This window comes from Ranitomeya imitator, chromosome 3, assembly GCF_032444005.1.
Source record: "Ranitomeya imitator isolate aRanImi1 chromosome 3, aRanImi1.pri, whole genome shotgun sequence".
Classification (NCBI taxonomy): domain Eukaryota; kingdom Metazoa; phylum Chordata; class Amphibia; order Anura; family Dendrobatidae; genus Ranitomeya; species Ranitomeya imitator.
The window spans coordinates 45,141,724-45,285,902 of NC_091284.1; the positions used below are offsets into that span (position 1 = coordinate 45,141,724).

The 144,179-nt window shown below is 45.5% G+C and overlaps 2 protein-coding genes across 8 annotated transcripts; both read right to left on the reverse strand.

The window, feature by feature from the left end:
* Positions 1–2,356: 2,356 nt before the first annotated feature.
* On the reverse strand, positions 2,357–21,397 carry CFAP298 (cilia and flagella associated protein 298). The gene is made up of 8 exons (XM_069760848.1): positions 21,316–21,397; positions 20,204–20,344; positions 13,678–13,845; positions 7,085–7,152; positions 5,784–5,942; positions 5,284–5,415; positions 4,231–4,326; positions 2,357–2,529 (listed from the first exon to the last, which is right to left on the reverse strand). The coding sequence occupies exons 2-8, from the start codon at positions 20,340–20,342 to the stop codon at positions 2,419–2,421; spliced, it is 873 nt and encodes a 290-aa protein (XP_069616949.1). The 5' UTR covers positions 20,343–20,344; positions 21,316–21,397; the 3' UTR covers positions 2,357–2,418.
* Positions 21,398–42,264: 20,867 nt separating this feature from the next.
* SYNJ1 (synaptojanin 1) lies at positions 42,265–115,158 on the reverse strand. Of its 7 annotated transcripts, none has more exons than XM_069760854.1 (32): positions 115,042–115,148; positions 112,587–112,736; positions 97,837–97,923; positions 96,448–96,715; positions 95,252–95,477; positions 94,002–94,085; positions 92,706–92,767; positions 92,010–92,106; positions 91,729–91,901; positions 91,216–91,297; positions 88,008–88,160; positions 81,982–82,138; positions 79,994–80,017; positions 79,547–79,738; positions 77,916–78,000; positions 75,238–75,378; positions 74,968–75,160; positions 74,709–74,867; positions 72,512–72,668; positions 72,063–72,180; positions 71,761–71,976; positions 70,212–70,290; positions 69,750–69,912; positions 68,408–68,623; positions 67,119–67,256; positions 64,617–64,655; positions 62,221–62,268; positions 56,974–57,038; positions 51,802–51,904; positions 50,670–50,896; positions 49,084–49,107; positions 42,265–44,469 (listed from the first exon to the last, which is right to left on the reverse strand). In XM_069760854.1, exons 2-31 carry the CDS (start codon positions 112,708–112,710, stop codon positions 49,087–49,089), a joined length of 3,897 nt encoding a protein of 1,298 aa, XP_069616955.1. In that variant the 5' UTR covers positions 112,711–112,736; positions 115,042–115,148; the 3' UTR covers positions 42,265–44,469; positions 49,084–49,086. The 7 variants fall into 7 exon arrangements, with proteins under 7 accessions (XP_069616955.1, XP_069616953.1, XP_069616956.1 ...); XM_069760852.1 differs by having other exon boundaries at positions 81,982–82,147; positions 115,042–115,125; XM_069760853.1 differs by having other exon boundaries at positions 44,384–44,469; positions 49,084–49,104; positions 81,982–82,147; positions 115,042–115,125.
* Between the last annotated feature and the right edge of the window lie 29,021 nt (positions 115,159–144,179).

Here is a 144,179-nt window from a genome sequence, read left to right on the forward strand (position 1 = left end):
GTGACAGGTTACTGTAGCAAGTTGTGTGCAAGTTTTGCGCATGGCGAGCTTTGTGCGTGGCGAGTTTTACGTGTGGTGCGTTTTGAGTATGTGGCAATTTTTCCACGTGTGCAAGTTTTGCGTGTGGCTAGTTTTCCATAAGGTGAGTTTTGCACGTGTGGCGAGTTTTGCGTGAGCCTAGTTTTGCATGTGGCGAGTTTTGCGCGTGGCGAGTTTTGAGCGGCGACTTTTGTGTTTCGACTTTTATGTGGCGAGGTTGGTGTATGTGTGGTGAAATGTGTGGTGAAATGTGTGCTGAGGGTGATATGTGTTCAAGCACGTGGTAGTGTGTGGTGAATTTTGTGTGTGTGTTCATATCCCCGCGTGTGGTGAGTATCCCATGTCGGGGCCCCACCTTAGCAACTGTACGGTATATACTCTTTGGCGCCATCGCTCTCACTCTTTAAGTCCCCCTTGTTCACATCTGGCAGCTGTCAATTTGCCTCCAACACTTTTCTTTTCACTTTTTCCCCATTATGTAGATAGGGGCAAAATTGTTTGGTGAATTGGAATGTGCGGGGTTAAAATTTCGCCTCACAACATAGCCTATGACGCTCTCGGGGTCCAGACGTGTGACTGTGCAAAATTTTGTGGCTGTAGCTGCGACGGCCAAAATCCCGGACACACACACACACACACACCTTTATATATTAGATAAAGGATTTTATTCTTGCTATGTGTTTATTTCAATATTCACTATGGGGTGAGTAATGGGGCATCTTATAGACACCTCTACATTACTAACACCTGGGCTTGATGTCCCCTGACAATACAAAGGTGACATCAACCCCAACCCTATTACCCCACTTGCCACCTACACAGGGCAAATTGGGAAGAGCAAGGCTAAGTGCCAGGTTTCGCACATCTTATGGATGCAACTTTTCTTCATACCTTCAGTAGCCGGCATCTGGGAACAGCCTGAACTGTACTGCTTCTTCCCAGGCGCCGATACATGTCACGCTGATGATAAACCGATTTCATCCATGTGTCATCAGTGTACGGCACACATTTTGAGCGTGCTGCTGACAAAAACCTGATATGTGCGCACCATCATTGAATACAATGGGTGTGAATGTGTCCGTATTTGGGGCTCTATAAAAAATGGACCGCGTATGGACACAAAAACCGGACTTGTGAAGGGGGCCTATGGGGAATCGGTCACCATTTTTTTCATGTCTTAACTGAGAGTAGGACCTTTATCAGCATCTAAAGAAGTATGTAACCCCGTGACTATGCCACCCACCTCCTGTATGCCACCGAAACACCTTGTGAAATTCTCTCGCTCTCTATGTAAATCCTGCCAGTCAGACAGGCGTCCTTGCTGAGGCATCTATCCCTCCTCCCGGCTTCTGATCAATGTCTTCCTGCTCTGATTGAAGCGGATGACGCCTCCTGCTCAATCCACATAGCCAGGTGAAATCTCACGCCTGGGCAGAGACACCACTGACATGCGCCTGCACACTTTGCTCTGCCCTACTACGGCCAGAGCCGAAAACATAAGGGCGCATGCCTGCAGTAGGGCAAAGCAAAGCGTGTAGGCGCAAGTCGGCAGTGTCTCTGCGCAGGCTGCGCAGCTATGTGGATGACGCAGGAGGCGTCATCCCCGTCAATATGAGGACGTTGATCAGTAGCCAGGAGGAGGGATAGACGCCTCAGCAAGGACACCTACCGGACAGGCAGGATTTACATAGAGCGAGGGAGAGTTTCAAAAGGTTTTTGGTGTATACAGGGGGACATATATATTTCTTTATGGAATTCAGCACAGGCGCTGATTAAGGTGTTAGTCTTAGATCAGATATGAAAAAACTGTTGACAGGTTCCCTTTAAATGCTGTGGTTGCTATTAACCATGGCATTTAGAGAGTTAAACTGCTGCAATCAGAGGTTGATCCGATCACAGCGGAGCAGGCGAACAACTTCATGCTGTTTCTCCCATTTATCTGGTGTGTCGATGAAGTCTAAAAATTGAAAAAAAAAAAAGCAATCATGTTTTTCGAATTCTGGACAACTCCTAGAATTGCACAGAGTCCTTGTGACACCGGGATATCGGTAATTTGGAGAAACAGACACAAAGAAACTTTCCTACCCAGTTAGTGTCTGGAGGACGCTATAAGGAGCTTCTCACCTTACTGTGATTAAAGTTTTGAGAACCTGGCGCTAAACAGCAGCACAATATGGAGCAGCAGATGTTGTGTCCAGTACGGACAGTGTGTGACGTCTGTAGAATTCCCCAGGGCACATGACGGAGTGACACCTAGTGGCCAACGACCACAAATACAGAATAAAGAGAGCGCTGCAAAGATCACCGGACACAACGGTAACAAGATAAAGAGAATTTATTCACATAAGAGGACAAATACTGGGAATTATAGAGAGATCTTCATTTCAGTCTCCATTTAATGTCTTTTACACCTTGGAATTGTCTTTTCAAGGAGCTGCTGTCGGCCCATTCTGCATTTAAGTACGATATATCCTCATCCTCTTCCAGTTTCTGCAATACATGGAGGTTTCTTAGATTACATTATGTCCACAGCAAAAGGCAGAAAAGAAAATAACAGTGTTCACTTTCCTTAAGGGGTAAATCCCATCTCAGACATTGCAAACTTGCTCAGCCGTGTTTGAACTCCCATAGAAGTGTATAGAAACGGGAAAGGTAATTAATGTATGATTGGTGGGGGTCCCACTTCTGGGGGTCTCACAGTCTGTTATGAAGGGAGTAGTGCACGTGCCTCACCCCTGCTCCATTCACTTCTATAGTGACCGTATTAAACTTGTGGTCACTGTTCCCATGGACTTAGAATAAAGCGGTCAGCACTGCCACTCCGTCCACACCACCATGGGGGTTCGTGCTCTTTGGGGAGATCCCAGTAGTCATTCTCCACCTATCTATTCGTTCCCTTCACGCACCCTGCCGTACATGTACGTCACCACCAGGGTCCGCCTGCTCAGGAGCTGTGCCCACTCCCTGCAGGGCTATGCCCACTCCCTACAGGGCTATGCCCACTCCCTACAGGGCTATGCCGGCCGTAATACCGACATCTGCGATCACTGCTGTTTATTTAAATGCTGGCGCCAATCGGTCACATGACATGTAAACAGTGCGATCGCCTGGGCGGGCGCTCACAGGCCTCCACAACGCGCTCTCGGGACAGATCTGTTACCATCGAAGCCAGGGGCCATGTTGGTACTCCTTAGAAGTTCAGCTATAGTCCGAGCATCAAAGGACTCCACAATGTATACGATGTATCGAAATACTGTGAAATTGCAGCATATAGTATATGCAATCACAGGTGGGGGGGGAATTAAAAAAAATTACGGTAAATAAAAAAAAAAACCCTATGTCACGTGTACCGGAAACACGTACGTGTGAAAGGGTCCTTACACACATATCCATTAGCGGAAAAATAATAAATAAAATCTAAAGTAAACGTCACGAGTCTCAGAAAATGGCAACATAAAAAAAAAATATACACAAATTTAGTATTGGTGTAAAACACACTGAACTAAAGAATTAGGTTTCTGCTGTAAAAGCAAAACGCCAAAAAAAATTGGTAGAATTGCACGCAGTTGTTTCTTTTTATCAGAACTTCGCCGCACTTTGATCACTTGGCATTTTTTCCCATTTTTCAGTACAAGAGACGGTGAAATGAATGGGATTGTTCAAAACTGCAACAATTCTGCTGCAAAAGACAAGTCCTCATACGGCCATACAGACAGAAAAGAAAAGTTTTATAATAGGAAGCGAGGGAATGGGGGGGTGATAAAAGCGCAAAAATGAAAAATCCTCCGGTCCCGATAGAGCTTAAAAAATAAAGTAACATCTGCATTTTGAGTAAATTTCTTTCAGCCCCTTTCTAAGCCATTTTATATTTTGCACTTATCTCCTGTCTATTTTTCTAAAACCCATACTTTTTTTTATTTTTGCATCAATGTAGCCATATGAAGATGTAAATGATTTTAGAATGTGATGGTTCAGACTTTTAAGGATACAGCGACACAAAGTATGCTTAATTTTTGGAAAGAGAAAACCTTTGGTTTATTGTCTTTTTATGGGACCTATTTTATAGGTTATTTTAGAGGTCATAGGGAACTCCATAGAGCACACGGAAAACAAACGTGTACGTCACATGCCGGGAAGGGATTAAAGAGCGTCACACGACCTTTTCATATGGAGGGAAGAGAATAGCGTCACCTTAAGTTCTTCCTGGCGTCGGTGGTAATACATCATCATGTTCTTCTGTTCCTCCTCGGATATCACCGGCTCCCTCGCTGGAGCTCCGTGTCCTTTCTAGGAGGATTCAAAAGACACCACCGTGATTATAGACCGCATTCACCGTGACCAACAAAAATACATGGAAATAAAATGGAACTATCCTTTATGGGGTCATCCACCTCCACCGTCCATTGCAAAAAATAAACTATGGTTTACTCACCCTCCTGGGGTCCAGCACAGTCACTGTCCTGCTGCTTCGGTCCCTGTCGTCACTGGCAGAGCCGCGGAGCCTAGTAACGTAACGTCACCACTGCATCCAAATAACGAAGACCAGGGCAGCGGCTGAGACACTGTGCTAAATCCCAGGCACATAAACCAATTTATTTATTTTACACAATGAACTAAGGGGAATAAGAAAAGGTTTTCTAAAAAGTGAATAACCCCTATAAGTCAGCCACTAGATCACTCAATACCATCGATCCCTATTGTATACCCAATTATGCTTATTGCAGAAAGCTTGTCTCTAGATCTGGAGGACCTATTTAATGAAGAACGGTGTAATTCTTCATTTCTCCTGCGGTTGTGCTGCGCTGAAACTAAACACTCGCTGTCAGGATCACTTACAGGTAACGGTTGACCGCTAGGGGTCCATATTGTAGTAAACACCCTCTAATAAGTTTCTAGCCCTAAGGAAAAGCATTCCAGCTCTGATGAGAGAAATAAATAAAAATCGGCCTCATAAATTCAAGAACAGGGTACAATTTCCACCCCCAATATTAGGACAGCTCCAAAGACTTTGCAAATAGTCAGCATTGATTGGGAAAAGATACAGAAGTTAGCAGTGGATGGGGGACTTTTCCTTCTGGAGGGGACCCTGGTTTAGTTATATATCGTAAATCACGTGGCACGGCTTATTAAAGGGTCAGACATTGCGTTATAAGGTCACCACCTCCAATAGGTGGCGCTATACAGAGATTTCTTCTGGGAGGAAATGTGCCCTGGATTAAGGACGGTTTGGCAGATTTTCATTACCTTTTGTATCTTCACAATAATTTTCGTTTTCTCGTTTTTGCCTACGTAGTCGGCGAGTTTCTGCTTCCTCAGCAGCTCCTTTCCAGCCCACCACAACTGGGCAGCGTCTTCCTCAATGACCATCTGTCCAGCCTGGAATAAGATGCATGAACTACATTTAATACATCTTTGTATACAACAAATATCTGTCCTAAAAAAAAAATCTGGGAAAAATTATCATTTTCTGATCTGGAATGTGATCCTCTGAAAATATGAAGAATCAAACCTCTAATTACAGGATTGTGCAGAACTACAGGAAATAATACCCGGACCGTATGTGATCAGACGGAGATTCCACCACGTGAATTGCAAGAACTCAAAAGCGGAGGTGTGAACAGGAGCCTAAGTGACATTGCTGGCTTTGGGGGTCCCACCACGCGTTCCTCCATCAGTGTTTTATGAAGATCAGACTTTTTAAAGAATGTGAGCCGCTCACCGAGGGTTAATTATACCCCATCTACCTGAGTTCCTGAGAGATCTTCATTATTTTCAAACTCCATGCGGATAGGGTCGTGAGGAGGTAACCCCATGGGATATACAATCATGGCAGCCCCCCGGAGCTGATCCAAGGCATCTTTTACCACGTCCATTGTGACACAAATATTTGCTTCTGCTTGTTTCTAGATTAACAAAAGGAGACAAAGAACAGGACTTGCTAGACTCTCATCATAAGAAGCCAATAGAGCTGCAGTTTACAAGAAAAAAAAAAAAAAAGAAAAAAAATTATTAATAATAATAATAATAATAATAATAATAATAAATATATATATATATATAAATTTATTTTCATTCATTCAATCTATGAAGCACCTTCTAAATTCAATAATAACTATATTATAGTAGCTCCCCCTGGAGGTGACTGTCAGCAGTGCATGGCTAGGTCCAGCAGCCCCACGGACTATGAATGAAGGGTCCACGGTCATGCATGAGTACCACTATTCTAAAAAAAACAGGGACACGAGATGCCCATTACGGGGATTGGATGGAGCCCGGCAATCAGACATTATTCTTCCATTTGCATTTGTTATTCAATCTGCTTCATGGATCCGTTTCTTTCCTTTTGTAACTAGAAGTGAACGGATCCTTTAAAAACCGGTAAGAACTGAACAGAGCTCCGTATATAGTATAAAGCAGAGGAAGGTATCCAGCCGCTTGGATATAAAACTTCTCCAATTTATTAATACAGATTAAAAAGGGTCCAGGTATATAAAAAATATCGCATCACGGCAAAAACGGACGCGTTTGAGAAATAGAACAGTCCTTAGTTACGGTCAGCACATAAGATAATATGTAAAAAAAAAAAAAAAAAAAGGAGCAATCAGCTCACCTGCCCGGGAGCACGGTAAAATACTCCAACAGTCAAAATGATAGCCGGCACTCACATCTTTTTTTTAAAAATTGATTTACTGATACAGTGGAATAAAAAGGCATCAAAAATGGCTGAACACAACAACACAAAAATGAAAAAGGCAGAAAATAAACCTCCGCTGCGCTCCCAGGCAACATGTTTCACACCTGCGTGGTCCTCAAGCCTGACAAAGGATAACGCAGGTGTGAAACATGTAGCCTGGGAGCGCAGCGGAGGTTTATTTCTGCCATATATATATTTTTTTTTTTGCTGTTGTGTTCAGCCATTTTTTATGCTTTTATACCATTGGATCAATAAAGCAAATTTTTCTAAGACGGTGTAAGTGCCGGCTATCGTTTAGACTACGAATATAATAGACACACATTGTAAGACATGACAAAGTACAGAAGTTACTTTTGATATTAAAGCTTTGGCTTCTTCTATCGTTTTCTGCAAAACCTTCTTCATATTCTCATTTGGTGCTGAAAAAAAAGCAAAAAAACAAGAAAAATAAGAAATCCTATACACTGTACATATATGTAATAATATTCCTCCCGTTCTTAAAGAGGGTGCTAATAATAAGACCCCCTAGGACGGTCCCAAGTGATCTGTTTGTTTTACAAGTACGAGTGGTTATTATAACACAGCAGAAAAAAAAAATCTAAAAAAAAAAAAAAATAATAATCTGCACCAAGAACAACCTCTACGGACGCCATTATGTCATACTGACCACCAAAACTGACAATTATTATACCAAGAGCATCTGCCGGAAATATGGTTTCCTCACCGCTGCCCGATTAATGGCGCAACTCTAATGTGTAAAATGGACAGATCGGATTAGAGGATTACACTAAGGATTTGCCCTAATAAAATAAGTGGTCTCAATCCACGGCTTTAGATTAATAGAGGCCTATGAGAAAAAAAAGATACAAGGCCTTTATTGCTAATTAACCACTTACAGAAGTGGCAAGTTGTAAAACAGACTCCTTGCTCACGCATAGAGTGAGGTGGCTGGTTGAAATTGTGGAGCAGTCACTGAGAAGACTAGAAAAGCGGACCTGGACACCATAGAAAGAAGTGGTAGGCGAGTATATTAGTACACTCACATTACGAACATATACACACACTGAACTATTTCACGACATATGACGTATATGTACGTCATGGCTGTGATATCAGTTTGCGCGCCGAGCTTGCGTCTTTCCCGGGAGATGATGGCTGATTTAATCAGCCATCATGTGCCTTTAACAGATGCGGGTGGAGAGAACCGTCATAAAAGTCCGATCTATCAAAATATAAAATAAATTAATCTTGGTAAAAGGTGTTACGTGAAAAAAAAAAAAAAAAAACAGAATTATGGTTTATTGACCGCCACCACATTGCAATAAAATGCGATCAAAACATCAGCTCAGGGTGCAAAAAACAAACCATCGCACAGCCCAGATCCCGAAAATTTAAATCGTTAGGGGTCTCTAAAAATGGCTGCACAAGCAAACTTTTTTTAATATAAAATTTCTGAAATTTTTCACCGCTTAAATAAATAATTCAAAAACTAAAAAAAAAAAACCCACTATACATGTTTGATACCTGTAGAATTATATTACCAGGTCAGCTTTACCGTAAAGTGAACATGGTAACTAAAAAAAAAAAATTTGTAATATTTAATTTTTTTTTTTTGCAATTTCAACACACTTGATATTTTTTTCCCACTTTCCAGTGTATCATATGAGAAAATGAAAGGTGTCATTCAAAAGTGCAACTCGTCCTGCAAAAAAAAAAAAAAAAATACTTGCCCCCACCCTGCTATGTGGACAGGAAAATAATAATAATAAAAAAAAAAAGTTATGGCTATTGGAAGAAGGTGGCGGGGGGGGGGAGGAAAATCGTTGGGTGCTGAAGGGGTTAATGAATAGAAAACTTAATGGGAGCGCTTCCTTTATGACGAAACCATTTTTAACGTTAGGACAAATAATTTCTGCATTTTTCCTTCCCCCGCAGTCAGACAGCTTTTTTTTTATTTTGCAACATTCACCATTAACATAGCACATAACCCTTAGAATGGATGTATTTTTCGAGTATTTTTGCTTTGCACAGAGATTTTTTTTCTAACAGTTTATTTTATTCAAAAATTTAAGTTTTAAAAAAAAAAAAATGTATTTAAAATAATGACCCCTGAGGAGAGCTGCCAGCTGGTGTATTTTGGCCAAAATATCAATGAATACCACCGCATCCATTTTATCCACCATGTCACTACTGTGGTGGGAGTGGAGTAGAAGCTGGGTGTCACTACTTGGGGGGCTTTGGATGTGGCTGGAGACCCTCCATTACAGCTGAATGTAGCTCTCTATGTAAGAAAGGTTGCGGACCACTGTACTGGGGTCTTCCCAAGATATACCCCGACTCTGACTGGACCGCCCTGGGGGATTAGATTAGGCTCCCCATGAAGGAACGGAGCCGTCAATCACAGCCACACTCCCACTCCTGATCGGTGAGAACATGCCGCTTTAAAGGGTGAAGACTTTTTAGTCTATATGATCACTTGAGAGGGAATCCCATGACAACACTTCCTGTTCGGATTACTGTTAGGTGCGGTCTGGTAAGTCTGAGATCACACAAGGCTCCTAACAGAAACTGAAGACGTGAGGTAATTGACGTGTCTCAGTAGTGCAGCCTCAGGATTTAGGCCTAGTCAAAACAATGCTCTCCCGACTCCTCCAGTTTACTACGCTCATTGCTTATACAAAATATGATTCCATTAACCCCTTCATGACCCAGCCTATTTTGACCTTAAAGACCTTGCCGTTTTTTGCAATTCTGACCAGTGTCCCTTTATGAGGTAACAACTCAGGAACGCTTCAACGGATCCTAGCGGTTCTGAGACTGTTTTTTCGTGACATATTGGGCTTCATGTTAGTGGTAAATTTAGGTCAATAAATTATGCGTTTATTTGTGATAAAAACGGAAATTTGGCGAAAATTTTGAAAATTTTGCAATTTTCACAATTTGAATTTTTATTCTGTTAAGCCAGAGAGTTATGTGACACAAAATAGTTAATAAATAACATTTCCCACACGTCTACTTTACATCAGCACAATTTTGGAAACAAAAATTTTTTTTGCTAGGAAGTTATAAGGGTTAAAATTTGACCAGCGATTTCTCATTTTTACAACAAAATTTACAAAACCAATTTTTTGAGGGACCACCTCACATTTGAAGTCAGTTTACGGGGTCTATATGGCTGAAAACACCCAAAAGTGACACCATTCTAAAAACTGCACCCCTCAAGGTACTCAAAACCACATTCAAGAAGTTTATTAACCCTTCAGGTGCTTCACAGCAGCAGAAGCAACATGGAAGGAAAAAAATGAACATTTAACTTTTTAGTCACAAAAATTATCTTTTAGCAACAATTTTTTTGATTTCACAATGGTAAAAGGAGAAACGTAACCACGAAAGTTGTTGTCCAATTTGTCCTGAGTACGCTGATACCTCATATGTGGGGGTAAACCACTGTTTGGGCGCACGGTAGGGCTTGGAAGGGAAGGAGAGCCATTTGACTTTTTGAATGAAAAATTGGCTCCACTCTTTAGCGGACACCATGTCGCGTTTGGAGAGCCCCCGTGTGCCTAAACATTGGAGCTCCCCCACAAGTGACCCCATTTTGGAAACTAGACCCCCCCAAGGAACTTATCTAGATGCCTAGTGAGCACTTTAAACCCTCAGGTGCTTCACAAATTGATCTGTAAAAATGAAAAAGTACTTTTTTTTCACAAAAAAATTCTTTTCGCCTCAATTTTTTCATTTTCACATGGGCAATAGGATAAAATGGATCCTAAAATTTGTTGAGCAATTTCTCCTGAGTACGCCGATACCTCATATGTGGGGGTAAACCACTGTTTGGGCACACGGCAGGGCTCGGAAGGGAAGGCGTGCCATTTGACTTTTTGAATGGAAAATTAGCTCCAATTGTTAGCGGACACCATGTCGCGTTTGGAGAGCCCCTGTGTGCCTAAACATTGGAGATCCCCCACAAATGACCCAATTTTGGAAACTAGACCCCCAAAGGAACTAATCTAGATGTGTGGTGAGGACTTTGAACCCCCAAGTGCTTCACAGAAGTTTATAACGCAGAGCCATGAAAATAAAAAAAAAATTATTTTCTCAAAAATGATCTTTTAGCCTGCAATTTTTTATTTTCCCAAGGAGAACAGGAGAAATTTGACCCCAAAAGTTGTTGTCTAGTTTCTCCTGAGTACGGTGATACCCCATATGTGGGGGTAAACTACTGTTTGGGCACATGCCGGGGCTCGGAAGTGAAGTAGTGACGTTTTTAAATGCAGACTTTGATGGAATGCTCTGCGGGCGTCACGTTGCGTTTGCAGAGCCCTTGATGTGGCTAAACAGTAGCAACCCCCCACAAGTGACCCCATTTTGGAAACTAGACCCCGAAAGGAACTTATCTAGATGTGTGGAGAGCACTTTGAACCCCCAAGTGCTTCATAGAAGTTTATAACGCAGAGCCGTGAAAATAATAAATACGTTTTCTTTCCTCAAAAATAATTATTTAGCCCAGAATTTTTTATTTTCCCAAGGGTTACAGGAGAAATTGGACCCCAAAAGTTGTTGTCGTTTCTCCTGAGTACGCTGATACCCCATGTGTGAGGGTAAACCACTATTTGGGCACACGTCGGGGCTCAGAAGGGAAGTAGTGACTTTTGAAATGCAGACTTTGATGGAATGGTCTGCGGGCGTCACGTTGCGTTTGCAGAGCCCCTGGTGTGCCTAAACAGTAGAAACCCCCCACAAGTGACCCCATTTTAGAAACTAGACCCCCCAAGGAACTTATCTAGATATGTGGTGAGCACTTTGAACCCCCAAGTGCTTCACAGACGTTTACAACGCAGAGCCGTGAAAATAAAAATTCATTTTTCTTTCCTCAAAAATGATGTTTTAGCAAGCATTTTTTTTTATTTTCACAAGGGTAACAGGAGAAATTGGACCCCAGTAATTGTTGCGCAGTTTGTCCTGAGTATGCTGGTACCCCATATGTGGGGGTAAACCACTGTTTGGGCACACGTCGGGGAAGTGAGGGAGCACCATTTGACTTTTTGAATACAAGATTGGCTGGAATCAATGGTGGCGCCATGTTGCGTTTGGAGACCCCTGATGTGCCTAAACAGTGGTAACCCCTCAATTCTACCTCCAACACTAACCTCAACACACCCCTAACCCTAATCCCAACTGTAGCCATAACCCTAATCACAACCCTAATCCCAACTGTAGCCATAACCCTAACCACAACCCTAATTCCAACCCTAACCCTAAGGCTATGTGCCCACGTTGCGGATTCGTGTGAGATTTTTCAGCATCATTTTTGAAAAATCCGCAAGTAAAAGGCACTGCATTTTACCTGCGGATTTACCGTGGATTTCTAGTGTTTTTTGTGCGGATTTCACCTGCGGATTCCTATTGAGGAACAGGTGTAAAATACTGCGGAATCCGCACAAAGAATTGACATGCTGCGGAAAATACAACGCAGCTTTTCCGCACCATGGGCACAGCGGATTTGGTTTTCCATAGGTTTGCATGGTACTGTAAACCTGATGGAACACTGCTGCGAATCCGCAGCGGCCAATCCGCTGCGGATCCGCAGCCAAATCCGCACCGTGTGCACATAGCCTAATTCTAAAGGTATGTGCACACGCTGCGGAAAACGCTGCGGATCCGCAGCAGTTTCCCATGAGTTTACAGTTCAATGTAAACCTATGGGAAACAAAAATCGCTGTACACATGCTGCAGAAAAACTGCACGGAAACGCAGCGGTTTACATTCCGCAGCATGTCGCTTCTTTCTGAGGATTCCGCAGCGGTTTTACAACTGCTCCAATACAAAATCGCAGTTGTAAAACCGCAGCGAAATGCGCAGAAAAACCGCGGTAAATCTGCCATAAATCCACAGCAGTTTAGCACTGCGGATTTATCAAATCTGCAGCGGAAAAATCCGCAGAGGACCAGAATACGTGTGCACATACCGAAACCCTAACCCTAACCCTAGTTCTTACCCCAACCTTAGTGGAAGAAAAAAAAAAAAAATCTTTATTTTATTATTGTCCCTACCTATGGGGGTGACAAGGGGGGGGGTCATTCAGTATTTTTTTTATTTTGATCACTGTGATAGGTTTTATCGCAGTGATCAAAATGCACTTGAAACTAATCTGCCGGAAGATGGCGGCGCCCAGGAAAGAAGACGGACGGACCACAGGAGGCTCGGTAAGTATGATGGGGTGGGGGGGAGCACGGGGGGAAGAAGGGGGGGAATCGGAGCATGGGGGGGGTAAATCGAAGCACGGGGGGGTGGATCGGAGCAATGGGGGGGGTCGGATCGGAGCACGGGGGGGGGGCGTGGATCGGAGTGCAGGGGGGGGTGGTTGGAGCACGGGGGTGAGCGGACAAGAGCACGGGGGGGGAGCGGACAGGAGGACGGAGGGGAGCGGAGCAGTGTACCGGACAGATCGGTGGCTTGGGGGGGGCGATCGGTGGGGTGGGGGCACATCAGTGTTTCCAGACATGGCCGATGATATTGCAGCATCGGCCATGGCTGGATTGTAATATTTCACCAGTTATAATAGGTGAAATATTCTCTGATTGGCAGTTTCACTTTCAACAGCCAATCAGAGCGATCGTAGCCACGGGGGGATGGGGGGGGTTGGTGAAGCCACCCCCCCTGGGCTAAACTACCACTCCCCCTGTCCCTGCAGATCGGGTGAAATGGGAGTTAACCCTTTCACCGGATCTGCAGGGACGCGATCATTCTGTGACACAGCATATGCGTAACAGGTCGGATTGGCACCGACTTTCATGACGCATACGCTGTGTCACAGGTCGGGAAGGGGTTAAGGATCCAGTCTCCTGCCCAAAATAAATGTAACCCTCACTAAGGCTCATCCAGCTCCCTAGAAGCAGTGGGAGGAGCGGTCGCCCGGAGCGCTCAGCCGGCGCCATCATTACCATGTCCGTTCCGCCTTCCGATCTCGTCCTTCTTGAACACGCTTCCTCCGCTGGGGACACATTTCGCTTCCCATTGATCCTTCAGCTTCAGCTCCTCCATCTGCTCGTCCGTTAACCCCTGCATGTTGGGGGGCAGTGTGGTGCCGTGTTCAGCCAATTCTTCCATCTCTGTGAACGGCAAGCACAGTATAAGACGCCTTCAGTTCTGCCATATATTTCCCTCCTCGCTCCTGTCTGAGTGACCGGAATGTGCCCGTTCCCAAAGCTGCAAGCAAGATGGCCACTGCAGCAGTGGTCGTGACTAACAGCTATGGCAAGTATGGCTGCCACTGTCTCCCACAGCTGGACGGAGGGAGGTGAGCTGCACCATACAACAGCTCTTGGCATGTCAAAGTTTGGGCACCTCCTGGTCAAAGTTACTTAACTGTTCACAATAAAAGTAAGTTGAAGATTAAATCATTATTAAGAGGCCTAACGTTACAGATGACACATTTCCTTTGTATTTTAGGCAAAAAATGGATAAAATTACATAGAGGAAAATGGGCCGCTGCCAAAATTTGGGCACCCTTGGAGGTATGTTTGCTCAGATAACTTTGACCAAGGTTACAGACCTTATTTAGCCTGTTAGGGTTATGGCTTGTTCACTATCATCATTGGGAGAGGCCAGGTGATGCAACTTTCCCAGGTTTATAAAGACCCAGCCTCCTCTAACATTGTGCCAAAAAAACAGCAGCCATGGATTCTTCTAAGCAGCTGCCTAGCCCTCTGAAAATGAAACTAATGGAGGCTCACAAAGCAGGAGAAGGCTATAAGAAGATAGCAGAGTGTTTCCAAGTTGCCCTTTCCTCAGTTTGATATGTAATTAAGAACTGGCAGTTACCAGGAGCAGTGGAGGTCAAGATGAGGTCTGGCAGACCAAGCAAAATTTCAGTGAGAGCTGCTCGTAGGATGGCTACAGAGGCAAATCTGAACCCCGCTTGACTGCAAAAAACCTTCAGAAAGATTTAGCAGACTCTGGAGTTGTGGTACATTTTTCTACTGTTCAGAGACACCTGCACAATTATGGCCTTCATGGAAGGGTCATCAGAAGAAAACCTCTCCTGCATTATCACCATAAATTCAGCATGAGAAGAACATCTAAACAAGCCTGGTGCATTTAAAAAAAAAGTCCTGTGGACCAATAAGGTTAAAATGGAACTCTTTGGCCACAATGATCCAGTGCTTCTCACTAAATTAGAATATCATCAAAAAGTTAATTTATTTCATTTCTTCAATACAAAAAGTGAAACTCATATATTATATAGAGTCAATACAAACAGAGTGATCTATTTCACATGTTTATTTCTGTTAATGTTGATGATTATGGCATACAGCAATGAAAACCAAAAGTCCATATCTTAGTAAATTATAATAATTAACAAAAAACACCTGCAAAGGCTTCCTAAGTATTTAAAAAGATCCCTTAGTCTGTTTCAGTAGCTCCACAATCATGGAGAAGACTGCTGACATGACAGATGTCCAGAAGGCAATCATTGTCACACTCCACAAGGAGGGCAAGTCACAAAAGGTCATTGCTAAAGAAGCCGGCTGTTCACAGAGTGCTGTATCCAAGCATAATAATGTAAAGTTGAGTGGAAGGAAAAAGTGTGGTAGAAAAAGGTGCACAAGCAACTGGGATAACCACAGCCTAGAAAGGATTGTTGAGAAAAGGCCAATCACAAATGTGGGGGAGATTCACAAGGAGTGGACTGCTGCTGGAGTCACTGCTTCAGGAGCCACCACACACAGACGTATCCAGGACATGGGCTACAAGTGTCACATTCCTTGCGTCAGGCCACTCATGACCAATAGACAACACCATAAGCGTCTTAGGCTAGTTTCACACTAGCGTTTGGCATGGCTGTGGACTTCTTCCGTGAAGCCCCGCCCACTGCAGCACCTCTTCATTCAGCTCCGCCTAATCCTTAACAGTAGGTACGCAGGCCATGCGGATGTATGCGCATGCCTCCGCATGCGTCATTTTCACTCTGCGCCGACTGCAGCATGTTGCAATTTGTTGCTGTTGGCGCAGCATGAAAACGACGCATGCGGAGGCATCCGCATGGCCTGCGTACCCAATTTTAAAGATCGGGTATGCACGAAAGTAAAATTTTGCATTTCATTTGGAAATCAAGGTCCCAGAGTCTGGAGGAAGAGTGGAGAGGCCACAATCCAAGCTGCTGGAGGTCTAGTGTGAAGTTTCCACAATCAGTGATGGTTTGGGGAGCCATGTCATCTGCTGGTGTAGGTCCACTCTGTGTTATCAAGACCAAAGTCAGCGCAGCCGTCTACCAGGACATCTTAGAGCACTTCATGCTTCCCTCTGCCGACAAGCTTTTTAGAGATGACATTTCATTCTCCAGCAGGACTTGGCATCTGTCTACACTGCCAAAAGTACCAATTCCTGGTGTAAAAACAACAGTATCACTGGGCTTGATTGGCAGCAAACTCGCTTGACCTTATCCCCATAGAGAACCTATGGAGTATTGTCAGGAGGAAGATGAGAGACGCCAGACCCAACTATGCAGACGAGCTGAAGGCTACTATCAAAGCAACCTGGGCTTCCATAACCTCTCAGCAGTGCCACAGGCTGATATCCACACTGTGCCACGCCGCATTGATGCAGTAATTGATGTAAAAGGAGCCCCGAAAAAGTATTGAGTGCATTTACTGAACATACATTTCAGTAGGCCAACATTTCAGATTTTAAAATCATTTTTCAAGCTGGAGTTATAAAGTATTCTAATTTACTCAGATAATGACTTTTGGGTTTTCATTGGCTGTAAGCCATAATCATCAACATTAACAGAAATAAACATGTGAAATAGATCATTCTGTCTGTAATGACCCATATACTATATAAGATTCACTTTTTGTACTGAAGAACTGAAATAAATTAACTTTTTGATGATATTCTAATTTAGTGAGATGCACTTGTATGTGGAGAGAAAAAAAAAAAAAGAGCACAGAATTTCAGGAAAATAACATCTCGACAACCATTAAGCATGGTGGTGGATAAATCATGCTTTGGGGTTGTTTTGCAGCCAATGGCACGGGGGGAACATTTCGCAGGTAGAGGGAAGAATGGATTTAAGTAAATTTTAACAAATTCTTGATGCAAACATAACACCATCTGTAAAAAAAAAAAAAAAAAAAAAAAAAGCTGAAGATGAAAAGAGGATGGCTTCCACAAATTGCTAATGATCATAAACACGTGTCAAAATCCACACTCTACTGAGTTAGAAGGTGCAAGCAGAAGGTTGGTCCTCACAGTCCCCTGATCTGAACATCATTGAAAATCTGTGGCTAGACCTCAAAATAGCAGAGCATGCAGATGACCCAGGAATCTCACAGAACTAGAAGAATTTTCCCAAGGAAGAATGGATGAAAATCTCTCAAGAATTGAACGACTCTTGTCTGGCTACAAAAAACTTTAACAAGCTGTGATACTTTCAAAATGGGGTGCTACTAGGTAATAACCATGCAGGGTGCCCAAACTTTTGTATCGGCCCATTTTTGTAATTTTTAAAATGAAAAATAGATTTATTTTGCCTAAAATACAAAGGAAATGTGTCATTTTTAACTTTAGGCCATTTAAAGATCATTTCCTCTTCCGCATGCTTAACTGTTCACAAACTTTTACATGCCACTGTATGTGATTGCACAGGAGCCATTCTACCACAGTTTCACACATTCCTCCGTCGCCAGCCAGGAGCACGGCTGTGATATGTGAAGAAATATGTTTTAACCCATGTGGTGCTCGGTGAGGAAATCTTCAGCTTAATCCTCCTACAACAGTGTGATCGATTTATATGCAGTGCACAAACACTGACTGGGCCCAACTGGAAAACAAATAAATATTGAGGAGGATGAAGCTGGAGAAAACCCCCTTTGTGCTCAAGGAAGAGATATATTTAATCAGCCATGACAGCCGTGCTCCTGGCCACAGACTGAGCTGTGTGTGATGCGGCTCGTAAGTTGAGACCCAGATCTCAGGAGCTGTATGTCGTCAGCCCATACTGACGTGATAGGATTACAACAGTATTAGACCATCTTAATGAACCGAAGTGGCTACACATATACAGAAGACTTCACTATTCCCCACTGGTTTTAATTATATAAGATCTTTGTTAGTTGGATACACAGATATATAGATATTCCTGTGAACCAACCCCCCCCACCTTCCCAGGAAGAAGCTGCACGCAAAACACGCGTCGGGGATCTGGACTGCCTTATCAGGTCATACACCCTTCACCTACTGATACGTACATGCTATCATTTTGATTTCGTGTTAGCACTTATGGCTGCCACATTTACTGTTGCATTAGAGGCGTCAGCCCTAGTTTAAAATATATGAAAATGATACCTTTATCTTTGTGGCAGCCTCCTAGGATCACACACGAGCATTATGCACGTTACTTAATTGATGATCCTTGATATTGTCATCTGTATATCCAACTAACAAAGATCTTATATAATTAAAACCAGTGGGAAATAGTGAAGTCCTCTGTATGAAGATGGTCTAATACTGTTGTAATCCTATCACACCTGGGATAATAGCACAGTGCGTTCAGTGACCTTAGTGATATATGCACATCCATATTATTATGTAGGCTGTAATTAGCCGTTATAGGTAGAAGATTGCATTATCTTCACATCTATTTCTATGCACTAAGGTTTACAAATGCCTCAGTGCATCAATCCCATGGACGTTTCTATCTGAATCCAAACTAGATACTAGAGTGGAGTGATGGGATATGTATGATGACATTTACTTGATCACAAATGGGAGTGCCACCCAATTGGGCGGTTGAATTTTGTGTTTGTATATCCATTTTTATACGGTTTTAAACTTTTTTTTGTCAATAAAGCTGATTTATTTGACTTTTGGCATTTGCTTCCTTGTTCTGTTTGGATTTGTACTGTTTTGGGAAGTGTCTTTAATTAAGCCTTTGATTTGTAGGTGGATCTAATTACTATATTGGTTGTCGTTACGCTGTCCCAGAAAAAAGGGAACAATAAAATATGAAATAAATTGTTTAAAAACTCAAGTGTTAGAAAACCATCAGCCTCTGATTTTCCAAGCAGCAATATGTAATGTATGGATGAGCCGGGCCCTGCAGAGGGAGAGAAGCTCAACACAGTGACTAATCGGTCTAATATACAACGAAGACCTTCTGTAGCTCAGGACCCTCATCATTAGAACAATTCAATCAAATCGATCAAAAGTGGTGCACTCACTATGCAACAATGGTGCTCTGAAGGAAAATAACGTATAGTGTAGAACGAAGGCCTTCGGCGCTCAGCAACACAGATCCCAGGACTATTTCAATCAAGGTAATACTCAATTTCACAGCCGACATGATGGGACATTACAGATTTTAATCCAACGTTTCGGCAACTCTGCCTTTATCAAGGATATCTGTGAAAAGGAGTCAGTCGGCTTGAGTCCGCTACTACAGTGCGGTGTACCACTCAAGCCGACTGACTCCTTTTCACAGATTACCTTGATTGAAATAGTCCTGGGATCTGCCTTGCCGAGTGCCAAAGGTCTTCGTTCTACAATATACGTTATTTTCCATCAGAGCACCATTGTTTCATATTGAGTGCACCACTTTTCATCGATTTGATTGAATTGTTCTAACGATGAGGGTCCTGAGCTGCAGACCCTCTCCTATGTTCTGAAGGGCAACTCAGTGCTTAAAGAGGGACAGTCAGCAGGGTTTTGGATTCTTAGCTGAAGAGTTGGCTGTCATCGCACTGTGAAGCTAAATAACATTATGCCTTTTTTTTGGGAAATAAATCCATTTTATCGTTCTTCTGGAATCAGTAGAAGATTAATGATAAGTGCAGAGGGGGGGAAGAAAGAAGGAGAAGAAGAAGAAAGAAGGAGAAGAAAGTAGGAGATGAAAGATGGAGATGAAAAAAGATGAAGACGAAAGAAGGAGAAGAAGAAGAAAGTAGGAGATGAAAGATGGAGATGAAAAAAGATGAAGAAGAAAGAAGAAGAAAGATGAAGAAAGAAGAAGAAAATGAAGAAAGAAGAAGAAAATGAAGAAAGAAGAACGAGACGAAGAAAGAAGAACGAGACGAAGAAAGAAGAACGAGACGAAGAAAGAAGAACGAGACGAAGAAAGAAGGAGACGAAGAAAGAAGGAGACGAAGAAAGAAGGAGACGAAGAAAGAAGGAGACGAAGAAAGAAGGAGACGAAGAAAGAAGGAGACGAAGAAAGAAGGAGACGAAGAAAGAAGGAGACGAAGAAAGAAGGAGACGAAGAAAGAAGGAGACGAAGAAAGAAGGAGACGAAGAAAGAAGGAGACGAAGAAAGGAGGAGACGAAGAAAGGAGGAGACGAAGAAAGAAGGAGACGAAGAAAGAAGGAGACGAAGAAAAAAGAAGAAGAAGAAAGAAGGAGAAAAAAGAAGAAAAAAAAAAGAAAAAGGAATCTTCACTGTTCCCCTAGAATCTTGCAGACGTGTCTTCTCACCGGCACAGATCCTGCTGACTTTCAGTCGTCCGTTGTATATGGAGGTCACCTGCTCAACCAGTAAATTTACAGGAACGTCAACGGTTGTGTCAAACAAGAACTGGCTCTCGTCTCCATGCTTCACGTGTAATCGCACCATTTCTACAGCATAAAAGAAAAACAAAGCAGACATAACATCACAGGGGAAGAATCATCTCTGGAGACTCGCACTGACCGCTCTGCTCATATCTGGGGGCTCGTATCTCGCGCCAAGGATCATCCTGGGGGAAGTCCCTCCTCCCTCACAACCAATGACTGAAGTCCTTTATGAAAACTATTAATAGGATTTATATCAATGATACAATAGTGGGCAGAAGTCACCATCACACACTTCACAAAGAGCTTCTGCAGCAGCAGGACTACCGGATGATGTAGAACACCCTTAAAGGGACTGTCCAGGATTAGAAAATAAAACATGGCTGCTTTCTTTCAGAAACAGCACCACCCCTGACCATGGGTTGTACGCGGTATTGCAGCTCATCTCCAGTCAATGAGGCTGTGTTGAGATTCCTGACACAACCCAGGATCCGGGGTGGCGCTGTTTCTGAAAGAAAGTGGCCATTTTTTTTAAAATAATCCTGGACAACCCCTTTTAATTTAGTGTAGGGGTCATTATCCCACCTATCTGTGTCTTCTCCAGCTAGAGGGAGAACTACAACTCCCAGCATGCCATACAGGCTGCCCATCATAGGAATATACAAATGATAAATATTCAGATCACTGATGTCAGGGGATCTGGACCTGATACACTCCAGCTGTCAGGGCATGCTGGGAGTTGTAGTTTCACAATAGCTGGAGCACAGTCAGTTTGTGACCTCTGGCCTCACACTATAGCAGAAAATAGAACCTTAGACAGAAAATTCCTTTAATCCAGAATTACTGGGTCAAATACGTATCACATTATCAGACATGCTACAATTACAGATCAACTACAACTCCCATCAGCCTCCATCAAGCTGGTGAGACGGCAGAACGCGCTCATCCACCTGGCGGGGCTCATAGTTCCACAACAGGCGAGTAACAGGGCGGCTGCCTTCTATCGTGCGCATATAGAATATATATGTAGTGCTCACCTGCAGTTCCGACCTCCTGCCTGTCCTGCGGACTGCTACACACTGAACTTCCGGTGCCTGTTTCCACGGAGACGACTATCAACATCCGGCACCAGGGAGGGACCTGTAACAGTCTCAGGTCCAGAAGCCACACCTCTTATCGCTGATTGGATGGTTCTCTTTCCCTAATGCAGTGGATAGTAGTTGATTGGTTTAGAGCGTGTGACGTCACCAGCTCTCACTCGCAGGTTGTTTAGCCACAACCACAACCCCACAGTTGCAGGCTGTTGCTCCCTGTTATCAGCCAGTGGCTTCTGTGGCTACCTGACATGGAGTTTCCTTTTAAGGATTATATTACTTTTCTGTTGTAGCTTTTTAGCAGCACTACCAAACAAAAACCTACCCCTAAAATCATAAATCTTTATTAATAATCCTATCTAATACCATAAATCCAAAAAACTAGATAAAAAACATCCCACTAGGGAATCAAATGCCGGGAATTAGGGATACAGCCTATATATAGAATCGCATATGCAAAAACATTTTTGGTGATACCAAAAAAAACAAAACACAAATACAGAAAAAAAAATGAAATAAAAAATGCAAAAAATAACAATAAAAAATTATCAGAATGAAAAAATTGAAAAAAAGGATTGTGCTGGATATAATATGCCTCTCCTAGCCCTAATAGGCCCTAGAATCTGGTATCCTTCCTATCAGCGGAGGTTGGTTCGGTAGCGCTGTTATATACTCCCCTGTAATAAACTGTGTGGACAGTTGCACTTTTCTGTTGTAACAAATAATGCACTGAATGACGAGAAGAAAAATTACAAGAGAGTTAAAATGGTGGGAAAAAAATGTAATGGAGTTATATTTTTAGAACCATATTGACACGTTCAGTATTTGGTCAGTATTTTACCTCCGTATAAGCCAAAACCAGGAGTGGGTGATGAATACAGAAGTGGTCACGGGTTATACTTTTCCTCTGAGGCCGGCTTCACACTCAGCGTATGAAAATACGGTCCGTACATTACGGCCGTAATACGCTGAAATGTCCCGAAAATAGTGGTCCGTAGCTCCTCCGTAGGCAGGGTGTGTCAGCGTTTTTTGCGCATGGCATCCTCCGTATGTAATCCGTATGGCATCCGTACTGCGTGGTTTTCTCACAGGCTTGCAAAACCAACATACCGCTATAGAAATGATCCATGTGTCCCAAAAAGAAAAAAATATATATATATACTGTCTATATATATATATATATATATGTCATTAGACACATATATGTATATATATTACTATTTTTTCCAGCGCTATACAGCTTGAAAGCCGGTAATTCAATTACCGGCTTTTTCTTTCTCCTTCCTAAAACCCGACATGATTTGAGACATGGTTTACATACAGTAAACCATGTCTTCTCTCCATTTTTTTTGCAGATTCCACACTACTAATGTCAGTAGTGTGTATCTGCAAAATTTGGCCGTTCTAGCTCTTAAAATAAAGGGTTAAATGGCGGAAAAAATTGGCGTGGGCTCCCGCGCAATTTTCTCCGCCAGAGTAGTAAAGCCAGTGACTGAGGGCAGATATTAATAGCCTGGAGAGGGTCCATGGTTATTGGCCCCCCCCTGGCTAAAAATATCTGCCCCCAGCCACCCCAGAACAGGCACATCTGGAAGATGCGCCTATTCTGGCACTTGGCCACTCTCTTCCCATTCCCGTGTAGCGGTGGGATATGGGGTAATGAAGGGTTAAAGCTCCCAGGCTTTCTAGGTAAGTTCCCACGATCTATGAACATCCAGCAGAGGGCGCCTCACCGCAAATGAAGCTAAATATAGCTCATTGATCTATATTTAGACTCATTCCCCGGGGTTTTGCAGCGAGGAGCAGCATTGCATTAGCAAAGCTCCTTGCTGCAAAATGTTTTAACCCCTTCAGATGGATTTACATCGTTGGACGTTACAGATCTGCGGAGGGTAAGTATATTGTTGGTTTATTATGTTTTTTCTTTCACAGAACGAGGGTCTTCAGTGACTGGATTGGGCGTAGAATAAAATACTCCAACAACCATTGTTTTTATTTCATTAAAATAATTTTAAATAATGTGTTTGTGTTTTATTTAACCCTTTACTACAATTGGATTAATAATGGATAGGTGTCATAATTGACGCCTCTCCATTATTAATTAGGCTTAATGTCACCTTACAATAGCAAGGTGGCATTAACCCTTCATTACCCCATATCCCACCGCTACACGGGAATGGGAAGAGAGTGGCCAAGTGCCAGAATAGGCGCATCTTCCAGATGTGCCTTTTCTGGGGTGGCTGGGGGCAGATATTTTTAGCCAGGGGGGGGCCAATAACCGTGGACCCTCTCCAGGCTATTAATATCTGCCCTCAGTCACTGGCTTTACTACTCTGGCGGAGAAAATTGCGCGGGAGCCCACGCCAATTTTTTCCACCATTTAACCCTTTATTTTAAGAGCTAGAACGGCCAAATTTTGCAGATACACTCTACTGACATTAGTAGTGTGGAATCTGCAAAAAAAATGGAGAGAAGACATGGTTTACTGTATGTAAACCAGGTCTCAAATTATGTCGGGTTTTAGGAAGGAGAAAGAAAAAGCCGGTAATTGAATTACCGGCTTTCAAGCTGTATAGCGCTGGAATAAATATTAATATATATACATATATGTGTCTCACTGACATATATATATATATACCTATTCTATGTGTACACATTTATTCTACCTATTGGACTGTAAGCTGTCAGTGTGAGTTTACTGTACACCGCACTGAATTGCCGGCTTTTCTCTCTAACACCGCTGCGTATTTCTCGCAAGTCACACTGCTTGTCCGTGTGTAATCCGTATTTTTCACGCTTCCATAGACTTTCATTGGCGTATTTCTTGCGCAGTACGGTGACAAACGCAGCATGCTGCGATTTTGTACGGCCGTAGAAAGCCGTATAATACTGATCAGTAAAATACGGCAGATAGGAGCAGGGGCATAGAGAATAATTGTGCCGTATTTTTTGCGAGTTTTACGGACGTAGTTTCTGCGCTCTTACGTCCGTAAAACTCGCAAGTGTGAAGCCGGCCTGATTGTTCCACTTACAAATACTGAGGTAAAATACTGACCGAATACCTGACCGTGTGAACATGGGCTTAGAATGATCGTCGTACGGTAACGATCGCCTTGAAATCTGACGCTCCGGCTCCGGATGATTCCCGGCGATACCAGTCGTGTCTAGGTGTTTTTGGCCCCTGTGCAGTGACATTATCCTTTCTGACTCAGAGGACAATTACACAAAAAGCAAATTGTTTGTTTGGTGACAATTTCACAATAAAAACAAGTAAGCAAAATAAAAACACGTAAGCAAAATAAAAACACGTAAGCAATGGGTTGTGTGTTGCCATATTCCAAAAATGATATCTATTTTTTTTTTTTTTCCTGATGAGGAAATACGTTTTCCTGTTCCCATCCTGGGTAAGGGTGCTTTTACATTGCGTTGTGTCCCCATCGGGGCATACGTGTGAAATACTCCCCAAAATGGGGTCTGGATGCGTGCGCCGACCAGGCCAATAGACTAATGGTGATGACAGAGTGAACGTGGCCTCTGCTGTCCATCATTTTCGGGAGTGGACGCCTACTGGAGGCAGACACTCGGGTGTAGTAGTAGACGGGGTGCCAGTGTCCGCCTCCTGTAGGCGTACGTTCCCAAAATAGGTGCACGGCTAAGCTCACGTTCACTCTGCCCTCACCATTCCAGTCTATTGGCCCCGTCGGCGCACGGACCCGGACCGTTTTAGGGGGGATTTTTGACGTATTCCCTGATGGGGACACAGAACGCAATGAGAAAGCATCCTTACATAACACTTTTTTTGCCCCCTATTAATTAAGTAGCTTTCCACACTTTTAAGATGTTCACATTTCTTGGCAAGTCATAAAATGTTTCAGAAAAAAATCCGTGACATTTGGCTTTTTTTTACCCCAATCGCGACACGTTACGTCAAAGTGGGACGGAACTGGAATGGGACAGGACATGGTGACGCCTGACTGACACACTCATCAGAGTAACATTTCTGGCAAGAGCACACGCCAAGTGTAAGATAAGTCAAATACATTAAGAAATAAACTTTTGTGCAAAACGCCAGTCATTGTGAATCAGAGCAACAGTCATTTTTTTTCAGAGATATGGTCACCAAACTCAGCAATAGGGCTTGTTTTCACTTGCGAGGAACACGTCTGTGTCTCACATGTGGAAACGAAGCTCTGGTGCCGGCACTCCGGAGCAGAGCGTGCGGCTGCATGTGTTGCTATGCGGCCGCACGCTCCGCTCCACAGTGCCGGCGCCAGAGCTTCGTTTCCACATGCGAGACACGGACGTGTTCCTCGCAAGTGAAAACAAGCCCTTAATCCATGACTTGTCCCTCTACAATTCTGCAATTCAACTCAGGTTTTCTTCCAGTAAGGACTCATTCACATCATGTTTTTTTCTCATGCATGAAAAAAAAAGGTTTCTCCACTTAACAGTCCATGACCATCAGTCCATACTTAGATGACATCCAAGTGAACAGCAATCTTCAAGTCTGACCACAGATTGCCCATTGACCACTCCAGAACATTTACACTTTTCCCCTTAAACCACACTCGAGTGTTCCTTTAGCAGTAGCTTTGGGTCATTGTCTTGTTGGAAGGTGAACCTCCGTCCCAGTCTCAGATCACTGAGACTGAAACAGGTTTTGCTCAAGAATATCCCTGTGTTTCACACCATCCATCTTCTCCTTGACTCTGACCATTTCCCCTGTCCTTGCTGTCGAAAAGAATTCCCACAGCATGATGTGGCCACCACCATGTTTCACTGTGGGAACGGTGTTCTCGGGTGATGAGCTGTGTTGGTTTGGTACCAGACATAGCATTTACATTGGTGGCCAAAAACTTCAATTTTGGTCTCATCTGACCACACCAACTTCTGCCATACATTTGGGGAGTCTCCCACGTGTCTTTTGGCAAACTATAACAAGCCTTGTTATTTGTGCGTAGGTAAAGGCTTTTTATCGGTCGTCCATGACAGCACTACGGAGAGAGGGGATCCGCCCTTCAGGAACAGGAAAACCTACAGATACATAAGGGCGGCACCTCTCCCACGCATCAGTTGGTTTCCTGTTCCTGGAGGACAGGATTCCCTTCAAATACGACTTCGATCACCTATCAAGACACAGGCCGGCTGTCCGACCCAGGTAGCGAGGGGGGTCTCCTACCTCGGGCAGTGCGGGTCCCTGGAAGCGCCACGGTGGGTCCGGGTAGGACTCCACGACAGTGAGCGGTGCAGCGTGAAGCGGCATCCGGAGGAGGTCCGTCCCCAGTGGCAGCGAGGTGAGTATGTCCCCCCCCCCCAGGGGCGGATTATCAGAGGGTCAATATGGGCCCAGTGGTCTGGGGGGGCCCTGGGCTACCGCACAGATTGACCCTCTGATAACCATCTGTGAATGCCGGCGGCCGCCGCCGGCATTTATGTGCCCCCGCCGTACCCGGTGGGCAGAGAGAGGGGGCCCGCATCGGGCCCCTTCTCATCTGCTCACCGGGCCCCTTCCGGCGCTGTGGCGGTTTCCTATTGACGTGCGGGCGCGCGCCCGCACGTCAATAGTTAACAACAGCCGCCAGCCAATTGGAGGCTGGCGGCTGATGTCGGCCACAGGCGCACACGTCGCCGGCGTCTGACGTCATTGTCAGTCGCCGGCGAGTGTGCTCTGTTGGAGGGAGCTCACCGCTGGAGCGCGGACAGGTGAGGAGACTTTGTTTTTTTTTTTTGTTTTTTTTTTATTACGGTGGACACAATGAGGGCAATGCTGGAGGACACTGGGGCAGATTGCTGGAGGACACTGGGGCAGATTGCTGGAGGACACTGGGGCAGATTGCTGGAGGACACTGGGGCAATGCTGGAGGACACTGGGGCAGATTGCTGGAGGACACTGGGGCAGATTGCAGGAGGACACTGGGGCAGATTGCTGGAGGACACTGGGGCAATGCCGGAGGACACTGGGGCAATGCCGGAGGACACTGGAGCAGATTGCTGGAGGACACTGGGGCAGATTGCGGGAGGACACTGGGGCAGATTGCTGAAGGACACTGGGGCAGATTGCTGGAGGACACTGGGGCAATGCTGGAGGACACTGGGGCAATGCTGGAGGACACTGGGGCAATGCTGGAGGACACTGAGGCAGATTGCTGGAGGACACTGAGGCAGATTGCTGGAGACACTGGGGCAATGCTGGAGGACACTGGGGCAATGCTGGAGGACACTGGGGCAGATTGCTGGAGACACTGGGGCAGATTGCTGGAAACACTGGGGAAGATTGCTAGGGACACTGGGGCAATGCTGGAGACACTGGGGCAGATTGCTGGAGACACTGAGGCAGATTGCTGGAGGACACTGAGGCAGATTGTTGGAGACACTGGGACAATGCTGGAGGACAATGGGGCAATGCTGGAGGACACTGGGGCAGATTGCTGGAGACACTGGGGCAGATTGCTGGAGACACTGGGGCAATGCTGGAGGACACTGGGGCAATGCTGGAGGACACTGGGGCAGATTGCTGGAGACACTGGGGCAGATTGCTGGAGACACTGGGGCAGATTGCTGGGGACACTGGGGCAATGCTGGAGACACTGGGGCAGATTGCTGGAGACACTGAGGCAGATTGCTGGAGGACACTCAGGCAGATTGCTGGAGACACTGGGGCAATGCTGGAGGACACTGGGGCAGATTGCTGGAGACACTGGGGCAGATTGCTGGAGACACTGGGGCAGATTGCTGGAGACACTGGGGCAGATTGCTGGGGACACTGGGGCAATGCTGGAGACACTGAGGCAGATTGCTGGAGGACACTGAGGCAGATTGCTGGAGACACTGGGGCAATGCTGGAGGACACTGGGGCAGATTGCTGGAGACACTGGGGCAGATTGCTGGAGACACTGGGGCAGATTGCTGGAGACACTGGGGCAGATTGCTGGAGACACTGGGGCAATGCTGGAGACACTGGGGGAAATGCTGGACATACTGGGGCAGATTGCTGGACACACTGGTGGTAATATTCTGGACACACTGTCTGGGGGCAATGCTGGACGCACTGGGGCAGATTTCTGGACACTGTCTGGGGGCAATATGCTGGACATACTGGCGCAGATTGCTGGACACACTGGGGCAGATTGCTGGACACACTGTCTGGGGGCAATGCTGGACACACTGGGGGCAATATGCTGGAGACACTGGGGCAGATTGCTGGACACTGGGGCAATATGCTGGACATACTGGGGCAGATTGCTGGACACACTGGGGGCAGGACTGGAGGCATGGGCAGAATGTAGACACGGGGCATGATTGGAGACACAGGGCAGAATGAAAGACATGGGGCAGGATTGGATCATGGGGCAGGATGGATACGATGGAGACATATGGGGCAGGATGTGGACATCATATGGGGTAGAATGGATACTCATGAGGGCAGGATGGGAGAACATATGGCTGGAGCCAGGAATGAGACACACGGGGCCAGGATGTGGAATATTATTACCATAGGGGCTAATTAAGGGATATTATTACTGCAGTGATGTATTTATTTTATTTTTTTAGTATACTCTTTTAAATGGGGGTCGGTCCTGTTACTGTGCAGAGTGACACTATATCGCCTTTTTTTCTTCATGTGGTGTAATTTAGAAGTTGTGAAAAATTAAGTAATGTGTTCTGCAAGCGGAGCTCGAGATAACGGTGTTATTTCCTGCAGAAACGAGTCCTGGCTGGAAGAAATGATGGCGGTCTGTGCTGGATGAAAGATGAAGGACTTCACCTAGAGACGTCACTGGTGAGTCAGTGTTACCTATACACTGACACTATACACTGTATACTATATAGAGGTCCTGTGTATAATACCACCAGTGATCTCTGTATTACCTCTACACAGACACTGCATACTAAGTACAGATCTCCTGTGAATACTGGCACTTATGGTGATAGTATTGTGTTGTTGTTTTTTACTGATCAGTATTGTAGTATTCAGTCACTATGTGGTGGTAATATGTGGTCTGGAAATGGTGTTGTGGTATTTGTCCCTTGTCTACTATATAAAGCTGAATGTGTGTGTGTGTGTGTGCATGTGTGTGTGTGTGTGTGTGTGTGTGTGTGTGTGCATGTGTGTGTGTGTGTGTATGTCCGGGATTGGCATCTGCACCGTCGCAGCTAAAGCCACAAAATTTTGCACAGTCACACGTCTGGACCCCGAGAGCGTCATAGGCTATATTGTGAGGTGAAATTGTAACCCCGCGCGTTCCAATTCACCAAACAATTTTGCCCCTATCTACATAATGGGGAAAAAAGTGAAAGGAAAAGTGTTGGAAGCGTCGCAGCTACAGCAACAAAATTTTGCACAGTCACACGTCTGGACCCTGAGAGCGTCATAGGCTACGTTGTGAGGTGAAATTTTAACCCCGCGCTTTCCAATTCACCAAACAATTTTGCCCCTATCTACATAATGGAGAAAAAAGTGAAAGGAAAAGTGTTGGAGGCGTCGCAGCTACAGAAACAAAATTTTGAAGACACAAAAGAGCATAGTAGAACCAAAAACACTCAGTTTCAAAAAAATCACAGTAATCCGCAAGTGCTAGTAAAAAGATGTAAAAAACAGGGTATTTGGTTGATACGTTTTTTGCAAAAAATGTATACTAAGCTGCTCCACCAAACGTCAAGGTATACCCATATCAGAGCAGTCCTAACTGATGTATGCAATCCCTATCTGATGTATTTAAAAACCTGATCATCTGTATAGTACCTGTGTGAACAGGTTTCAGCGAGGAAAAGTCCATGTGGACATGCTGAGTTTCTTTGAGAGAAACAAAATTTTGCACAGTCACACGTCTGGACCCTGAGAGCGTCATAGGCTACGTTGTGAGGTGAAATTTTAACCCCGCGCTTTCCAATTCACCAAATAATTTTGCCCCTATCTACATAATGGGGAAAAAAGTGAAAGGAAAAGTGTTGGAGGCGTCGCAGCTACAGAAACAAAATTTTGCACAGTCACACGTCTGGACCCTGAGAGCATCATAGGCTACGTTGTGAGGTGAAATTTTAACCCCGCGCTTTCCAATTCACCAAACAATTTTGCCCCTATCTACATAATGGGGAAAAAGTGAAATGAAAAGTGTTGGAGGCGTCGCAGCTACAGCCACAAAATTTTGCACAGTCACACGTCTGGACCCTGAGAGCGTCATAGGCTATGTTGTGAGGTGAAATTTTAACCCCGCGCGTTCCAATTCACCAAACTATTTTTCCCCTATCTACATAATGGGGAAAAGTGAAAGGAAAAGTGTTGGAGGCAAATTGACAGCTGCCAGATGTGAACAAGGGGGACTTAAAGAATGAGAGCGATGGCGCAAAAGAGTATATACCGTACAGTTGCTAAGGTGGGTCCCCGACATGGGATACTCACCACACATGGGGATATGAACACACACACAAAATGCGCCACACACTACCACGTGCTTGAACACATATACCACCCTCAGCACACATTTCACCACACATACACCAACCTCGCCACATAAAAGTCGAAACACAAAAGTCGCCGCTCGAAACTCGCCACGCGCAAAACTCGCCACATGCAAAAACTAGGCTCACGCAAAACTCGCCACAAGTGCAAAACTCACCTCATGGAAAACTCGCCACACGCAAAACTTGCACACGCGGAAAAATTGCCACATGCACAAAATTTGCAACACATGCAAAAGTTGCCTCACACAAAACTTGCACATACTCAAAAGGCACCAGACATAAAACTCACCACGCACAAAACTCGCCATGCGCAAAACTTGCTGCACACAACTTGCTACACTAACCTGTTACATGCAACTCGACACACAAAAAGTTGCTACACGCATGTTGCCACACAAAACTCATCTCACAAAAGTCGCTACATGCATGTCGCCACACACAACTCAACACACACAACTTGACAAACGAAACTCGCCCTAAAACACACACAAGTCTGGTATTAGCCTTCAAAAATAAAAATCTGATTAATAAGCAGACAAACTACAAGAGCAACAAATGTACCATATAGGAAATACAGCAGCTGTCAGTCACATGACCTGTCTATTATGTGTATGTGTGAGCTAATATATACTGCCAGGGGGAGGGCTTCCTGTTGGCTGGGGATTTATCAGGCTGCCAATTTATCTTACAAATACTGAGGTAAAAATACTGAGCAAATAACGTGTTAACGAGGTCTAATACAGGAGATCACACAGGTATATACTATATACAGGGGAGATGACACACAGATATATACTATATACAGGAGAGATAACACACAGGTATATACTATATAGAGGAGGAGATGACATACAGGTACATACTATATACAGGAGGAGATGACATACAGGTATATACTAAATACAGGAGGAGATGACACACAGGTATATACTATATACAGGAGCAGATTACCTACAGGTATATACTATATACAGGAGGAGATGACATACAGGTATATGCTATATATAGAAGATGACATACAGGTATATACTATATACAGGAGGAGATGACACACAGATATATACTATATACAGGGGAGATGACACACAGGTATATACTATATACAGGAGGAGATGACATACAGGTATATATTATATATAGGAGGAGATGACATACAGGTATATACTATATATAGGAGGAGATGACATACAGGTATATACTATATATAGGAGGAGATGACATACAGTTATATATACTATATACAGGGGAGATGACACACAGCAGGTATATACTATATACAGGGGAGATGACATACAGGTATATACTATATACAGGAGATGACATACAGGTGTATACTATATATAAGGGAGATGACAAACATGTATATACTGAGGTGAAAATGAGAGGTGTGAGGTGAAAATGAAAAGGTGTGAGTGCAAAATGAGAGGAGTGAGGGAAAATAGTGTAGTGATCGGAAAATGACAGATGTGAGGTCGAAATGACAAGTGTTAGGGGGGAATGAGAGGAGTGAGGGAGAAAATGAGAGGTGTGAGGGAGAAAATGAGAGATGTGAGGGGAAAATGAGAGGCGTGATGGGAAAATAAGAGAAGTGACGTGCTATAACTAACCACAGATATTTACTATGCCCAGGCAACGCCGGGCTCTTCAGCTAGTATGTGATATTTGGTCACCAAGTGGTGGTAATATGTGGTCTTGACATGGTGCGGTGGTATTTGTTCCTTGTATGTGATATTATTCGATCACTGTGGTTGTAATTTGTGGTCTGGTCATGGTGCGGTGGTATTTGTTCCTTGTATGTGATGTTATTGGTCAAAATATACCTAAATTGTATTGCAGATTTTAACAAATATTTAATAGGTTACAGTAGAATAGGGCCCGGCCATTTTTCTGGAATAATCTGGTTCGGGTATATCATGATCCCCGTCACATGATACCCGTCACATGACCCCCATCACATGACCGGGGGGGGGGGGGAGGGGCCCACAGTGTCTGAACAGCCCGGGGCCCTGGCTACCCTTAATCCTCCCCTGGTCCCCCCCCTGGGGTCCGTTCACCCTCCTGGGCCTTGATCTTCCCCACCTCTGGTCCCCGTCGGTGCTTGCGCAAGGATCTGCAGGTGTGGGGGTGGATTGGGCCACGCACCTGCACATGTTCCGGATCCGGGGGAAGGGCTATATATAGCCATACAGAGCGCTGCAGGGCTGCTTGAGCCCATCTGCAGCTATGGATGAGCCGGAAGCTACCGTCGGTCTGCTGGAGGAGCAGGACAGATCCTCGGAGAAGTCCCATGCGAACCCCCAGCCAAAGACCCGCGGATGCAGTAATCAGCCCAGTCGCAGATCTAGACAAAAGGATCTGGACCGACCCCCCAGTGATCCGGTACCTACCGCTACTGCCCGGTTAAGAGATCTACGTGAACGTACCCTGATGCAGTCTTTTCCTATGTTTATTTCCGTAGGGGAAAAAATGCGCTGGTAAAGTAAAAAACAAGGAGTGCGCGCTATGCGCTTGCCCTTTGCGAGACGCCTACCCTAAGAGACTTTGTCAGTCGTGTGTGTGGCAGACGGTAGGAAATAAATTGATGGGAACACGGTTTTAGCGGTAGCACCGGGGTAAAATTACATAGCCTTTTTCTCCGCTCCCATAGGTGGCGGAAGAGTCTCCTGATTTTACATCAAACCTTAGGGAGATTATCAGGAAGGAGGTGAAAGATTCCCTGAAATCCCTGTCCCGGGGGGAGCCTTCCAAAAGAAGAAGGGAGCCTAGCGCCTCAGATTCGGATTCGTCCGCTGGCCCAAGAAAGGAGAATGATTCAGACACCTCTGTTTCCTCAGCGTCCTCTTCAGAAGAGGATTCTAATCGTTTCTGTTTCCCGCTGGACCAGATGGACAAGCTGATCAAATCAGTTAGATCCACCATGCTGGTGGCTGACGAAAGGCCAGAACTTTCAGCGCAGGATCTAATGTTTGGCGGTCTAGACCCCAAAAAGCGTAGGTCTTTTCCGCTTAATGACAAGGTTCAGAACCTTATCAAAAGGGAATGGAAAAAGCCAGAGAAAAAAGGCTCCTTTCCACCGGCCTTTAAACGCAGATATCCCTTTGAGGACCCCCTGGTGAACACGTGGGATAAAGCACCAAAATTGGACGCAGCGGTGGCTAAGGCATCTAAAAGATCATCTATCCCCTTTGACGACATGGCTTCCCCAAGGGATCCCCTTGATAAGAAGGCTGACTCATTTCTTTAAGGGACATGGGAGATGTCGGCGGGTGCCCTAAGACCTGAAGTCAAAAAACCACCCCAATGACTAGTCGCCCCGGTGGGAGGTAGACTTTCTGCCTTCTACCCGGCCTGGTCCAAAATCTCCAGTAGCGATTGGATTTTGGGAATAATAGCTACGGGTCTGCAGCTAGAGTTCTCCTCTATCCCTCAGAATTGCTTCAGAATTACGCCACTCAGGTCCTCTCCAGCAGAACAGGCGGCCCTGGAAATGGAAGTTCGCGACCTGCTCGTTAGGACATTCTTATCGGAGGTTCCGGAAGGAGAACAGGGTAGAGGGTTCTACTCTCCTCTATTCCTGATACATAAACCTGACGGCTCCTTTAGAACAATTATTAATCTTAGGCTTCTTAACAATTTCTTAACCGTACAATCATTTAAAATGGAGACTATTAACACCGCAATAAAGCTACTGTTTAAAAACTGCTTTATGGTAGTATTGGATTTAAAGGACGCCTACTACCATATCCCCATTTATGCAGGACACCAACGATTCCTGAGGGTGGCGGTGCGGTTGGATGGGGTAGTCAGACATTTCCAGTATAGGGCCCTCCCTTTTGGTATATCAGTCGCCCCTCGGGTGTTTACCAATGTAATGGCTGAAGTTATGGCACACCTACTTGAGTCTGACATTCTAATAATCCCCTACCTGGACGATCTCCTTATCGTGGGTAAAACGGCGGATCACTGTCTGGAACAATTACATAAAGTAATGTCTGCTCTGGAGCGTCTGGGGTGGATGCTAAATGTTAAAAAATCTCGGTTACAGCCCATGACGGTGCAGCGATTTTTAGGCCTGACCCTGGATTCTCAGGTTCAGGAATGCCGTCTGCCTCTCGAGAAAATTGATCGCCTGCACCTTCAGGTGCTGAATGCCTCTAAAAACCCCACCATGTCCCTTAGAAGAGCCATGTCTCTGTTAGGCTCTCTCTCGTCCTGTATTCCAGCGGTCCGATGGGCCCAGTTTCATACGAGGATACTTCAGGGCGAGGTGCTGTTACAACAAAAAAGGCAGGGGTGTCTGGAGAGCCTGCTGACCCTATCCCAAGACGCTATTGTATCCCTCGAATGGTGGCTAGACCGAGAGAACCTGTCCACGGGGGTCCCCTGGGAATATAATGTAACCCGTATAGTCACCTCAGACGCTAGCCCTTCTGGGTGGGGGGCAGGGAGAGTGGTCCCTGAACGGCTCCATCTTCAACCTCATCGTGGAAAGGTGGGGTCAACCGGAGGTGGACCTGTTCGCCACAAAAGAAAACAGAAAAGTGACAGAATTCTGCTCTCTGAACCCGAGAGAAAATCATCTGTCAGTAGACGCCCTCCTCATAGACTGGGACTTCAGGCTAGCCTACGCCTTTCCTCCCCTGTCTCTAATTCCTCTGGTGGTGAGGAAAATCAGGAAGGACAGAGCCACAGTAATAGTAATTGCCCCCTTCTGGCCCAGAAGGACGTGGTTTCCATGCCTAAGGGCTATGTCGATATCCGACCCATGGGTCTTGCCAGACATCCCGGATCTCCTATCCCCGGGCCCAGTCTACCATCTTCGGGCGGTTGGCCTTCATCTCACGGCGTGGATTTTGAGCGGGCGCTGTTAAAAGATAGGGGGTTCTCTCCGGGCCTCATTAACACTCTGCTGAAGAGCAGAAAAATAATCACCACAAAAATTTATGTCAGGATCTGGAAGAGATTTCTTCAGAACTCGGGGGTAATAGCTGGTCAGTCAATACCGATAAACCAGATTTTGGAATTCTTACAGAAGGGGTTAGATATGGGGTTATCCCCAAATACTCTTAAAGTGCAGGTATCAGCCTTAAGGGCCCTTTTTGGTTGTAACATTGCTGAGAACTACTGGGTCAGCAGATTCATCAGGGCGACAAAACAGTCTAGGCCAATGGTGAAAAATAGGGTCATGCCATGGGACCTGAACCTAGTCCTCTCAGCCATGACAGAGGCCCCATTTGAGCCGATTACTTCAGCCTCTATTAAAAATCTATCCCTTAAAGTAGCCTTCCTGGTGGCCCTAACATCGGCACGTAGGATAGGCGACATCCAAGCATTATCCAGGGTTCCCCCTTACAAGCAGTTTAGGGATGATAGTGATACTGTCCCCTGATCCAGCATATCTTCCTACGGTAGTGTCCAGATTCCACAGAACACAGGAAATAGTTCATCTTTCCTCCCCAATCCTACTAACGATAAGGAAAGTAAGCTACACACTTTAGATATAAAAAGATGTACCGGGCGGCACGGTGGCGCAGTGGTTAGCACAGTAGCCTTGCAGCGCTGGAGTCCTGGGTTCAAACCCCGCCAAGGACAACATCTGCAAAGAGTTTGTATGTTCTCTCCGTGTTTGCGTGGGTTTCCTCCGGGCACTCCGGTTTCCTCCCACATTCCAAAGACATACTGATAGGGAATTTAGATTGTGAGCCCCATTGGGGACAGTGATGATAATGTGTGCAAAAATGTAAAGCGCTGCGGAATATGTTAGCGCTATATAAAAATAAAGATTATTTATTTATTTATTTATTTATGTATCCTGGAGTATCTAGCAGTAACTGATCCTTAGAAGATAGATAACGCCCTATTCGTGTCCTATCAGGGTAGTAGGAAAGGTCATAGAGCATCGAAATCTACTTTAGCTAGATGGATCAAGGAGGCTATCTCGCTGGCATACATCTCAAAGGGCAAGCCGGCGCCTGAAGGTCTTAAAGCGCATTCCACTAGAGCTATGGCGGCCTCGTGGGCGGAAAGATTGGAGGTATCGATCGACCAGATTTGTAAGGCTGCTACTTGGTCTTCCCCAAACACATTCTATAACTATAGATTGAACGTGGGTGCCTCTTCTGACCTCTCTTTTGGTGTAAGGGTGCTGCAAGCTGTAGTCCCTCCCTAGTTAGTTACTCTCTGTAATTCTCTCCGTAGTGCTGTCATGGACGACCGATAAAATCTTAGTTACTCACCGGTTAACGGTGTTTTTCGGAGTCCATGACAGCACCTGTACATACCCTCCCGTCTTATTAAGTTCTGGGTGTACACCTCTTCCTTTGTTTATATAATTCATGGGTAGTGAATAGTTATTGTATTATTGTTTATTATGTATGCTATTAACCTTGGTGGTCCTCTTGTGCTCTGTAAACCAACTGATGCGTGGGAGAGGTGCCACCCTTATGTATCTGTAGGTTTTCCTGTTCCTGAAGGGCAGATCCCCTCTCTCCGTTGTGCTGTCATGGACTCCAAAAAACACCGTTAACCGGTGAGTAACTAAGACTTTTCTGCCCACTCTTCCATAAAGGCCACCTCTATGGAGTGTACGACTTATTGTGGTCATATGGACAGATGCTCCAGTCTCTGCTTGGGAACTCTGTAACTCCTTCAGGGTTACTTGTGGTCTCTGTGCTTCCTTTCTAATCAATGCCCCCCTTGCCCCAGCTGAGAGTTTTGGTGGGCGGCCCACTCTTCATTTGTTGTGGCACCATGCTCTTTTCATTTGATGATCATGGATTTGATGGTGCTCCGGGGGATCATCAGAGATTGGAATATTTTATAATAACCCAACGCTGCCTTGTACTTCTCAACAACTTTGTCCCTGACTTGTTTGCAGGTCTTCATGGGGTTTGGTTAGTGGTGCCTCTTGTTAATGTTGCAGCCTCTGTGGCCTTTCAGAAAAAATAAAAAGTGTATATACTGACAGCCATGTGACATTTACATTGCACACAGGGGGATGTCCGGTCACTAAGGATGTGACTTATGAAGGGATCACTAGTAGCAGTCTGGAATTAAATAAAAAAATAACCTTTAATAAGTTCCTCTAAAAAACTTTCAATATACGAATAATTTAAAGAGCACATGTGCAAAACAAAACTAGTGCCAATATGGACCAAAAAGAGGTATACCGCCATATATCTTTACATATGGTATTGACAACCATATACCGTCTCTTATATACGATTTTTCAAGAATACAGTCTTGTTAGCGTGTATGGGAGTGTATTGGATCTCAGGTGTATCCCATGGGTATCAAAAGTTAAATTTATTTCAGTTCTTCAATACATAAAGTGAAACTCATATTATATAGAGTCATTACACACAGAGTGATCTATTTCATGTGTTTATTTCTGTTAATGTTGAAAACCCAAAAGTTATTATCTCAGTAAATTAGAATACTTTATAACTCCAGCTTGAAAAAATAATTTTAAAATCTGAAGTGTTGGCCTACTGAAATGTATGATCAGTAAATGCACTCAATACTTGGTCGGGGCTGCTTTGGCATCAATGCGGCGTGGCATGGAGGTGATCAGCCTGTGGCACTGCTGAGGGGTTATGGAAGCCCAGGTTGCTTTGATAGCAGCCTTCAGCTCATCTGCATTGTTGGGTGTGGTCTCTCATCTTCCTCTTGACAATACTCCATAGATTCTCCATGGGGTTAAGGTCAGGCGAGTTTGCTGCCAATCAAGCACAGTGATACTGTTGTTTGTAAACCAGGTATTGGCACTTTTGGCCGTGTGGCCAGGGGCCAAGTCCTGATGGAGAATGACATTTCCATCTCCAAAAAGCTTGTCGGCAGAGGGAAGCATGAAGTGCTCTAAAATTTCCTGGTAGACGGCTGCGCTGGCTCTGGTCTTGATAAAACACAGTGGACCTACACCAGCAGATGACATGGCTCCCCAAACCATCACTGATTGTGGAAACTTCACACTAGACCTCCGGCAGCTTGGATTGTGGCCTCCACTCTTCCTCCAGACTCTTGACCTTGATTTCCAAGGTCTAGTGTGATGGTTTGGGGTAACCATGGGCCACAGCACTTTCCCGTGTGCTGGCGCCTGCTCAGTTATGAACTCCACACCACATTTAACTTCTTTCTTCCCATTCATAAGTGTAGGCAGCATGCAAAGTGTGCAATCTACATTCATGGATGGTTTATTCACAGTATAACAGGAGAACGGCCATTTTATTTATAAAAGTATTACGACGTTATTCAATTTTTTATTAGGAGACCCCCTTTAAATCCCATTAGGTAGTGAAAATAATGAAAGAATCAGTTTCTAGTCAGTCTTTTTTATTTTTTTCTTTATTTCAACATCACTCCACGTACTTCACAGGACAGTGCACGGGTTACATTGTACTGATAATGTAATACTGCAGATAGATCCTGTCAGTATATAATCTCATACACAGAAGCCGTGGGACAGACATGAAATTCATCACGTGTACCACAGGTCAGAACACAACACCCCCAATATCCTTAGCGGTGGAGAATAGAGTTTGGATCAGTAACGTATCCATAGTACGATGGATTAGAATGGGGAGGAAAGACGCCATTTGCACCTGTATAACGTAGGCAGTTTTATTTATTTAGTTACAGAAATTAAATTTTTTACACCATAAATCAGCACAAGAACTATTTCCGGCAGACACTAGAGCGGCCGTCCCTTAAAAGAAGGATCAATATCGGGCGTCTAGTATGGGTTTAAAGTAGAACTGTCACAGAGGAAAATTATATATATAATATATAATTATATATATATATAATTTTTTTTTCCCCAATTCTATCCCTAAACAGGGTTACAAAATTTAAAGAATTACCCCCAGAAACAGCGCCTTTATCTGTCTACAGGTTATCTCTGGTATTGCAGCTCTGCCCTCTTCAAGAAATAATAACCAAGCTGCAACACCAGCCACATCCTGCACACAAGTGTGGCGCTGTTTTAGGAAGGCAGCCGTATTTTTATTTTTTTTTCCTCATCTTGGACAATTCCTTTAAAATCGAGAAGCACCGCCACCAATCGAATATAAGCAGGATCGTTGATGCCAATGTTTATAGAGGTCAGGTAACACATACATATACGGCCATTCACACACTGACGAAGATAATATTAAATAAATACGTACATAATGTACAATAGTCATAGGATTACAGAACGTCATTCTAGATAGAAGCCCCGCTCTCTAGAAGCATCAATGCAATTTGCTTTTCCAGAAAATATACAAGATAGAGTCACAATATAAAATACATTTTCCCTTGCCCTCCCTTATACTATGCTCTGGAAGTCAAAATATGGCCTTAAAAATCTAGCGAATATATTAAATATTTCTTCCATGCCAGTATATATGTAAAAAAAAAAAATCTAATGTGCTGGGGAGGCCTAGAAGTCAGTAGGCCTCACTCGTCGCCTAGTTGAACCTAGCAACCAATCAGAGTGCTGCTTCCATTCTTCCAGAGCAGTGTAAGTGAATGTAAGCTGTGCTCTGATTGGTTGCTATGGGCAACCTTGCCTTGTTTTCTTTTTAGAGTAGATAAACATGGCCTATAGGTTTTGGCTTTCTACCTGAAGCTTGTTTATTAGGATTAGACATTGACAATTTTGAGAAAAGATCATGTTGCGATAAGTCAATATAATTTTTCATCAAGCATTTCACCCTTAAAAAAATAAATAAAATAGGCCATATCTGTAGAATTGCTAAAAATGCTATAAGGGCTGTTCCTCCATTTGGAAAAGTTGAGCGATGACAATTTTGGTTTCAGAATTCAACTAATTAACTAATATGTCACCCACTTTTCCCAAATCTACCTAGTATTTACCTCAGCAGCTTTTGCTTTTATTTTATTAATATGGCAGCCATAAAGGTGCACCTGTAGCACGGACCAGCCGTGGGTTTCCAGACATGATCTTGACAGACTAATATATGGCTATGAGGCTATCATTTTGGGAGAACCACAGCTGGTCCATGCTTCGACCCGTTAAACCAAGTATGGACCGCAAGGTACGTATAGAGTATTGCAAGTACTCGAGCGCCATGCTCAAAGTCCCCGCTGTTAGACAGCCATTAAACATGCGGGGATTGCCTGCCATACACAGTAATAATGTAGCCATGTTGGCTATGGTAATATCATACATGGCAGGCAATGCCCGATATCTCGAACATGGCGCTAGAGCACCTGAGACACTTGATACGCACCCACTCGAGTGGTGAGGACGCTCGCTCATCACTAGTCTTCATATATACATATATACTTTTGAGGCCGTTAAAGCTGGGGGCTAGGAGACCTGCAGCTGGTGTCTGAAAACGCAGAATGGGGAGGGAAACCCACCTGAAGAGTGCTGTCCCTCACATCTATTTCTTAAAAAGTGGATGCCAGCTAAAATAACATGGCCGCTGCACTTTCCCACACCCCCGCAGCCGCCATAACAAACACTAAGCAGTTTTTAGCAAAGTGTCAATAGCGGATTGCGCTGCGGTGACTTTCATATTATCATCCAAATTTCCCATAAACAGAAATAACCAGGTAAAACTTTTTACACTTGAAAGGGAACTTCATCCCCCCATAACCCTCTACATAGAAACCATAACCCTCTACGTAAAAATTATCTTTATTCACATATGCACTGTCCTAGACAGGAAACCTGTGCAGGAATGTATTTACCCATCCGCCCCATAAATACAGCATATTATTATAATTTTGGAATATATTACGCATTCACACCTGTAAATTGAATTCACTACTGTCTAGAAAAAAAACACACACACACTTTGGACCAGACAACCATACAGTGTACTTATATAAACTACTTTCTAGGTTTAGGATATATAGTGTATTTATCCAGTGCCGTAGGCATATTACATGGGATGACCGCGTGTTATAAAAGCCTATACGTACGCACTCAACTTTCACCAGAGGCGGCCATATTGTGGCCAACCAAGCAATCAGTCAGCGGTGAATATTGGCTTAATCTCTAAATTTGCGCAGTTGGCGAAGGCTTATAAGCACGACAGATGTAATAAATTGATGCCAAGGAAAAGTGAACGCATTACGTCCTACTATTTTTTTTCTCCATGGCTTGTCGAAAAATAAAAGTATTTTATACAATGGCCTATAAATCTATCGTGGATGATAACCCTGAGTGCAGTCCTAAAGTAAATGCATTCACTAGCACAAATCACTTTGTAGATTATTCAAAGTGGAAATCTATGAAATATTCTCAGCCGAAGTCACAGGTCCGTACTAGGTTCCCTGGAAAGAGGAGGAAAAAAATTGTAAGTCACCATATTCGATTATTGCAAAGTTTCTAGGGCCGATTCATTAGTTTGTGCCAGAAAACTGGTGTGAAAATTTTGCGAACGACTGCAAATTGTGATTTATTTATTTATTTTTTTTAAGACATGCTTTGGCAAATTTTTGCAAATTGGAAGAAACTTTGGAGGAGGGGACTGGTCCAAAAATTGTACCAAGTTCATTAAGAGGCTTGGAAGACAATTCTGCTTTAATTTACACATCTTACTCCATTTGTGATCTACAAAGGCCAGTCTTGATGAATCTGTCCTTGGGAATACACCGATGTCGTGGTGTGACGCACCAGCGCTCCCATGCCCTTTCCTGTAGGATGCTATGAATAGTAGTAGTATATGAAAAGTTTGTTTTGTAAAGAAATACAGATTATTTTATTTCCGACTACAATGCTTACGCCAGAGGTAGATAACATGTCCTATCTCAAAACCTATTCTCTGCCATGTCATAATATACTGCAAACTTTACATATGGCAATGTCAAACCGGACATAGGCAATACTCCTAAATTTACGTCCGTGCAATGCATGGCTGATTGATAAGAATGAGCCAAATAATGTCAATTTCATCCTATTTTACCTAGCAACCTATATCTGTAGATATACCACCAGACCAAGCATGTGAGGCCGAGATTACGCGTAGAGATTGTGCAGACATTAGTTGGAACAAAGCCTAAATGTGATTACAATGTGGGATTAATGCCAAATATCTTTAAAGAACATCCAAGCTTTACCTGGAGTCTTATGTTGCCAGGCTATCTTGGAAAAGGCATTGGGTGGTGGTGCATGGGCACATGTTTCTGCACCGTTCGATGTATCACACACAATCCACCCAAAACGATATATCAGATATGCTATGCTTGGACCCATTACTACGATCGCTGAAACATCACTCACCAATAAAACGTCATCTGTTCATCGAACCTACAGTAAAGTTTCCCACATATTTGGTTCCTATTTAAATTTGCCTTTCTTTCCTGGCAATAAAGTGGTTTACCTGTAACTGCAGCAAACTTAAAGCATACAATGATAATAATAGTTTCCTACTAAAAACAAACAATAAGCAAGGGACCCTGTAAATTCGACAATCCCCCAATAACACAACTGTACCCTTAAAAGCATTTTTCAACTGGACTAAACAGCATCTGGAGCATATGCTGCTCACTTTTTTTTTTTCGCTCTCTACACTCTCAGAGTCAGCATTTTAAGAACTGGAAGACCTCCTAAGTGGCATTTTCGAGGACCCTTGCACCCACTTTGATAGGGTGTCATAGACGTAAGCCAACGTTCTATCCAGATAGCTTCCATTTGAATGGCTTTATACAGAGCATGCAAATATGCAATAAAAAAAAAAAAGTTCAAAAAATAAAGTCATATTTGAAATGTTGTCCAGATAAACAGGAAATATAAGATATTAAATAGTGGTTCGGGGCGAGTTTACATTAGGTAGCCACGTCATTTTTTGATCAGGTCATCATATTGCACACCAGAGAAAATCAGTAGTAACGTTTCGGTTATCGGTCTGCAAAATCAAAACTTTGAGAGAAGTTTGCAGACATCTTGGTACCGGGCGGTTTGAGTTTTGTCCTTAACGGGATGCGTGGAGGGGGTGGCGGCTTTCTTAAAGACATCGTAAGTGAAGATCCCGCTGGGAGAGTGTTCCAGTTGCTGTCGAATGCAGGCTTCTGGGAAGGGTTTAGTAAGGAGAGTCCATCAAGTTCCACTCCATTGCTGGGCAGTGACCTGTTTGTAATAAAGTTGGTTTCTTCAAAAGTTACCCAACCTTTAGAATTTGGGCCTGGCATCGTGGAAAAGTTGTGAGGCAAGGAGAGACTTTTTTCTGCTGGACCCACTGTAAACATTGGCTTGCTTTGAAGCAACTCGGGCTGGCTAACAGAATGAGTCTGATCAAATATATCGGTCTGCAAAAACGCTGCAGCGGTGGTCTGGGTGGTAAATGGGTTTGCAGGTCCTGCTGACCTTTCTGTACATGGGTTTGCCGTGTGCGAGGTGTTGGTGCTATTGAGGAATGGGTTGGGCGATTTCCTCAGACTGTCCCGAGACCCGCAGCGGGCCGGGATCGGAGGGGGAGCACTAAGCATGCAATTCATATTATTCAGCAGAGGAAGATTATTTGTCGATGAAGAAGGCAACGGTATTGTCTCCTTTGGGATTAATGATGGTGGCGATATGTGTACGGGCACCGGCAGCTTTAAAATGGGAGGTTGTTCGAATGCCAAGTCCACAAATGGATCATTGTTAAGGTGACTTTTAAAGCCGACTTCATTAGATCGTTTCTGTAAGAAAGAATAACAAAAAGTGTGGAGATTAGAGGATACTGAAGAATACATGAAATATACATGTAATAAGTCATCTATATCCAACACGGAAATGAGCAAGATGGAAAACAGTCATCCAAAAAATAAAAGTACATCCTATATACCAAGATGCCACCATTCACTGGCTACAGAAATGAAAAGATCTACCAACCCACATGAAATGTCTTTGTTTTTGACGTTCTTTGACTACCTCATGCAATATTCATGCAAGAACTGGGATGAGAATCCAAAAAGCTTTGGGTGGTCCGACAGTCAAAAAGGCAAAGACGAGAAGTCACTTTTCCCATAGAAAGTAAAAGGGTCACTAACCTTTACCGCTGCAGCTTGATTGCTTCCTTTCATCTAAATCTTATTGTCACATCCATAGACAATGATATAAAATATGAACAGCGCTGATGTAATATGGGATCATTTCTTACTAAAATTAACGGGGCGGAGGAAGGGTGGATGAGCCCATGAACATTACAAACAACATCCATGCTTTGGTTAAGGGACACAAAGTAACTAGATCTATGTAGGTGACCAATTTGGAGATTCTTGCAGAAATCCTTTTTCTTAGTGACGCACACCATATATTTTGTGAATGAGCAGATACAAAGTCCAGTTGGACCCCATAGGCTCACTGCCCGCTCTACCTACAGAATATGAGCTGCCAGAGACCTGTACAGTACAAACCCTTACATAGTATCACAATCCTTCCTTGTCAAGGCCTTCAACAGTGCACTAGAGCAGTGATCAACCTGTGTGCACTCTGCTGACTAAGTCCCAGACTACACAGTAAAGCCGATATTGGAAATGAGGAAATGTCAGGATATTGCATCTGCTTTTACACGGTCACTGCTCCCGCTCCACTGCACACACTGATGTCTTGTGTCAATCAGTGCCGATGCTGCTGTAATCGCAAGCTTTGGCTTTTCTAATTAGCAAACTGGTGTATGATATTCAAATTACTTCAGGTCTCCATTTATATCGATCCAGATGACAAAAAAAAGGAAGAAATAATCTTCTGGTCTGCCTCATATTGCATGTATAACTAAATTTAAGTCTTAAATGGGGTGTCCACTACTTGGTACGTTTTTAAACGAATATAAACCGTGGTCCTAAAATAAAGAAAAAACAACAACATATTTATCTATCAGACTCCTCTTCCCCTTGGTACTTCTGCGTGCATCACCTCCCGGGCTTCTGCAAGACAGGAGACCGGCCTGGGACTCCTGAAGCAGTTAGGAGGATCAGTGGTGGTCTCGTAGGAGAGCATTTTTTTATTATTTTTTTATTTTTAATTCAATAACCATCTTAGGTCCATTGTTAAACTAATAAAAAGTAGTGGACATCCCCTTTAATGAGGTGTTCCCAATATCACAAAATACCCCCCATCTATAGGGTAGAGCATAACTTGCTGATCACATTAAGGTAAAACCGGCGAGACACCCCCCCCAGCAAATATGAGATCGGGGATCTAGTTTCTGTGCTCTGCAGACCCAGTGTTGAATGGAAAGCATGTGCACATTGCTCAGCCTCCACTCCATTCATTGTTAAAAGGGACTGTCGAAAATAGCAGAATACAGTGCTCCGCTTCAACAGCAGTCCCTCAGCGTTTTACAGTATCAGCAAACTGAATAAATCTGAAATCTCATTCACAAGCTGCTTAGTTTTTCCGTGCAGACTTGAACCTTGAAAGCGCTGTTTTTTTTTGTTTTGTTTTTTAAACCAGCAGCATGTCAAGTTTTTCAGCGTCTTTGCAGTGTTTTTTTTATCCAATCAGATAAATAGGATCAAAAACAAGTAAAAACAACAAGTTTTACAGCAAAAAGAAAAACACCACACCCACAGTGAAGAATGGTGGAGGCAGCAATATGCTTTGGGGCTATTTATTGGCAGCTGCAACTGGGATTTGAGTCAAAGTGAAGTTAATTATGAACAGTTCTAAAAGCAGTCCTACTTACAATGAATGCAGTGGAGGCAGAGCATGCGCACCTACACGTCATCCAACATGGGTGTGCAATGTTTGCTGGTGATCCGAGTAGTCAGATCCGCAAGACATCTCTGATCCTTTGGAGATGGGCGACTTTTGATTTTGGGAACAATTAGATAAATGTAAAACACAGAACCACATCAATATTGGAATTTGATGACTGCATTAAGACCGATGTCCAATTTTTGCTCATTCATGGATATCAGATGACAAAGCTGGCAATCACCCGTTGTTTGTTAGGCAAGTACGGATTTCTGTAGCAGTAAGAGTTAATATGGTAGAGCAGGCAACAAGTCATGATAAAGAGTGCAGGACCTCTATTGGCTTTTACACTAGCAATCTATTAGTCCAGGAGATGTCCGTTTAGATAGACGAGCTACACCAGCTGGTCCAGAGGCTGAGGCTGTAGCTGGGGACGGTACATGGAAGCGGATACGACCGGGATACAATACTACCAGTGACATTGATACATGTAAATCACAATAAATGACACCAGTGAAATGTACGCAGGAGATGTAATGTTTATGTCTACCATAGCAACTTAGGGGTTTTAACCTAAATAAGTGCACATCTATCATCCTAACCATTAGGTGCTTTTTCACGCATTGCGTTCTCGCTGGGGGAAAAACTTAGCGTTTTACAGTACTAACAAATTGAATAATTAATTTTTTTTTTTTAAATCTACGGCATATCAATTTTTTCAGCATTTTTTGCAGTGTTTTTTTCTTCATCTAATCAAATGAAAGGCAAAAAAAAGCATGCAAAACAAGTATTTTATGCAGCATTTTTTTCTGGCTAACATTCTGCTGTAAAAGTCAAAATCAGAAAGAAAAACCCCACATCCACAGTGAAGAATGGTGGAGGCAAGGAGGTTATTTGTTGGCAAATTTACATCAAGTCTGCCAAAAGTATGTGGGAAAACGTGTTATGGACTGATGAGACCAATATTGAACTTTTCATCCATAATTCCAAATAGTATGTTCAGTGCAAATCACTAAAGGAACACCATACCCACAGTGAAGCAGGGTGGAGGAAACATTATGCTTTGGGGCCGTTTTTCAGCAGCAGGAACTGAGGCTTAGTCAGTCAAGGTTGCAGGAATTATGAACAGTTCCAAATTATGCAACAAAACCTTCAGACCTATGCTAAAAAGCTGAAGAGGAATTTCACTTTTCAGCACAGTGATCCTCCAAATGGCCCAGATCTAAATCCAACTGAATCTGTGGGTGACCTGAAGAGGGTGCTGTACACGGGAGATGCCCTGGAAATCTTGACAGTTATGGAGCTACTACCCGCAAGAGTGGGCAAAGATCACCCGTTCTAGATGTGCTGTACTGATAGACCCCTTAGCCAAAAAGACTGAATGCTGTCAAATTTAAATGTGGATTCAACAAAAGTAAAGGTGTGCATATTTATGCAGCCACATTATTTTAGTGCTTTATATTTCTTTTCCACCTGAATACATTTCAGGTTTTTTTTTTTTTTTTCCAATAGATGTATACAGAATATGGGCGACATTAAAAGGTGGAAAAAGTCCTGAAATGATTCTTCTAGGTACGAGTTTGTTTATTTTTTACATGACAAAGTTTGGCGGCTGTTACACAGCCAAAACAAAGCTGTTAGACTGCCATACACGGTAAATCCCCGCATGTTTTTTTGGCTGTATAGACATCCGCCAAACTCATGGTGGGGACTAGAGCAAGAACCCGCGACACTCGGTGTGCGCCCAAGCACCCGCCGCACTCGGTGTGCGCCCGCCGCACTCGGTGTGAACCCGCGACACTCGGTGTGCGCCCAAGCACCCGCCGCACTCGGTGTGCGCCCGCCGCACTCGGTGTGCACCCGCCGCACTCGGTGTGCGCCCAAGCACCCGCCGCACTCGGTGTGCGCCCAAGCACCCGCCGCACTCGGTGTGCGCCCAATGCAAGCTCGAGTAGAAGGCACCTTTCGCTTATCACTACTTAAAATGTATGTATTTGGTGCTAAAATATATAATTTTTAAAAAAAGAAGTTTCATTAAGAATTTTGCATGGCTTGGTTTTACAGGATTTGTTTCCTTGCACACTCAACTTTGATGTGGTCATAAAACAGCTGAGAGGAGCTTAGAAAAAAAAAGCAGAGTTAAAAACTCATTCTACAGAAGGCAAACTGTGCCAATTCTTTCACACCAACTGCAAAATGATTAACCCCACTACATGCATTTAAATAGAAACTAAATGTAGCCAAAAGGTGTACAATCCTTTTAAGAACATTTAAAAGGTAATTTTTTTTCAAGCAGGAAACCCTTTAGGTGCCGTTAGAGCACGGGTAGGAGTCTGAAGTTGCATAATAGAAGTCTAATATACTGGGCTCATTCATACATGTCCACCATCCGTGCTGACGGCAGAATCCTGGCACAAACTAACAACAGATCTCGCTGCCAAGAAAAGCGCTCTGATCTTGGAGGAGAATTTAGAGATTCCCAAGAAGTAATAGATTGTCCTTTCTTTATCATGACAGCAAACTGCAGAGGTAATGACGGTTATCCGGATTATCACATGAGAGACGTATGAAGCTAAGGGTGGAATATGGGAAGTAGGGTTAAATTACTGAGGTACCTGTTACCCTGACGGTTGCTCCTGCTAGTGATAAAAAAGACAGATATTAAAGAAAAAAAGATGAGAAGAGAGAGATACAGATATAAACAGCGTAATAAGCGCAACATACAGATCAGAAATTCCTAAAAAGCCTTAACCATATATACATCTACCAGTGCAACCGCTTTATACACTGCTCTAAGGCATCTAAAAATCATACTGAAAGAATGCTACAAATTCCAGATAAAAACAAACTTCCTACAGTTTAGTCTATACAGCTCCACTTCAGAACTATATGTCTCCATGGTAACAGACTACAAACAAACAGTGTAGTCTGATCCTGCAGCTGAATTGTACTTTAGCGGGAAGTAGAAGAAAGGTTGGAAGGAATATCACTGCAGGTTAAGACCATGGACACATTTTTCCAGAGACGCGCCATACATAAAACGGTATATATGTTGACAAAAGATCCTTCAAGGGGTATTCCCATCTCCAAGATCCTATCCCAATATGCAGTAGGTGTAATAATAATAATTATTATTATTAGTACCTCCAATTACAAATGTAGTATAGTTCTTCATATTTGCCATCTCTTGCCCAATGTCCAGGGCATTGCAGTAGCTCTTAGTGGTCATAACCATGGATACCTAAGCTTCAGCAATGCCCTGCACATGGGGTAAGCAGCATAGCGAATCTGAAGAACTATACTACATTTCTAATTGGAGGCATTTGCTAATATTATAATATTATTATTAATAATATTACTACACCTACTACATATAGGGATAGGATTTTGGAGATGGGAATACTCCTTTAAGATATTTTATTCATTGAGATGCTAAACATCTCTATGGCTGGCTCCCTACAGCCATAACTAATTTTGACCCTGAAGAATGGTGGATAGCAATGTCCCGCCTAACAACCGCATTGGAAAAAGTGTCCAACAGCGTTTATCATAAGCAACCAGACTGAATTGGTTGCATTACTTGAAAATAAAAGATCAATAGTCTCTTTATTGTTAGCCATGTTTTTTATACGACTATATCGTAGTCTCAAAGTGAATGGCTGAGATGCAATACTAAAAACTACCTGTGGGCAAGGCGGGTAGCATCGGAGGCTCAGCACTGGACGCGGGGAGGGTAAAATACGTTTTTTTTTTTTTTAAAGGATTTTGTACCAGGAGACAGGGATTTTCTGAAACCAGAATATTAGGTTGTTTTCTTTTATAGTTTCCTATACTTCTGTATCATAACTGGCATATTATAAGTGTTCGTCCCAAGTACAGTCCCATTTCTTAAAATTGATAAATTAATAAATTAAAAGGGGTTGTTTGGAATAAGAAAAACATGGCTACTTTCTTCCTGTCCATAGGTTACATCTATTATAATGAATGGAGCAAAGCTGCAATACCACACACAACCTGAGAACACGAGAGGCGCCGTCTGACGCTACACGACCCCAGAATACAAATGTATACGATAAGTCATGAAGAATAGAAGAGATTCATACAAATGGGCTTCCTCAGCCTAATGTATGGAGGCTGATAACAGAGAATACAAGTGATAACAGAAAAGCTTTAGCCATGTCACGGTGAGCAGGTGACCTACCTCTTGAGACGGTGCTTCCTCTGAAGGCAGGTTCTGGGCGGAGCGGCTACGAGGCGGTGGTTGTGGAGGAGGGTCTAGACTTTGCGCTGGGGGAGTCTGGGAAGTAGGATGCAACGCTGTGGGTAACAGAGGCTCCGGCAGTTTTTGGCAGGGTGGCTGGGAGGTTGGGCTAGGCTGGAGAGGGGCTGCAAGCTGGGGCTTCAAAGGCTCGGGAAGAGAAGAAATCGCTAAAAGTAGAAAACACAAAAAGGTCAGTAATCACACAAGTCCGTGCCCTTCCAGGAGACAAGCTCAACACGGCATCTCGAGAACCCATCAGCCCGACAAATCATTAAGATGGCTTCAATTCAGGGGCCACTGTGCAAGAAAGGGGTTTGGGGTGCTCAGAATATATGAAACACATATACATACATATATACACATTGTGACAAGGTCACTGGCATGGTATATGAGGGGAGATATGTGTCACTGCGCATAATGGCATCAGTACGTGTAGTGAGGGTTAAATTTAAGTTGCATACATGGGCTGGTTTTTATGTGGACATCTATGGAGTGGGTGGGAGGATGTCCACCTTCTCTCCCCCTGCAGAGTCCACACAGCCCAGTGCTGATGTGTAACTTTAAGGTTAATGGGCGCAATCTGAGCTGCGGTTACACACAGATGCCGGCGGTGTAACAGTCGGCACTGCTGCGCTTGCCCAGCTACTGAGACCCCCCCCACGCTAACGGACCCAAGAGTGGACATAAAGTTACAGTCATAAAGTCCAATTGCACTTAAGGGTTATGGGTTCTCTAAAGTTTCCATTTCTTCTCTAGTGAATAGTGAACTACGCTACTCTGGACATCAGGGTAAAACCAAAACCTGACGAGCCAGAACATAAAATCAGATCTGCCACCACACTGCACAATACACTTCATGCTTCATTAAATAGATATTTTAGACTTTGAAAATTCATATTGGAATGGCTTTATAATACTCGCCCAGCTAGCTGGACTGACGCTCCTCAGTGTCCCTCCTCCCTGCTGCTGCCTAAATCTCACACTGCTCAGTACAAGCTGCAGCTGTCTATAAGCAGAGACTGAATACACATGGGCAGCAGAACAATTTCATTCTTCAGACGCACATACGTACCTTTGGCTGGTTCTGCAGCTTTCACTGGTGACTCAGTATTTGGTCTGGTCTGTGCGTGTCGGGTTTGGGGGACACTAATAACTCCAGCACGCGGAGGTATGATCTAGGGGGAATAATAGCAGTCATATAGTGCACTTCACATGGGCCACACGTCTAATTGTTATGATTATGTTATGTTATGTCCCCATGTAACATGTCCATTTCAGAATACTCCAAATTGCCACTTAAGGGGGTTATCCTACAAACAACATTTATCACATTTCTACAGTATAGGAGATAAATGTAGGACTGCTCTTAACCTTCACCCCACCTCTCCGCTAATCCTGAGAACGGGGACCCTGTAGTGTGAATGATGCATCAGCGATAGGGGGTCTCTGCTGCTCCATTAAGGGTCTATGCCTCCTATAAAACATAATGGCGCAGTGACTGCATGTGTCTGCAGGACCCCTGTTCTCTGTTCTCGGAAGTAGTGTTTATACACCCAGCGATCGTACATTTATCACCTGTGTGTCATTGTTATATGGCGGGCTTGGAACAACATTTTTTTTTTTTTTTTTTTTACTGAGGGCACAGAATGGTAAGGAGGCAAAAAAAATATTTATAGGGTTCTCCCACAAACAACATTTAGAGGGATAGGTAACAAAATGTATGATCGCTGGAGATCAAACTTCTAAGGGACGGGTAGGGCACACAAGTGCTATTGTTCCATTGACCCTCGGGACACACACAGACACCCCCCCACACCTCTCTGTAGCCCTCTTGAAAATCCTCCAAGCTAATATTTTCTAATCCCTTCTAAATACATAGGCAATGTAGTGCAAGGGCATTGAAATACCTACCTATCACAGTCTTCCTCGGTTTCAATCGCTACTGGACCGTGTGACCTCAAAACATATTAATGAGATTACACAGGGGTTTGTGTGAGGACTGGATATCACTTTCTCAATGTAAGTCTATGGATTCTTGTTCTCCACTGCATAGACAAATGCTGGGAAAGTAGCACGGTCCCAAACAGTAGACCCTCTGTCAACCAGAAAAGCTGCAGATCGCTCATGTGGTCCAGAAGAGGAACAGAGCAACGCTGGAAACTGGAGAAAACCGCAATCTGCCTAGGAGAGGAGCATCACTAGAAATTGGAGAAGACCGCATTTAGTCTAGAAGAGGAAAGGAGCAGCGCTGGAAACTGGAGAAGACCGCAATCTGTCTAGGAGAGGAACACAGCAGCGCTGGAAACTGGAGAAGACAGCAATCTGTCTAGGAGAGGAACACAGCAGCGCTGGAAACTGGAGAAGACAGCAATCTGTCTAGGAGAGGAACACAGCAGCGCTGGAAACTGGAGAAGACAGCAATCTGCCAAGAAGAGGAACGGAGCAGCACTAGAAACTGGAGAAGACAGCAATCTGCCAAGAAGAGGAACGGAGCAGCACTAGAAACTGGAGAAGACAGCAATCTGCCTAGGAGAGGAAAGGAGCAACGCTGGAAACTGGAGAAGATAGCAATCTGTCTAAGAGAGGAAAGGAGCAGCGCTGGAAACTGGAGAAAACCGCAATCTGCCTAGGAGACGAAAGGAGCAACGCTGGAAACTGGAGAAGACCGCAATCTGTCAAGAAGAGGAACGGAGCAACGCTGGAAACTGGAGAAGATAGCAATCTGTCTAAGAGACGAAAGGAGCAGCGCTGGAAACTGGAGAAAACCGCAATCTACCTAGGAGAGGAAAGGAGCAGCGCTGGAGACTGGAAAAAACCGCAATCTGCCTAGGAGAGGAAAGGAGCAGCGCTGGAAACTGGAGAAAACCGCAACCTGCCTAGGAGAGGAAAGGAGCAGCGCTGGAAACTGGAAAAGATAGCAATCTGTCTAAGAGACGAAAGGAGCAGCGCTGGAAACTGGAGAAAACTGCAATCTGCCTAGGAGAGGAACAGAGCAGCGCTGGAAACTGGAGAAAACCGCAATCTACCTAGGAGAGGAAAGGAGCAGCGCTGGAAACTGGAGAAAACCGCAATCTGCCTAGGAGAGGAAAGGAGCAGCGCTGGAAACTGGAGAAAACCGCAACCTGCCTAGGAAGAGGAAGGGAGCAGCGCTGGAAACTGGAGAAAACAGCAATCTGCCTAGGAGAGGAAAGGAGCAACGCTGGAAACTGGAGAAGACCGCAATCTGCCAAGAAGAGGAATGGAGCAGCACAAGGAACTGGGGAAGACCTCAATCTGTCTAGGAGAGGAAAGGAGCAGCGCTGGAAACTGGAGAAGACCGCAATCTGCCAAGAAGAGGAATGGAGCAGCACAAGAAACTGGGGAAGACCTCAATCTGTCTAGGAGAGGAAAGGAGCAGCGCTGGAAACTGGAGAAGACAGAAATCTGTCTAGGAGAGGAAAGGAGCAGCAGTGGAAACTGGAGAAGTCAGCAATCTGCCTAAGGGAGGAAAGGAGCATTGCTGGAAACTGGAGAAAACCGCAATCTGCCTTTGAAAGAAAAGGAGCAGCGCTGGAAACTGGAGAAAACAGCAATCTTCCTAGGAGAGAAAAGGAGCAGCGCTGGAAACTGGAGAAGACCGCAATCTGCCTAAGGCTGGTTTCACATTTGCGTTTTTTTGGTGCGTTTTTGCGGTAAAAAACGGAAAAAAACCAAATGGTGAAAAAAAGCATGTAAACGCGTGCAAACGCTGCGTTTTTTTTTTACGCATGCGTTTTTGCATGTGGTTAAAAAAACACGGCGTTTTGACGCGTTTACATGCGTTTTTTCATGCGTTTGCGTTTTTTAAACGCATGCTGAGAAATGTGTGACAGCTGCCAATCATCAAAATAAAGTAAAAAACCCACTATAAACAGAAATAGTTAGGGTTAGGGGTAGGGTTAGGGGTAGGGATCATAACCCTAACCCTAAAGGGATCCTAACCCTAACCCTACCGCTAACCCTAACCCTTAGGGATCCTAACCCTAACCCTACCTCTAACCCTAAGGGATCCTAACCCTAACCCTACCCCTAAGGGATCCTAACCCTAACCCTACCCCTACCTCTAACCCTAAGGGATCCTAACCCTAACCCTACCCCTAACCCTACAGGGATTAGGGTTAGGATTAGGGGTAGGGTTAGGATCCCTTAGGGTTAGGGTTATGGTTAGGATGCCTTAGGGTTTAGGGTTAGGGGTAAGGTTAGGGTTATGGTTAGGATCCCTTAGGGGTTAGGATCCCTTAGGGGTTAGGGTTAGGATCCCTTAGGGTTTAGGGTTAGGGGTAAGGTTAGGGTTAGGATCCCTTTATCACCTTTATGTTGAGGGGGTGGCATATCAGTGTGTTTTCTGTTTTTTTAATAGAAAAACGCATGCGTTTTTAACGCAAAAAAAACGCATGCACAAAAAAACGCATGCGTCCCCATTGACTCCAATGTATTTTTTGACCCCAAAAAAATGCATGAAAACGCATGCGTTTTTTTTGGTCCAAAAAACGCCTCTCAAAAATACTACAAGTTGCATTTCTGAAAATGAACGCATGCAGTAAAAAAACGCATGCGTTTCAAAACGCGACCAAACGCGTACAAAAAAAACCGCATGCGTTTTCAATGTTAAATATAGGGAAAAAAAACGCATGCGTTTTTTTGAAAAAAAAAAAAAAAGGTTGCAGACAAAAACGCAAGTGTGAAACCACCCTAAGAGAGGAAAGGAGCAGCACTAGAAACTGGAAAAGACTGCAATCTGCCAAGAAGAGGAAAGGAGCAGCGCTGGAAACTGGAGAAAACAGCAATCTGCCTAGGAGAGGAAAGGAGCAGCGCTGGAAACTGGAGAAAACCGCAATCTGCCTAGGAGAGGAAAGGAGCAGCACTAGAAACTGGAGAAGACCGCAATCTGCCAAGAAGAGGAACGGAGCAGCACTAGAAACTGGAGAAGACAGCAATCTGTCTAGGAGAGGAAAGGAGCATCGCTGGAAACTGGAGAAGACCGCAATCTGCCAAGAAGAGGAATGGAGCAGCACTAGAAACTGGAGAAGACAGCAATCTGTCTAGGAGAGGAAAGGAGCATCGCTGGAAACTGGAGAAGACCGCAATCTGCCAAGAAGAGGAAAGGAGCAGCGCTGGAAACTGGAGAAGACCGCAATCTGTCTAGGAGAGGAAAGGAGCAGCAGTGGAAACTGGAGAAGACAGCAATCTGCCTAAGAGAGGAAAGGAGCATTGCTGGAAACTGGAGAAGACCGCAATCTGCCAAGAAGAGGAATGGAGCAGCAAAAGAAACTGGAGAAGACCTCAATCTGTCTAGGAGAAGAAAGGAGAAGCGCTGGAAACTGGAGAAGACCGCAATCTGCCTAGGAGAGGAAAGGAGCAGCGCTGGAAACTGGAGAAAACCAAAATCTGCCTAGGAGAGGAAAGGAGCAGCGTTGGAAACTGAAGAAGACTGCAATCGGTAGGCGTTTATTGCACTTGTACTACACACAAATTTAGAAGGAATTGGACAAAAAAAAAAAAATTAGCAGGGCGCGCTTCTTAACATTAGTGATGAGCGAATTTAGTCGTTAATCGAGATTTCCCGAGCACGCTCGGGGGTTCTCCGAGTATTTGTAAGTACTCAGAGATTTAGTTTTCAGCGCCGCAGCTGAATGATTTACATCTGTTAGCCAGCTTGATTGCATGTGGGGATTCCCTAGCAACCAGGCAACCCCCACATGTATTTATGATGGCTAACAGATGTAAATCATTCAGCTGCGGCGCTGAAAACTAAGTCTCCGAGTACTTACAAATACTCGGAGGACCCCCGAGCGTGCTCGGGAAATCTCGAGTACTGAGTATATTCGCTCATCAGTACGTGTGATATATGCACCATTCCTCGCTCATGACGTATATGCTGAACAATTCCACAGATTCCTACACACTGGATGGATACCAAAGCAGTCTCCTTCTGTTATCCACTGGGCAGGAACACGCAGCTATTTTTTTCTCAACTGTATAATATTCAGCATTTAAACAGATGATATATGTAAGTATGGGCCACCCAGTTGCATATGATGATGCCTTATGTTTGGCATCTGGCGATTTTCAGACCTATTAGCGCAATGTGAACAGTTCCTCATTACGATGTTCTTGTCTTCTTCCTTCTAACACTACCACATTTACCACTATTCTGTATAAATATATGCACATGTATACCCACTGCACTGATGAATAATAGAGGAAACAATCAGAAGACGCTCACCGGCCTCACTGAGGAGCATGGGGCCGCCATCGGGGCTCCGAACTGAGGAGGAGGTGCTGCCCGAACTGGAAGACAAATCAAAAACTCAAAAGTCTGGTTCCATACAATCAAACAAGTCTGTATAACGACTAAATGGGACAGGACTAATTAGCAAGCAAGGCATTAGTGATGCAAAAGTAGTATAACTTGGGTAAGTTCCTATATTAGTAGTTTATGTCTAGTAATGAGGCTGCAGGTGCCAGCATAGACGCCATGGATGTTATTACAAAGCTAGACCTGGATAATGTGCAGCCCCATCAGACACTGTACAGAGTGTAGCACGGCTCCGCTTTACCATCCCAGTACATTTGTGCTGGGAATCGGACATTGTTTCTTGCCCAGGAATCACAACATCATGTTTGCTCCAGCTTCATGGTTTTCGGGATTATGACCAGGACACCGATCTAACGGTTATGATCCAATACAATTGGAACAGGAAAAAAACATTTACCTAATCTAGCAATATATACCAATCTTACTCTTAAAGGGGTAGTCTTGGATCATTAAAAACCACCAATATTTACCTACAGAAGCCCCTGCCACGCTTCTCCCTGGCAATCTTTGCAGACAAAGCTGCTGCCAATAACTGGACTCAATGGCCCTGCTGTCTGGAGAGATGCAATGAAACCGGACAACCCCTTTAAAAGAATACGTCAAGAAACTTTTCAGAATAATGTCCGATGTGTGTACATCAGTGATGGTAGGCGTTACGACTGCTCTAAGATACTATTGGGATTTAATTTACAGCCAGTGAGAAAAAGAAACGCAGTTTGTGATTTCCAACAATCTCCAATGTATAACAAGAGTGTTCGTTTATTTTATACCCTTCATGTATATAGGTGTTCTGCGCATGAATCTGGGCGGCATTGCTGCATTTCTTAAAAATATTACTTTAACTATAAAATAAACAGATAGGTAAGCTTTAAGGCTTTATTCCGGGGGTGCATACTTCTTGTGGAATTTACACTAAAATTGTGCAAAAAAAGTACAGTAAAATGTAACAAACCTTATCTGCTATGGATTGTAGGCAGGCTGCTGATTTCATCACAGATGCCATTCACTGCAATGCACTGAACAAAATCTGCAATTAAATTCTACAAAAAAATGAATTTCACATATTACGCCGGTCAATTCTCCTGAGGACTGTTGGGCTTGTTTTACGAGCTATGTTATACCCTGTGTGGGCATATGCCTTCAATATTACATAGTGGATGCTTTCCTGAAACGGAAAGTACTTGCAAGCAGCATAATACAAAGAATAGCAGGTTTACCCAGAATCCTTTGCAGTAGGCGGAGCTATGCAAATCATCTCTTTCCACCCCTGTCTAATCCACAGCGCTTGGAATCGCCAAGCGTGCAATGCTGCGGATTAGTTTCTAAATTTACACAGCCAACCAATTCCTACCTGTGGACACGTGTTTCGGGCTTTAGGCCCTCATCAGCACAGGGCTGGAATTGGTTGGCTGTATGGAGTGGGGCTCGGTGAGCAAGCGATACATACATGCTAGCCACCTTAGGGAGAGACCCAAGTTGGGCTAAATGTAGCGGGACGAAAGAGACCGAAAAGCCCTCTACTTAAAGGAAATACATAGTGGATGCTTTCCTGAAACGGAAAGTACTTGCAAGCAGCATAATACAAAGAATAGCAGGTTTACCCAGAATCCTTTGCAGTAGGCGGAGCTATGCAAATCATCTCTTTCCACCCCTGTCTAATCCACAGCGCTTGGAATCGCCAAGCGTGCAATGCTGCGGATTAGTTTCTAAATTTACACAGCCAACCAATTCCTACCTGTGGACACGTGTTTCGGGCTTTAGGCCCTCATCAGCACAGGGCTGGAATTGGTTGGCTGTATGGAGTGGGGCTCGGTGAGCAAGCGATACATACATGCTAGCCACCTTAGGGAGAGACCCAAGTTGGGCTAAATGTAGCCCAACTTCCAGCCCTGTGCTGATGAGGGCCTAAAGCCCGAAACACGTGTCCACAGGTAGGAATTGGTTGGCTGTGTAAATTTAGAAACTAATCCGCAGCATTGCACGCTTGGCGATTCCAAGCGCTGTGGATTAGACAGGGGTGGAAAGAGATGATTTGCATAGCTCCGCCTACTGCAAAGGATTCTGGGTAAACCTGCTATTCTTTGTATTATGCTGCTTGCAAGTACTTTCCGTTTCAGGAAAGCATCCACTATGTATTTCCTTTAAGTAGAGGGCTTTTCGGTCTCTTTCGTCCCGCTACATTTAGCCCAACTTGGGTCTCTCCCTAAGGTGGCTAGCATGTATGTATCGCTTGCTCACCGAGCCCCACTCCATACAGCCAACCAATTCCAGCCCTGTGCTGATGAGGGCCTAAAGCCCGAAACACGTGTCCACAGGTAGGAATTGGTTGGCTGTGTAAATTTAGAAACTAATCCGCAGCATTGCACGCTTGGCGATTCCAAGCGCTGTGGATTAGACAGGGGTGGAAAGAGATGATTTGCATAGCTCCGCCTACTGCAAAGGATTCTGGGTAAACCTGCTATTCTTTGTATTATGCTGCTTGCAAGTACTTTCCGTTTCAGGAAAGCATCCACTATGTATTTCCTTTAAGTAGAGGGCTTTTCGGTCTCTTTCGTCCCGCTACATTTAGCCCAACTTGGGTCTCTCCCTAAGGTGGCTAGCATGTATGTATCGCTTGCTCACCGAGCCCCACTCCATACAGCCAACCAATTCCAGCCCTGTGCTGATGAGGGCCTAAAGCCCGAAACACGTGTCCACAGGTAGGAATTGGTTGGCTGTGTAAATTTAGAAACTAATCCGCAGCATTGCACGCTTGGCGATTCCAAGCGCTGTGGATTAGACAGGGGTGGAAAGAGATGATTTGCATAGCTCCGCCTACTGCAAAGGATTCTGGGTAAACCTGCTATTCTTTGTATTATGCTGCTTGCAAGTACTTTCCGTTTCAGGAAAGCATCCACTATGTATTTCCTTTAAGTAGAGGGCTTTTCGGTCTCTTTCGTCCCGCTACATTTAGCCCAACTTGGGTCTCTCCCTAAGGTGGCTAGCATGTATGTATCGCTTGCTCACCGAGCCCCACTCCATACAGCCAACCAATTCCAGCCCTGTGCTGATGAGGGCCTAAAGCCCGAAACACGTGTCCACAGGTAGGAATTGGTTGGCTGTGTAAATTTAGAAACTAATCCGCAGCATTGCACGCTTGGCGATTCCAAGCGCTGTGGATTAGACAGGGGTGGAAAGAGATGATTTGCATAGCTCCGCCTACTGCAAAGGATTCTGGGTAAACCTGCTATTCTTTGTATTATGCTGCTTGCAAGTACTTTCCGTTTCAGGAAAGCATCCACTATGTATTTCCTTTAAGTAGAGGGCTTTTCGGTCTCTTTCGTCCCGCTACATTTAGCCCAACTTGGGTCTCTCCCTAAGGTGGCTAGCATGTATGTATTCAATATTACATAACGCTAATTAGCACTGCCCCAGATATGATGGAATCCAGAATCTGATGGTCTCTTCCTCCTAGTACTGACCCTACAGACCAGAAATGGCAGGAAACACCTGCCCAACTGATCTCTGATTGGCTAAGCAGACATATGTCATTTCCTGCTTGTCGAGTCGGGACTAGGAAGCATAGACTAGCAGGGCGAAATAACCGCTGGTTCAGATCATATCTGGTGCAGTGCCGAATATCACCATCATGTAATATTTAAGGCATGTGCACACACAGGGTATATTATATGTTGTGAAACCAAACAAGAAGTCTTCAGTATAATCGACCCAGTAATATGCAACATTTATTTCTCTGAGGAATTTAATTGCAGGTTCTATTCATTGCATTGCAGGGAATAACGTGGTAAGGAGACTCCCTGGGGGCGGCGCGGAGACTCCCCCTGGGGGCGGCGCGGAGACTCCCCCTGGGGGCGGCGCGGAGACTCCCCCTGGGGGCGGCGCGGAGACTCCCTGGGGGCGGCGCGGAGACTCCCTGGGGGCGGCGCGGAGACTCCCTGGGGGCGGCGCGGAGACTCCCACGGGGCGGCGAGGAGACTCCCTGGGGGCGGCGCGGAGACTCCCCCTGGGGGCGGCGCGGAGACTCCCCCTGGGGGCGGCGCGGAGACTCCCCCTGGGGGCGGCGCGGAGACTCCCCCTGGGGGCGGCGCGGAGACTCCCCCTGGGGGCGGCGCGGAGACTCCCTGGGGGCGGCGCGGAGACTCCCACGGGGCGGCGCGGAGACTCCCACCATTAGACAGTTTTGAAAAAAAATTAGGCTGTGCCACATTTTAAACAAGTTGTTCCATCAGAACCTTCATAGGCCATAAGAGATGAAACAGATCCAATCCGTCCAATTCTGACAAAATTGAAATGTGCATGCAAGAAATTCTTTTTCTTCTCGGCAGAGTGCGAGTTACCCTTTACTCATATTTTGGATAGTCGGGAGAAGGCTATTGTAGTGTACTCCACATTTACATTGGCAGTCTAGCTGGTACCAGTGTGCAGCAGATCGGATTATTGGTAGCCTAGTATTAATAAGTAACTAAGGAACGTAAGAAAGTAATAGAAAATAGCACAACATTAAAAAAACACTTCCATTTAAATACATCCATGCTATCAATGTGTTTCAGACGGACACTAAGCGATCATGCAATAATTCATGCTTTAAAACTAAAATCTATAATTTTGTGTATGCTCCTCCATGCAAACTGTGTTTCCATAGTAACAGACAACACAAGCTGTAGTCTGATCCTGTGATCATCCCTTCAATTGCAAAAGTTAACAGACAAATGGGAGACATTATGACAGCAGGACTGGATTACACAGGCTTTATGTTGTCTGAGCATAAAAATTTTGCCTACAGTAAAAAGTTACCCATTTTTAGATACACAGTTTCATAGGAAATTAGCAGATATTATTTTAGGGGGTAAATTATTAAGCCAAAACTATTTTATAGTTGCCCGATATACCGTAATTATATTGATGACGTTTCTATGGCTGGTTATCAATATCAGATGCGGGGTCCGACACTCAGCGCCTCCACCGTTCGGCAGTCATCAGCTCTTTTGTAAACAAATAGGACCCCCACAGATCTGATGCCGATAACCCACCCAAAGGATAAATCCTCCATATCATTTGCCTGGACAACCCCTGTCTAAACAACATTAGTACACAGCATTCCTAAGTCACATGCTTGGCACGCTCATGCGGTTCACAGTATGGCGGCACAGTTACCTTCTGCATCTCTGCGAGCTACCCCCGGGCTGGGAGGAGCACCCGCACCTTGTTAAAGAGAGAAAAGACACTAAAGATATTAGAGAGACCAGAATATCTGGAGCGTCACATAGAGACAGGTCACAGGGAAAGACGGCATCACGTAGTGACAGACATTATATAAAAATAAAAAAACCAGCACTTTTCCACCTTTAAATGTCACCCATGATCTGTACAATTCAAGTGGGAAACAAACTGAATTTATTTTGGAGAGAGAGAGAAAAATAAAACTGAAATACCATATACGGTATATTCGAGTATAAGCCGACCCGAGTATAAGCCGACCCCCTTAATTTTGCCACAAAAAACTGGGAAAACTCGAGTATAAGCCTAGGGTGGGAAATGCAGCAGCTACCGGTAAATGTCAAAAGTAAAAATAGATACCTATAAAAGTAACATTAATTGAGACATCAGTGGGTTAAGTGTTTTTGAATATCCATATTGAATCAGGAGCCCCATATAATGCTCCATACAGTTCATGATGGGCCACATAAGATGCTCCATATTAAAATATGCCCCATATAATCCTGCATAAAGGTTAATAATGGCCCCATAAGATGCTCCATAGACACATTTGCCCAATGCAATGCTGCACAAACCTTGATTATGGCCCCGTAAGATGCTTCATACAGACACTTGCCCCATATACCGTAATGTTCCACAAACGTTAATTATGGCCCCATAAGATGCTCCATAAAGATATTTGCCCCATATAGTGCTGCACAAACATTGATTATGGCCCCATACGATGCTCCATAAAGATATTTGCCCCATGTAGTGCTGCACAAACGTTATGGCTCCATACAGACACTTTCCCCATTTGCTGTTGCTGTGATGGAAAAAAAAAATAAATAAATCACATACTCACCTCTCCGTCGCTCAGACCCCCGGCACTTTCAATATTCACCTGACTTCATTCCGGCGCCGCTCCATCTTCAGCATCTTCTGCACTGACGTCCAGGCAAAGGGTGCGCACTAACCACGTCACCGCGCCCTCTGACCTGAGAATCACTGCAGAAGATGCTGAAGACGGAGCGGCGCCCGGAACGCGGAGCAGGTGAATACCGCGCAGCGCTCCCCTCCCCGTTATACTCACCTGCTCCTGGCGCAGTGCAGTCCCCGCTTCCCCGGCGCTGCCGCTTCTTCCTGTACTGAGCAGTCACCGTTACCGCTCATTGCAGTAATGAATATGCGGCTCCACCCCTATGGGAGGTGGAGCTGCATATTCATTACTGTAATGAGCGGCACCATGTGACCGCTCAGTACAGGAAGAAGCTGGGGCGCCAGAGAGCCAGGGACCTGCAGGGACCGCGCCAAGAGCAGGTGAGTATAATTAGACAGCCCTCGCTCCCCTCCCGACCCCTGGGTATGACTCGAGTATAAGCTGAGAGGGGGACTTTCAGCCCAAAAAAATGGGCTGAAAATCTCGGCTTATACTCGAGTATATACGGGTAATGTGGTTTCAGAAGTGTGAACGCCCTCTTATAATTGGGGATGTGTTGTGTTCAGAATTAGCCACATTTAACCTCATGGTAAATATCAGCCATTATTTTAAGTAATTCAAGTTAATCCCCTTATAAACGTTAGCTTTCCTAGTTGGATTTTCCTGATATTTTATTAGCTATGTTTCACAAAAACCACAGTCCATAAACAGCTTACAACACAGCAAAGAGATCGCACTTCAACCAAGTATTATAATGTGGCTGCGTAAATATGCACACCCTTAATCTTTTAGTTCTCCATTTTTCTTTTTACTCCCGAAAAGTTTTCAATGTATTTGTACAGATTGCAGGTGACTTTAAAAGTTGGAAAAGTCCTGAAATGATGATTCTTAGAATGTTTTTTTACATGACAAAAATCTGCTATTTTAATAGGGTTGTGCTGACTTTTTATTTCTACTGTATAGGTATAGACATTGTTAGTCACTGCAGACAGAGCTGTCAGTCAGAAGTTAGGTGACATCCGCTGTGGGAACTAAAACAGCTGAAGAGAGGAAGAATCAGGAACGGCAATGCACAATGTATATTAAAGACTTGTAGCAGGTGCCGAATGCTCGGGCGAGCCTTGCTAGCAGGTCTTGCTACGCTCGATGGATAAGATCACCGTTGCAGCAATTCAACGATTCCCCGCATTTTGGAGGTATGACGATGTTAATAGCATATCAGATGGACTAGATCATCCATAATACTCTTGGTGGTGAGCAGCGCTAACTATATGTATGGTAGACCTGACAAGACAGGGTGGATGACACAGAGTAACAACACTACATGAATGATACAGTCAAGGGAGTGGAAACGTAAACCGGATAGGTGCCCTATTGACATTCAGCACTGTAGACAACGGGATGCCACCATTACCTCCGATCTCTTTCCTAGCTGGAGCGGGGCTTCTAGCACCTTAACGTGGCACAAAGGAAAGCAGCAGCAGGGAACAGAACAGAGTGAATCAGCAGAGTGATCAGTGGGTGGTGTAGCTGGCAGCACTGCGGGCATAGGAGATACACCCCGTGTAGCACACAATCATCGCCAGTCACGTAGTGATGAGCAAGTGTGCCAGTTACTCGGGTTTTCCGAGCATGCTCGGGTGTTCTCGTAGATTATGTTTGTGTCCCCGCAGCTGCATAATTTGCAGCTGCTAGACAGCCTGAATACATGTGGGGATTGCCTGTTTGTTAGGGTATCCCCACATGTATTCAGGCTGTTTAGCAGCTGAAAATCATGCAGCTGAGGAGACACAAACAATCTACGAGCATGGCAAAAATACTCGGAGAACACCCCAGCGTGCTCGGAAAAACCTGAGTAACGAGCACACTCGCTCATCACTACAGTCACGTCTCATACATATCACATAATGATCAGTCCTTACCAAGCATCAGTCACAATATACAGGATCAATATGCCTGACCGAACCGATGGTTCTCGACATCCTTGTTTATCTCTACAGATTTATTATTTTTTCTTGTGTGAAAGGTTGCAATTTTGAACGACACCATTCACTTTACCATATAATGCAATAGAAAAAAAAACGGGAAGAAATTCAAAAGTGATGAAAAATAGCTAAAAAAAACAAACAAACAAACAAAGAAATGCAATTCCACCATTGGTTTTTGGGTTTTTACGGTGTTCAGGGCATGGTGTAATATAAAAAAAAAAAATGGCAGGGCAACCAGATTCTTCAGATCAATACAATTTAAAAAAACATCAAAAACATATAATATTTTTTGTTTATATGATAGTTTATTTATAAGAACTATCTATTGAACCCGTTCTATGCCCGGGTGGCGAGCTTTTTTATTGGTACATTTACACAGTGTCTTCAATAAAATGGTGTCCGAGATAGCGGTACGCGCATACGCTGACTCCGGCAGGATGGGCGGCGCATCCTGCGATATCTGCCACCATTTTGTTGAAGACCAGGTCTGTGAATTTTAATAAAATGGAGCCGTACTCCGGTATGCGCACGCGCCGACTCCGGCGCCACACCGTGCAGGCGCCATCAATCCCAACTTTAGACAGTAGGACGCATCCACCGCTATATATAAGATGTCAGAAATTGGTTTGGTCGCCATTTTCTGAAACCTGGAATTTTTGCCGCTTCTCCACTGATGACGCTGTGAGAGGGCTTGTTTCCTTTGTGCGCCCTGAACTGTACCTTATATCGACAGTATTTTGGAGCACATATAACGGATAGATGACTTTTTGTAGCACTTTTTTTTTTCCCCCATCAGAGGTGCGGCAACTCAAAAACTACAATCCAGGCGTTTTTGTTTTTCCAGAATTTAATTACATTTTATAATTCTCATATATTGAACTTTCACGGATATAAAATATTTTCTTTTCTTACTTTTTAAACTGGTAAGAGGGGGGATTTAAACTTTATTATTTTTAGTCGCTTTAGGTCACATGAACCTGAAATTTTCCGATCGTTTTTTACTATATACAGAATATACTACAATACTAAAGTATAATGTGATTGGTTCTCCTATGCAGCAGAGCTACAGGCAGCGACTGGCATTTAAATGGTTGGACAGCAGCGATCAGAGCTAGCTCCAGTTGCTGCGGTCACCATCAGATGCTGGCATGTGCCCGCTATGGCGAGGACTCAGATCATGAAGCTGCCCGATACCTGGTCACCCCGACTGTGACCTACAGCTCTGTCAGGATGTGCGAACAAATGACCAGGGATAAATGCCATGCCAAAAACTCATCTACAGACTGTTTCAGGGTGTTTGCCACTCATCAGCGCAGAATAGTGTAGTCTCTACACTAGACTCTCCACTATTCTAGGCTGATGAGGGGAAAACACCCTGAAACCGTTCTGGCTGGTGAAGTGCAACAACTACTGAGGCAGAGAGGAGGGGAATATGGCTTCTCCTTAAAGAGACCAGCTGAACATGGAGTCTTGTTACAAGTCTCGTGAAAGGGTTGACTGACAGGATTGCAGCTCATGGGTGGTACTTCAGAGATTGATTTTTTTTTTTTTTCATTTTGGGGCAGAGCCACTTTGCATACTTTTTTCCCACAAAGCCTTGCCTGTAAGACTCCATACTCCGCAGGTCTCCAAAGCTGAACAGTACTTCACCTCAGGTGGTATTATTTGTGTCAAAATTCCCTCAGAAACCAAAAGTGAAATCTCCAGCAATTACGCCTTGTCCCACTTGACCACAGACATCATTGCATAAGGCAGGGACCAGTCAAGGGAGGCACAAGTGCCAGGGAAGGAGCGTATAGAATTTTTTGGTAAAACCACATTTTAGGGGTATACAGCACGTACTCACTCCTAATTAATAGGATAAGCAATTCTGAAGCGACATCACTGCACGGCTCACATCTACTTCTATTAGCAGAGCTAATGCTTACCCGATGGAGGAGGAGGACGCTGAGGGGGCGCTGGACGTGCCGGTGGGGCACCAGGCCTTGGAGGGGGCGCTCGTTTAGGTTCCAGCGTCAGAGATGGAGCTTCTTTCAGTACTACAGGCTGGAAGTCCACTGGAGACCCTATAATATGGGAGCATAAGAGTGACCTGCATTATGTGCTACACTAGAGACGCTGTTAAAGAGCAGAGCATGATGGGTGATGTAGTGATTAGCTTGTAACAGGACGTAAAACTACACACTGCAGTGCTACCGTAACAAGCCCTGCACCCGTGTACCCAGCACATGAACAAATCCAAGTAATGTAGGACATCGCTGAAACATGTCCCCAATCTAGTTTTGTCCCCCTACATCTATGGCGGGGCTTGGCCATGACAAGCGACACCTCAACCTGTAACATTGGCATAATCCTTGGGCCTATGGGACAGCTGCCCAAATTTGTGAGTGATACAAAATGGGGCGGAATTGGGTGTGTCTTGTAGAAACCCTAGATGATCCATGATCTCATGAGAGCCAAGGACGTGATGGAGTCCGCTCCAGATCTCCATGCTAACAATGTGTAGACCAGAGGTCTCAAGCTGCATTCCCCGAGGGCCGCAAACCGGTCATGTTTTCAGGATTTCCTTGTATTGCACAGGTGATAATTTAATCACCTGCACAGAATGATTCCAGCGCCTTGTGCAATGCAAGGAAATCTTGAAAACACGCATGGTTTGAGGCCCTCGAGGAAGGCAGTTTGAGACCCCTGGTGTAGACGATACTTTACTCATGGGCACAAGAACTTGTCATGGATGGCTGTTCAGGGGAGGACTTCCTACTCAATAACTCACAGGCGCTTACATTATGTGCTACTCCCAGTACTGCCCAAGGTTCCCCTACACAGATGAAACATCTTTACTCAGGGTTTCCTGGAATCCCTGGATCATGAACTCCAAGACTCTGCACCACTCAGTGCTTTATGGACTGTTCCTCGAGTAACATATTGCTGGAGGCCTATTTGGCTTCAGTGGTCGTGCGATGTCTCAGCAAGAAGTACAAGCCAGGAGACCAGCAGGGTCCAGAAGGAGAGAGTGCTGCTATTTGTTTTAAATAACCTTATGGGACCATTTTTATAATGAAAGATGTAGTGTGATACCCCTTTAAGTTTTTAGACGTTCTAGTATAGCTTGGGGTAACCTGTATGGTGTGCTACTTATTAGCCTGCGATGCGTGACGGTACACTGTATGATGATTTACAACGGCCAACTGTGGTGGTGGATATTGAGAGTAGGTACCTTGAGATGAAGTTACTGGGGGTCCCGGGGTCTTTGCAGGAGCACGACTTGGACGTACAGGCAGAGCAGGAGGGGGTCCCTCTGGCATGGTTGGTGAAGGACATGGACTTGAACGAGGAGAAGAGCTCGGGGATGACCCCATAGTGGAGAATGAGGATGGCTGTAAATGCTGAGGGAGGAATTCCTCTACTTCTGCGCTATAGTCATCCACATCACCTGTGGGATGGATGGATACCTGATCAGACGTCTGAAAATACAGGTTTACTTCAATAAAAAAAAAAGCAGCTTGATTCCCCTTCCCCGCTGCAGTTTGCAGTGCATGTTCTTATTTCTGCACGTACAAAGCCTATTCGATTCACTTTTCTGCTCCTGCAAACTGCCTTGTGTGTGTTCCTCCCTTAACGCTCGTGTCATCGTCCTCCCTGAAGACTTTTGATGCTTCCCACACTCCAATTTCTGATCCGCTTTGTACATACCCCTCAGTGCTGCCATCTCTGACACTCAAAGATGAAGGTGGCAGAGCAGAAAGTGCTGACATAGCTAGTCACATCTGTGTCAGATTCAGCAGGACAACCAGTGACGTGTAGGAGTTACACAGACTCTACAACAGCAGCATAGCAGAATGTTTTTAGGCTGTTTAGCAATAAGTTGCCCAATTTAGCATTTAGAAAACAAAAAGAGCAATAAAAACTTTCCGTGCAAACCTGTCCATGGCTTTTTAAGAGGAATGTGGATCCTCCCACTCAGAATCCTGTACTTTTCACCAGAGGAGGACATGGCCGCATTACACACTACATTTCATCTAAATCACCCCCCTAGTGATAGCAGCAGAACGTTATGGATGTCAGACCCCATCTAGTGAGGTATATTGTGAAGGGTTAAACTAAGATCAAAATTAAAGCGGGCTTCATTTTGTGCTTTTCGACTCCATTTTGCTGTTTTGAGATAAATTCTGTTACTAGGCTAAAGTTCATAGTTGTTATGAGACTTTGATTGTTCTAGTTTGAACAAGAGCATGAGACTGAAGGTGTATTGTTCTACGAGACCTTGATATACATGTTGTTCCTGCATTCTTATAGGTTAAAAACCGTGAGGGTGTTCTTACGTTGATTGGTTGAAGTATAACTTGCTAAGATTATGAAAAGTGCGACACAAACGGGATTAGGGATTTGACGTTGATCCCCCCCCAAACAGAGACATGTCTCCGTCTGGTCATTCTCAGTTGCCGGCAACGCCCTGTGGATCAATTTGAAAATCACTGAGTCAACCGTGAAGGGTCACTCCAGATCCTCCTTCCCTCAACAATATGACAATTGAAGCTGCAGTGATCTTTGACGAGCACCTTCCATGTCGAAGTCAGCAGCGACGTCTACATCTTCTCCCAGCAGCGTAGAGCTTGTAGAACAAGGCAGTGCTACGGTTATCCTCTCCAAACTCATCTCCTCCTCCACCTGAGCGATCCAGTCTGGGTTCTTCAGCTGAATATTCATAGTCTTCCCCAACACCTGCAGTCACAGCAAGGAATCATGCAGAAGAACCAGAGTTATCAGAAGAAATCTGCATTTGGTTCAGAGCTTATTACAATTGCCAGAGGCTCATTTCTTATTTTGCATTTATTACTCATAGGAGACGACTCTCCCCGCGGCTATGGAAAGTAATCACTGCTTCGACGTGACAAAGAAGATACCCAGTATTATAGCATAGTGATGGAGAGGGTTAGGCCTTTGCAAATTAATCATCCTGCTGGAAATAAATTAAAAATTATTTGTATGTGGCTTTTTAGTACATAAAAGCATGCACTTACCTCCACACCATTAAGGGTTAGAGCAGCAAGAGCAGAACTTCCTTCAAGGAACGTGACCCACATTTTATCCTCGACAAACCTGCACCGATTAATAGATAGTTACCCCACGGATCCTGGCCAGACAGTAGTTATAAAATTATAATATTATTTTCAGTATATTCTAACGAGTGTGTGAACAAGAATAATAACAATTTCTGGCCATTATATGACTCCTGCATTTTTCTGCAGACCTTCACTCTAATTTCCAGACTCTGAACTAGAGGGTTTAGACGAGTTGTTATGATATTCTCACATACACAGACATGAGGGATTCCTGCTGTCCTGTCTTAATATAGCACAGAGATACAAGCAGCAGCACAGAGGACATTCTACAGCAGTAGTGAGCAGCGTAGCTGCGAATCCAGCACTGAAGTAAAAAGAAAAAAAAAAGAAAGTTGCTTCAATCTGCTTGTGTCTGCCTTTCTCTCACTGTACAGAGCGATCCTCGCTCCTCCATTGGGTTTAAATTGCAGATGGATGTCAGACAAAGGCCCCAAAATCTTTAAAACTCACGTTTGGGTTTCAAACGAAATATAACATTCTTACCGAACGCAAAAAACAATGCCAAAACTACATGTTTTCTCATTTGATAGGACCAGGGTTGATGACATCAGCAGTGATGTTGACAGAGAGCAGAGGATGGGGGAACGACTGAGCATTCTGTGGAGTGGAGAATGTGGCGAACAGTGGTAGGAGACTGGCACCAAGTTTGTTGGCGATATATGCTCCACCAGGGGTCGACCAGAACAGATGACAACAGACGCGGATTCTTTACTGTAAGAGCAGTGAGACTATGGAACTCTCTGCCGTATGATGTTGTAATGAGTGATTCATTACTTAAATTTAAGAGGGGACTGGATACCTTTCTGGAGAAGTATAATGTTACAGGGTATATACACTAGATTCCTTGATAGGGCGTTGATCCAGGGAACTAGTCTGATTGCCGTATGTGGAGTCGGGAAGGAATTTTTTTCCCCAAGGTGGAGCTTACTCTTTGCCACATGGGTTTTTTTTGCCTTCCTCTGGATCAACATGTTAGGGCATGTTAGGTTAGGCTATGGGTTGAACTAGATGGACTTCTAGTCTTCCTTCAACCTTAATAACTATGACTATATCTACATATATCTACCCAGACCATCGGCCACCGTGCACCACCTGCTAATAACGTGACCATGTATGGGGGCTTCCTGATGCTAAAGTCACAAACCCATTAATGGAATAAAACTAACTAAAGTCATCTTTGCGTCATGATCTAGTCTCAGTGGTTTAGGGGAAATTCAACCTCAAACTGAAACTCCATAGTTGGCACAAGTTTGCATTGATCTCCTACCGCGGGAAGTCTTGGAGGATAGGAATCTTCCACGCGTCGAGTGTGGGTCTTTTTGGTTCTAGAAATCTCAGAGACAATAACATTTTTTCCAATGTGGGCGAACAAAGCAAAAAGCTGAACTTTTACTTGAGGGTTCTCCCTTTTTGCAGCTTGGATTGTGTATAAAGCAAGAAGTCTAACCTTATCAGTATGACCTCTCCGTAGCCTGCAAACTGCTGCAGCAATTCATCAATTAGACCGTCATCAAAATAGTTCTCCTGCGGTGAAGTGCTTTGTATGGAGACCATGATGGTCCCATCCGGCGGCCCCTGGGTGGCGATGACTTCTTTATAGATCTTCTGTCGCTCTTCGGCCTCAGTCTCAAATATATCTATATCGATCAGTGCAACAACCGGCCTTCACAACGAGGATACAAAGTGCGTCAGCGGCAATAATACACATACACCGGGTATTGGGAAGTAATAATCCGCGCCGATGATTACCTGTGATCGGAGGTTTTCAGCTCCGCCCGGCCATAGTGCAGCAACGAACCTGGATTCCAGGTATAAGGAATGTTTCTTCCTTCTTGTAAACTTGAATTCAGAAGATCTAAATCTTCAGCTTAGGAGAAAAAAAAAAAGAAAATAGAAAATGAGAAGAAAAATACAAAAAAAAAGTCACCAGTGCAGGAGACACGTGCCCTCCGTCCTCGTTCTTTCTTGTGGTCGGCAGGAGGTGAATGGAGCAGAGATTATTATTATATGTCCCCCAACGGGTCTAAAGAAGAGGCACTATAAGTGAGAGTCATATTGATTCCTTAAATTATGCAAATTATGGAATGTCATTATCACTTTACTAAAGGTCCGACTTGTCATAGTGACACGACAATGTTTTGTGTCACTGCTCTCCTGGATCGCTACAGCTTCATATAAAAGAATCGCACTAATAATACCTGATCTGTCAAACGGCCATTTTCTTCTCCTCCAGAGAATGCGATCTGTCCACGCTGGGGTCCGACACTTTTCACTTGTGTCATAATCGTCAGAGAATAAGTCATATTTATAGGTGGGGGCAAAATTAACTTTTCCTTCTAAGAAACCTCGGAATACCTTAGATAGGGGGAAAAAAAAAACAGGTTGTGTGTCCAGACTTCTAAGAAAAAAAAAAGTATCTTAAGAAAGATACTTGAGAAAACCAGTAGACAGAAGGTGGTGGGTGCATGCAGGGTAAGTATAGGGCATCCTTCTGTTACCTCCGAGCGGATGGGCAGAGATGAAGGACCGGGGTCAGGTCCTGTCCAAGTCATTAAAAGGGGGGTTATTGACAAGTTATCCACAGGATAGGCAACAACTTGCTGATCAGTGGGGGTCCGACCCCTGGGAACTGCACCCATTGACTGAAAGGGGAACTTTAAACCCCAACGCAAAGTGAAGCGGCAGGTCACACACCTCATCCCCACTCCATTCACCCCTTACGGGGCCCCCCCGAAAAAAAAAACAAGTGGCCGCCCCATAGGGAAGGAATAGAGTGGCGGTGGAGCATCCGCTCTGCACTACCGCTCCATTCTAAGGGGGATAAAAGAGCCCCATTCTGCTCATTGGTGCAGGACCCAACACCCGGAATCCACTTGACAATCCATTGAATTATGTTTAGGGCTCCAAGTGCTCCATTATCCAAAAGGACGTGGGAAAAAAGTGAGTCAATTGCTCAGTTGCATCCCATGTGGTCAAGTAAAGAAATGTATCAGACGTACATATTTCTCCTGCCCATTGTCACTGTATGACACCCAATAAATGGATACGCCATGAGCTTGTCGTTATCTATTCATTGGGTTATTGATCCGTTACTCAACGGCGGCCTCCATTATAGATCTCATCATAGTCTATGGATGACAGTAACTTCCGGTAGGCATCGCTCAGTCAGTAATCCACAGGTCAGGAGTCCTACATACACAGGGCTGAGCTGGAAGGATACTGGGAAAGATCCGGTGACAACATACAATTTATGGAACTATAGTTTAAAAGGGATCCGTGAGAATTTTATATCATGTACGTACACACATTTTGAGGCTGGTTAAATCCATTCCTCGATTGTATAAATCAGCTTTGTAGTTTGTGAAATCCAGCTTTGATATAGTCTGCAAGTACTTCAGGTAGGGCATTGCACTTGCAGCTCTCCTGCCCTCCTTTCCTATTTCTTGCTTCTTTCGCCCCCCCCCCCCCCCGAGGAAGCCATTTGCGAAACGCGCGTCGGGGCGCGTCACTACAGATGGACATCTCTATGGGTGAGAACCAGATAGAATACTTATGGCCTTGTAGTGTTGTTGGTGGGAAGTTCGTTATGATAGGTCACTGACCGGAGAACTGGGAGAAATCTCTATGCCATTTTAGTACTACTTACCTCTGACACGGAGGATTTGGCCATCCCTATATTCTTAAAGAATCTGTACTGGCACTTTATTTAGAAGAAATATTAAGAGTGGGGATATTGTTGATAACTAGGTATTACCGTTTTTCCCATGGTTTTGTCTGTAGCATTTTTGCCGTACATTTTGGCATCTGTGACCATATTCAAATAACTGTTTATATATTACCGTATGTATTTGTTGTTTACTTTTTACTCATTTTGCTATTAAAGAATATAAATATTTTATTCTAAAAATCTTTTTTTTGTTTTTTTTTGGTGGTGTTGTTGCTCCAAGCTTTGGTGGTTGAACAAGGGCAGCCAGTGCCTGACACCATGAGAACCTTACTGCGCACGCATCGGCCAGGCGCTGACTGCGCTTGTGCAAGATCTCGATTGGGAAGAGGCAGGTCACCGAAACAAGCCAGAGACCGGAGGCGAGTGCATGGTCTCACCCCTCAGAGAACTTTTACAGACAAATTCAGTGATGAATTTCTCAGAAACTGCAAAATGGATTTAATCCGTATGAAAGGCCCCTGTACACAGACTGAGATATCAAGGAGTTTTAAACCACAAAACTGGGGAAAACGTCTAGATAAACCCGGGTTTTATGTGTTTTAGTTTGTTATTTTCCCGATTTCGAGATCTCCGCTTGTTGTCTGACAATGCAACCACTCTTTACAATATTGCACAATAGGCAAAAAAACCCATTTCATTACACCTCTAAGCCTACTGCATGGCCATACCTGTCCACCATTCTTCTGGTTTATCAGCTGATCTCCCACTATGAGAGAATCCCAGTTCTGATTCCTGATCAGCTCTTTGACTTCTTCATTAGCCATGTCAATGCGATAGTTAAAATCTCCACACCAGAAGACGTAGTCATGAGAAAATAGCATTCTGCCCTGGTGGAAACCACAAGAAAGAACTGATCAAGCCCAAAATATTCTGTAGTGTGGATGGGAACTTCAGAAGAAGAAGGTGGCGACCATGCTGCTCTCTTACCATGGGAAAGCTAAGCTTGCGGGCGATTTCATGATAATCCTCATTCCTCTCTTTTACTTGGGACTGCCCAGCAGCAAAGTGACTGCAGACGAAGCAGAGGCTGGTGGTGTGGAACAGCATCCTGATGGCCACCGCACCTTTGTTTCCAGTGGCTCCCCCCATGCCGGTCTTCACCGTATCTACAGCTACATCCCTGGTATAGAAGGGCATAACACTCAGTAATGAAGAGGCTACTACTACTGACTGGTGATGCCGAAAATGGTGACTGACCTGATAAAAGGGGCATGCTGGGGTCTAATGAATACGAAGAGACAGACGCCGACCAGCTGCTCCGAGGCCAAGAGAACGTACTTATTATCTCTGGAGATGGTCTTCTGAAGCTCCGCTGCCCAAAGCTTCTGGTTGGTTGTGCTGTAGAGAACGATAGATAGTAAATGTAAAGCTGGCCCCAGGGGAGTCGAAGGGTTGGCAGTCGCTGGTTCTGGGGGTAAGGCTTTTGATTGTTGGCCTTGGGGGAGGGTTGGCAACTGTTAGCTATGGTGATGGGGAAAGGATTGGAGATCGCTGGCCCCAGGGGAGTGGAAGGGTTGGTAATCACTGGCCCCAGGGGAGTGGAAGGGTTGGTAATGACTGGCCCCAGGGGAGTGGAAGGGTTGGTAATCACTGGCCCCAGGGGAGTGGAAGGGTTGGTAATCACTGGCCCCAGGGGAGTGGAAGGGTTGGTAATCACTGGCCCCAGGGGAGTGGAAGGGTTGGTAATCACTGGCCCCAGGGGAGTGGAAGGGTTGGTAATCACTGGCCCCAGGGGAGTGGAAGGGTTGGTAATCGCTGGCCCCAGGGGAGTGGAAGGGTTGGTAATCACTGGCCCCAGGGGAGTGGAAGGGTTGGTAATCACTGGCCCCAGGGGAGTGGAAGGGTTGGTAACCACTGGCCCCAGGGGAGTGGAAGGGTTGGTAACCACTGGCCCCAGGGGAGTGGAAGGGTTGGTAACCACTGGCCCCAGGGGAGTGGAAGGGTTGGTAATCACTGGCCCCAGGGGAGTGGAAGGGTTGGTAATCGCTGGCCCCAGGGGAGTGGAAGGGTTGGTAACCTCTGGCCCCAGGGGAGTGGAAGGGTTGGTAATCACTGGCCCCAGGGGAGTGGAAGGGTTGGTAATCACTGGCCCCAGGGGAGTGGAAGGGTTAGTAATCACTGGCCCCAGGGGAGTGGAAGGGTTGGTAATCACTGGCCCCAGGGGAGTGGAAGGGTTGGTAACCACTGGCCCCAGGGGAGTAGAAGGGTTGGTACTCGCTGGCCCCAGGGGAGTGGAAGGGTTGGTAATGACTGGCCCCAGGGGAGTGGAAGGGTTGGTAATGACTGGCCCCAGGGGAGTGGAAGGGTTGGTAATGACTGGCCCCAGGGGAGTGGAAGGGTTGGTAATCACTGGCCCCAGGGGAGTGGAAGGGTTGGTAATCACTGGCCCCAGGGGAGTGGAAGGGTTGGTAACCACTGGCCCCAGGGGAGTGGAAGGGTTGGTAACCACTGGCCCCAGGGGAGTGGAAGGGTTGGTAACCACTGGCCCCAGGGGAGTGGAAGGGTTGGTAATCACTGGCCCCAGGGGAGTGGAAGGGTTGGTAATCGCTGGCCCCAGGGGAGTGGAAGGGTTGGTAACCTCTGGCCCCAGGGGAGTGGAAGGGTTGGTAATCACTGGCCCCAGGGGAGTGGAAGGGTTGGTAATCACTGGCCCCAGGGGAGTGGAAGGGTTAGTAATCACTGGCCCCAGGGGAGTGGAAGGGTTGGTAATCACTGGCCCCAGGGGAGTGGAAGGGTTGGTAATCACTGGCCCCAGGGGAGTGGAAGGGTTGGTACTCGCTGGCCCCAGGGGAGTGGAAGGGTTGGTAACCACTGGCCCCAGGGGAGTGGAAGGGTTGGTAACCACTGGCCCCAGGGGAGTGGAAGGGTTGGTAATGACTGGCCCCAGGGGAGTGGAAGGGTTGGTAATGACTGGCCCCAGGGGAGTGGAAGGGTTGGTAATGACTGGCCCCAGGGGAGTGGAAGGGTTGGTAATCACTGACCCCAGGGGAGTGGAAGGGTTGGTAACCACTGGCCCCAGGGGAGTGGAAGGGTTGGTAATTACTGGCCCCAGGGGAGTGGAAGGGTTGGTAATGACTGGCCCCAGGGGAGTGGAAGGGTTGGTAATGACTGGCCCCAGGGGAGTGGAAGGGTTGGTAATGACTGGCCCCAGGGGAGTGGAAGGGTTGGTAATCACTGGCCCCAGGGGAGTGGAAGGGTTGGTAATCACTGGCCCCAGGGGAGTGGAAGGGTTGGTAATCACTGGCCCCAGGGGAGTGGAAGGGTTGGTAATGACTGGCCCCAGGGGAGTGGAAGGGTTGGTAATCACTGGCCCCAGGGGAGTGGAAGGGTTGGTAATCACTGGCCCCAGGGGAGTGGAAGGGTTGGTAACTACTGGCCCCAGGGGAGTGGAAGGGTTGGTAATCACTGGCCCCAGGGGAGTGGAAGGGTTGGTAATTACTGGCCCCAGGGGAGGTTTTCGATCACTGGTCATATGGGTGTAGGGGAGGGATGGTTGGTGATTCATGGCTTTGGTGGTGGGGGAGGATTGGCCATCACTGGCCCTCTAGGAATGTAAGGATTGGCAATAGCTGGTCCGGGAAGGAAGGGGGGGGGGGGGGGGGGGTGATGAAGGATAGGAGTATGGGGAGAGGGTCACAAAGTTGGGTCGGTCCCTCAGCAAACAGACAGATCACCCATGCTTTAGATTGACACAGCCTATCTTGAGCCACCTCCTATAATTAGCTCCTATAGATAATTCCAGATTATATAATAAAATAAAAAAAAGTAGTTTATCAGACTTTTCACGACATGCCTGATGAAAGGAATTTCACACTTCTGCAGAATTCCAGACGTTATATAAGGCTCCTGTAGGACATACAAGGGTTGGGCCTCACCTGGCATTTACAATGTTTCCTGCATTCAATTCCACCATCTCCTCAAACCCGATGGCGAATATATCTGTCGGCTTACTTCTTCTATCTAAACAAGGAAGGAAAATTAAAATCGCTGCCATTATGAGGCCTACATAGACTGTATATTATATCTCAGCTTATACCACCACAAACAAAAAATGGCTTAGCACCGAACGTCTGGATGGAGATTCCACTTTATGGCAAGTCCCCCGTACATTTATAGCAACTTTCAGAACAGTTTTCACTTCTAGACTGTGCAGGGAGACGTCACTACAGGCACAGTAATGGTGTCATTGGAGGTATTCAAGCAATGGTGGCAATTTATGGAGAAAAAGTAACTCAGGAATTGTCTCAAATCACAAGAAGCTGAACAAGCAGCAGTCAACATCTGTACAACATAAAAAGGACAGAAACTGTACGTCATTGTTCGCTCTGATCGTATACTCTGACCAATGAATGAAGGCGATACCAGCTTAATAAAAGGTGGCACGCTTAGATCAATCAGTGGGATCAGCGGCGTCCTGACTGTTCTGCGATGAAGAATGAATGGGCATGCTCAATCTCGACATGCCTAACCCTACCATAGGTGTGCACAATCGTACCATAATGGTTGGCTGGTAGCATTATGAGGCGTAAGTTTAGCCAAGACAGAATAAAATGCAAAAGTAAAAGTTGTAAGAAACAAGGATCTTTGTCACATAACTCAAAAATCGCTTTCTTTGGTGTCAATTTTAGGACATGTGATAAATCAGAACATGCAGACAGACCTAGATGTTTTCCTTGTAGAGACTACCAACAATGTTCCCTGGAAAAAAGTGGCTCTTTTCCAAAGCGCCATTTCTCTAGTGATACATAATGAAAGAAATCGCCCTGTTAGTCAACATCCCACTCTATAACAGCCTTGCCAGAGTCTTCTAAAACGCATCAGAGATCCAACATGTATTCCATGCAGGAAAATTATAGCACCAACATGTATTCCATGAAGGAAAATCAGAAAGCCAACATGTATTCCATGAAGGAAACATCAGTAAGCCAACATGTATTCCATGAAGGAAAAATCAGAAAGCCAACATGTATTCCATGAAGGAAAAATCAGAAAGCCAACATGTATTCCATGAAGGAAAATCAGAAAGCCAACATGTATTCCATGAAGGAAAATTATAGTGCCAATATGTATTCCATTAAGGAAAAATCAGAAAGCCAACATGTATTCCATGAAGGAAAAAAATCAGAAAGCCAACATGTATTCCATGAAGGAAAAAATCAGAAAGCCAACATGTATTCCATGAAGGAAAATTACAGCGCCAACATGTATTCCATACAGGAAACAAGAGACACTATGCATTCCATGCAGGAAAATTCTAGAGCCAACATGTATTCCATGAAGGTAAATCATAGAGCCAATATGTATTACAAATTAGAATAGGAATCTTGGAGATGGGACTACCCCTGTAAGGAAGAAGGCCGGCTCCAGACAGGTAAGGTAGCTGCTTTCTCCTCTCTGCGGAGAACACTTGTACTGCCGAACATGCATCACATGTGGCTGTAGGAGTCGGGCCATGTGGGCGATAATTGAGGTGGCTGCCACCTGCGCAGTATGAGACCTCAGTTACCTTGGAACTCCTGGATCCCGGCAATTTTCGGCGCATCGAGCAGCCAGTCCGTCAGCGTCTGATTCTTAAACGCGATGCTTCGGAACTGCTTCCCGCCATTAACATTCCAGGTCCCTGCACAGATCCGGATTTTTCGCGGCTTGGCGTACCTGTAATAGTTCTCGCACATGCTCCGTAATACTCTCGGGGACGCTGCAAGAAACACGGCAAAATGTCATCAGCCTCAATAGAAAGAGTTGGGGGGGGAATTTACAGACGCTAGAATTGAAAAGTATTACAACCCCCCGCACATGAATTTACAAGGGAAGAAATTGACGTCTATGTACACCACACCAATGATCACTATGGTCGTGGCAGCCAAGATTTCGGTTGGATTCCATAAATTTTGTAACGCCTCAATAAAATCTGTTAACAAGTGAAATTTAGGGGAAACACAAATAACCGTACCTGATTGTAACATGAGCTCAGAAACTGAGCGCGCAGCAGGAGGAAGGAACAGACAGCGGGGTTAATAGCAGAAAATGGAGGGGAAAAAGACAAAAACATCCACAAGTTTCAGAAAGATGAGAATGTCATGATTAAATATAAGTGAAATTTGACACAGGAGGTCTGCGACTGAAGCTGCAGCACCTCTTCGGTTAGAGGCTCCCATGTGCTGCAGGAAAAGAGACAACCACTACGGTGTACACGTCACTTTTCACCTCTAGGGTCTTGAGAAGGACTCATACTACATAAAGAAGGATCGCCTCTTTTTTTTTTTTATTTTACAGAATCAAAATATAACACCATTTAACATTTACGGTGAACTCTATAATGTCAAAAAAATTACTTTTCTAGCCCTTGCAACTGTGCCAAAAATGCAGTAAGTTATCAAAATGTCATATGTACCTCAAAATAATATGCATAAAAATGTCAGCTCACATAAAAAAAAAAATAAACACAAGCACAGCTCAATCTATGGAAAAACAATAAAAAAAAAGTTGCAGGTCTCAGAATCTCGTAATAGAACCACTTTTTTTTTTTTTTTTTTTTGCTATTGCCAAATTGCTTTCCACCACTTAAATAAAAGTAAATAAAATAATACATAAAATATTAACCATAAAAAGATAACATAATAAGTTTGACATCGCTGTAATCGCACTGACCTGTTGAATCATACTGCCAGGTCATTTACACCGGAAAATGTTCAGAGTTATTTTTTTCAAATGTTATTCTTATTATTTATTTGCGAAGCACCATTATTAGTTCTAGGGTGCTGTCAGCATTTGGAATATATTTTTCCCTGTTTGTTTAATACATTCCAAGGTAAAGAAAAGGAATCAATCAAAACTACAATTCATCCAGCAAAAAGAAAGCTCTAGTATGGCGAATTCGATGGGAAAAAAAAATAGGGTTCTTCGAACAAAAGGTAATAGAAAGCGAGAGCAAAAATGAAAATTGGTTGTGTCCTTTGGAGGTTAAGAAGATTAGTGCGGATAACGAGAGGAGCCCCCTCTTGCAGACCAGGGCTGTTTCACATGATGGCTGCCCACTCCCCCCAGTCCCACAAGCTCGCTGCCTCGGGGTAATCCTTGACAATGATATCTCCAAACAACATATCCAAGACCTTTCTCCATGCCCTCATCATCTCCTGCCTTGACTACTGTAACCTCCTGCTCTGTGGCCTCCCCTCTAACACTCTCGCACTCCTCCAATCTATTCTAAACTCTGCTGCCCGACTAATCCACCTGTCCCCCCGCTATTCCCTGGCCTCTCCCCTCTGTCAATCCCTTCACGGCTCCCCATTGCCCAGCGACCCCAGTACAAAACCCTAACCATGACATACAAAGCCATCCACAACCTGCCTCCTCCATACATCTGTGACCTCGTGTCCCGGTACTTACCTACACGCAACCTCCGATCCTCACAAGATCTCCTTCTCTACTCCCCTCTTATCTCCTCTTCCCACAATCGCATACAAGATTTCTCTCGCGTTTCACCCCTACTCTGGAACCCTCTACCCCAACATATCAGACACTCACCTACCATCGAAAGCTTCAAAAAGAACCTGAAGACCCACCTCTTCCGGCAAGACGACAACCTGCAGTAATCACCGATCGACCAAACCGCTGCACGACCAGCTCTACCCTCGCCTACTGTATTCTCACCCATCCCTTGTAGATTGTGAGCCTTCGCGGGCAGGGTCCTCTCTCCTCCTGTACCAGTTGTGACTTATATTGTTTAAGATTATCGTACTTGTTTTTATTATGTATACCCCTCCTCACATGTAAAGCGCCATGGAATAAATGGTGCTATAATAAATAATAATCACCATAGTCAGTATTAGGACATGCAATCACTATGATCAGCGCTTTCCTTCCATGCACAGCGGTGCCCAAACACCTACTGTGTAACATTCCTGCTCTGAGTTTTGCCTTTGGATTAGTAAAATTTACCATGTAGACTTCCGGTGGTCAGAAGAGCTCGCGCTTTATCAGCCAGGTCACTGTTTAAGGTGTTTCCCAGCAGTAATACATCGATTGCTTCTTGTTTCGAGCCATCAAAAAAATTGTTCTGTATCGTCCTAGTCACCGACCGTGCACCGTCCTTCAACTTCCCACCCTGCAAAAAGTACTACGTTAATAATGCCGACGGATTTTCTATACATAAAAAGGACATTTTCTTCATTTTTTTTTTAAACCTTGTACACATCTAACAAAGCTTAAAAGGTTTAGTCTACGTGATCTATAAAAGAATCTTGGACCTTCAAGTTAGGAATCCGTGGAATCCAGAAAGTCACAGAGCAAGGTAACCGACATCTTGTGGTTTTCCCCACTTAAAGGGAACCTGCCAGGAACTTTAGGGTCACCACATTAATCATAATGCTGAGTAGGGTAGTAGAAATCAGGAATAAATCAAGTCCATAGAGATAGCTTTGAGGGAGGGACAATTTACAACTAGTTCCCCGATTCCCCCCGGAATATTCCCAGCCTCGCCTTTTGTGACCAGGAGGGTCTGTATGAAGTTGTTTTTACTACTGCATGGCTGTGGCGTTACGTGAGGAATAATGCAGAGAATCACTGCAGAGAAAAGGCAAGCCCCCGAGGCACTAGCCAGGAACCGCCCCCCCCCCCCCGAGTCACTAGCCAGGAATCGGCCCACCCCCCCGAGGCACTAGCCAGGAAGAGGACCACCCTGAGGCACTAGCAGCCTTAGGCTACTTTCACACTAGCGTTGTGCACTGCACGTCGCTATGCGTCGTTTTGTAGAAAAAACGCATCCTGCAAAAGTGCTTGCAGGATGCGTTTTTTCTCCATTGACTTGCATTAGCGTCGTCGTGCGATGGTTGCGCCGTGTTGTGGCGGACCGTCGGCTGCAAAAAACGTTACATGTAACGTTTTTTGCTGCCGACGGTCCGCCATTTCCGACCGCACATGCGCGGCTGGAACTCCGCCCCCACCTCCCTGCACCTCACAATGGGGCAGTGGATGCGCTGGAAAAATGCATCCGCTGCCCCTGTTGTGCGGCGCATTCACTGCTAGCGTCGGTACGTCGGCCCGACGCACTGCGACGGGTCGAGTACGACGCTAGTGTGAAAGTAGCCTCATTTATATGATTCAAAGTGAATTTTCTTCACAATTAAATATCCATTTCCATCCAGGAAGATGCGTCTTTATGTGTGTGACAGAATTACCTTCACTTCTATCTAAAAATCCACATGGACATACTCTTCGCACCATCCGAGGCCATGAGCCTCTGTACAGACTCCCAGAGTGTGATAAATACGTAACAGACTGGATACTACACAACACATTACATGAGATCAGAATACACCGATTATATCGCCAAAAGTCAGATAAATAACACATTTAATGGTGAAACTGAAATCCAATTAACTAGTTGAAAGATAAAAGCCATAAAGAGACTCTAGGTATAGTGAGAACCTCACCCTTTACAAGAGGGTATATACGGGAGATATAATCAGTGACCGGATGCCGTATTCGCTGCTTACAGAAGGTCAAGTCACTCATTTCCTGTGTGGAGTTTCCTGACATAATCTTAAACTTTTGAAAGATTTTGCAAGTTTTCTATTCTTCCACGAGCTAGACTCATAAATTGCTCATTTGAGAATTATACAACCATTCTGACATGACCTAAAAAGTAAGTGCACCGGTGTCATCAGGCTAAGGACCTATTAAGGGGAACCTGTCAAGTGCTGCCAGGTATATATTTCTCTGATAGACTCTGGTGCCCCCCCAGGTGATTGACAGGTCTTTCCCATAGCGAGAGCTGGAAGAATCCTCTACTTGATATAGGTTATTACTGAATACCAATGTTCACCCCACATCAGATGTGGAAATAATGCGGCAGTCGAATATGCAAGCTACATCAGCTGGAACAGGGCGAGTACATGGCCAAGTAGTATTACACCCTCATCAGCATCAGAAATGGCGATAGGTAGGTTAGAGGGGTTTTCCCAAAAAGAATACTCATCCATGGTATGGCTGCGGAGGCTTCCACTTACCTCAAAAATTGGAAAGGAGCCTTATTGAGCATGTGCGACCACCACTCGGACAGTAACATAAGCAGTGGTCGCACATGCTCAGTACTGCTTCATCCATACAGGAGACTTTGGGACCCAAGTTCTTCTAGGGATAAATGATATATATTGCCCTTGGGACACCACCTTAGCTTTTTTACACTACCCAATACCTGTGTGTTATCTTATAAGAAATACTCACCATTCATTGACAGAATCAGAAGGTGAAGAACCGAGAGGGAGCAGGAGAAAAGCAGGCGACAGGTTAGACTTTCGGAACAAAGACTTTAGGAGAAGAGAAAAATGTAACAACAGAAATCTTTACAGTGGCATGCAAGGAGTTAATACGGTCATAGACATGATGCATAAGCGGAAAGGATAAGAAAAGATAATTCCCGTTAGTATATGGTAATAGTGAGGACTAGAACGTGCAGGAGGCCACGAAGGGCAGTTAGGATCTCACCAAATGACTGCCGCCACTAAACGGCCACCAAGCAGTAAAAAGTTACCGATTGGCAGATCGAAGTGAGCGATTTGTAATACATTGCTCAGTGCACATAGGCTGCCAAGATTTTTGGCAGCGCGAGTCCACTTTACACAGGACAATGTGCTGCCGAGAGACGATCTTCTGCCCTGCACAAAGATCATTTCACCGATGAGTGAGGGTTTTTTGCTCTTTCATTGGGTGATCGGCAGCCTGTTTACACTGAAAGATTAAAATGAAACTCACGATAATCTTTCGAGAACACTCATTGACAATTATGTTTCAATGTGAATGGAGCCTTAAATTCCTCAAAAGTGAGATACGCTAGGGTAGATGCCTGTAGCGCAGCTTATCAACTGGGTGTAAATGGTCAAAGCAAGTCTATTTTCAGTAACACAGGAGGCATACACTTATTTTTACATTGACTCTTCTTGTAGGTTGAATTGATGAATGGTTGTCAGTAACCTCTTATATCAGCTCCCCTACTTTATTGTACGGTTATCTCTGCAAAACAAGGATGCAGGGTCACTGAACAATGATATTTGCTGATATGTTAATAACACATTATACCGGGCCATGGAGTTTCTTGATTTCCTAAGCTTCTCGATACCTCCTCTCTGTGCTTGCCTCAGGTGGTGTTAATTGGCCTAGGAAGCACTGAAGTTATAGCTGCTCTTATCGTGGCGAGTTAGCGGAAGGGCAAGCCATGTGTATTCAGGCTAGCGGACTAGAGCAACCACTGAACCCCCCACCACCTTGTGTCTCCACATTTTGAGGTGTGGAGAAATGGCAGGGGAGGGGCAGTCAGTGCTCTAGTCCGCTAGCCTGAAACCGTATGGACCCGGGCTCATCCCACTGAACGCCCACTCTCCTTTTAGAAGGACATAATACTACTTAGATAACACAGGCTGGGGGTAAAATAGTGTGGCAATGTTTTAATGAACCACAACGCAGGTAAATAACACAAAACAGTCCCAGCAAAATACCTAAGCTGGTGCAAAATTACAGAGCCTTAAGCTGACTTGCCGGGATAAAAGCAGCTGTGACTTCAGAGCTTCCAGGGCCGACTCCTCCCCCCTTGCGGCAATCATAGAGATAAGCTTAAGAAGTTGACTGTCCATAGAAGTACAAGGCCAGGTGACCGGAGGGTCACAACCTGGCTTCTCCGAACATCTCCATGGAGACAGGTGACCAGTGGGTCCTAATCCTGGCTTTCCCAAACGTATCTATGGGGCTCAGGTGACTACCCCAAACATATCCATGGGTTCAGTGATGGTCAATAGATCAGATCTGTATTCTTTCAGCCTGGCTGTGGATTTGTAAAGACTCTCCGATTCTCTGGATCTCTTGAGTGTCTTGTTACAGAGGCATATCCCCTTTTTATAGTTCACAACTATTGTCCTTCAAGCCATAATCCACAGTTCAAGGGGAAGGGGTGATTAGGTTAACCAGCATTGTTTTATTATTTATAGTTTAACCCTCAATGTCTGCGAGTCAACAAACTGCATGGCCTGGTATAATGTGTAATTAACATATCAGAAAATATTGTTCAGAGACCCTACACCCAGGTTTTGCCAAGATAACAGTACAATAAACTGTATGAGTTCATATAAGGGGTAAATAACCATTCATCAATTTATGAATATCAATTGCTGTGTCCTCACAGGTACTCTAGAATTAAATGCCTGTAGGGAGTCCGTCACCCCCACAACACAAAGTAAATTAAGCACATTGTCGTACGGGGGGCCTGTAGTAATTGTAGGACTTGGCATGGCCAAAAGCTCCGTGCAGTTTTTCCTAGTTCAATTAGCCTGCTCCGCTGCCTCCCTGTATTTTGATAGACAGCACTCATTCCTGGCAAACTGGCCTGCCCAAACACAAACGTCCGGGATGCGCCGCGCACACAATCAACAAGTGGGGATTACCAAAGCAAGAAGTGGAGAGTCCCTTTAAATGGTTAGAAGAGGTGAACTAAACACACCACATGAATGCTCGTCAGTCTTAAAAGGTTTTTCGGGGCTTCATTTAAATTTTGGGAGAATGACTGCAGATTGCCAAATGCTAATGGTTGGTGACGTGCACACCCTAAGGATTTCTCTCTATGGTCAAGACACGGCAGGTAAGCAATTTGCACATTGTGGACAGGTAGAGACTAGCAGCTTTTCCGGATTCTCTCAATGTAATGTTATGCTCACAGAAATGACACTAAACAATGCAATATTGAGAGGAGGGGATGAAAGACTAGTCGGCACATCGCATACTCGGCACAAGAAGACAGTTCAAGCTGGAAACAGATAGAAATCCTGACAGTGTGCACAGTACAGGCCATCAGGGTACGGAAATCTGCAGTTATAAAAACTGACTGCAGAAATTTAGATGAAGCCCCTTTAAAGTAAAAACTAACAAGAAGCGTAAGAAACAATCCAGGAATGTGCAGTCGCAAGGGACCAGAAAAGGAAAATCTCTTGAGGTCGATGTGACTGATGGAGAAAAGTTCATGGCATCATCCTGAGCCGAGAACGGCCAGTAACGATGTGTCCGATACGAAGGACAGACCATGCATAAAACATACCGGAGACCGAGAGATCCAGAGGATATTGCTCACAATTTAGGTAAATTATATCAGGACAGACCAATCACTAAAATCTAACAAGTTTCTGATGTTAAAAAAGAATGTTATTGGTCATTTATTAATTTTCTTCTTCATTCTGTTATCATATCCATTACCAAGACCTGAACAAGTTGTAGCAAAATCGTGGAAAATCTTTTACATAGAAAATACAGTTTTCCAATTTTTTTTAGTTATTTTTTATAAATCCTCAGGGTTTTCAAGGTCTCTGCTTGCAGTTACTCATTAGCGACTGAAGAGGGGTCTCGTGTGGGGGACCCTTGTCTGTGAGGAACAGCAAGTAGCAGAACTAGAACTATACACACACACACAACTTGGATATAAGTTTGTGGAAGCAAAGTTGCAAGTGACCTGTGACCTATAATCTAACTTTTTTTTTGTGAAGGTCACGCAGCAGTAGGTACCAACCCAATCCCATCGCCAACATGAGTTTTCTAACAAATGACCCTCAGTTCAGGTGATTCCAGTGGAAAATAGAAAGGTCGGATTTTGTCTAGAGGTGCAATTGCCATAACTGTATAATTTGGCCACATGCAAAAGCATAATATGTGCAACATGAGCAAGATCGTGAACATCACGACTACTCTGACGACGAGGCTCTTTCGGAATTCCATAGACAATTGGATATTTTACAGCCTGAATCTCCAAAACAACAAACACAAGCATCGCAGTATCACAGGAATACAAGCCAGCTACGGTCTACAAATCCATCCGGACCTACAGCCGCCTGCCCTCGTGAATCGCAGCCAATTAAACATGTGCGGCTCCTAGCAGAAGCAAAACGGGGGCAATTTATCGGATTCCCCCAACGCCTCCTTATGTACCACACCTTAGCTTTTCCCTCCAGAGCTCCAGTGCCGGCGTAGATTTTACTGATGGAGTCTCCGTTTATGGACCACATGGAGCGGAAAACTTCCTGGAAGCGGGTGACCAGCTGCGGCTTCTCTGCCAGGCCAAGGATTTCCAGCTGTTTTAACAGTATCTGAGAATAAGGAGAATTAATAAATCATTTAGCAGTTTTGGTTCCAAAAACGTAAAGGGTTGCATTCATTTAGGAAAAAGGTACATTCAATTAGTTCACTTTTCATGAATATTTCAGCATGCATTCCGCACCCAGATCCAAAAGAAAAACCGACTTAAAAGCCTCCCACTGCTCGCAATGGGAAATCCGCATTGCCAAACAATTTCCTGCAGCAATTTGGAAAACCGCTTCATTAAGTGTCAATGAGCAGCACGCAAATAAGTGTCAGTAACTAGTCATGACACGCTCGTGACCACGCTGCAGCTGAAAACTTCCATCCTGCGGACAGCTACACTCGAGGGAAAAATTTACAAAAAGGAAAAAAAAAAAGGGCAGCAAAAAAATTTGCACAGGTATCCCCATTCACTTTTATGGGAGTCACAGAAACCAAAAATATATGTAAATATGCTGCCACCTCTCCAATAATTATCTGCATGGAGGTGGCATCCAGCTCCAAGGGAAAAGATAGACCCCAGCTTTCTAGTATGTTTTAAGGGGTAACGTTTCTCCTTGTGGAGAGTGACAAGCCTGGCATGTCAAGAGTTAGGACACTTAGAAGCCATGCATGCTCCTCTGGGAAACTAAATATGCAGATTGCCTCTTCAGAGAGGAGGAGGACTAAAACTCTAGCACCGCCTATCGGAAGCAGAGATCCTAAAAGTCCATATCGACTCTTTAACGAGCCTTGCAATATGACTTGGGATAAAAGCCAAACCAGAATCTCAAATTTAAGACATGGTGTTTTGGGGTGTTGCCCCTCATCAGTGTAAAGTATGAGATTTGATTTGGCTAAGTGAAGAGACAATTTGCATGTTTAATTTCCCAGTGAAGCATGGCTTTTAAGTCTCCTCACTCTGACTTTCTAGCCTTGGCTTGTCACTCTCCACAAGGAGAAACGTTACCCCATAGACCCCAGTCCAGAGCCGCTCACAGACAAATCAGATCTCATACTTTGCACTGATGAGGTGCAACATCCCAAAACACTGTTTTCTATTCCTCTCTGACGAGACAATTTTCATACTAGAAAGCTGAAACACGACTTCGGTCTCTCCCTGGACTTCAATAATCAGCTATAACCCGATTCCACAGAGTGCTGGCGTCCTCTTGTTTTGTCCAACATGGTTTTAAAGAAAAAAAAAAAGATTGATAGATCAGGAACCCGGGACCAAAAGTGGAAGCAGTGGCTCATAAGTGGATAAAAGAGCGGATTTATCAGATACATGATATAGCACAGCATATCTTATATTTGCTTGTACTAATGATTTATGCAACTTTTGATAAAATTACAGTGTCGATTTATGATCATACTATATATATTCCTCTCCACGAGATGGTGCTAGGTCCATAACGCACGACACATGGAAGACACAGAACCCATTCAGGACAAATAAAAAGGAGCCCATCTCATTATAATCATTAGATCGGGAATAATCGTTGCTTTGGCTTCGTACACTGAAGGTAATGGCTTTACAGTAGCGATATTTTACAATCTGCAGCTGCGTTAGACACCGGACGCTGGCTGTAAATCATCTTCTAATCCAAGTTCTATTAAATCAGAAAGCTGATGTCCTGGAAAACATTCCTGCAGATCGCTGACTGACCGTCTGGCAGGACGAGGACTGGAAAGATTACACTGGATGTTATGTCACAGTCAGAGATTTTCCTGGAAGTCCGGCTTGAATCACAGCGACCATTAGAATTAAGTTTGTAAAAATCAGAGATATGTGCGAATAGGTAAAAAGTTTTATATATTTGGAGAAAATGTCATGTTCCTCCCCTTTTGCTTCATTTAGGCTCTCAGTATATATTCAGAAACTTTTACGGTTACCAAAAAGAAGGACTTCAGGAAATAGAGAGAGAGGAAAGGTAGAAATGCTGCTGAAGTTGCTCTACCTCAGCCTGTGCGGTGACAGGGGCGAGAGTCAATTAGTTATAGATCTATTCTGAATGCGGCATCCAGGGTCATATTTCTCTCCAGCTGCTATACCAATGCCTCAACCCTTTGCCAGTCACTGCACTGGTTGCCCTTCCACTACAGCATACAATATATATTTATCAGACTCACCCACAAAGCTCTCCATAGTGCTGCACCGCCTTACATCTCCTCCCTCAGCTCTGTCTACTAACCTTACTCTTCCCTGTCCAGCTGCTACACCGATGCCTTCACCCTTCAGCCACTTCACTGGTTGCCCTTCCACTACAGCATACAATATATATTTATCAGACTCACCCACAAAGCTCCCCATAGTGCTGCACCGCCTTACATCTCCTCCCTCAGCTCTGTCTACTAACCTTACTCTTCCCTGTCCAGCTGCTACACCGATGCCTCCACCCTTCAGCCACTTCACTGGTTGCCCTTCCACTACAGCATACAATATATATTTATCAGACTCACCCACAAAGCTCTCCATAGTGCTGCACCGCCTTACATCTCCTCCCTCAGCTCTGTCTACTAACCTTACTCTTCCCTGTCCAGCTGCTACACCGATGCCTTCACCCTTCAGCCACTTCACTGGTTGCCCTTCCAATACAGAATATAATATATATTTATCAGACTCACCCACAAAGCTCCCCATAGCGCTGCACCGCCTTACATCTCCTCCCTCAGCTCTGTCTACCAACCCAACTTTACTCTGCACCATTCTGCACTGCCTTACATCTCCTCCCTCATTTGTCTACCACAGTATCTGCTACTCACAATTATTCTAGTGCTGCACCAATTCTCTGGAATGCACTACCCCGGATAATCAGATGAATTCACAAGAGACACATCCATTTAGGCAGGCCTTTCACATTTGATAAAGTGACTCTTGCTCTTAAAAGCACCATTATTTCTCAGAACTTGATCTCACTCCCCCTTCACACACTACTTCCCCACACTCTTTACATTATGCCACCCTGGCTGGCTAGATCATGTTGCTTATCAGATCAATCACTATGTCTTCTCCCACCTCAGGCAATCACACCTCAGCATCTGGAGTAACCTGAGCCAAGTGAAGTGTGACGTTCTCCTCACCTCAAGTCCCAGGAAAGCCTGGACGCTGTTTGTCCTGTCCAGACAGTCCAAGCAGTTGGTCCTTATGCTGCCGCTCTGTGCTCTGAGACAAAAAGCAGAAACACACAGAGGTCATTGGAATGGATCATACTGGAGTACGCAGACACGAAGCACCGGAGAACCTGTGGAAGTGTAACTCCAGTATGGCCATAACATAATAAATGTCACGGAGGCGCTTGCTCTAGAGCTGGAGTCTTTAACCTATGGCTCTCCAGATGTTGCAAAACTATGACTTTCAGCATGCTAGCAACAGTAAGGGCATACCAGGAGTTTTAGTTTTGCAATAGCTGGAGAGCCAAGGATTGGAGACCATTACTCGTTCATGTGAAGGAAAAATATAGTGCGGGGGTGCAGCACACCAGTGACAAAGGCTCTTGTTGTTAGAATAGCTGGGGGTCCACAGCCTTCGACCCCCAAAGATCCTAGCAACATGCCATTAAAAATAACTTATTTACAAGCAGAAAAAACACAGACCTGTGAACTCCATCTTTATCCATGGAAAAGAAACCACATTCCTCCAAGAAACTGACTACTTTGGGCTTCAGGACGCTGAGGAGTTTCTCAGCTTTGCCACCTCTAACCATCTGATGGTAGTCGAAATTCACCATCAAGATATCAGACACATGTTCTGATGCCTTCAAATGACTCTACGGAAAAGACAGAAAGTGGCCAAGTATTAAAATCACATTCACAATGTTAAAGAGATGACTCAGTCTCAACAGCAAGAATATACCTCGGGGGTGTTAGCCCCGTACCTGAAAGGCTTTGCTAAGCATTGCTTCTCCTTCCTTGGACCCAAGAAGATTGACAACCACTTGTCTTCCATAAAGTCTCTTCAGTGTCTGGAAATGCCTGAAATGAAGACAACGTCAAACTTAGAGGAGCGCTTCCCAATACAGAGAAAACCCTGCTGAACACAGATTTTGGTGGGATCAGTCGACCATCTATTGTGTATGGGGGTATCTCGGACTCCTTCCTTATAGCAGATACCGGGGAAATTTAAAAAATTAAAAATCGTGAATGTTGGCTTTACATCTCCAATGTGCATTTTATCCTTTCCTCCAAATGCCAAAAAAATAAAACGTGTACATACATTTGCACATCTATATTTTGGGTGAAACTCTTTTGCAAGAAAATGGATTGTCCATGCAACTGTATGGTATATTGCATGGGGGCCAAAATTCGGTGGCTTTAAGCAACACACAGACCAACAATGTATTAGTGTAGGAAATCAATCAGCGAAGATTAACTGAATCAGTCTGTTTTCTTCTGCCCCTGGATGTAAACAATACCTTTCACTGACAGAAAACAGATCTTGAAAATGGTGAATGAAATAATGCAGACAGTGGCTTGTAGCCAAGGTTCATACATCCTTTAGAATAAATATAAAACAATACAATATAAGAAAGTGGCCGAAGTAAGGTAATAGATCCCAAAATGATTGCACCGACCTGTCAAATGCTGGTGCGTTGGCCTCAAACCCTCTGGACATCCTCACCCGGTGAGACCCAACCTTCCAGAAAAAGATTATTAGAATAAGTTTCATTAGTCCAGGTATAGAGACTTCATACTAAATATTATTTATCAATAACCATGTGATAAAAGGTCCCTGTGCATTATGCAGCCCAGGTAAAGGAGGTGGAGGACATAGCTGCTTCTACAGGGTTAATCTGCAAGAAGAGGACGTAACTGCTTCTAAAAAGAGTCAATCTGCAAAAGCAGGAAATGGGTATCTGTAGGAATATACACACAGAACCAACAAAAACCACAATGAAGGGCAAGCGGTGACCGGATATACCTCAAGTCATATTTCTAGCCTTCTCCTACTGCTCTATAGTACACAGGAATCCATCTTACAATGCTTCATATATAATACTGTTAAGCCCCCAAACATGTTAGGCTAATGTCAGCCGAAATTGACGGGTTTGGCCAACAGTCTAATGTGTATGGGAGCCTAGGACAATTTAACGTCGGGCAACATATCGATCTGACATGTCCAGTTTTGGACTCCTGATGATACGGTCTTCCAGAGATATGCCATCACCATGGCGACGGCTCTCTCAGAGTATACAGAAGCACTGTGTATGGTAGAGTCGGCTGAGATGGCTGGTAGCCGAATGAGGTGTATGGCCGACTTTAAAACTTATTACATTTATCTGATAATCTATAATGCTTGATAAAATAGGTCTTGCAAAGATTCACATTGCAGATATGCAGACATGCTGGCAAATAAGTTGATGGTAGTCCAAGAGACCGTGACTTTCTCAACAATGATTCTTGCTTATTTACTGGAATTTACTATGGCATGTGTATCACTTGATAACCATGCCCAAGGTTTGAAGAAGTGACTCTTGTACTTCGTAAATGAGCAATCTGGCTTCTTGGTGAGCTGATCATTTGGAGAAGATTGGGCTACTCTAACATTACTATTCAGCATAAACTGAGACCGCAGCACAGATCTCCGCTGTGTTTACATGCTGTATACTTCCTGTCTACCCCCAAAAACACAATGAAATCTCCCAGGTCATAAGCAGGAAGTCTCACACAGTTGTCAATAGGTAGACAGCAGAGATTACTAAATTAGGATTTTTTTTTTAACTTCTCCAAAAAATGAAAAAGATTATGAAAAATAAAATTATTTTATAGATGTGTACGAAGTTTCAGATGGACTTTAAAGGTCCTCATTAAAGAATATTGGAAAACTAGTACTCTGCTGTATGCAGAAACTCAGATTTAAAAAGACTCACCTGCAAACCTGGCTGCTCCCAAAACAGTGGGACGGACCCTCGTATTTGTATAAATGACGACACGCAGTCATCGAGGTATATCACCTGTGGAAGAACGAGACGCCCGTCAGTGCGATCACCAACACTAGAATATAACTACCTGCTGACAACGCTCCTCCAGAGCAAGCAATCCATGTATACAATGGGTAATGAGAAGGGTGCGAGGTTTGAACGAACTGTACTAGTAGGCAAGAGACATCACAAAACAGCAAGTATTGAATAACAATATACATCCCAGTAAATTCCAGAACTCCTGACATGCCTTGAGCAGCCCAGGGATATGGGGAAGGAAAAGTGGCTGTGATTTTCTTGGAAGGAATCCATGACTATATGACCCTTATGGCATGGCGCCTGGTCCTCCTGCCATAGTCTTCATAGCTGCCATGAATGGAAGAACCTGGTCAGCCACAGTGGTCATGCAAACCTCCAATCCAGATGCCCATCCATTGATTCCCGAAACCATTTCTCCATCTCCTCCAGCCACAATTGCTGACACCTAACAGGAAGGGTTCATCGATTAATGCTGCTTGTGCCAAGCTCGGACCCTCTCGTTAGCATGGCGTTCTTTGTTAACTTCAGTTCTTGCTATACGTTGGCTACAGAAAGGCTCGTCATCCGTTGTGTAGCCTAGTTGTGCGTTCTGTATCAGGTCAATTCTTCACTTCCTCCTCTGATCCCTTTCATCGACAAGATATTTACATCTAGTGAAAGGGGATCCTGTGGACATATCTTCCATATAGTCTTACAAAGAAAACATTCGCCCCAATTACTCTAGAACCAAGCTAAAATCCGTCATGTACAATAAAGTAAATATAAGGAATAATATACCGTAATACATCGATTCATTGTTTGCGTATATCTTAGCGCCCATACGGTGTCACAGTGAGTTTGCACTGGCATTTTGGTTTTGCATCAATAATACATACGGACTGATGTTTGAGGGTGTACGAAGCCTATATTGAAACCCCCTCATGTGCCACCATATGGTACCCTTACTTCTAGAGGAGAATATCTCCAGAATACAACATATGATAAAATCGGGAACTTTTGGTTCTTTTCCTGTGGATAAGTGATGATATAACAGTGGTGCAGCAGATTTTAATGGCTGTCCTATTAGGATACAGTGGAGTTGAGCCATAACACAGTAGGTTACAAATTGAGCTCTGCTTCATCTATACTGTATGGATTCGGATATCCAAGATCAGACTCACCTGCTCCGTTTCAACAAAATTTGCCACTTGGCCGTTGTCATTTGTGCCGCGCACATTAAACCTGGTCCCGGCTCGCTCACAGCTGAGCCGGGAAATGATGCAAGCCTTGGCCTGCTTGTGAGCGGCATAAATAGTCCTAATCTCGACTCCCCCGCACATGAGACGCAGCAGCCAGTCATCGCAATTCACCCCGTAGTGCTTCAGGTGGAGGTGCAGGGACTGGTTCCTGGGGAAGAAGGAAACAAATAGTGATCGGTTATAACAGTATCATCCAGCACTAATGCAACGCAAGGACAAAAAAAAATCCTGAAAATCCTTTGAAGAAGTCTCAAGAAAGTCTTTTTTTCTCCTTTACTTTGTGAGACAGCAAGAGATTAATTTACAGCAGAGGCTAAATCCAGGCCCTAGGCAGGAACTGCGGAGTGTAACCTGCCCCCCGCTCACATCCTCGGGCTCCATTGGGAATAGTTAGAGGGTCTCGGTAATAAAGGAGGACTCATCCTCATATCCAGTGGCTGCAAGAAACTGGTTAAACTGGTGAGAAATCCACCTGCTGCCCTTAAGTAACCAAGAAAAAAAAAAAAAAAATCTAAATTTTCTTTCTGTATCGAAATCCCCTGAATACAGCAGTGTGGCTCATTGGTGACCCCAGGACCCTCCAGCCCACCCAGGTGCATGCTTCATTCCTGTATGATCACTTGGGGTCCGGCTGCTGAGAACACTTCCAATCCTGAGACCAGGGGTCCTAAAGTCTCGGGGTAAATGAAGTAATAGTGAGCTTGCACGACCTTCACTTCTATATAACGTGACCAGAGCAGTGGTCGCACATGCTCATTACTGCTCCATTCACACAGGGAATTATGGGACCCCAATTCTCGTGATGACCATCAGAAACCAGACCCCCGCTATCACATACTTATATCACCCATCTACAGGATAGATCATGGTTTAACAAAACACATAATTCCTTAACAGTTTTCTTGGTGTGCTGTAAAATGTGAGGGTCCCACCAGTTCACTCCCACCCACCTATATAAAGACAGACCCACCAGAAGAAGCGCGTACTGTAAATGTGAGGGTTCCACCAGTGCACACCCACCCACCTATATAATGACAGACCCACCAGAAGAAGCGCGTACTGTAAATGTGAGGGTCCCACCAGTGCACACCCACCCACCTATATAATGACAGACCCACCAGAAGAAGCGGTTGTCCGTTCTTTGCTCCTGTGTACTCCGGTGAGCATTGAGGCTAAGGTCCATGCTGACGCCAGAGGACGACCACGCAAAGTAGAAACTGCCTGAGTTTAGGACCTTTCGGACTTCTGATATTCGGTCTTCATCTGTTGGGTCCATTCTTAATGTGATGAACTCAGTGGAGGTGACACGGAACACCTCCGAGTCCTGAATCTTTCCTACGGACATGCACCCGGTGACCACCACCACGTAATGGGACATGGTCTCCCCTGAAAGTGACAAGAAGGACTCGTTAGTAACACGTACTGATGTCGCTAGAACTTTAGGACTAATAAATTTTTTGCTGGGGGCATCACTCACAAAACTACACATCTACTCCATTCTGAAGCTGCAGGCCAGAAGAGGACTCGTGGGGCAGTGTATCCCACCCTCTGTGGCCTAGGGAATCCCTTTAGATCAGGTTCTATTTAAGCAGCACTTCAAAGGTTACACAGAGGGAGTGGGCTCGGTCACTAAATCAGCACCCAGGGGGTATGACAATATTTACATTCCAATATATTTCTATTTTTTTACAATTTGCTTTCACTAATATAATGTAGTTAACGTTAATAGTAAAAAAAATAAACAAATTATATATATTTATATTTTTATATTATGATATACGTGGTGACGCGTTTCAGATGTAGTATCCTAGTTTCTCAAGATATATATATGTTTCTCAGTTCTATGAATTTTTAGAATCAATTGACCCCTAGGGTAAATGCTTTGAAGAAAAAACAAAAAATTAGCCCAAAATGGTATCAATCACTGCAATAGCTACAGCTTGCGAGGCATAAAACGAGCCCTCATATATAAACCGAAATTTAGACACACAAAAAAAAAAAAAAAAAAGACCCATAACTTTTTTTTTAAATATAAACAAAAGTTTAAAATTGTTGTAATCTAAAATATTTAAAAACTATACACTTTTTTAGCTATGGCAGCAATTGTACAGATTTGTAGAATCATGCAACCAGGTCATTTTTACTGCACAAAGAATGCCATCAAAATGAAACAAGAAACAAATGGCAACAAATATTACCGTAAATCTTTTCTTTTAATCCCCACCACTTTCCCCCCCACTCTGGAGTTTTTTAGCCCGTTTTTCCAGTAAATTATGTAGTAAAATGAGTGATATCTTTCAAAACTACTACTTGGAAAAAAAAACAAACAAAAAAAAACCCACAATCCCTCATAAGGCTAGGTAGATAAAAAAATAAAGTTTTGACGCTTAAAAAAAAAAACGAAAATTGTGGAGTGGTTAATACGGCACTGGTACAGAGAGAGGCCTAGCCTTATAATAGATGTGAGCCAGAATTAAAGTGATCAAGCCAAGTCCAGTATCTCTTACCGAGATTTAACCGAAGAACTCCCAGGAGGCCGTACGCATCCATGACTTTACTGAACGAGCTCTTAATGGCTTCCTTTTCTGCAGAGGCTGCAAAAGTTAAGAATAGAAAAATCGCAGGAGTTAACAACCGGCATTGTGTAATGGAAACCAATAATCTGCTACCGTAGGTGTACAGAATACGTAAGGGAATCGTTTGAATAGCAATTCCACGCGACAGCGCTTTCATTACAGCCAAATCACACTCACAGAGCAAAATACAACAGTCACTCTCCTGTATATACATCCAGAGCTGCGGGATCACAACGTAAACCCAATGGACGGCTCTTACGTCAATACAGATTTGGTGATCTTACACTAAAAATTACTTACCGGCATCAAAAGACTACTGTTATCAGAGCAGTCACAACACATGGATTTTCCAGGAACATCGCTCTGGTGCGATCAATCTGGACTATTACAAATATGCAATGCGACCGCTACAACACTTCTAGTAAGACACTGTAAGCTACCAGCACTATGTGTACCGTGCTATACATTAGTTGCCAGTGACCAGTGTGATTATCTGCAGTTGTACAATTTCTTGCACAATATTCTAACCAGCCAATTTAAAGTGTTATAAAAACCTCGGCGCTGATGAGGACAGAGAAGTTTGCTCAAGAGTCAATACGTTTATTTTGATCCGGCATAAGAAGCAGAACAGATATCGCCTGGCGCTCCTCCAGCACAGAGGTCCTTGAGAAAAGACCACTATTTTGGTCAAAATGTTGGACGATATCTATTCTCCTTATGTCAGACCAAAATAAACTTCTCGACTCCGATGCAGAGGCGGTTATTCTATATGACAGGACTACTGTCTATTCCTCAAACATGGATTCTCTACAGCAGTGCTGCCGACCTTGTACACATCTATGGTATAGAGGGAGACATGATACAGTTGTGAAAGTCATCACACAGTGCCTTGTAAAATAGCAGCCCCCAATAATACAGACCACCGTCCAACCCCATCTGTCACGCTGCATCCACTCTTCGGCCCTCACCTCAGCATATAGTAGTGGCATATGTCACCTTAGGCTCCCATGTTATTTAATCCCACCCCCCCCAAAAAAAAATTCCTCCATGAAACGTTTACATTGCATACCACCCATGAAATCTTTGTATAGAATAGCATATTGTAGCCGATGTACAAAATGGGTATACTATATATCAGCATGGGAGAATGAGTAAGGCTAGATTGACGCATGTGTACATCTGTAGGCGTATATTTTTTTAAAAAAACAAACACAATACCTATGTACACGTCTGCTGTACGTTAAAACTGAATTTTGACATATACGCCATCGGCGCTCATCTATATTTTTCTTTTTTATCCTCTTTCTTCAGCTAGCTTTTACTAGCGCCGACAGGAAAACGTTTCAGTCATATTGAAATATATTCCTGTAAGTTTTAATACATCCCCCAGTAAAGGTAATGGAAAAAAAAAGTAAAAAAAGTAAAAAAAAAAAAATTATAAAATGTATATTAAATTTGCAGACTTGTTTTTGTATGTCAAAAAAAAAAAAAAAAAAATTATGACTAACGTAGTGAAACTATTATTTTGGTTACCACGTCTTGTCAGTTTCAGTTTAAGATACGTTGCAGCTTACGATTGATTAAGGCTGTGTGCACACGTTGCAGATTTTTCGTGTTTTTTTGCTATAAAAACGCGAAAAAACGCATACATTATGCATCCCATCATTTAGAATGCATTCCGCAATTTTTGTGCAAATGATGCGTTTTTTTTCTGTGAAAAAGACGCATCGCGGTAAAAAACGCAGCATGTTCAATAATTTTGCGGATTTTTTTGCGAATTTCCCACTATATTATTGCACTGGGAACCTCCGGAAAAATCTGCAAAAAAAACGCACCAAAACGCGGTAAAAACGCGCAAAAAACCCATGTGGATTTCTTACAGAAAATGTCCTGTTTTGCTCAGGAAATTTCTGCAAGAAATCCTGAACACGTGCACATAGTCTTAATGTTCTTTTATTCTGCAATTCAGACATTTTCCAGCAGAAACTAATGCAAAAAATGTCAGCCTAAGTTTAGAAACATTTTGTATCCTGTGTTTCCCATTGCAAAAGCCAAGTGTACCCTATAATCACAATGTGAATGCACCCCAGTGAACGTTATAGCAGCAAATATCAGGGCTAATTTTTATCGTGTTGCTGAATTTTTTTTTTCTTCATCGTTGGCCTCATGCACATGTCACATAAATGGAGTTAACACTTCTGCATGCCTCTATTTATTTAAAAAAAAAAAAAAGTGATTTTATTATGGGTTTCTACGTAAATTCATATAGCTTCCTGCGAGAATTTGGCGGACGCTCCCGTCAGCTGTGAGGAAGGTGTCACGCAACGCGGGAAGCCTAAATACATTATCTATTGGCGGGATTGTATTACACAGTGGAGCTTTGCGCATCTAAATCCAGGTTACTACACCAAGGTCGGAGATCACTGTACTCGACATGACAACATGGAGGCACACACAGACGATAGGACACATCCGCTCTGATGTCTAGAAGACATTGCAGTAACACAATAGTTGTTCTGTAACTGCAGAATTACAACTCCTTTAGGACATGCTGGGAGTAGTAGTTTTGCAGCTGACGCTGTCCTGAACCTTGGCCGTCACTACTTAAAATCTGAAAGGCTTCGCCGAGTTGTGCTAGGCCGCAGCTGAGGCCTGTGCTGCCATGGCAACCGAGCAGTAATGTCCTGAGCCACAGCGAGTGTATAGGAAATACTGGTGACCACAAGGAGGAGATTCATCAAAAATGGCAAAACATGCTGGTGACACAACTACTCCCATCTGGGCGACCCTTCATTTTCAAAAAGATCTTTAACCCTGTCTGCCGCGTGATTTTGTGTTTTGGTGCCTTCAATTATTCCTCCCCTTTTTCCCAGTGCCTTTATGTTTTGTTTTTTCTTCTATAGACATGGACATATTAGTTTTGGGATTTTTTGCGGGATAAGTTGTAGTTTTGAATGACACAATTTACTTTTCCATATAATGTACTGAAAAAAAAAAAAAAAAAAAAAACCAGGAAAAAAAAAATTATAGGTGACGTGAAATTGCGGTCACCGAAATAACAGAATAATTAAAAAAAAAATTAAAGGTTAAAAAATAATATTAACAACATTACTAATTTTATATTACATTAGATCTGACTAGCGGTTACGACAAAACCAAATATATAATTACTGGTACTTCTATTTCTTACATTTTAAAATTAGCACAGGGCAGAGAAATATCACTGTACTAATATTAAAAAATAAACAAAAATTATATATATATATATATATATATATATATATATATATATATATATATATATATATATATATATATATATATATATTCAACATGTCAACCCTGTGCAAGGAAGGATTCACACACTGCAGATTTTGTGGAAAACTGTCAAAGAAAATAAACAAAAAAAAAAAAATATATATATATATATATATATTTTTTTTTTTTTTTTTTTTTGTTTATTTTCTTTGACAGTTTTCCACAAAATCTGCAGTGTGTGAATCCTTCCTTGCACAGGGTTGACATGTTGAGTATTTGGCAGATTTTCTCCATTTAAAATCTGCCAGCATTTTACATTATATTAAAGTGGATAACTCTCATACACATTCTGCAATTTTTTAATTTATTCTTCATTTTTTTTTTTTTTTGTGGGGCGAGGAATCGGAGCGGAAATTACGTTGTGGTCCTTAACTCCACAGCATGACAAGATCTGATCCGAAAACGCACCTTTTTTGGTATGACTCTTACCAATTCATTTCAATGGGGACCATAAACCTGCAGATTAAAACTCTGGCCTGGTATTTTTTGGGGTGCATTTTGGTAGTTTAAGGGGGGAAAAAAAAAAACACCCATATAAATACAAATATTTACAGGTGACAAAACCGGTGCAGATTTTAAATGAAAAAACGCTGTGGATTTTAGTTTAGAGATCTGCACCAAATATGCGACATGTGAATTTACACGTCCAGACTGGTGACAAGTCTAGAATGCAAAATGTTGACGTGTCCTTGAGTACGTGGTGCGGCACCGAATAAATAATCCAGGACATGAGGCGAGATGCATGGCTGTGTCAATGGCAGCTATGTATACATAAAGCATTCATGAGATTTAAGGAGAACCTCTGAAGAAAACCCTCATCTTTGCTTGCCGATCAGAATCTCCCTGCATAGTGTTTCGGACATTAAGGAATTGCCATTTATGCCATTGCCTACCATATATATATTTCAATTCCTAGTGTTTGCTGTCAGTGAATGGAAAACCCTTTACAGATCAGCAAGTCATGACTGCCATAGGGAGATGCATCTGCTGGGAGAACATACCCCAAGTTATCCAGTGCACAATAGTTTAAAATATAGCAGCACGGTCAGGGCATGCTGGTAGTTGTGGTTCACAATGTTGTGCTCAGCACTATATAGAGGGGGGATATGCCCGCAGTATCTGTCTGGTGAGGACAAGAGTCCATGACGCAGAGACTGGCAGCGACTGTGTGCAGGCGGGTGATCAGCAGACAGCGCAGCTCGCTGGGTGGGCATACACCGCCTGCCATCGCTGCTTCTCTGCCATCTGGACACGTAGCGCGATCTGCGATTCTGAGCAGATATCATGTATACAGCGGCTCCATGACGCAGGACAAGCCGGTCTGCAATGTCTACATTACAAGGATCCACTGTAATCTCCTCTGTGCCAGACATCGGCCCAATAGTCACATTACTGGCTACATATATTATAGTACAGTAGGTGCACAGTGGGGGATTATTATATAATATTCATGGTAATAAGGTGGAATTGCCCAAGTAGACACCCCAACTATGTGACAGTATTACAGTGCACAGGCCTGGTGAGTGCTTTATGGAGTGTCTTTAAAGGTGTCCTGTCATTCACCATGAATCCATTTTTTATTTTTTATTTTATTTGGTGTAAATGCCGCTGTTCTCCTGAATCCGGCGATGTTTTTCCTCTGTTCCTGCGCTTTTCTGTTCCTGACATATGGCCCCCTATTCGCTGTATATAAAGCTAGCCAACTAGGCGTGTGGACGTCAAGATGACAGCACAGAATAACGCCCACTTGGCAAAAAACAGCAACAAGAAATATATTTATATATAGGGAAGAGGAGGTGGGGGGTGGGGGGGAAATACCGTATATCAAGAATGGAGAGGAGCAAAAAGACACAAGAAAAACATCACTGGATTCTGGAGAACAGTGACATTTACACCAGGTATAAATAAAAGGAAAAAAAAAAATGTATAGCAAGTGACTGGTCCTTTTTAAGGCTGTTTTTCGGGCCCATAGGCACCCAATGTGCTCTTATATAGTGCCGGTGTTAAGACATCATATTTTTAACTGAAAATATTGGGACAGTAACATTAAATAAAACAAATAAATAAATAAATGCTGGCATCCATGCCTTACAGCCCATATACATAGGGACCAGATTTTAAGACTGCCGTTGCCAGGGTTTGCAGAGTTGCGCCGACTCCACAGCAGCCCCCCCCCCCCCCCCCCAAGAACTCCACAGCAGCCTAACCCCCCCCCCCCCCCCCGACTCCACAGCAGCCCCCCCAAGAACGCCACAGCAGCCTAACCCCCCCCCCGACTCCACAGCAAAACTCCACAGCAGCCTAACCCCCGCCGACTCCACAGCAGCCCAACCCCCCCGCCCAGACTCCACAGCAGCCCAACCCCCCCGCCCAGACTCCACAGCAACCTAGCAGCCCCCCCAGACTCCACAGCGGCCCCCCCCAGACTCCACAGCGGCCCCCCCCAGACTCCACAGCGGCCCCCCCCCCAGACTCCACAGCGGCCCCCCCCCCCCAGACTCCACAGCGGCCCCCCCCCCCCAGACTCCACAGCGGCCCCCCCACCCCCAGACTCCACAGCGGCCCCCCCACCCCAGACTCCACAGCGGCCCCCCCCCCCAGACTCCACAGCGGCCCCCCCCAGACTCCACAGCAGCCCCCCCCAGACTCCACAGCAGCCCCCCCCAGACTCCACAGCAGCCCCCCCCAGACTCCACAGCGGCCCCCCCCAGACTCCACAGTGTCTGTACATAAAGTGCACCACAGATTCATATCAACTAAAAGCCGCGATCCTCAGATCAGAACAGACATCTATTTGACATTTAATAACTTTCCCCAATATTTATGAAAACATTTACAGCACATCCTGCACTGAACTACTGCATCCAATGTATTAGATATTTTAGGAGTCATAGCCGGTCCATTTTATACCGACTCCATGGTTGGTGCATTCGCTGGAGTATGATACACCCAATTTATTAATAGGTACACGTCAATTAACGAATCGGGAGGATCTACTGAGTGTACGACTCCATGGCAGGAATGCTACGAGCCTCGGGGATACGTCTTGTGCATCCTAAAGGCCCCTTCACATTTAGCGACGCTGCAGCGATACCGACAACGATCCGAATCGCTGCAGCGTCGCTGTTTGGTCGCTGGAGAGCTGTCACACAGACCGCTCTCCAGCGACCAACGATGCCGGTAACCAGGGTAAACATCGGGTAACTAAGCGCAGGGCCGCACTTAGTAACCCGATGTTTACCCTGGTTACCATGCTAAAAGTAAAAAAAAACAAACAGTACATACTTACCTACAGCCGTCTGTCCTCCAGCGCTGCGCTCTGCTTCTCTGCTCTCCTCCTGTACTGTCTGTGAGCCGGAAAGCAGAGCGGTGACGTCACCGCTCTGCTTTCCGGCTCACAGACAGTACAGGAGGAGAGCAGAGCACAGCGCTGGAGGACAGACGGCTGTAGGTAAGTATGTACTGTTTGTTTTTTTTTACTTTTAGCATGGTAACCAGGGTAAACATCGGGTTACTAAGCGCGGCCCTGCGCTTAGTTACCCGATGTTTACCCTGGTTACCAGTGAAGACATCGCTGGATCGGTGTCACACACGCCGATCCAGCGATGTCTCCAGGGAGTCCAGCGACGAAATAAAGTTCTGGACTTTATTCAGCGACCAACGATCTCCCAGCAGGGGCCTGATCGTTGGTCGCTGTCACACATAACGATTTCATTAACGATATCGTTGCTACGTCACAAATAGCAACGATATCGTTAACAATATCGTTATGTGTGAAGGTACCTTTACACTGCCTGTATTCTGGAGAGGATTAATAATCCCATTATTTCTAGGAGAAAACACAATGGATGGAACATCTTGAGAGCCGGGGTCCTTTGTTCTCCATTCATTATGAACGTGGCTAAATGCTGTACTCTGCCATCTTTAAATTTCAACAAGGGACACAGGGGCCTCGTTCTCGTGATTGATGGGCTCTCCAGAAATCAGCACCTTGGCTTTTACACATGGAAGTACTGGTGTGGGTGTATAGGTGCTTGTCTTCCATTAATTCCATTTTTTTTTTTTTAAGGCGATCCAGTGTGCCAGATATAACAAATTAGTGTAGAAGCCATATGCAAATCAGGCTAAAAGTGCAGCGGGGCCATGTCATGACCTTGAGCTGATTCTATCAAGTGTACGGACACATCCCAGATGCACTTCCAGACCGATTTACATATGGAGATATTGAGGGAAAAATAAAGATCGGGCATGTTGGATGTGAATATGCCCGATCCTTAGCTCCTGCAGGATCAGAGACGTTTGTCGGCCTCTTTATTCCCCTTCCCTGTATTGAGCACACAATGAGGACCGGCTGATGGTTGACTGTGCGCTTCTTCGCCAATGGATATCGGCGGCATCGTCCTTAGCGCTAGGCTTGATCAAATGTAGCGGCATTTCCTGGGAGTCTTGGATCAGAGGCAGCGCTGCGATGGTATGGTTGGGGGGGAGGGAGAATATTTGGCTGCCTGACCTCTTTCCCCATTCTATACGGAAGTCTCCAGCAGAAGTGCCGTCTGAGCGACCGGAGCTGGATACGAGGAGTAATTGCACAGCGATTACAGTACATTAGATTATTACCAGCCATTATGGGCGGTGAGCGCTCGGCACCTGGCCTCAGGCTGCACAGAATCCTATATACAGCACCGCTCTGGATGGAGGGGCCGCCTGTGCCCTCTGCATAGTTATGTACTTCCCATGGAGGGTCTCCAGGAGGCAACAATCATCATTTCTATTAGTAAGATCCATATCCACAAGTAATTACCTCTCTGCTCAGTGACCTTACAGATCTGCAGCTTCCTCCCCCTCACTTCCTCCCGTGTAGGTGCGCCGCCTGCAGATCATCCTATTATTAATGATTATAGCTTATAATTATATTATCATCCATGATGGACACGAGCTGCACAGAGAAGAAGACGATCTGTCCTGATCTGGACAGTTCCCAACATCGTCTGAACCAGACGTCCAATAACCAGCAGAAGAAGGATCAGGCATGTTGGATTTCATCATGTCTTATCCACATCACGAAGAAAAGTTGCAGCCAGAGGGGTCTGGCAGAGGCTTGTCCTCTACCCATTGAAAAAAAAAAGTGCAACGAAATAGCAGCTGGCCAAAAATGAGTCTTAACAGGGCTCATCCATGATTAGAAATAGACAAAAAAAAGTGTCACGCCAAGACCAAGTCTACAGATTGTTTGTGGTATTGCAACGGAGCCTCATTCCCTTCAATGGTATCAATCTGTAAAAGTTGGGATTCCAGTTCCCGAAAACCCCTGTTTCTAGGCAGCAGCTTGTTTGCAAAAAAAAAAATAAAAAAAAATTAAACAAATTATATACCTGAACTTTACTCCCCCTCCCCAGGTCCAGTGTTCATTCTCAAACGTTGCTCACTGTCTCCATTATTGTCCTCACTGCAGCCAAATACTGAGCGCTACCGATAAGACTGGAAGCCTTGGTGGATAATCAGAGCTGGACCAGGGGTGGGTGAGTAAAGCTCTTTTTCATTAAAAAAAAAAAAAAGTGTGGTACCAGTACTTTACGGTGCAGGCAGGACCATCCCAGTGGGGCGCCTCTTTTCCCAGACTGGAGGACTGAGCACAACCACGCTGTCCATGTGCGCAGAGTTTCCTGCAGTCCTACCACGCCAGGATTGTAGGGAGGCTGCCTATCCGGAGGTTGCGATTAATCCAGGGGGAGCGACAACTCACCGAATTAGCATAATAAAATCACAATTGTTAAAACAATTAAAAAAAAAAAAAAAGTATCATTGCACATTAACTACCTCCTCAGAATAAAGTAAAGTTGGAGAATACTGCTATAGGAGCCGGTGGGGGGACGGTCAGGGGAGCGGTCCCGTTAAGCGACAGGCTAATTTCTATATGTCCTCCTGCCTCGGGACGTCCTATGATTAGTAAATAGCTGACACGTGTCACTACGCTAGATCTCATTCAGGTCAGAGCCTGGGGTATAACGCCACGGGCCAGGTCTGGACTGTGTCTGCGCTGTGCCACCACGGGCCGCTGTGCGTGTGAAGACTGGCACAGGGATGTCACCAGATAATCCCTACAATGGAAATATTATTGCAAGTGCCGACAGGAGACGGAACAGCAGCAGAAACACTCGTCCTTGTGTATACCCACTAATAACATCTATACCATACAGACCAGACGAAGCCGAGGGCCGGGGTCCGGGTCACTGTCACAAGGCTCCTGGAAGGTCTGAACACAACTGTGTACATTTCCTAGGGTTAAAGGCACGGTACATTACAGATGGGACTTGTCCTTTCATCGCAGCGATCAGAGGATCCTCACTGGTCAGGAGCTGGTCCTGCCGTCAGCTGCATATTCCCGGTCATTATCTCAGTAAATTAGAATAATTAACAAAAAACACCTGCAAAGGCTTCCTAAGCGTTTATAAAGGTCCCTTAGTCTGTTTCAGTAGCTCCACAATCATGGGGAAGACTGCTGACCTGACAGATGTCCAGAAGACGGTCATTGACACACTCCACAAGGAGGGTAAGCCACAAAAGGTCATTGCTAAAGACGCCGGCTGTTCACAGAGTGCTGTATCCAAGCAGATTAATGGAAAGTGGAGTGGACGGAAAAAAGTGTGGTAGAAAAAGGTGCACAAGCAACCGGGATAACCGCAGCCTATAAAGGATTGATAAGAAAAGGTCATTCAAAAATGTGGGTGAGATTCACAAGGAGTGGACTGCTGCTGGAATCATTGCGTCAAGAGCCACCACACACAGACGTATCCAGGACATGGACTACAAGTGTCACATTCCTTGTGTCGGCCACTCATGACCAATAGACAACGCCAGAAGCGTCTTACCTGGGCCAAGGAGAAAGAACTGGACTGTTGTCAGGGGTCCAAGGTGTTGTTTTCAGATGAAAGAAAATTTTGCATTTCATTTGTAGATGGAAATGTCATTCTCCAGCAGGACTTGGCCCCTGTCCACACGGCCAAAAGTACCAATACCTGGATTACAAACAACAGCATCACTGGGCTTGATTGGCAGCAAACTCGCCTGACCTTAACCGCATAGAGAATCTATGGAGTATTGTCAAGAGGAAGATGAGACACCAGACCCAACAATGCAGACGAGCTGAAGGCTGCTATCAAAGCAACCTGGGCTTCCATAACACCTCAGCAGCGTCACAGGCTGATCGCCTCCATGCCACGCCGCATTGATGCAGTAATTGATGCAAAAAGAGCCCTGACCAAGTATTGAGTGCATTTACTGAGCATACATTTCAGTAGGCCAAGATTTCGGATTTTAAAATCATTTTTCAAGCTGGTGTTATAAAGTATTCTAATTTACTGAGATAATGACTTTTGAGTTTTCATTGGCTGTAAGCCATAATCATCAACATTAACAGAAATAAACACTGGAAATAGATCCCTCTGTTTGTAATGGCTCTATATAGTTGGACCCCAGCAAAATGGTGCATCAGGAGCACAGTTCTCCCCAGCCTGTGCCTTGCTGGGAGTCGGTGCGCTCCTGAGGATAGTTGTCAGAACTGTTAACTCTCTAATGCTACAAGCAGAGAACACTGAAGCCAATAGGATCTAGTCATACTCTTTGCCTAGGAGACCGGCTACTTCTGATATCCTGCAGCGGTGGCCGGTAAACTTGGCAACCAGCTGTAAAAAAAAAAAAAATTAAAAAAATTAAATTAAAAAATACAGACCTGTTCTTGAGAACGGAGAGGACTTTTAATAGGAAGTAGCTTGAAATGTTGCTGGTTTTTACAAGCACTTTGCAATTTTAACCGTTTGACGTTGATACGACCCCCTTTAAGCCACAGACTTTTGACCGCCCAGACATCTGTGCCATCCACGACAGTCAGTAAGATGGCGGCATATGGTGGGGCGCACCTTCCCATCGAGCCAGGTGGGAAGGTGCGCAGGGGGTAAGGTGCATTTTGTTTGAGCAGACGAGGCCGAGTGATGTATTTGTTCACATTGAGAACTATCGCCATTTATAGACAAGCGTGCCGGATGGAGGGGCACAGACAATTAGAAGGGCATGTCATACATAAGTTCAAAAATGGCACAGACCATCACAACAAAAAGGACTTTCGTATAGGTAGCAAATATTACACAATTTTTTTTATATTCGTCCTAAAAAGGTGTAATATCTGGATGGACCAAGTCCGCCACCTGTTAGCAGCTTTCCATTTTGGGCCCCCTCCTCTATGACATCCATGTGCCCTAATGAGCCCATGGACGGGGGCTGCCCTCCATTAAACATTTTAGAAAGTGGATTGTTTACCCAAGAATCACTGTTTGCGGTCCTACTGATTATGGGGGTCCCGGCAATCATGCCCCGCTGATCAGTCATATCACAGTGATAAGCAGACACTTATGGTGCAAACGCCAGAATGGGTTACCCGCACCTCGTGCACTTACCCACTGTACCCCATTATATCGCTCTGTGTCTCGGGGAGGGTTGCAGTGATGCCCACCGGCTCTCCCATTATATAAAGCAGCCAGTGTATAGGAAAGAAAACTCCACCTTGTGACAAGAGGACAAACCACCAGTGTACATCTACTGCTGGGAGCGGAGACCCCACAGGACTCCATGTCCTGGACCAGGCAACTAGAGAAATCCACAGACATGATCGCTCAGCAATGTGTGATGGTGCAATGTCCGGAACATACGGAGAAGAAGAAGAAAAACTGAACGTCAGCGACCGAGAGAGTGACACCAATAGCTCACCAGAACAGGAACAAGCGGAGGAAACCGAGGGGGAAACTGATCACCGGGGGGGAAAACTGATCACCGCGTCATCTGTAAGACTGCAGCTACACCGAACGTAGGGAGCAACAGGCCGGAGCCGACCCATTCACTTCTACGGGAGAGAGTTGTGCGTATGTTCAACGATATGTGAGGGGGTTATTGTACAGGAGGAGGAGGTGAGCTGTGACATCACCTATTGTGAATGGTGGATCCTGTGTTATCTACTGTATATAGAGGTGTCATCAGTCATTGTACAGGAGGAGGAGGTGAGCTGTGACATCACCTATTGTGAATGGTGGATCCTGTGTTATCTACTGTATATAGATGTGTTATCAGTCATTGTACAGGAGGAGGTGAGCTGTGACATCACCTATTGTGAATGGTGGATCCTGTGTTATCTACTGTATATAGAGGTGTCATCAGTCATTGTACAGGAGGAGGAGGTGAGCTGTGACATCACCTATTGTGAATGGTGGATCCTGTGTTATCTACTGTATATAGAGGTGTTATCAGTCATTGTACAGGAGGAGGAGGTGAGCTGTGACATCACCTATTGTAAATGGTGGATCCTGTGTTATCTACTGTATATAGAGGTGTTATCAGTCATTGTACAGGAGGAGGAGGTGAGCTGTGACATCACCTATTGTGAATGGTGGATCCTGTGTTATCTACTGTATATAGAGGTGTTATCAGTCATTGTACAGGAGGAGGAGGTGAGCTGTGACATCACCTATTGTGAATGGTGGATCCTGCGTTATCTACTGTATATAGAGGTGATATCAGTCATTGTACAGGAGGAGGAGGTGAGCTGTGACATCACCTATTGTGAATGATGGATCCTGTGTTATCTACTGTATATAGAGGTGATATCAGTCATTGTACAGGAGGAGGGGGTGAGCTGTGACATCACCTATTGTGAATGATGGATCCTGTGTTATCTACTGTATATAGAGGTGATATCAGTCATTGTACAGGAGGAGGGGGTGAGCTGTGACATCACCTATTGTGAATGATGGATCCTGTGTTATCTACTGTATATAGAGGTGATATCAGTCATTGTACAGGAGGAGGGGGTGAGCTGTGACATCACCTATTGTGAATGGTGGATCCTGTGTTATCTACTGTATATAGAGGAGTCAGTCATTGTACAGGAGGAGGAGGTGAGCTGTGAATAGCGGATCCTGTGTTATCAGTCATTCCAATAATGATAATAGTGAGACTAAATCAATCGTTACCAGATCAGGAAGTATCAGCCTAATATTAAGCTCAGCGCTGTATATCAGGAGGTCGGTCGTACAAAGATTGACAAGGCACAAGAGAAGGAATACCATTGAGTCCATGGGAGTGGAGTATAGCTTATTCTGTAAACGTTGAGGATGTATTGTAGGTTGAGCTTAGCTGGTTTTGTGGCTCGTGTCCTTTATACTACATGAAACTGCAATGCAATTTCCTTGCCGATAGTGGCATCTCGGTCACTTGTAGTTCTCCTACCCCTTTCAGTGCTCTAGTTGTGCGTCTGTAAACACAGAAGCAGGGAGGAGGGGGATGCAGCTGCAGCTTGTCCCTGGTGTACATGATAAAGGGAAAACAAGCGAGAATGGGGCCCAGGCTGGACTCTTCCTGTCTCTCCTTGGAGTCCACAACCACAGACGAGACGACACATAAGACACCAGAAAAATCTCTCAGCCAAGACACAGACAGAACTTCGTCCAGCGCAGGATGACCACACGATTCAGAGCACAATATCCGCAGTCCGTCCGTCTGCACCGTCTCTACATGGGGGTTATCTTGGGTTTAGACAGTTTTTTTTGCATCATCTTCGATACTGGAAATTAAAATCACTCCCAAGCTGCATCCTACAGGGGGCGACACAGAGGGGCCTGGGAGAAGCAGGCGGCCATGTCTTGGCAGTGCAGCTCCTATCATTCTGCAGGGAACCTCAATACATTGCAACCAAGCCATTAAAATGCGCAGATGTCGGGCGAAACGAGAGTGCTCCAATGTTCACTACTGCACAATGACAGCTTCTAATGTGCACCTGTCCGTAATATTAACCCTAAAGAGGCCTTTCTGGCCTCATCTCCAACAATAAATCTGCTTTTAATGCACACAGTAGTCTAATAGATCTATGAACTGTCCTGATTATCAACCATTTTCATCAGCATTCTGCCAGCATTATAGGTGCTGGAACTTCATTGTCCTTCCTCCAAGCAACCACTGCACCTGTCACTGTCCAATAGCTCTCTGATATGACTGTGTGCAGTTGGCAGATAGGAAACAGCAGCAGAGACGCACACAAAGATTGGCCCCAGACTGGCCCCCGCTTCACCTCCAATTCCTGCAATTGTAATTTATAAATAAAGTTATTTGCCGATTGTTTATGCATCGCACTATGAGATCTAACTGTCTGGAAATGCAGGGACCATATGAAAGAATCCAGGGTCCCTTCACCTCCAGGACCACAATGTATTCATCCATACCGGCAGTCCTGTGTAAATCTCAGATACCACACGACTCCGCTCTACTGCATGTAACCACAATAGCTCTGCTGCATCTGCAATAATCGGTAATTGGCGACTCACAGAGAACGGCCACCGCTCCGGACTCGAACATCAGACATTCCTCCTTGTTTCGAGCCTCCACCATCACGCTGTACGGAGGGGGGTCCAGCTTGTGGAAAATCCTATATCCTTTACTAAACGCCATGGTTCTGCAAGACGGGGAAATAAGACCTAGAGAGACAACGAGAAGTCACACTGCAGAAATAAGACTAAAGGAAGCAAAATTATTATATATCAGCATCGCACATAATAGAGAGAGGGGCGGGAGGAAAAAAAATGGGACCGGGGCGGGAGGAAAAAAAAAAAAAATGGGACCGATGCAGGAAGGGGGCATGAGTAGAAGATATCTGGCCAAAATCAGCACAGCCAGTCCCCGTTAGACCGCCGCTTGCTTACAATGACTTGACCTCTTACATGCAGCGAACATAGACTGATCTCCAGCAGTAAGGCTATCAGGGGATACAACAACTATATGGGAGCCACATTCCGGTCACACAGCGGGGAAGGGGTATTATATTCTATTATATCAGCTGCTGCAGAATTTCATGTTACACATTTCAGGTCTCAGCTACTGCGCCACCTCCACAACAAACCGCGTCGGAGGCTGCGGCACCTCCACAACAAACCGCGTCAGAGGCTGCGGCACCTCCACAACAAACCGCGTCGGAGGCTGCGGCACCTCCACAACAAACGCGTCGGTGGCTGCGGCACCTCCACAACAAACGCGTCGGTGGCTGCGGCACCTCCACAACAAACGCGTCGGTGGCTGCGGCACCTCCACAACAAACGCGTCGGTGGCTGCGGCACCTCCACAACAAACATCGGATGCTGCGGCACCTCCACAACAAACGTGTCGGTGGCTGCAGCACCTCCACAACAAACATCGGACGCTGCGGCACCTCCACAACAAACGCATAAGTGGCTGCGGCACCTCCACAACAAACGCGTCGGACACTGCGGCACCTCCACAATAAACATCGGACGCTGCGGCACCTCCACAACAAACGCATAAGTGGCTGCGGCACCTCCACAACAAACGCGTCGGACACTGCGGCACCTCCACAACAAACATCGGACGCTGCGGCACCTCCACAACAAACGCATAAGTGGCTGCGGCACCTCCACAACAAACGCGTCGGATGCTGTGGCACCTCCACAACAAACGCGTCGGTGGCTGCGGCACCTCCACAACAAACGCGTCGGTGGTTGCAGCACCTCCACAACAAACATCAGACGCTGCGGCACCTCCACAACAAACGCATAAGTGGCTGTGGCACCTCCACAACAAACGCGTCGGACACTGCGGCACCTCCACAACAAACATCGGACGCTGCGGCACCTCCACAACAAACGCATAAGTGGCTGCGGCACCTCCACAACAAACGCGTCGGTGGTTGCAGCACCTCCACAACAAACATCAGACGCTGCGGCACCTCCACAACAAACGCATAAGTGGCTGCGGCACCTCCACAACAAACGCGTCGGACACTGCGGCACCTCCACAACAAACATCGGACGCTGCGGCACCTCCACAACAAACGCATAAGTGGCTGCGGCACCTCCACAACAAACGCGTCGGATGCTGCGGCACCTCCACAACAAACGTGTCGGTGGCTGCGGCACCTCCACAACAAACGCGTCGGTGGTTGCAGCACCTCCACAACAAACATCAGACGCTGCGGCACCTCCACAACAAACGCATAAGTGGCTGCGGCACCTCCACAACAAACGCGTCGGACGCTGCGGCACCTCAAACATGTCAGCAGATCACAACACATGAGCCAGCTGGTGCAGAACCTCCCAATGCACATATCATGATCGCGCCGGTCACTACACCTGCTATATGAGGACCGGCCGGTGACCGCCGCACAGCTATAGCCTGGTACACCAGGGATCTGCCACCTGCGGCTCTCTAGATGAGGAGAAACTACAACTCCCAGCATGCACAGCAGCCACCAGGCTATTGGAGCATGCTGGGAGATGCAGATTTGCAACAGTTGAGACTGATAAACAATTATGTCCTTGTACAGGTGCCGAACTACAACTCCCAGCATGCCCCTGACAGCGGTGCAGCTGTGGTTATTGTTGTGGCTTGCTGAGAGTTGTAGTGCTCCCACAGGTGGAGAGGAGCGGTGTAATCACTTGTGGTGACAGGCTGGGGGCGGGAGGAGAATAATTATCCCCAGTACGATCCAGAACAATAATAATGATAACTGACAGCGATCAAAATCGCCCAATCTTTATCTGCCGTCTGTGCTGATCGCGATGACAGGCGTCAGTGAGTCAGGAGCCCGGCTGTGGCTGTCACGATATAGGTCAGGACGTCGTGACAGCGGAGTGAAGGGGCCTGCTACACCCGGCTCCACATTACAGGTGCTGAGGTGACAGCTGTCAGGCGTGTAAAGGGAAGGAAGGCCGGCGGGGAGGTCTGTGCAGACACACCGGGGAGGGCGGGACGCCGGGGCTCGGTACGTACCGGAGACGTCCTCTGCTGCCGGAGATCACCGCGCACTGCTCCTTTGCCGCGGGCCTGCGCTCGCAAGGTATCAGACGCAGGGGGCGCGCTTACACCTCCCTGACCACGCCCTCATCCAACGAAAAACACGCCCCCTTCATCTAACCTACGTCTGGTAACCACGCCCCACGTTTCTGTGTAAGGCAGCGTTCGTCATGACGTCATGCAGCATCGGCCGCCATCTTTAATGAGGGCAGTAATGATGCTGAATCCGGATTCAGGATTTCTTCAACAAGCGGAAAGCTGTGGCCGGTCACACTGCAGCAGCGGGCGGTCAGCGCTGCACACCTGGGGCACCGGTAAAGGGACATGTGGGCTGCTCTAGCTGCAGGATTCCAGTTTTGCGCTTTTGCTTTTTTTTTTGCTTCCTGGACATCAGGATCTGACCGGCAGGGAAAGAGGCACGCCGGACTGGAGCAGCCTGGGCCCCCAGAGAAAATCATTCTTGGGGCCCACTATGTAGCTACATAGAAATAAATACAAGACCACCAATTGTGCGGTAAAATGCGCTAATATCAGGGTATAATATAAGGTAGTTCACATCTTAATTATGTAGCAGGGGATGAGGTAGCCCCCTCATAGAATATAATGCAGCCCTCCTAATAGAATATAATGTAGCCCCCTCACAGAATATAATGCAGCCCCCTCACAGAATATAATGCAGCCCCCTCACAGAATATAATGCAGCCCCCTCACAGAATATAATGCAGCCCCCTTACAGAATATAATGCAGCCCTCCTAATAGAATATAAAGTAGCCCCCTCGTAGAATATAATGTAGCCCCCTCACAGAATATAATGCAGCCCCCTTACAGAATATAATGCAGCCCTCCTAATAGAATGTAATGTAGCCCCCTCGTAGAATATAATGTAGCCCCCTCACAGAATATAATGCAGCCCCCTCACAGAATATAATGCAGCCCTCCTCATAGAATATAATGCAGCCCTCCTAATAGAATATAAAGTAGCCCCCTCGTAGAATATAATGTAGCCCCCTCACAGAATATAATGCAGCCCCCTCACAGAATATAATGCAGCCCCCTTACAGAATATAATGCAGCCCTCCTAATAGAATATAAAGTAGCCCCCTCACAGAATATAATGCAGCCCCCTTACAGAATATAATGCAGCCCTCCTAATAGAATATAAAGTAGCCCCCTCACAGAATGTAATGCAGCCCTCCTCATAGAATATAATGCAGCCCTCCTAATAGAATATAAAGTAGCCCCCTCACAGAATGTAATGCAGCCCTCCTCATAGAATATAATGCAGCCCTCCTCATAGAATATAATGTAGCCCCCTCACAGAATATAATGTAGCCCCCTCGTAGAATATAATGTAGCCCCCTCATAGAATATAATGTAGCCCCCTCATGGAATATAATGTAGCCCCCTCATAGAATATAATGCAGCCCTCCTAATAGAATATAAAGTAGCCCCCTCACAGAATGTAATGCAGCCCTCCTCATAGAATATAATGCAGCCCTCCTCATAGAATATAATGTAGCCCCCTCACAGAATATAATGTAGCCCCCTCGTAGAATATAATGTAGCCCCCTCATAGAATATAATGTAGCCCCCTCATGGAATATAATGTAGCCCCCTCGTAGAATATAATGCAGCCCTCCTCATAGAATATAAAGTAGCCCCCTCATAGAATATAATGCATCCCTCCTCATAGAATATAATGTAGCCCCCTCGTAGAATATAATGCATCCCTCCTCATAGAATATAATGTAGCCCCCTCGTAGAATATAATGCAGCCCTCCTCATAGAATATAATGTAGCCCCCTCGTAGAATATAATGCAGCCCTCCTCATAGAATATAATGTAGCCCCCTCGTAGAATATAATGCAGCCCTCCTCATAGAATATAAAGTAGCCCCCGCACAGAATATAATGCAGCCCTCCTCATAGAATATAATGCAGCCCTCCTCATAGAATATAATGTAGCCCCCTCATAGACTATAATGTAGCCCCCTCATGGAATATAATGTAGCCCCCTCATGGAATATAATGTAGCCCCCTCGTAGAATATAAAGTAGCCCCCTCATATAATGTAGCCCCCTCGTAGAATATAAAGTAGCCCCCTCATAGAATATAATGTAGCCCCCTCGTAGAATATAAAGTAGCCCCCTCATAGAATATAATGGAGTCCCCTCATGGAATATAATGGAGCCCCCTCAAGGAATATAATGGAGCCCCCTCATGGAATATAATGGGGCCCTCCTCATAGAATATAATGTACCCCCCTCGTAGAATATAAAGTAGCCCCCTCATAGAATATAATGTAGCCCCCTCGTAGAATATAAAGTAGCCCCCTCATAGAATATAATGGAGCCCCCTCATAGAATATAATGGAGCCCCCTCATGGAATATAATGGAGCCCCCTCATGGAATATAATGGAGCCCCCTCATGGAATATAATGGAGCCCCCTCATGGAATATAATGGAGCCCCCTCATGGAATATAATGGAGCCCCCTCATGGAATATAATGGCTCTCTCCTCATAGAATATAATGTAGCCCCCTCATAGAATATAATGTAGCCCCCTCATGGAATATAATGGAGCCCCCTCATGGACTATAATGGGGCCCTCCTCATAGAATATAATGTAGCCCCCTCATGGAATATAATGGCGCTCTCCTCATAGAATATAACGGAGCGCAATCATGGAATATAATGGAGCCCCCTCATAGGGTATAATACAGCACCCCACAAAATGTAATGCAGCTCCTCCATAGAATATAATGCAGCCCCCCTTAGAATATACTGTAGCCCCCTCATAGGGCATATTGCAGCCCCCCACAGAATTATAATGTAGCCCCCTCATATGGTATAATGCAGCCCCCCCCTCCACCTTCATTGTTCTCCCTCTCCACCCCCATCATTGTACTCCTCACCACCTCCATCACTACCTTCTCATCCACCATCTTTGTCCTTTACCCCACCATCATCATTGCCTTCCCCACCACCATCATCGCCGCCTCCCCCACCTCCCTCATTGCCTCCCCAGGAAACCCACCATCATCATCACACACATCATTGCCAATCTCCAATACGCACGCGTGCGCAGGCAGAGGCACACACACGCAGCACCACGCACAGCACCCACTCACCTCTCTGCACGTTCCCAGCAGCCACAACGCATCCCGAGAGCTTACTCTCTGAAACAGCTGCTCTGAATGATGATGTCAGACAGGAAGTGCCGGGCAGGAAGGAGGATGGCGTCGGATCCCTTCAGCTCTGCTATGGTCCCAAGTTGCAGGGATTGCAATCGGGGTTCGCCGCCCTTTAGGGGCCCACCTCCAGGGCCCCGATTCAGCAGCATTGGTGGGCAGTGTTAGCCTCAGTCTGCGGCTAACACTGTCTGTTATGTGAAATGAATAATCACTCCTCTCCACGCCCATGGGGGGCATGGGGAAGCGTGAATATTAATTTCTCTTTAGCAGCGGGGACAGGTTCCTGTCTCCAGCTGCTGCTCTGTGGCACCGGGAGGGCTCCGCTTGACTCAGGGGCCCCATAGCAGTTGGGTGTGCCACTATTAGCGACATGCCACTGGCTGGGGGGGGGGCCCTGGAGCAGTGGGGGCCCTAGGCAGTTGCTGGCCAATATGCCGGCAGGTGTTAGTGCCTGGGCCCACTGGAGAATTCTCCGGTGGGCCAGTACGACCCTGCTCGCAAGCCACCTTCCCTGCATTACCTGGATGGACCCCGCGGCCATCTTGGTGCCAGGGGTCTCCATGGAGACAATCAGGACATTACGATGCGATCGCGATGTCCCGATGAAAGCGCGCAGGGAGCCTCCTCCCTGCTCTATGCTTCGCTGTGCCGCTGTCACTACTGACATCGGCATCAGAGGGGTTAAAAGCCCGCGATCGGCGCTAGCACAGATTGTGGGCATTGCTGTGGGGTGTCGTGTCACATACAGCTGACACCCGCACCCGATCGCTTCGGCACTCAGCTGAGGCCGCGTGATCGGTGCGCCGTACATATACTGCTCTTTGGGGAACGCACCTCCCGCAGAGCAGTATATGTACGGCGCATGTCGGTAAGGGGTTAAACGCCATGCCGTCTGCAGCACAAGTGATGAACTGCTCGGTTGATAGTATTCAGTGGGCAGCAGATGTTTACTAGGTTTTCTTCTTAGTTCGTAGATGCAGAGGGCGCCAAGTTTCAATCAAAGGAAGAAACAGAAGAAGAACCATAAAATGTGAAGACCTAGGGAGGGAAAGTGATCATGCCATCAACTATGAAAATGGAACACAGCTGATGTAGAAGCAAAAGAACTAGGAGAGAGGCTCCAAGTTTCAGAAGAAGAAATCCCCTGTATGGATGGGGGGCATGGATTGCAGGGGCCAGGAGCAGACTTGTTTTACAGGAGCTCTTGTAAATCCGCTATTAAAAGCTTCTTTGGCCGCTTAAAAGTGGACGTAATTGGAATAAAATACTTGGAAGACATTCTGGACCATGCCAGCAATGATTAAGAAGAAGAAAGAAATGGATTTATCAAAGAAAGAACTTTTATTTAAACATTAGACAGGGTGAGAGCCCGTGCCCCAGCTCCTTTGTGTGCAGTGAAGATGACGTCCTACAACATGGCCACACAAGCAGGCTTGGAAAAGAATACAAGTAAAGGTTCTTTCACCTCCGGATCAAAAGAAACCAAGACCCAGGAGTATAAACATCCCTTGGATAAAGATAGAAGGGAGAGCGACGCTAAACGGAAACAAAAGGAGCTGCACACATGTGCTGGTAAGAAGAGGTCGAGGGGCCGGGAGATGGTGGCAGGGCCAGTGACTCTTGGGAAACCCACCGGAGCTCTTCTGATCGGCCGGGACCCAGGAAAAGGAAGTCATTACGTCACATTACTCGAGAAATTTCACAGGCCAGGATAACTTATCACTGGACCCAAACGTCTACTTTACAATTGAAATATGCTTCAAGATCAATCGCTATCTCCGGAGGAAGGAATTTGACTTTTTAAACCAATTAGGAATTAAGGCCAGCACAACTTCTCATGGTTTCTCATCACCATCTCCACACGGTTTCTTTCTCACATGATGGCCTACATTCATATATTTTTTTTTTTTTCTTCTTTGTTTTACTCTCGTTCAGCATAGTTAATTAACCTGGATTATAACACTTCACAATCTTCAAGAAACCTCATCTTTGGATTTACAAATCATTGCTGTATTTCTACCACCGGCTATCAGAATAAGGCTTACACCATCAAGAGGAAGCAACAATAGACTTTTTATTACAACTTCCAACGTAATTTTCTATAATTCCAATTCCACTTGATATAGTTACAATTTGAACAATTTGGCACTCCCAGCCCTGGACAAGTATTCATACATATTGAGCAGTACTTTTTGTACTTTTATATACTGTGTGTTTGTCTATTTTTGTACATTAATTTTACTGTTAAATTGTATGTTTTTTGATTTTACAGGTACTGAAATTTCAAGCAACCTTTTAAATTTGATTTATATCTCTTTTGAATCGTACGTTTACTTGTCTTTTCCCTATCCGCTTGTCTTTTCAGGCTGCTGCGCGGTTCAATGACCACATGCGGATTCATCTGCGTTCAATAGCCGGCAGCGGACATGTGCTGCGTCCAAAGCGCTGCCAATTACTGAACGTGTAAACATACCGTAAAGAGGCCGGGAAACAAGCGTTGAATGACTTCAATATTGTCGATCGCACTCGTTAATTAGCGGCCTGTACTCAGCACATGTAAATACAACAGAAATGTTTTAGTGTGACAGTGCAATATGTGAGCATTTCGGGCCCCACTTTAAAATTTTGCCCAGGGCCCCACTTTGTCTAAAACCGGCCCTGCCTGACAGGCTGACATCGCCATCAGGGCTTGTTCTTTGCAGGAAAAGTTGTAATTTTGAATGATCCCATTTACGTTACCACATAATGTACTGAGCTGGGGAAACCTAAAGTGCGGTGACCATGGGCAACTAGCGGCGACCCCACGCCATCTGCGGGGCTTTGTTATACCATATTGTTACGTTCCCATGATCTTAAAGTGGCAGCGGTTTGGACGCAGCACATGTCCGCTGCCGTCTTCTGAGCACACGTGACTCCTCTGATCACTGAACCGTGTGGATTCACCGCGTCCAATATGTTATACGGGTGACATGTCTATTGAGGAGACTAGATTAGAAATACACATACTGCGGATCTGATAGAAGCGCCTAATGTCCGTCTCCGTGGGTGAACCGTAGGCGTCTCAGGACACATAGTGGACATGTGATTTCTTGAAACCCCATCCACTATGCTGTAACATCTGTACTCTGCACAAGTACGCAGCGTCCAACCCGCAGCAACTCCTGATCGCGGGCACGTGCCCCATGAGATTCTCCGGCTCAGGACGATGGCGGTGGCACGACCCCGCTGCACTTCTACATCTTTACTGCTGAAATACCCAAAAGAAGGGAAGTGCACAACCCAAGGTAAAATGTGAAAATTTTATTGATATCAATCAAACAAAAACAAAGTCCTTGAAATGAAATAATTAATACAAAAGGGGCAGAGAACCCAAGGCAGACTGACCTCCGAGCAACCGTATAACTTGATTTTTAATCAAGTGAATTAGGTAAGTACATATGCTACATCAGGGAAATATAATAACCAAACCCTGTGAGTAGAATTATAATATTAACCCAGTGGAAAAATTGTTTTCAGCACAGATGCGGTATAAAGATATAAATATCAGCATAAAAGTACGTTGGGAGAGCATAAAAAGGGAAAACGGTATAAATAGATATTAGACGCAAACCCATACATAAACAGGGTGGTAGGTATTCAAATAATGTGTTGCATATGGTGGAGTAAGAAGAATAATGCCCAACAAAATGAATACACAATGTGTTAAAGTGCGAGTGCTTGAAGGTGCATAAAGACCATTGCAACAAGGGTGTCACACCAAGGGGTTTGACAAAAGTGCTGCCAATACCTGTATGAATCAGGATGCTCAGGAGGAAAACCCCGACGCGCGTTTTGCTGTCTCTTCTCCCTGGGGGGGATGGATGCTTTACTGACAAAAAGCCCCCTGAAATTTGTAAAACAAAATATTGTTTTGTGTGCCTTTTTTCTGACACCCTTAATATTTTTTACTTTCCATTCTCTGTAGTTTTGTGAGTACTTTGTTTATATTGATACCATTCTGTGGTAGATAGACATATTTATCTCACTGTCACGCTTTTTCACAATCGCTCTCTGGCTCTTTGTGTCTCTCACGCTTTTTGTCACTCACTCTCTTTGTTGCTCCGTCTTTCTCTGCCGCACTCTGTGTTGCACTCTCTGTCACTGTTTCATTCTTCTTGTTGCTCGATTTTCTGTAACTCTTGCTCTCTATCACACTTCTCTGTCACTCTCTCTGTCACTGTGTTTGTCCCTCTGTCGCTCTCAATTAGTCACTCTCGCTTTTTCCGTCGCTCTCTCATTCTGTCGCGTTCTTTGTTGCTCTCATGCACTTTATTTCCCTACCACTCTCTGTCGCTCTCGTTCTCTTTGTCGACCTCTCTTTCTCTTAACACTCTGTTGCTCTCTGTCACTCGCGGTCTCTATATATTTTATTTTCACCATATTTTTTGCAGGTCTTCTTGAGCGGCCATACTTCAGCATTGCAGTATATACGACAAGTCATGTTCTCTTATGATGCCCAGCTTATGGCTGAGCTTCACAAGAGGACCAAGATGGCAACAACGGGGACTTCCAGCAGGCCCCTGGCTGCCATATTAATTCACAGGCACCCTGCGATTAGGATCAATGGGCACCCGGACAGACGCCTCACCAGGGTTGTGCCACTTAAATACTACAGAGATCGCATGCACCAGCTGTCACAAGTGTGTCACGTCCTACTGGGTGATCTGTGGTTAGGCAAACATTACGTATTATGAATCGCAGGTCTTCCATTTAGCCTGTGTGTTTTGTTCCTCATACTGAATGGACTTTCTTTTGGTGCTAAAGACGTTAACCACTCTTTTTATGCTGGTTAGAGACATGCAGCTCCATCTCACAGCTGCTCCTGACCTGCTCATTTCCTCTCTCTATAAAACCTGCCCAGACCTTCTCATCTTCGCCAGTGAATGTTTGTTTGGGTGTATGCTTTCTCCATTATCCTATTCCAATTTGGTTTGTGCCTTCTAATCTTTCCTTTTATTCCTCTTTAGCCTTGGTGTTTTTGTATGTAAGTTGCTTTTCTCCTTCGCCTCATTGGGGGACACAGCCCGTGGGTGTATGCTGCTGACACTAAGTGATACAAAGAAAGTTCTCTCCTCCCCTGCAGTATACACCCTCCTGCTGGCTCTCAGCTAACCAGTTCTTGCTTAGTGTCCGTAGGAGGCACATGGATGGCTCTGCTATTCAGACCCAAAACGCTTTATTATGTTATTTTTACCTTTTACATTTTTTATTTTATTTTTGCCACGGACGAATGGGGCGACGGATCCTTTCAAGCTTCCGATCTCCCCGAACCATCAACAGGCGAGCACGGAGAGTGTCGCCTCTCCGTATCCTCTCCTGCGACGGGGGATGCCAAGCCTGGGCTGATTCTTAGGGGCGATGGGTCCCTTCAAGGACACCGATCTCCCCACACCTGAACAGACGAGCACATGGAGTGTCGCCTCCATGTATCCTCTCCTTTTGCCAGGCCTAATGCCGGACAACTGGCCCTGTCCATCCGGACTGAACTCCGTGGCTGTACAGAGGCCCCTCTCTATGGCGTCGGAGCAGCCCCCACCTTTTCACCACTGTTAATGTGGATGGCAAAAGGAGGCGGATGGTTCCTCTCCACCTCCCTAACAAAGAGATGGTGGATTGAGGCTTACACCTATATCCCTGCACCGTCCACGCGGCAACACCTGATCTGCAGCAGAACAGTAGAGTGCGCGCGCTTTCCTCGGCGCTGAAACTCAGTCATCCACAGCGGCTCCATGCATGGACGCGCACCCATGGTGAGTGGATCCAGTCAGCGGTGGGCCTCTGCAGAGGGATATTCAAATGCTGACAGACAGCCATGGCTTTCCTGTGGCCCACCTTCCTGAGGTAATGCTCTGGGCGGCTGCAAAAATGTAGCCCCCGACTTTGGCCAATGTGTAGGTTGCATCCCGGAAGCCACACCCGCACTATAGCGCGCTAATGTGGCTCAGCCCACTTTTCTGGTGCTTCTCGCCTGGCATGGGAGTGCTCAATTTTCTCGTCTACTCCAAAGCCCCTCACTTCTACCGCTGGTATTGCTCCCGACGGCTGCAGAAATTTAGGCCCCGGCTTGGGCCTATTCAGGGAAATCTCGAGGCTCTGCCCATATCTTGTCTGTGGCTCTGCCCCCACCGAATTGGAGCCTTTCGCTCTCTGCGAGATTTTATCACCTCTGCAACTCCCGGTGGCCATCTTGGTACACCTGGCCGGCTCACACAGTGGTGACTGTTTTGCATTAAAGGGGCACAACGACTCTGCAACATCAGTACCCGGGTAAGGAAGTCCCTTAACATGACCAGTATTCCCAGGTCTTAAAGGCACATGACCGGTATTCCCGGGTCTTGAAGGCACATGCCTGGTATTCCCTGGTCTTGAAGGCACATGAGCGGTACTCCCTGGTCTTAAAGGCGCATGAGCGGTATTCCCTGGTCTTAAAGGCGCATGACTGATATTCCCTGGTCTTAAAGGCGCATGACTGATATTCCCTGGTCTTAAAGGCACATGACTGATATTCCCTGGTCTTAAAGGCGCATGACTGGTATTCCCTGGTCTTAAAGGCGGCATGACTGGTATTCCCTGGTCTTAAAGGCACATGACTGGTATTCCCTGGTCTTAAAGGCGCATGACTGGAATTCCCTGGTCTTAAAGGCACATGACCAATCCAAAGCTGGTTACCCTAAATGAGCTCAGGAGCCTTCCGCCGCTGATCCCATTTTATCCCAAAGTACCTAGTTCCCCTCAGTGGGCTTCATCAATGACCGCAATCCAAGGTACACTGACCAAGAGATTGAATCCCTCTGTGAACCCTCTGTGGCTCAAAGTGCTCGCAGGACCGATATACATGGTCCCTCTCCTACATGGTAGCCATCGGCTAGCAGGTGCCGCAAGTATTTTAGAAACGTACAGGCATCTAGAAAACGGAAGTTTTCATTTCCTGATCTCTCTCCCCAATGATTTGCTGAGAACAAGACTCTGAATATGGATCGGATATTGCCATATATCTGGACTTGCCAGAGCTTCATAAAAGGATGGACTCACCTATTTATATCATCAGCCAATCTTTATACATTGACGAGGACTCCGGTTCTGCTCTAGACAATGCAGTGACCCTCATAAGGAGACTAAACTCCTTTGTAGTTCATTTGCCATTCACCCGGACAGGGAGTGTCCGGATAAGCGATTTACTAGACAGAAGCCTCTTCAAGCGCGGTATCCTTTTTTCAGCCAATATGCAAACACGTGGGGTGTCCCCTCCACGTATACCCCTATGACGTGGGATGCCATGCCTGGTCTGTTTTTTTAGGGGCGACGGGTCCATTAAAGGGCACCGATCTCCTCACACCATCTACAGACGAGCACATGGAGTGTCGCCTCCATGTATCCTCTTTTGCATCCAGGCCTAACGCCAGACAACCTGCCCTGACCACCCGGGGACCTGAACTCTGGATGTACAGAGACACCCTTTTTGGCGTCCGAACACCCCCTCTGCATCACCACTATTTAGCAGATGATGCAAGAAGGCGGACGATCCCTCTCCACTTCCCTGTTAAGAGGATGGTGGATCGAGGGTTCCTCATTTTAACTCTGCACCGTCAAAAGAGGGGTGATAGCAAGAGACGGCTTTCTCCTGACCTGCTGGATGCAGCCACGCATTCTGCCACTTGGCAGATTAACCGGGTGGAATCTCCTGTGGTATACTACCAGTATCCCTGCCCAATGGGTCATCAATTAAAAATACCACGGACTGTCAGATAGCAAATCTGGTTCGTTCCGTCTTGCAGCCTTGGGTTCAGCGCTCTACCCTTCCTTAGCCGCCGCATGGGTTGCTAGAGCAATGGTCTCCTGGTCAGAGACCTTAACTACTTTGATTCACACCAGTAACCTTTTCCCGAAGACAATATAGCTGGCCAATCAAATGTTTTGAGCAGGAGACTAAGAAAGGAAACGTACGATCCTACAGACCCAACCAGCAGTGGAAGGGTTGTCCAGGACAGTCCTAGATCTAAAGGACCTTGGTTCCAAAAAGGGGAACAAAAAGTAACACTAATCCTGGATCTCAAACTTCTAACAACCTTCTACAAGGTCCTCCTTCAGATGGAGTTCCTCCGCTCAGCCATTATTTCAACAGAAAAAGGTGGAGTTTCTGGCATCCATCGACATTCGGGATGCTTACCCTCACATTCCTATTTTTCCCCTCTTCAAATATTCCTTTGCTTTTCCATTCGTGAACAGCATTTTCAAGTCACGGCCTTGCTTCCACACCCAGAGTGTTTGCAAGGGTCATGGCCGCTGTCATGTTCCTCTTGCACCCTAGAAACATGGTCGTCTTGCCCCATTTGGTTGACTTTCTAGCCGCTCTTCCAGGACTGCGCTGAATCATCTATATCACTTGTGATACCCTCTCTCTCCTGGGCTGGCAGCTAAACTTAGACAAGTTTTCCTCATTTCCATCCCAGCAGATATCCTTTCTCCCGGTTCAATGGTTATTAGTGGCCACCAATGCCAGTCTTCTCCCGATCATTGCTCTGGGGATCCGAATGGTACGGCTAGTCCTACAGCAGGTCCACTGCTTTCTGGCGGGTCACCCCATCCGAATTCAATTGGATAATGCCACGAGTGTGCCATACGTCAATCATCTAGCAGGTACCCACGGTGAGGCGCCATGGCCGAGGTACCTCACCTTCTCTGATGGGCTGAGATCTATCATATGGTGATCTCGGCAGTACATATCCCAGGAGTCGAACTCTGGGCGACAGACATATTTAGCCGTCAGGGTTCCGCCTCAAGTGAGTGGGAACTTCACCCGGAAGTCTTCCATCAGATCTGCCTTCACTGGAGCTCTCCAAATGTAGATCGGATGGCGTCCAGACTGAATGTCAATGTAGTCGAGTTCATGGTTCGGCCTCGAGATCCAAAAGCCATGGCAATGCATGCTCTGGTTCTTCCATGTTACCATTTTCCATAACCCCTCTTTCACTACTTCCGAAAGCCTTTTGGAAGCAGAAAGGGCCCCTGAGATCCGCACTGACCACGTCAGTTTTTTGTTTGCAGAGCTAGTACCCTTCCGTCTTATTGCAACAAAACTGCAAGTAGGGACTTTCTCACAGGGAGTTTTCACATGTAGTTCTTCCCTATCACATACCGTTAGATCTTTGGGACCTTAATGTCATGATATGTACTTTTGCCCTGTCCTGTATTTGAATAATATGCCATTTGATGTATGTAACTGTTCTCTGGTTTCTATTAGCTGTAATTTATGTATTTTCTTGTGCTGGGAGTTCACCTGTAACAATATGTCTCCTTCCCCCAATACTTGCAGCCCTAAGCTATAATGTAATTAAGCTTTGTCAACATCACTAGTGGAGGAATAGCCATTCTTCCTCACAGCAGGTGGCTAGTCAAATGTACATACTAGATAGACTACGTGGAGCCCACCAGTCTAGAATCTTCTGGTGGACCCAACCATTGAATAGAAGGTGTAACCCCTACCCCCCCTTCATGGGCGGATCCCAGGAGCTCAGACAATCCATTCTTATTTTGAGATCAGATGTGAATTGATCCTAAAAGGAGGAGGAGTGGGGATTCTTAGCTGAGGCAAGACCCCACGCCCATCTGGGACTGCGGAAGCGAACGGGGCGAGACTTGAGCTGAGGACATATCTCGTCGTTCGTGAGATTGTTTTGGGATCCATTGGACTAATTGTGGACTATTGCTTTGTTACCTGGCACAAGGATTATCGGGAGGTGCCCCCGAACCTGTTCCATTGGACTAATTGTGAACTATTGCTTTGTTACCTGGCACAAGGATTATCGGGAGGTGCCCCCGAACCTGTTCCGTTGGACTAATTGTGGACTCTGTAGATCTACCTGCATGTGTTGTTCCAGCGTTCTTGATAATAAATCTGTGGAATCATCCCTTGGCCTGTTGTCCCTTCTTGCTCTGCCGTACACCCCGTCACACTTAATGCTCCTGGGAGTCTTAAGGTACCTTCACATTAAGCGACGCTGCAGCGATACCGACAACGATTTGGATCGCTGCAGCGTCGCTGTTTGGTCGCTGGAGAGCTGTCACACAGACCGCTCTCCAGCGACCAACGATGTCGGTAACCAGGGTAAACATCGGGTAACTAAGCGCAGGGCCGCGCTTAGTAACCCGATGTTTACCCTGGTTACCATCCTAAAAGTAAAAAAAAACAAACAGTACATACTTACCTACAGCCGTCTGTCCTCCAGCGCTGTGCTCTGCTCTCCTCCTGTACTGTCTGTGTGAGCACAGCGGCCGGAAAGCAGAGTGGTGACGTCACCGCTCTGCTTTCCGGCTGACCGACGCTCACAGCCAGTACAGGAGGAGTGCAGAGCACAGCGCTGGAGGACAGACAGCGGTAGGTAAGTATGTACTGTTTTTTTTTTTTTACTTTTAGGATGGTAACCAGGGTAAACATCGGGTTACTAAGCGCGGCCCTGCGCTTAGTTACCCGATGTTTACCCTGGTTACCAGTGAAGACATCGCTGGATCGGTGTCACACACGCCGATCCAGCGATGTCAGCAGGAGTCCAGTGACGAAATAAAGTTATTCAGCGACCAACGATCTCCCAGCAGGGGCCTGATCGTTGGTCGCTGTCACACATAACTATTTCATTAACGATATCGTTGCTACGTCACAAAAAGCAACGATATCGTTAACAATATCGTTATGTGTGAAGGTACCTTTACAGTAGACTCCGTTTGATCCGGACAGACTTTACTATCAGGGAAGGTCGCCCTTTTTTCTCTGCGATATTCTCATCCTGATGAGTCTTCGGAGCTTGCCGCTCTGTTCTTTTAGACTTTTTTCCTTATTACCATCAAGGCAAGGTTGTCCTCAGGCCATCCCCTTCCCTTGTTACCAAGGTGGTATTGTATTCCCACTGTTACAACGGCATCGTTCTTCCCTCATCTCTTTCGGCTCCAGTCCACAAAATGGAATGGGTTCCCCATATTCTGGACGAAGTGAGTGCTCTGAGTAGGTACGTATCGAGGATGGCGTCCTTCCGAAGGTTGGATGCTTTATTTGGGCTTCCTGGCGGTTACAGGAAGGGTTTAGCCTTTTCATTGGACATGGTAGCCTGGTGGATTTGTTTCACCATCCAGGAGTCTTTCCGTGTTAGATGTCAGCCTATCTCCCTGTCTATCTAGGTTTCTTGGGTTGTAGACACCAGGCGTCGTCAAAGCATGCCTGCATGCTTGCGGGTTCATCCAGTCCACATGCATTCTGGAAGCACTATAATTCCCAGACTTCCACAGATGAGTCTGGGCAGGCGGACTGCAGGCCGCGGTGGCGCACTTGTAAGTAGCGGTTACACAGGGCCTGATCTCATGCTGTCCCCACCCAGGGACTGCTTTGGGATGTTCCACGGTCTGTGTCCCCCAATGAGGCAAAGGAGAAATAGGGATTTTTGTGTACTCACCGTAAAATCCTTTTCTCTGAGCCATTCGTTGGGGGGACACGGCTCCCATCCTGTTATTAGCTTGTGCTTGTTTTATAATTTGTCATGATATACTCTCATATATAATGGGACATGCTATACACTCATATGTTATTGATCTGCTTTTGCACCAAACTGGTTGGCTGAGAGCCAGCAGGAGGGTGTATGCTGCAGGGGAGGAGCTAACTTTCTTTGTATCACTTAATGTCAGCCTCCTAGTAGCAGCAGAATACACCCACGGTCTGTGTCCCCTAATGAATGGCTCGTAGAAAAGGATTTTACAGTGAGTACACAAAAATCCCTATTTTGTTATCCCTGTTTCTTAGGCCTCTTTCACACTTCCATCTTTAAGCTCCCGTTGAAATCCGTCGATTTTTGAAAAACCAGGATCCAGCAAATTTTTCTGCTGGATCCTGTTTTTTTCCCATAGACTTGTATTAGCGACGGATTGTGACTGATGGCCATCCATTTCATCCATCGTGCTCTGGATCCGTTGGAAAATTGCTGTCCGTCGGGCAGAGAAAACGTTCAGAGGAACTTTTTTTCTGTACGTCGGAAATCGCTCAGCAACGGATCCTGCTCTGCCCATCGTTGGCTATAATGGAAGCCTATGGACGCAGGATCAGTCGCTGACTGTCAAAAGCAGCAATGGGTTCCGTCATTTGAAACTGAGCATGCGTGGAAGAATTTCCAGTCAGGGAAATTCTCTCTCGCTCGTGCTCTCTTTTTACTATTGATGCCGCCTATGCAGCATCAATAGTAACAAGATATAATGTTAAAAAAAAAAATCGCAATATTCTAACCTTCCGGTGTTAACAGCCCCTCAATGGGTAGAAGACTTGAAGGAGGTGGTTAAGTGAGTCCGTGAGGAAGTAGCTGAATATAAGAAGACCCCTGCTGCCGAGTGCTGCCCTGTGCGAGAAAGAGAGACCGCCCCCCAAAGAGACTATTGCCGCTCGGCGAAGAAGACTGCCTACATGCTACAATTGCGGAGCACCCAGTCAAAATGAAGAGGAGGCGATGTGGACCCGAGATTCCCAGCTGAAGATAAGAAGAATCTGGGAGGAGATTGAGAGTCTGGGGAAAGCCCTTACTCCCATTTTGGGGACCAGCAGCATACCGCGAGGTAACGTGCGGAAGCTGCCAGAAAGAGATAGGGGAGAGGTGCGCAGCATGAAGAAGGCTTCAGTGGTGGCCCCAGAGTGTAACTCCATATCCGGGGGTGAAGAGCAACCGCAGATGAGAGATGTCCCCCGCCGAGCTCGACGATCCAGACTGAAGCGCCCTCCAGACAGATGCAGACGTGAGTGCAGGTCGTGCAGAAGGGTGGGACACATGTCAAGAAATTGCCCTACCTGAGAAGAGCGGTGGCAGAGATCTGCTCACCCCTATGAGGATCCTGCTAACTGGAGGGAACGTCGCTCCTGGAGAGAATGGTACGGCAGGAAGAGAAGAGTTCCATCTAAAGCAAGACAGTACCACAATGTCGGACGCCATGGAGAGGAGACGGTGTCAAGCATCTCCGGTGGAATGACTGAGCTGTCCCAAGGCGTGAAGGCGAGCCTGGTGGATCTCCGGCCTGGGTCTGAAGGTTCTGCTTGTGAGACTCAGCCCGGAAGAAAAGAAGGGACGTTCACTTGAGAAGACCACCGAAGTGCTTTACTACCTTGCCTAGCACGAGTTCCTGAAGAAGGAGAGAAAGTGCCAAGTGCTCCTGCGACGCTCGTTTTCGAGGTCCTCGTCGATGAGAAGGAGGAACCACTAATATCATCCCCTGAGGTGAAGAGTGTGCTGGCTGTCAGCTCACAAGATCCTGATCGGACAGAGGAAATAGAACAGCTGTGTGAGACGGGGCGTGTGGCTGAGAAGCCCTGGGAAGTGATGCTCGCAGAGCCCGGCGCAGATGACGAAGCCCGGCTTGTATGGTCTTAATCCATCCGATTCTACTTTGGACAAGAATGCTCCTGTCAAAGAGAGGGGGAGCTATAGAGAAGATTTTCCTGTACTAAGCTCCCAGACTGAGGAACCCGAGCAAGAAGCCCCTATGCAAACACCTGCTACCGGCAAGGCTAAGAAGAAGAAGAAAAAGAAGAGGACAGCAGTTGTTGACGAAGCAGAGAAAGCATATCTCAACCTGACTGATGAGCAGCTCCTAGACCATTTAGTTTGGGAGTATGTATAAGAAGAAAGGCAGAAGGAGATGCGAGGATTGCAGGTATCTGACTCCCCTCAAAAGAACAAAGAGAAGCACGAAGAGTCCTCGCCCGTGGAATGGCGAGCTTTAAGAGAGGGGGAATGTAAGGAGGTTGCTTTCCCTGCTCCTTGCCTGGAACCACTTAGACAGCTGGGTTGTTGGGGGGGAAGACTTTCTGCCCTGGACAGAGGGGACCAGGTGACTGCTGGGAAGAGAGAGGGGTGTGGTCAGAAAAAGTACGGGAGAGAGGGTAGCGCGCCAAAGAGAGGGCAGGCTGCAGCGCTCTGTGCTCCCCTAAAAGTAGTGCTCCCTGTGAGGGCACTGAGGCTGAGATACCCACCATAGTGAAGGCTGTATGTGAGGGTGTAGACTTGGAAGCCTCCTGAAACAGAGAAGACTCTTCCCCTGACAGCGCAGAGACCGTGACCGCAGTGACAAGCAAAGATCCCTGAGTGTGATAAGTAACTGACCAGTGTGTGTGTGACATCGTTACTACAGAGAATCTGCCAGAAACACACAGAGACTTTTGCAGCAGTGACGAGACTGTGATACTTCCTGATTTCAGTTTCACTTTGAAGAGAAAAGACTGCACAGGTTTAACCCCAGAGTTTCCAGTTCTCAAAAGACAGGAAATACTTCAGACTCTTCAAGTGCTGCTGGTGACTGTACCCACATTGGAATAAAGACCCTCCAGTCAGGATTTCCCTGGACTGATAAGTTACAAGAACACTCGTTTTCCATTCCTATTCTGCTTAGCTGTTTCATAGCTTCAGTTAACTTGTTGTGTACTGTTATACTGCTTGCATTATCTTTGCTAACCCCCTGCTTCCTCCCTGCGAGAGTTTTACCCCTGTTAATAAATCTCCTTCAACAGTTGGTCTGTCTATTCCGTGGTGACATACTCAACCCTGCACTCTATTACACATGTCACAGGTATCCCGGGCTCTGCTTCTTACCACTTGGTTGCTGCCCTCTGCTGTGCTGCACCTCGGGCTTTTCAGGTCGCTCCATAGGGATCTATGGTATCATCTCTCTTGGTGTTTAAGGCCCATTTAGTCACACACCTGTATCTTGGGATTGAGACTCCTGTCCTTGGTTTGGTGGGCTTCACACTGTGCTTTTGTGTTTGTGCTTGCACTCATCCCTGCTGCGTTCTACTTCATTCATCCTGCATTTCCTGAGATTCCTGTGTGTGCCAAGTCCTCACTGCCCATGTGCCTTCTTGTTTGCTGCATCAACACTTGGGTATCATGCCCATTCGGACTAGGGTATTAGAGAATCCACCTCACCTGGTGAGCCTAACAACAGAGAATCCACCTCACCTGGTGAGCCTAACAACAGAGAATCCACCTCACCTGGTGAGCCTAACAACAGAGAATCCACCTCACCTGGTGAGCCTAACAACAGAGAATCCACCTCACCTGGTGAGCCTAATAACAGAGAATCTACCTCACCTGGTGAGCCTAATAACAGAGAATCCACCTCACCTGGTGAGCCTAACAACAGAGAATCCACCTCACCTGGTGAGCCTAATAACAGAGAATCTACCTCACCTGGTGAGCCCAACAACACAGAATCCACCTCATGTGGTGAGCCTAACAACAGAGAATCCACCTCACCTGGTGAGCCTAACAATTGCTGACCCCGCCTCAATTATGTGATGTCATATGACATCTTCACAGTGACTAGTCCGGTGTATTGGAGGATGAGGTCATGTGACCATTACACGAGGTACATTGTATGGAACATTCTATACAAAGGACTCAAATGTAAGGGAAATAGATGAGTAAAGAGGAGATAATCTTGCCCCGCAACGTTTAGCAGCATGCAGGATTTTCTACATGTTCCCGAGATAGTCTTGTAGAAATCCTGCAGGGGACTAAGGTGTTAATCATCCGATCACTTTGCTAGGGAAAGCCTGAGAGGTGGGTGGGGCTCAATAGAGTTTTTCCTACTGCAGAGGGGAGAGGCTCCAGCTGCAGGATTAGGATTTATATTAGTAACCAAATTCATGGTAGACATGGATCAGCCATCACCAATGTCAGATTGACTCCCTAAAGGGGTAAATCAGGGTCCTTCATTTTATAAAAAAAAAATAAATTGAAACCTGGAGTCAGGTTCCTTTTAATACGGGTCTTGCATTATGATGGTTGATGTTACAGATCTGCAAATCCTCAGTACGACATCCGGTTTAACTACAGTACCTGAAACTGAGAACATCAGAGCACTCCGTGATGGGGTTAAGTTGGATCTTTGACTATGCGATCAATAGGCTGAGGCTACATGGTGACATGTGCCACATAACAGCGAATCAGAAAAGTTGTGCAACAAAAACATTTGTGTGACTTGCTGTCGCACAACTATTTTAGAGCTTTAATTTTGTTGTATGTAAAACCACCAAGTTTCACACAAGTCACGTGTCGTGTATAGCTTGCACTGAAGCCTATGGCAAATGTGTCGTTTGCCACTAGCGACAGAAAATTCAAAACATTTGGAAATATTTGCATTGCAGGTCGCCATAGAAAATCATTACTTCCAATGAGTCGCTGCAATTTTACTGTAGCGCTAACCTAATACAGACACGGTTCTCTTAAATCAGCCATATTATAACAGTATATTCTGGACATAACATCTGGACCCTTATAGGTTTTAAGAACCAAACGATCATCAACATTGGGGGTCTAGGCACCATGGCTGTAATACAAAATGCACCAGGGTAAAGTAGAAGCAGCTCTGCAGCATGTCATGACATGGAAACCTGATCACTCCTGCCGTTCTGTATTTTCAACCACATGGATCCATCTGAAGGCCACAGATAGATAACAAGAATCTCACTGGAGCCCTCCTGTGACGGTGCAGAGTATTTTCAATTTATCACGATGTTGTACAAACCAGTTTTTTCATCACAAGAGATCAGCTCACCTAATGTATATGTTTCAACTGTTCCAAATCTGAATGGGTCATGGCTAAGTCCTTGATAATCCCAGAATTACTCACCACCACCAGTCTTTTTATACAAGCTGATTGGAAGCCTGGTTCTGTTAGAGCACTGTATTGGGGTGCGGTTTACAGAACAAAAGGAACAGAACTATTAGATTTTATTTTTAATCCAAAACAATAGGCAATGTTTATAAAAAATATACAAAGATTTTACAAAGGGGACAAAAGAATACAGCATACAAAATTACAGAAAATAGCAGGGATTAACAAAAGAACAATCCGAGTAAGGAGCACTATGTCCGGAATGACTATATGTCTGCTGTGCAGAACTCAACAGCCTCATAAGTGCCTGTAAGTCAGTCAGACTGACTGTAAAAATCAGACTGCAGTGAACGGACTGGCCGTTGGCTCTCCTGACCTGAGCGTGGCAACTTCATATATTTCTATGCAACTGTCACGCTCGGGTCGGGAGAGCTGCCAACCAGTCCATGCACTGTGGTTTGTCCTTGAGACCTCTATGGTTACTGATGCCGGCCACCACCCTGTGGTCGGCGCTCATAGCAAACCAGCAATTCAGCTACATAGCAGCGATTTAATGATGAAAAATATAAAAAAAATAAAGTTTAAATCACCCCCCTTTCGCCCCATTCAAAATAAAACAATAAAAAAAAAATCAAACCTACACATATTTGGTATCGCCGCGTTCATAATCGCCTGATCTATCAATTAAAAAAAGGATTAACCTGATCGCAAAACGGCATAGCGAGAAAAAAATCGAAACGCCAGAATTAAGTTTTTTTGGTCACCGCAACATTGTATTAAAATGTAATAACGGGCAATCAAAAGAACGTATCTGCACAAAAGCAGTATAATTAAAAACGCCAGCTCGGTACGCAAAAAATAAGCCCTCACCTGACCCCAGATCATGAAAAATGGAGACGCTACGGGTAACGGAAAATTGCGCAATTTATTTATTTTTTTTTAGCAAAGTTTGGAATTTTTTTTACCACTTAGATAAAACGTAACCTAGATATGTTTTGTGTCTATGAACTCTTAATGATCTGGAGAATCAAAATGGCAGGTCAGTTTTAGCATTTAGAGAACCTAGCAAAAAAGCCAAACAAAAAACAAGTGTGGGATTGCACTTTTGTTTGCAATTTCACCACACTTGGAATTTTTTTCACGTTTTCTAGTACAAGACATGCTAAAACCAATGATGTCGTTGAAAAGTGCAACTTGTCCCGCAAAAAATAAGCCCTCACATGGCCATATTGACGGAAAAATAAAAAAGTTATGGCTCTGGGAAGAAGGGAAGTGAAAAACGACAACGCAAAAATGGAAAAGGGCAAGGTCGTGAAGGGGTTAAGCTGTGAATTGACCGCGAACACCATGACCAACTTCATAAATGCTTATGAGGCTGCTGAGTTCGGGCCAGGAGACCCACGGCCAATTCGTGCTCGATCCATGACACATGGATGTGCGCTCCAGCCTTAGATGCTACAACTGATATAGCGCTCGAGCACTGGCGACACGATGCGTACCTGAGGACTCGCACTCATTAATTATATACAACCTAACAACGGGAAGCCACTCGACCACTTTTCTACAGATTTTCTTTGGGAAGCTTGAGCCTACACTATTGACTACTTCTCAAACGGGTTATCACAGAAATAATTTTTTATGACAAATATCCTTAAATGCTGTTAATAGCCAGGTATGGCCGTTCCATCTTTTTGTTTTTGCCTCCACATCTAATTGCGATGGCTGCTGATACACAGATCACTCATTAGATCACTCAATTCGCTCATTAGGGGGATTTGCAAATCGCTATCTATGAACTTTATTTTTTGCAACTTTACTATATTAGAATTCATAACCAGTAATTTTTTTTAATAGCTTGTATATGGCAAATATTTACGATCTACACAAAGAATGATATGTAAAGTCCCATTCCAGTGTATTTCTTCTATTTCTTCTAATTTCACGAACCGTTAGCTAGCCGTCCCATCAGATATGTATATACTAGAGTGCTGGTCGCTCTCTTCTGCCGTTTCCAGTGCTGCTCCGGCCCTGCATAATGTAACGCAGCTCTTCATTCCCGCTTTTGGTTCATCCATAAATGTAAGCCTATGGCAGCCTTGTTCAGCGTCTCATAGACTTACATTGAGGGACTTCTGGTCACAGAGAAACCGCCATTGTGGTCATGTGATGCAGAAGAGGACCAGAGCGGTGCTGGAAACTGGGCACATTCCATTACTGGCAGATGATGGCTATCTTTCGGTGGAGCTTTGCGGAGGGCTGCGTACGTCCTCCATTTCATTCTCGTGCGGTCGGCGGGCATGTCAAAATGCTGCAACCGCATGTCCTACATACCCAATGTTAAAGATAGGTACGCAGGATGCATGCAGAAGTAGGCGGGGCTTAACAGAGGACGTACGCAGCCCTCTGCAAAGCCCCCGAACGCAAATGTGAACCCAGCCTAACAGCCACGGATCTCTGTGGATGTTAATTTGCCATCTGACAGCGGCATTTAGAACACACAGCCCAGATAGCACACCATTCTAAGTGCACATCGGGTCCACCCTGCAATGGAATTGTGGGGTGTTGATGGGTTGTCTTGACAGCCAGTGTTCTGCTGAAAGCACCTGTGGCTGTCATGGCGGTGCTCCTCTGAACAACGCAAAAAAGATTCAAATAGCACCCTTTCCCTCATTAAAATAAGCACCAGCTGTGTCCCCTACATAGCATGTGGAAGAAGGTGCTTTGGTCAGAGGAGACCAAAGTAGAACGTTTTGTCCTAAATGCAAAAGGATGTGTGTGGTGGGAAATGAACATTGCACGTCACCCTGAAAACACCATCCCCACCGTCACACATAGTGGTGGAATCATGATCATCTTTAGTAGGGACAAGGGAGCTGGACAAAGCTTATGGGAAGATGGATGGAGCTAAATACAGGGCAATCCTGGAGAAAAACATGTTAGAAGCTGCGAAAGACTTGAGACACAAATCATGCATCATTTTCTTTACACTTCACAAATACTTGCTACGTTGGGTTGCTGTATCACATAAAAAACTAAATAAAATACATTGAAGTTTGTGGGTGTAAGCAGAGACATCACAGAGGGCAGACGACGCTTCCTTTGAAGGTGTTCTTTTGCAGTTCTCCAAAAGCAGTCAATGTAGAGAACATTTTCTTTTTGTGGCTCTCGGCTACGTCCGTGACTTGTATATTGTCTTTTTATGATTTCTTATAGTTATTAATCCATACACAATGAAATAGGTAATCGCAATGCAAAGAGATGTGCATCTTTGGGGGAAATTTTGTTTTCTGAAGTTTACCAATCACTTCTGTAATTGGGTTAGTTAAAAAAAATAGGGATTTTTGTGTACTCAATGTAAAATCCTTTTCTCCGAGCCACTCATTGGGGGACACAGGACCGTGGGTGTATGCTGCTGCCACTAGAGGCTGACATTAAGTGAATACAAATAAAGTTAGCTCCACCTCTGCAGTATACACCAACCACTGGCTCAAGCCGGAACCAGTTCAGTGACAACTGATCCACTGCTGGTTGGGTCTATAGGAAATCAAAATAGTTAAGGTCTCTGACCAAGAGACCATTGCTCTAGCAACACGTGCAGCGGCTAAGGAAGGGTAGAGCGCTGAACTGGAGGCCGCAAGACGTAACGAACTAGATTTGGTATCTGACAGTCAGTTGTATTTTTAATTGATGATCCATTGGGTAGGGATACTGGTAGGTATACCACAGGAGATTCTACCCAGTTGCCAAGTGGCAGAATGTGCGGCTGCATGCAGGAGGAAAAAAAAAACGTCTCTTACTATCGCCGCTCTCTTTTGACTGTGCGGAGTTAAAATGATGAACCCTCGATCCACCATCCTCTTAACAGGGAAGTGGAAAGGGATTGTCCGCCTTCTTGCATTATCTGCTAAATAGTGGAGATACAGAGGGGGTGTTCGGACGCCAAAAAAAAAAAAAAGAGCGTCTGTACATCCACAGAGTTAGGCTATGTGCACACGATGCGGATTTGCTTAGAATACGCAGATTTTTCTGCGCAGAAACGCTGCAGAACTGCACTGTGATGTACAGTACAATGTTATTCAATGCTGTGCGGAAAAATCAGTGTGGAATTGCTGCGGATTTCAAAGAAGTACATGTCACTTCTTTTGTGCGGATCTGCAGCGTTTCTGCACCCCTCCATGTTAAAAATCCGCAGTGGCAAAATCCGCGGCTGCGGATTCTGCCAGGAGATGCGGATTTTGTGCAGAAAATTCTGCACCTCTTTTCCTACGTGTGCACATAGCCTTAAAGTCCCTGGGTGGACAGGGCTGGTTGTCCGGCGTTAGAAGAGGACACATGGAGGCGACACTCACTGTACTCGTCTATTGCTGGTGTGGGGAGATCGGTGTCCTTTAAAAGGACCAGTCGCCCTTAAGAATCAGACCAGGCATGGCATCTCACATCTTAGGGAGGGAATACGTGGAGGGAACATCCCGCGTGTTTGCATATTGGCTGAAAAACAGGATTTTTGGTTGCTTACCGTAAAATCTGTTTCTCGGAGCCTTCATTGGGGGACACAGGAACCATGGGTGTATGCTGCTGCCACTAGGAGGCTGACACTATGCAAATAAAAAAGTTAGCTCCTCCTCTGCAGTGTACACCCCACCGACAGGAAGTAGGATATTCAGTTAGTGAGAAAGCAGTAGGAGAAGCAACGTGTAAAAGAGAAATAATAATAATATAATAATAATAAACTTTATCTACATAGCGCCAACAAATTCCACGGCGCTCCATAGATTAACAGTTTCAAACACTCAAAGAGTGTTCAAAGAACTCAAACGTATACAGTAAACAGAGCTGTTCAACTTGGGAGGATGCTGTGTCCCCCAATGAAGGCTCCGAGAAACAGATTTTACGGTAAGCAACCAAAAATCCTGTTTTCTCTATCGCCTTTCATTGGGGGACACAGGAACCATGGGACGTCCCAAAGCAGTCCCTGGTGTGGAAAAACAGACTTCCATCAGGTCCGAGGACTCACCACTGCCGCCTGCAGGATCCTTCTGCCCAGGCTGGAGTCCGCCGTAGTTCGGCGCAACGTGTGGGTGGAAGACCAGGTTGCCGCTTTGCAAAGCCGTCGGCGAAAGCCCCGTGACGTACCGCACTGGAAGCGCCGACTGTCCGGGTAGAGTGAGCCTTTATCTCAGGAGGGGGCACTCTTGTACTTGACCCGGTAAGCTTCCAAAATTGCCGTCCTGATAGAGCGAGCAATAGCCGCCTTGGAAGCCAGCAGGCCTCTACGCATGCCATCAGGGATGGCGAAAAGAGAATCCATCTTTCGGAAAGCGGCCGTGCTAGCCAGGGAGATCCTCACTGCCCTGACGAGGTCCAGCCTGTTCAACAATCACTCCAGAGGATGAGTCGGAGCTGGACAAAAGGAAAGGTAGAACGATGTCCTCGTTGAGGTGGAAAGATGAAAACCACCTCGTGAAAGGAAGGAAGGAAAGCGGAGGCATGGGACCACCTTGTGCTGGTGGAAAAATCAAGAAAGGAGGTCGGCAAGAAATGGCCGCCAACTCAAAAACGCGGCGGATCGAAGAGATGGACCTGAGAAAAGCCACCTTCCGAGATAGAACTGACGGGGAAAACTCCCTGAAAGGCTCAAAGGGGGAACCCCTAAGAACAACCAACACAACCTTTAAATTCCCATGAATCCACAGAGGCCCTGTACAGTGGGACCGCATGGGCTACTCCTTGAAGGGAGGTCTTAACCTGTGGCTGAGAAGATAACGTCTTCTTAAAGGGAAGAAGAGCGCAGGAACCTGGCCCTTTAGGGAACTGAGAGCGAAGCCCGAATCCAATCCTGCCTGAACGAAAACCAAATGGAAGGCAGGGAAAAAGGACATAGGTGAAAAGCGGTTGGACTCGCATCAATGAAAGTAAGCCTTCCAGGTACGATAGTAGATCCTGGAAGAAGACGAAGGCTTCCCAGCCTGGATTTTAGAGTGACTCATCTGGGCCGAAAGGCCGGACGCTCTTCGAACTGTGGAGTCCACAGCCACGCCGTTAAACTGAGCGACCGATAATTCGGGTGGCAGATCGGACCCTGAGACAGCAGATCGGGTCCGTTGGGAAGGCACCCGGGGTGTCCGCGAGAAGATTGACGATGTCTGCAAACCAAGACCTCCTGGGCCAATCCGGGACGATCCCGGCATCCATCCAGCCTTGATCTTTTTCGACAGGTTGGAAAGCAAGGGAAGGCGTGGGAACCGATAGGGGAGCACGAACTGCGACCAAGGCATGGCCAGAGTGTCAACACCACTGTGAGAGGATCATGGGACCCTGGGCCGACCCGAGGGGCCTTCCTGTTCAATCGGGACGCCATGAGGTCCACCTCTGGAGTCCCCCATGGAAGAGCAATCCGATAGGAAACCTCCTGAAGTACCATTCCCCTGCCGCGAGGCCCTCGCGGCCGAGGAAGTCGGCGGCCTAAATGTCCACGCCAGTGACATGCACTGCGGAGCTCACCAGGACCGTTGCCTCTGTCCAAAGGAGGATCCTGGAATCTCGACCGAGGCCAGAAAACGCCAAGTCCACCCCTGGTGGTAGACATATGCCACTGCTGTGTCATTGTCGGTCTGGATTCGAATTGGCAGACTGCTGAGAATCCTTACCCAGTGAAGGAAAGACAGAAAGATGATCCGGAACTCGAGGACATTGATCGGCAAAGAGGACTCCTGCGCCGACCAACAACCCTGAAAGAACAGGAGACAAAGCCCCGCGCCTCCGCAGAGCGGGCTGACGTCCGACGTCGCCACCTGCCAGGGAACTGGAAGGAAGGATATGCTGTGAAGGGTCTACTCTGGGATAAGAGAAGTGACCTCGGCCACCAGTCGAGGAACCGTTTGACCCGGGAGAAAGCCGGATCGGACGATGCAGGGAGAAGACAGACCTGTCCCATGTGATAGAATAGCCTGCTGAAGAAGTCTTGAATGAAACGGGCGAAGGGAAAATTGCTTCCGATGTTGCAACTAACCTCCTTAGGGCCTTTAAGGCCCATCGGAAAGGAGGGGAGCCGAAAACCCTGGAGCAAGCGAACTTCCTCACAAAGGAGGGATATCCTGTCTTCGGGAAGGAAGACTCTGGTCCGACAAGTGTCGAAGAACATGCCCGGAGATACGTGGCGCTTAACTAGACAGAACTTCTTCCTGTTGACGAGCCACCCGCAACGGCTAGAATGTCGGGAAAGATGGATAGACTTTCGGGAGCCTGAAACCGAAATTCCTGAGCCTCCATGGAAGCGATTACTGAACGAGGTAATATCATCCTGAAGAGTCTCCGACGAAACTTCCTGTTCAGCAAATTGAGATCCGGACTGGGACGAACCTTGTCGTCCTCTGTCAGTACAAAAAGATTCGAAGAGAAGCCTGTGAACTGTTGAACCGTTCCTGTTCTGGGACGGGAACGATTACCCCGGATTTAAGGAGGGAAACAATGGCTGTAAAGAACCCTGGGACCAGAGCGGAGTCTCTTGGAGGTTGGGATTCGAAGAAAACGATCCCAGGACCGTGAAATGAAGATTTTGTATCTAGAGGATACAAGTGCCCTGGCCCATGCGTCCTCTACTGAGGAGACCCAGACGTCCCTGAGAAACAGACGGTTGCCCAGCCTGAGAAACGGGCTGGGGTCTAGTCGTGGGTCATGCCTAGGTGGAATTTCCAGTCCAGGACCTGGAGAATCCACCTTAGGAGTAGCGGGCACGCCAGGAAAGAGTGAGTCGAAGAATACCTTCTTCTCTTAACGTGCCTGTGGCCTCTGCTGTTGTGAAGAGGAATCTGATGCCGTGAAACTACGAAAAAGGTCGAAAAGACCGAAGTAGCCGCCTAAGGGTAAGTAGGCGAGGTCTGGAGAAGGGGACTGGTGCCGCCAGTGGCGTCCTTAATAATTTGGTCCAGCTTGGAACCGAAAGGACGTGAACCTTGAAAAGGCAGGCTCGTAAGTGACTTTGATGACTCTTGAGCCAAACAGTGCGACGGCTGGCAACAACATTACTGGGCGCCTGTGCGGCGGAAGACGCGACGTCCAGGGAACAAATTATTCCCTGGCGTGAGTAATCTGGGTGGCAACTTCCGCCAGCCGGCCTGATGGAGCTCCAGCTTGAATGCCCCAACGGAATTGTTTAACCCCTCGGATACAGACTTCGAAACCCAAGTGGAAGCCAAAGCCGGGCATTGGGATGATGCGGCAGTTTCGAAAGCAGACTTCACAAAGGATTCCATGATCTATCGATGGAATCTTTCAGAGCCGCCTCACCGGACAGCGTAAGGACTGTGTTGGTGGCAAGTCTAGCAGCCGACGGATCCACAGGGGGAGAGGTCGTTCTCTTACGCCTCTCATTCCGGTTGAATGAGATCCGGAGGAAAGAGATATGAGACTCCAAGACGCTTGTCTCTTTGAGAACGTCTGGTCGAATTCGCTCTTTCTCTGGCCAGACGCTCCTCGAATTCAGGATGAGGAGCAAATACCTTGGGAGGTAGTTTAGACCGTCTAAACGAAACCGCCTGATCTGCGGGTTTCGTAGAGGAATCTTTGATGCCACAGGTCTGATTGGTCGCTCCAATGAGGCTTTGAACCATATCCCTCATGTTAGCGATTTGGTTCGAATCCGGCCCCAAATTATCCTCTGAAGGCGCATCAGAGAAAGCCTCGCCTGACTCCGGGGGAAAAGACCAGGGGAAGTCGACCAGAGAAGGACCGTGGGGCGAAATGGACCGAGAAGAGAACTCAGACCGGCGTTCCTGTCTGGATCTTTCGCGGCCTGTATTAGAAGACTCAGACGGAGCTTCTTGCGACCTGCTGGCTACTACGGAAGACTGCAGGGGCAACCGATCAGGCACGGACACAAGGGTCTGGGACACCCGTGTGAGATCCGCTACTGATAGAGACAGAGAGGATGGGGACTTTGCTCTGAGGCGGAAGCGACCTCCCTTAAAATTAGACCGAACGGGTCTGAGGAAAAAATCAGAAGGGGAGAGTATCAGTCTGCGGTGCAGAGCTACTCACGGCAGACGCTGCGGTGGGCATAAGGTGAACAGGCAAAGTGTTAGACTAAGGCAGAAGAGGGAGGACAAAAGCGACTTCCCTTAAGATTAGACATGGCGAAGGAACCCCTGAAGAAGCCAGAAGGTTAGGGGACAGGAAAGCAGAGGAGAGTGTCAGTCTGCAGCAGAGCTACTCACGACAGGTGATGGATGGAACGCTGCACTTCATGAT

What these genes read in the sequence shown, in the direction of transcription:
- SYNJ1 (XM_069760849.1), bottom strand. Translation starts at nt 112,710, where the DNA reads ATGGCGTTTAGTAAAGGATATAGGATTTTCCACAAGCTGGACCCCCCT. An exon ending in CAGCATGCCCCTTTTATCAG is followed by an intron (nt 75,161 to 75,237) that starts GTCAGTCACCAT and finishes CTTCTATACCAG; the next exon opens with GGATGTAGCTGTAGATACGG. An exon ending in AGCTAGGAAAGAGATCGGAG is followed by an intron (nt 62,269 to 64,616) that starts GTAATGGTGGCA and finishes CTCTTTAACAAG; the next exon opens with GTGCGGGTGCTCCTCCCAGC.
- CFAP298 (XM_069760848.1), bottom strand. Translation starts at nt 20,342, where the DNA reads ATGGTGCGATTACACGTGAAGCATGGAGACGAGAGCCAGTTCTTGTTT. An exon ending in CGGAAGGCGGAACGGACATG is followed by an intron (nt 7,153 to 13,677) that starts GTAATGATGGCG and finishes CTTTTTTTTCAG; the next exon opens with CACCAAATGAGAATATGAAG. An exon ending in TTATTGTGAAGATACAAAAG is followed by an intron (nt 4,327 to 5,283) that starts GTAATGAAAATC and finishes GAATCCTCCTAG; the next exon opens with AAAGGACACGGAGCTCCAGC.